This window comes from Eleginops maclovinus, chromosome 17 (assembly GCF_036324505.1).
Source record: "Eleginops maclovinus isolate JMC-PN-2008 ecotype Puerto Natales chromosome 17, JC_Emac_rtc_rv5, whole genome shotgun sequence".
NCBI classification, from domain to species: Eukaryota; Metazoa; Chordata; class Actinopteri; order Perciformes; family Eleginopidae; genus Eleginops; species Eleginops maclovinus.
The window spans coordinates 13022819-13166997 of record NC_086365.1 but is presented as its reverse complement, the minus strand read 5'-3'; the positions used below and the strand labels follow the sequence as shown (position 1 = coordinate 13166997).

The window sequence follows — 144179 nt, the reverse complement described above, 5'->3', positions numbered from 1 at the left end:
ATCTTTACATTCACAAATATGTCTCCAATGTATATAATCACAGAACTCTAAATCAGTACTGCATTTATGGCGGTATTTGTTTGTAATCCAATAAAAGGTTAAAGAATTATCGAAAATATCGAAAGTCACCCTTGTGGTTCTAATGAGCATTTTCATCATTTTCAACTTGTCTTCCGATAATGTATTTCCTGGTTACTAAGGATAAACTGGAACTACTTTCTACCAAAGAAATAGTCCCTATGAGATTTATTTTTATTTATTTTATACAACTTTATGTATTGGTTATTCTTAAATGGTTGAACATTCACGAGAAGTTGTGAACCCCAAATGAAAACAGATTTAAGTAAGAAATGAGGACACGGTTTCTCTTTTCTTTTTACAGTTTTATGAAACCCCAAACTAAATTCTAGTCCCTTTTATTGGAAATAAAATAAATAGATATTTAAAAAAGGCGGCAAATACAAACAAATAAATGTGCATGATTTTATCATTTTGATCTAGCAGCCCTGTAAACCATATTGGATAAAGCAATAAATAAACCGACAACATTTCATATATGTGATAACATCATGCCTGATACGGTGCCACATAGCAGGTTCACCCTGACAATGCACCCCCATGTCACACACACCTGTTAATTTACACTTTGCGAAGTTCTCTTCCGCAGAGGATGTGAGCAGGTGTTGCCGATGCACACCTGTAAACTTTGCTATTCCCAGCGGAGTGCGTACAGAACACCCTGCCGCCGCCGCGCTACCTTCCCTTTAACCCGCTCTACACATCATCACAAACAAACTGTCACCGCGGCAGTTTGTTGCGGAGCGGCGTGTAAACAAAGATGCAACATGGGATGTGTTTATCTGTAGCGGATGAAACAATTACAGACGCTGACAGGCAAATAAACACATGGAGGGAAAAAGCATCTGCTAGCATGTGGGGGGGGGGGGGGGGGGGGGGGGGTACTGTTTGTTGTTGTGGAGTCACTGTGTATCAGGCAAACAATTTAGCAGATCTAACAAACAATTTTAACGGTGTTTATTGACTGAGTTTAAAGAAAAGGCACAACAGCTTTGTCTTTGCCTGAGCAGAATACACTTGTGTTTGTTTGATGTGGTGTTAGAAAGCATGCAAGAGCCTGTGTGTGTGTGTGTGTGTGTGTGTGTGTGTGTGTGTGTGTGTGTGTGTGTGTGTGTGTGTGTGTGTGTGTGTGTGTGTGTGTGTGTGTGTGTGTGTGTGTGTGTGTGCGTGTGTGTGTTAGAGGCTTTGCCTGTCAGTCATGTTAACTCAATGTGAAGAGGCTGTTCCAAGCGGAAAGTTGAGTCCTATATATTTGCCACAATGGCTGGTGTTATTAAGACCTTGATCCGTGTTTTCTTTCTGCATGGAGGGAGGTAAGCTACTAGATGCTCGTGTATGTGTGTGAGTGAGTGGGCAGGGTGGCTTGTTTGAGGGGTTAGGAGGAGACATACACACACACAAACACCCATCTCAGCTCTGTAAACATTCCTTTCTAAAACCACTGTGAGGGACGCTTTTTTCCGCTTGTGCTCACGTTTAAGCCCGACTGAAAGCATTTCTGGTGGATGCTTTGAAAAATATATATGGTCTGATTCACTGAAAAGAACATAAACAGCCTTATACATAACAAAAGAGAGCATTATGAGTGAGGGGGCACCAGCCTTCTCTGACATTGAGCTTGTATTGTGCTGAAAAATGTAAGAAAATTGCCGTAACAAAAAACTTGCTTCAACCAAAACTGCAAGAAGACGTCATTACTTCAGAGGCAAAAATCTGGGTTTTACATTAACACCTAAATGTGTCATTTCATTTAAGAGCTGCAGATCGAGCAACTGATCTTATAAACATATCCCACACACCCCAGTTAATGCTCAGATAAACTATTAAAGAACAAGCGCGCCTCATAAACAACCTGCCAATCACCCGGCAGATCCAGATGACTGGAGGCCAGTGGAGACGGCGTTCATTTAAGTGATGTTAAGAACAAACAATCAAAAGTGCTGCTCGGGAGAACACAACACGTCCACATCAGCAAATGACATGTAACAATGGTGACATCTAATTTATAGCTCACGGAGCGTGTACAAGCAAATAAACAGGCATCTCTGGTCCGCACGTCCCTCTCAATTTGCCTCTCCCACGGTCTATTGACTCTCAAGACGCCGGGGCGGGAGGGAAAGAGAAAAGTTGAAAGTGCGCAACTTTGAGCTGATGTCTTATTCACAGGTCAAAGACCCCCGCCCTCTCTGGAAACCTGTGCAGGCATCAGCATAAACATGAAAAAATATATTCCTCTTGCAAGTATGCCACAACATCAGGGATGTGAGGAAGGGGGGGGTGGGGGGTTGTTTTCAGCACTGTCGAGGAAGAAAGGAAGCGATTTGAAGACATCTCAGCGTCTCTTCTCTCCTTTCATTCCTGGCTGAGTCTTGTGTTCCTTAAGGCAGGTGTTGTCAGCGGCGGGGTGGCGGAAACTTTGAACCTCGCCGTGCCCCCATCCAACGGCTTTTTTTTCTCAAGCTCTCGTGATGTCGCTAACTGCCACGTTATCTCTGCACCGCCGTGGCGATGCCTCCAGGTAACAAGGAGATTAGAGGCAGTCAGAGGCCCGTGCATCACAGCAAAGCTGCAGCAAAAGGGGGTCTTTAAATATTTAAGGTATGAGTATGATCACACATTGTTACTCTAAGAAGAGAGGGGAACAAAGAATACAAATGTTTCGCTTGGAAATCATTTACATTTCATTGCCGAGACTCTGTTCTGAGACTGATGCAATTTCCTGAGTGTTGAAATGCAGAAAAACACTCAAAGTAAAAGACTATCCGCACTTCCTGCTAAAGCGCTGCCACTGCTAATGCAATTGTGATGGATTTTTCAACCACATCAATAATTTGTGCGGGAGAAATAACAAGCAAACAAATACCATGTGGCGGAAGAAGGCAGGCTTCTCCGGCCTCTTGTCAAAGTCAATTAGAGTCCTCAGGTAATGACCCTATTTGCATTGTAAACCAGGCTCTTGTGTGAGAGTGCTAATGGGGCCACTACCTGAGCAGATTAATTGAAAGTGACATTACTTGAACTCTCCTCTTTTTTTTCTCTCTCTCCTTCCCTTGCACAGCCCTTTGAAGGAGCGTCTCATCTTATTTTAATGTAGTGCCACAAGTCTAAACAGCGAGGTCAAGTCTTTTCAAACTTTGACACAAGTGAGGAGGAGGACGTGGAGGAAGAGGAGGAGGGGGGGGGAGCATTAATTTGTCCTTGTGCTGTGTGGTTTTAAAATAAAAACACATTGCAAAGGAGCCTTGCTTTAGTAGGCTGACTTTCACAAATAAATTCAACTGAAAAAAACTGAACCGTTGACAGATTTCACTTCCCTGTATTGAGTCGGTTAAAGGCAATGATGTTAAGTTGAGCCTAATTATTTTTAGTTCAACTTAATATTATTGCTTTCAACTTTATGCAAAATCTACTTTTCCATGTCTTTTATTCATAAATGTCTCTCCTCTGGGTTAAAACACTCAGAAAGTTTCAGAAAAAAAGATTCCCTCTCTAGTTGTCCTGATCCATTTATACAGAAACCTGTCTGGAAATTAGCCAATCAGATTTGGGCTACTTTGTGAAGTCACAATGTTGTTGGTTTTGTTTTTTTAACATTAGCCCATAACCAACCGAGGTAACGCCTGCCCACCTTTTCACTTGCATCTCCTCCTAGAGCACCATGTGTGTTTTGTTTTTTTAAACCAATCATCTCGCAGAGGGGCGTGGCCAGCAGCAGCTCATTAGCATTTAAAGCTACAGAATCAGCACTTTTGGAACAGGGCTGAAACGGAGATGCTTGATGTGTTTGGTATTTCGAGCCAAACACTTCAGAGACATATATATCTACCTTAAATATATTGTTGAAGGAAAGTATAATAGGGGACGTAAGTCCATGTTTCAGTGTATATTTTGAATCCTTTATGTCACATGCCAAAATGCTTGTCATTTCCTGATGTGCTCACTATTAAAACATCGCACACCAACGCTGACAGTTATCTGTATGATTATCCCTAATGACTCGAGACACAATATTATAAATATATCAAAATTAATCACCTCAACGCTGGCTGTCTGGTAATGGTGGTTTTAATGGATCCTATGGATTGACGGAGGACTTGAAGGGGGGGATGCAGTTAGATTTCCTGAGAAAAACAAGCATTGATGTCGAAAGAAACAGATGGAGAATAAAGACAAGTGGCACACATTTCCACCCCCTCTTGTCCTTTCTAATTAGTCATATTATATGTAATTAGAAAATGGATATAATCCTATCAGTATACAACTTTTAGGAGAATGAATGAACAAAACCTGGATAATGTCTGCTTTTTTATTGTTCTTCATATAAAGCAAAAGAAAAAGCAGCAATTTGTTCTCATGGTTGAGGGCATTGGACTTTCATTTTCAGAAAGTTGTATCCAACCCGATCGAGCAGAAGGATGGGATGGATGGATGGATGGATTAATGCGTGGCGAATCAGAAGAGGTGGCCACCGTCACATTCTAATTTATTTAATATTGTAAGAGAAATGACCTTGAGATCAGAGAAGTGCTAAATTTCTCCCCAGACGGCAAACAGAAACAATGGAGCCGTCCTAATTGTGACATTACAATCCGGCACACAGTGAGCGATCAGAGGGGGATTGATTAGAGGAGTGGAAAGGTGGACGACTTTGTGAAAAGGTCATTGCACACTCTACCTGGAGTTTTTAATAAATCCAACCCTCCGCCTGCACTGCGAACACGGAGGAAAGTGAGCGAAAGAAAGTACAAGTCCTGCGTGATTACAGACTTCCTGGACAGTGATATTTTCCCCAACGCATTAGTGAAACAAGATGGTAATTTCCCAGGGCCAGGGTGTATCCAGGCAGAAAATGATAAAAGGAAATAAAGATAGAACGAAAGAAGGGGAGGGGGCTCTCTTTCCCTTTCTGCCCTCCCAGCAGGGGGGCTGACGTGGAGGTTAATTGGGGGGGTTAAAAGGAGGTGGTGTCGGCTGAAGGTCAGACTGCTGTTGCAGCTGGCAGGAGGTCCCTGCTTCCAGATGAACTTGTTGAGAGTTGTTGGTCATGTTGTCACGTAAGTGCTAACTCTCTCATAAAGACAGGAGCAGAGCTGTGAAGGAGCGCAGGGGACAAGGGAACACAACCAACATTTCAGAAAACACACAAGGAAAGGATATGGTAAATTATGATCAAATTAAAGTTGCAATGTCCTTACCAATAATAAGCGGATCAGAACTAGAGACAGTATCGTCAATTTGACACACAAAACCAACAGAAGACACAGACAGAAAAGACAGATAAGATGGAGGGTCTTTAAGTTCCATCCAATAAAGGGGCTGAAGCTAACAGTTGTTCTACCAATCTAATGAAGATATCTTGACTTAAACTAATTGGTCAGTAAAGTAGCTGCAGCCCAAAGAGATGAACTCAAATGTCTCTTTTCTGAACCCACAAAAACTGAGAAGCTGGACCGCAAATGTTTAGCAGTGTTGATTGGAATTTGGTTTCCTAAATTGCTGGAGCTCTATTTGATATAATTCGTAAGGACTATTTTGAGATGTAACTGTACACTTCCTACATCCTATTACCTTAAGAAATGAAAAGCACACATCTGCAAGTATCTGTATCAGAGTTTGATTTGGAAAATGTACAATAAGACATTTATGTCCAGAGGCAACATATGGACAACTCCATATATATTCACATTTTGCCTCTGGGCATTACCAGAGTGGATGGAGTGGAAGAGTTTCTCACACAACTGGAAGACAAAAAACTAAATGGGTGCAAAACAAACAGATTTCAATTTTGGGAAATGTTTTATTTTGTAAAAACTGTTGTCTTTGAGAAAGAAGATAATGTACAAAACTAAGAAACAGGAGCTAAGTGGAGAAATAAAAGTGAAACAGGTACAGAAGGAAAAAATAATATACAACAGTAAAGGATAAGAGGACAACTACTGTGGCTACATGTATACATTTCCCTCTCTTTAGATGAAGTCTTCACATTATCTATAGTGTTTTCTTGACACGCGAGTGAATCATAAACATGAAAATGAGGTTCTGCACATTATCTGCTGCAGACGTGCCGATCCCATACCTAAACACAATAACAGTGCGCCATTAATACGAGCTCTACATGACAGCACATTATCTCTGTTGGCGTTAGGAAGGGCCATTTCTTGAAGCAAGCGATGCTAATGAAGGCCAGCATTAAGTACGATCACTTAAACAACATCAAAGCGGATCTGCAGGACAAGAAAATGACTCCACTGGTGATTCACTACTAACTCATCTGCAGATACACAGAATCAAGCAACAGGAAGAAAAAAGGAGAAGAAAACTGCCTTTACCCTGCATTAGTTTACCATTTCAACGTGACAGTCCATGATTCCTTTTTTGTATTGTGAGTCACTTGGGCTTGATACCCGAAAGCCGCTTATATGGCAACCAGGGTCACCATCTTTTAATTCCATATCACACCCCTCGAGTGCAGTTCAACAAGTCACACTCACACAGGATGTATGTAAAATAGCATCAGAGGAAATACATGTACCATGTGCAGCTGACAAAGCCTAATCGTGGTTGGCTGACGTTACATTGTTTATCTTTACGTTGCAGCGAGCAGCCGCAAGCATTTACTTTCATTAAAGATGTGACTGTATTTCCAGTAAATCCAAGGCTTAATGCTGCTAAATCAGGAGAGATGAGATTCTTTTGTAAAACAGGTTTTCATTGACCTTCCAGCATTATTTTGCAAACAAACTGTCAGCATGTTTTCATGTAATAAAAGGCAACTTCAATTAAGGGGCCATATTATGCTCATATTTGTATTTTGGGTCTCTACTGGGACATGTCTCCATGCTTTAATGTTCAAAAAGCTCTTTATGTTTCTCATACTGCCTGTGCTGCAGCACCTCTTTTCACCCTCTGTCTGAAACCAGATCCCAGTCTGCTCTGATTGGTTAGCTGGCCAGCTCTGTTGTGTTGGTCAACCACTCAAGAGATATCTCGGCCCTTAGCCTTTCATGTGCAATGTGTTTGAGCACTAGCCAATTTAGCCTTTGAAGACCGTTTACACGCACAACAACACACTACAGGAAAGGGAAAACCCCAAAGAGCATAAGAGGGCCTCTTTAAAAGAAATGTTTGAAATAGAAACGTAAAAGAAATTGTAAAACAGGCACATTTTTAATTTTAAAAGTAGCATTTGTCCTGATTACCCTTTGATATTTCACCAGTTTTGGTTGCTCTACAGTGCTACAGTAGATTACTGTAAATGAAATTCGGTGTTGCTAGACTACAGTTTGAGTGTATGAGCTGTCACATAAACCCTTTACAGTGTTGTACAGCACAAAGACCGCCACCTCAGTTTTGGAGCGGAATTAACAGCAACACATGTATTTTAAATGAAATCTGAGTAAATAAATCATGTTGTTTAGTTTGTGCACACTTTGTTCATCAAAACGACTGAAAAGATAAGAGACAGCATTCCTGAATGAAATCATTAAGGCACTCTGATAATACTTTTTACGCAAAGGATAGAATACTTAACACACAGAAGGCCTATTGCTCATATATCTGGAGTTACTTCTGGCTCTCGCTGAGCTGGTTTTGATGAAGAAGCCCAGTGTCAAAATACATCTTTCAAAGCATGCTCACTCAGTCACACCATACCACACTCACATAAAAAAAGGACGTTCACAAACATATTTATCGCGCACACACATTCCCTCTGTCTGCTGCTGAATTCAAAGTGACAGCAGCAGCAGTTTCCTTCCATTCCACCACCAAGGGTCCAGTTATGCCCCCCGCTGAGACACAGCCCCCCCCCCCCCCCCTTATGTGGGGAAGCAGATGCCGCAGCACTCCATACAGATTTCCAGGCAATCTGAGGACTCGCAGCAGGCGTCCATGATGCCGCAGTCCATGTCGCAGGGGCAGTTGCAGTCGTCGCCCAGGTCGTCGGCGCAGCAGCAGCAGCAGCAGGCCTCCGATGTGCAGGCGCCGCACGAGGCCTGCGTCACCACCATGTTGCAAAGAGTCAGGAACTCGCAGAACAGGCAAGCCAAGATGCAGTGGACGCAGCAGTCTGGGTCAAAACCAGACGGGGTGAAGCAAAATAAACACGTCAATAAAATAAACCCATCATAAAAAGACAATATACTAAATTAAAAAGTATGTAAACTGAAATAAGTAGCGGTTAATGAAACAAGCGCAGAGCAGAGCGATTGGAAGAGGATTCGCATGCTTGGCAGGTGGAACAGAGTCGGTAAACGGCTAACTTGCCAGGAGGATGAAGAAAATAAGAAATATTCAAGGAAATGAATTCCTCTCCTGCCGTTTTGATTAACGGACTGCTAAATAATTGTGGCATTATCATGCAAACTGCCAGGTTGATCACACACAGATGATTAGAAAAAGTCCAACAGTGTCTCCCGGTAAATAGGTGGATTAATGCCGCCGATGCTCACACCTCTGATTAACATTTAACCTCGTCGCACACCGCCACCAAATAGCTGGTGGCAACTTTCAGATGGTTGCAGCACCGCAATAAAGAGTTCCCCTTTAAATTACCAATATACCCATTAACCATCACAAATCTGTTTCTCAATGGCGGAATTAGTTTCATTAAAATGCGCCCGTGCTGAATTGGTAATGAAATAGAACAAATGACATCTTTTATTTCCACACACACACAATGTGTTAGTGATGCCATGCAGGGAGAGCAGGATGCAGAGAACAAGAGTTTACTTCCAACACGAGTCAGAAAATGTCATTAGAAGAAACGCAGGATTTAATTTGTCTTCTAAACTTTTATCGATCCTTTCTGCACTTTAGTTTTTCTGTCCTTGTGTTCTATTGTAGGTTTTCTTTTAATGCTATCAACCTATGGCTAAATCTGTCACGTTTACATGGCGGCCTCCAGTGCTTATGTTATTAATGTGCATAGTCCCTTCTTAAATAAATGAAATCATTTCATCGGATCAGACACCTTTTTCTAGTTGTGCTTTTAAGATAGAAATATGCTTTAAAGTGAAATGGATGATACAATAAAGCCAAAAAGACACAGGGTATATTAAATAGTGAACACGGATTCTTCATAATGTGTATTTTGTAAAGTACATATATATTGTAATATATAATATATATTTTAAATATTTTTATTCCATTTTATTTAATATTTTAACTTTATTTTTATTGAAAATTATTCTTTCAAAAAATAGTTTGATCTTTTATTTTATTTCTAAAAATGGAGCAACAGTCATGAAACCCAACTTCCACCAGAATGAATAAAGTATTCAGATTCTGCGCTAAGGCACTATATCAAACTTAATATCTTTCGCTAAGTGCGCCTGGCATAAACTCCTTGCAGCTGTCTCCTTTTTGAACCGAGGCCTGAGCAGCGCCACTGCTCTGGAGTGTTAAAGAGACATGATGTGGATGGATGCAGAAAAATAGCATTACAAACAGGGCGCATTTGCATAACTTTCATCAGCCCATCTCGAGCTGTCAGAAGGAGCTGTTACTGATTGGGTTGGAGGGAGAGCGAAAGGCGGAGAGTGTGGAGGACGGCATGGGAAGGCAAGCTGAGGACCGCTGGATGCTCATGTTTGATTAATCAAAGTAGAGGGGATTTTTTTTTTTTTCCTCCTATTTTTTTGCAGTGCTCAGGGCTGACCAGAAGATGACTGTGATACAAACAAGATAGAGAAGGGAACATGAAACGAGCAAGTGTGTGAATATGTGTGAGGGTGCCTGAAGTTTGAATGCATCTTATTATCCTTATCTGAGGCCATAGCACTGGCAGAGGTAGGTGGTAGATGCATGAGGAGGATTTCGGAACATCTTGTTTGGACGAGCGCTAAATTGCGGTTCCATTTATTTCATGCTGGTGTTACGAAACCCGTACAGGCAATGGTTGAAGTGTACTGCCATGTGAGCGCTACAAAATGAAAACAATAAACGCCGCCCGGTCAAAGCTCCATGCACAAAACCTCAAAGTTCAGCCAAACAAATGTTGAAGGACCCAGAGGGTATAGCCGTGCCCGCGCTCAGAATGTAACAGCAGAGTGTGAATGGGGTATAAACACATAGGCATTAAGCAGCGGCCGGCCATCTCAGCTATTCACTTGGATGTATAATTCAACACCAGCGATTAGTCTGGATCTTAGAGAAGCCAGTAAAAAAGGAGGGAGAAAGAAGGGAGGGGGGGTCGTACACTGTACACAAGAGAGCTGGACGAGAGGCACATCTCCAGGAAAACAGAGAGAGACAGACAGAGACACAGAGTGAAACCAACCAACAGACAGACAGAGCAGTGCACACTGACACGGCTGCTGTTTAATGTCAGTGAGCACCGATGAATCCCAGAGTTTGCAGGGGCCGAAAACAGCGTCCGGCGCCTCTGAGGAAATACTTTGAGACATCTGGAAAGCTAACATCAAAAAAGAGGGAGCGGCATGACACAAAACAAGCTGGATGGGCCTCAGAGCGGCAAGCTGTGCAAAACATTCCCACTCACAAAGAGAAGGAGACAGGGGGGAGAGAGGTTGCTCAGACCAGGCCTTGGTGGCCATGGAAATGCAGAGGTGGGTAAAGAGGGCAGAGGACGTGGGCTGGATGGTGAAGGTCCACCACATGCACTTTAAAGCAGGCGTGTTTATAATACATGACTGAGGACTTACACAATACACACAACGCATCAAGGTTTGTAGCTAATCGGCAAAGACTACGCTCGAGGCATCGACTTAAATCTCTAAATGAGGCTAAAGCAGCTTGGAGACCTCAGCTGATTACACACAATTAACAGAAAAACACAAACTGGATGACAAGAGTAAAGACAACACCCCCTGCTGAACAAAAGCAGCGTGGAGAATGCCTCCTCAGAAGCCGTGCGGTTATCACAGATCGGCTACGATGCCAGTGGCACATGCCAAGAAACACAGAATCCCCAGAGCTAGCTCCTGCTAGCTTACGCCTTTTATTTCCTATGTTCAGGGGGCTGTTTAGGAGGCTAATTTCACAGGCAAACAGATTATGTTAATCCGTGTAAACATTCAAACACCACAGCTTGGCTGTTTTCCGGGGGGAAATAAATAGTTGAGAGCGAACATATTGATTCTGAGAGCTCTCGCGTCTGCAAATAAGCAACACTAAAGCCATAATGAGACCGACTTGTTAAGCTGCTGTTGTTGTATTCTCTATTTTGTTGCACCCTCTCTGCTGTTCTTTACCAATTAAGATGTTGAAAACATGACGTGTCTGGAATATCTATGGTGGATGCATCCCATTTTTACTTGCGAGGCGTTTGTGTGTGTGTGTGTGTGTGTGTGTGTGTGTGTGTGTGTGTGTGTGTGTGTGTGTGTGTGTGTGTGTGTGTGTGTGTGTGTGTGTGTGTGTGTGCACGCTTTCTTATTTTTCACGTTCTGATGCATATTTCAAGGCAAGCATCATCAAATAAAGATCTGACAGCCCACTTTTATCCCTCATATCTGAAACCTGACCATTAGTAATCTTTGAGAAACATTATTTTCCCATCTTCACCTTGGAGTTAAAGTCCACAGGAAAAGAGCAAACAGCAAAGGCCTCGAGTTACATGAACAGCTAGAGAATTGTCCCTGCCACAGAACACAGAAGGATGTCCACACACGCACAGCCACCGAGCCCAATAGTTGGAGGAGGGATGCGACGATAATGAGGGCCGGGGTGGTGCTGACGGGATGTATGGAGAGCCAGAAAGGGCCCAGAGAGGTGTGAAGGGCCGTGAGGGGCCCGAAGAAGGCTGGTCACGACTTTTAATAGGCACCCCGTGCATTCAGGCCTCGTTATACGGTCACACCTATCTCCCCGATGGAAAAGGACCAGCCGCCCGCCTTCATTACCGGACTCACCTCGGCCTAGCACCTGACAAAGTGACGGCCTCCCCGCATCACACACGCACTCTCTGACTTGTTGTTCAGGAAAATAAAAGCCACAGCAGCGGGGGAAGATGTCATTTGCTTGGCGGGAGTGATAGATTTCAGGGGTCATGCACTCCCATTAATAAAAGGTGAAAGAAGGGAAGAATTTATTATCAATATGGGTATTATTACAGCGGGGAGGAATAAAGAGAAATACTTTTTAAAGGTGATGGTTGAACGTATATCCTATATATTATTTTAGCACTGGGAGCAGCATTTCTGTCTCTTTATGTTTTGATTAATTACTCCCATTATTGACTTTTTTCCTACTTAAATAAACCAATTTATGCTTTTTTGTGACATGGAATAATGGCTGCTGTTTTCTTTTTCATTTTAGAAAATGTATAACAATATATATTTAATTTTTTAAGACATATGTATCAGGAGGTCTGTCTGTTACGATAAACTGGACATGCCTTTTCATACACAATGCAAATCCTTTAAAAATGACACCAGCTGACCTCCATTCTTGAGCCCCATGAAATGAATGAATGACCAACAGAGGATGGGATGCAAAAAGAGAAGCATGCGAACAAACAAGCATTAGAGAAGTTAGTTCTGTGTTGGTGTACTCTCTTAGTCACTGTCATGACCACCCAGTGTGCTGATACTCACCCTCGGGTAAAGGAGGTTTCTGTGAGCCCGTGGAGCTGCCTTTACTGCGCCGGCTGCTGTCGCTGTTCACCGACAGGCTGGACCTCAGTTTCCTCTGCATCCTCTGCGACACCGGCGTCGACGGCTGCTTCCTGGGTTGCTCCGTGGTCGGCGCCTCTCTCGTGCCGGGGCCAGACCCACCCGTGGCACCAGTGGGGATGTTGGCACCGCAGGAGCATGTGCGTGCGGCCCCTGGGTGTAGGCCGTTGCTCAACGTGGGCGTGCCAGTGCTGTTGTGGTGAAAGCCATTTTGGTCCTTGCGAGCATCTCCCTCGGCAGGCTCCGGTTGAGACCGGGGTTGAGCTGAAAACATAAGAGAAAGAAGATGTATTTCATTAGTAAAGACTTAGGTGTGTAGTTTAAGCATAGCTACTTAAAACAGGTTTAAGTTAAGTGATTGCATTTCACCTTACTTGCATTTTTTTAGCTGCAAGCTCAGGGTCTTAATGTAGGACAGTCAGAAGATAAAATAAATAAACAGGCTTCACAATTCATAGAAACTTTTAACAAAATATTGGTTAAAATAACACTTTCAATAACACATTGTGTTGCAGCAGAGATATCCAAGGCCTACAAATCAGATTTTACAGACTTTATACAACATGTGTTTCTGTACGGATCCTTTTAAAAATCTAATTATGATCAATTCAATATATTTTTCAATGATAATGACGATAATGATCAATCACTCCAGTATTAGGAATCTTATCGAAACTCAACAACATCCCAATTAGTGATTTTTTCCAATTCTGCAGCAAGAAAAAGAACAAAAATCTGCCCGTTTCCTTTCATATTTTTGACGTGAATATGAAGGACAATACTTAAATAAGAGCATATAAAAAGAACAAGTGGTTTACTTTCATAACTTACCTTGTAATGTCTTTTTAATGCAAGACGATTCCTTTTACCCTTATGGTGATGGCGTGATAACCCTGCAACTTTATTTTAACTGAAGAGAACTTTGTGGGCACCTTCCCCTCACACATAAAGTCGCTGTGGCTTGTGATGTTCAAAGGGAACACGGTAATAGAGACGCACCACTCTCAGCTAAATCACTCTCAGCAAATCTTGCCACCGTTTCCTAACATGATCATATCGATCACATGGCAAACACTTGAACCCGGACTGACAGAAGGGAGCGCAGAGATATAGGAAGCGTATATGTGACAGGTTCACAAAAGCCAGCGCTGTAGGCAGACACGCATTTGAGGGAGCAGGCGAGTTAAGTCAGTGAGCGAGGGAAAGGGAGTAAAAACAGAAAGAAAGCCTGTGATACTGTGCATATACAAAAAGAGCGGCTGTCTGCAACAGTAATGATCTCCTTTCCTCTGAACGCTGAGATATGGCCTTTCTAAGTGTGTGTGAGTGTGACAGCCACAGAAAGTCAGGAGACAGCGACCTGTCTGATAAGAAAGAAGGCGAAGGATGTGAGTGAGTAAAGGAGGTGGCATTTCACTGAGGGGAACACCTGCACATTCAGCTCTACTGGGACCTACTCCTGCGTTACCTTCCTCCACATCAGAGTCGCTGAGCATGTGCACGCGCCACCAGTGCACGCTTAACTACAGACTTGGTGAATAATTCATCTCTTTTTAGCTGTGTGAACCGTGCTTCTATTCAGTTTTTGTTCCCTATACGTTCTGTGTATACATTAAATATATGCCGTCTTGAGCTGCCTTTTCTAACAGCTGTGGAATGCAGCTGTCCAAAAAACAACACATTTTCCAAAGTGGACAAAAGCAGAAACTTGATACGATGCTGGTCATTCTTTTCCATCTCAATTTTCCTTCCGTCAGCTCACCAACAAGTGCAATTACAGTTAACAAGAGAGAGTGTGGGAATCTGGGCCTCGCGCTTTTTAACAACACATCACCCTGGGAGAGGCCGGACGTGAATGTGGATGTAAAACAAAGCAATTAAATACACACAGTGGGTTTTTTGCCTTCTCCTCATTCAGGCTTCTGCATGCTGCCTCCGTAAACAAATGTAGACTTTAGGGATCAGGATTGCATGCAATTTGAATTAGACAACTGGGTAGCACACGATAGAATTCATTATGCAGTGATTTAAGACCAGGTTGATGGATTTTCTCCTCCAAAAGACAAAAGCCTCGCAGCCTGCCCATGATAATGTGGGGAGAGAGTGAAAGCTTGCTAACAAGGAGACCCGGAGAACGCTACATCTGTTGTTGTTCTTCCCTTCTACCGCTGGCAGCTGAAACTTGACATGTTTTTTTTTTTCGCCAGTCTTTTGTTTTAATGCTTGGCAAACAATTATCATAAGGGAGGCTAGTCACACACACAGTGGTAGGGTTATCTACATATCAACACTATGGGCGCTACTTGGGTCGGCCAGGGAAGATTTTAGGCTCTCCAAGATGTTTTCTTTCAAATTGATTATTTTACTTGTCGATGTGGTATCGCTTCACAGGGATGTCTTACTGATCTGTAACGTCAGGAAAAATCAGTTTTTTTTCCCCGAACTTACTTCCACTTGAACTAGGTTAGACAAAAATCTGCAAATGTATGTTTTACATTTAAGGAATACTCTCTATATCTAATGATTAACTTGTCAAAACTCATTTGCAAAGACAAAAATAGCAAAACTCGCAGCCAACACCGCACCGTAATGATAATTCACCTGTTTTTAGAGTCTTTTTAAGTCAATACAACGCAGCAAAACTCCCATCTAGATGTCGGTTTCCTAAATTAATCACCCATATCATCTTGCATGAAAACACACTCCTCTGTCACATTGAGGTTAAACGAACTAGCATACATAAACACATGTTCAAGCACAAAAAGGCCAAAGTAGACTGGGAGGCATAATTACCTTTCCATTTGAAGATGTCAAGCTTTCAATTTAACAAAGTATAAATAGTTATTAAGAAACCACCACATATGTAAGCGGCGGCTCAGGTTTCTGAAGTCCTAAAAAAGTGGTTCGAGTTGGGCAGACAAGTGTGCCTCAGTGGCAGGTTCCTGGAGAGGCTTTACACTGTCTCTTTATTTTTATCCTGAGGAACACGGTGACGGAGATGAATGGACACGATGGAGTAATATTCATAAGCATTGATCATGATAATGGTGATCCTGTCAGAAGATGGCAATGACAGACTTGTACAGTCACCGTGAGACAAATGAAGACGTAATGAGAGAAAGCAGAAATACAGTCGGCCCTGTTGGGTGTGTGCTGCGCTGGATGGTTGGTGCATAAATATAAATATAATGAATGTGGATTTTAACTAGATTTGAGTTTGTAATTTAATGATAATATATTTTTAGAAATGATACTTAACTGCATTGTTGATACTTTATAAAACCTGCAGGGAAAAAAAAGGCATCAACATTTGATATGAAAAACTCCCAGCAAGTTTGTTTTTTTAAATCCTCGAACTGTGCGGTTTCAAGGTTTTGAGGGAAGGGTGTGTGTCCTGAGATAACTGAAAACACACAACCTGACAGGTTGCATTAAAACAGCATGTTTGGGAGAAAGAGATGGACACACATATGCGCACACACACACTTCAAATTGGACTTGTAACCGCCCTATTTCGAGCACATCAACAACTGTTGAGAGTGTACATTTGTAGTTGAATAAAACATGGAATCCCCCTACACACGCTGTCACACACATCACAGGGGAAACTAGGGGGTGAGTGCTTCTTGACTGTCTAAGCAGCATCCCAATTTGGTCCCAGCTACTACTAGCTGACAGCCTCAAATATCTGGGGAGCATTTTTAAAAGGCCAGTGTTTGATGGATTCATGAAGAACACACAAATATAATTGCCATTTGTCACTGAGTCTTCAGTGGCTGCGCCACACAGGGACCGAGTACCGGAGTGCCTGGAGAGCGCCGGAGCCGTGCGCTCTGTATGTAAAACTGAGTATATAAACACCTCCGCTTTTGTCACAAAAAATAGGTCCTACAGGAGGGAGCTGGAAATTGTACCCAAAAGACAGTAGAAAAGAGGAGCAGTTCATATATGTACAGAATGTCAGAAGCCTGCTAGATCTCACACACATGTACACACACAGATCTACCAGGGAGGAATATGCATACACGCATGTCAACTGAAACACAGCTGTATAAACAAGAATTCTAAAATAGAGGAGAACATGAAAATATAACACAGAGGTCAAACAGGGCAGTGTGGAGATTCTCATTTGCACACGGCTCTGCTGCGAGTCGCAGGTAAGGCAGGCAGCGGATTGAACAACCGCACAAGCTCTGTTTCTAAAGCTCACTCCTTTTTAATATTAACGCCCCCGAGACAGAGAGGAAGAGGGAGAACAGAGGAGAGGTGTTTGCAGAGGCTTATTAGAATGCCCATCATAGACAGAGCATACAGTTATTCAAATGTCACATCATGTCAGCCAAATAAACACCACCATCCAGACCTTGTGTTTATCTCCTAATAGCCGTTATTACATACTTCTACAAGTTTGGGAGTTAACACTGAATAGAATATGAAAGTCGATGAGGAGGCACCTTTATATTTAGTGATGAGTACAAAACAACGCTGGGCAGCATGCAGGACACACTGACAGTTAGCATGCAGGACACACTGACAGTTAGCTCTGAAATGCTAATTCTACTAACACGGCTAGTGTTTTGTTTATCTTTTGTGCCTTGTATTAGAAAAACATGTATATTTTCTGCTCGGCTGGCCATGTACCTGCATGATTGAAATGCTAATTTGTAAATGTGCAATGACCTAGCCAGACTCCTCTTACCACCAGCACCACCACTACTCCCCCCTCCTCTCTCTGCCAAAACAGCCTGAGGTATCATCTCTCCTCCTAACAAACAGCAGCGTGCGGAACAGCCCCTGCCTTTCAATCCAAAGGGATATATTTTCTCATTAGAAATTATACATCTTCCCTGTCCATATTTATAGACGCAAAACCAGGGGAATTATAGTGCGGAGAGAGTGAGGGGGACAGGGGGAGAGAGAGAGGAAAATAGTACAATGAATGTTATTACAAAGGGCTCTGATTGAAATTTTCCTTGGGCATATCAAAGCCTCGTTTACCGTTTGACCTTCCAAACTCCGGGACAAGGACTTCCTTTATTGTCTAGAAAAAGGACGCATCGGAAGGAACAGGATAATCATTCAAGTGTCCCAAAACAACAAAAACCACAAACTGTGATCAGCATCCATATAATGCAGATATCAGCAGTGTGAAATTAGAGCAAATTGGCGATGTCAACTGACCAAGAACTGGCGTTCGATTAGAAAACCAAGGATGTGAAAAACTCCAGTCTGATCCGTTGACAGAATGGAGGGCGGCCTGACGCGGGCTAACAGAAATGTCACTTGTTTCAACAGATATAAAAAAGCTCTGGACATCACACTGCAACCCTGGCGCTGTCAGTTCAAACACACCATGTTTTGTATTTATCCAAGATAAAATGAGGAGGGATGGCACGGATGATGATGACTGCTGAGGATATCTAAATTACCTGCTCTGATATTGGATCCTCATCAGCCAAAGTGACAAGCTCTGCGTGTGTGTGTGGGTGTGTAACCTGCGACAGAACTCTATTAGCTGTCTTCACCTGTCACGGCTGATCACAGTGTTGCATCTCATTTAAGCGGGAAACATCGCATTTCAGTCCGGTTTTTTCCCCCATCCCATTCCACAGCAATCAGTCAATATTGCTCAGCTCGTTTACAGTGGTGACACACTTATTTTCCGGCCCTGTTTTAATTCTCTGTGACAGTCATTCAAATTTGGCTCCACCAACCTGCTGAACGGGAAGTGACACGTGAAGACAGAGCTTAATAATATCCACCCCCCCACCCTTTTACCAGCACTGCCACCGCCTCCACTCAACAAAGAGAGAAGCAGGGCGTCAGGGATTTACTAATTTCACATTTTGCTGCTGATTGAGTGGAAAAAATAACCCCCTCGGACCTTGTTCTGCTTAATTACATTTTACAGTAGCAAAGGCAACTTGAAAGACAAGAGCTTGATTCGATGACATGAAACTCTCAGCGTAGTCGTGCATAAGGTGTGTGTGCAAGTGTGTGTGTGCCGGGAAGGGGGTCATCAATTATCCTTTGATTTCAAAACGGAACATTTTCCCAGATTAATATGTCCGACTGCTATCTAAATCATTGAACGGCCCAATGAGATGCCATTTTCTCTTACATGAATCACGTCGAGGGGAAGTCATTCACACAGGGCCCGGCCCCACACCCCCGAGCTGCGACCACAGAAGTCTCCGGTCTCTTCGCTGTTGTGTGGAATTTGGCACGGTGCTAATTTGAGTGCTACTAATGTAGCAGAGCGCATTAAGGAGCGTTCAAAGCCTTCCTACCTGGCTGCTGGGAGACACTAAATGGTGCCTTATTCTCTTTCTTTCCTCATTTCCGAATTTGTACGAGCCTGTTTCAGCATTAAGCTTTGTCAAACGCCTTTTATTCTCCCTCATCTGTTTCTTGCCATCCGAGAAGAGAGAAAGAGTGAAGTATAAAGTCAGCCGAATGCATGAGTGCAGTATCTGTAAAAAGCTGCACATCTTGCACGGATTTAGGCTTTACACGGCTAGCTACCACAATTTCTAGAAAGATCAATTATGACGTGACTCAGAGCAGGCCTGAGGGAGCTGCCAGGCTCCATACTCCCAAAAAACGTGCTCCACCCTCTCCTCGCCGACGACTCAAAACAAAAACGGAGCAACAGAGCAGGAGCAAACGGGAGGGAAGACGGGGGGGGGAAAGAGGGGAATGGGGGTGTTTTCAGTTTCAGTTACATCGATGACTCAAATATTCCACAAGCTTCAAAATCTCCTCGCTGAAGTAGAAGTTCCACAGGAAACTCACTTGTTTGAAATTCAACGGCAGGCGCGCAGGCTTACACATGCGCACTCTCACACTTGTACACAAACACACACACATGCAGACAGAGAGGCTGCCACACACTCTGGATAAATACAGTGTGCATCTGCGACAGATCCACCAAAGCAGCATCGTTGAGTCACAGATCTGACAGTACCACTCCCTAAAGCCAAAAAACAACTGAGGTCTGTCTCCAGGTCAGAGAGGGGATAGACAGTCTATCAAAATACCCCCACACCGAGTTCCTTTATTTGCTCAGTATCAATCTCAGCATTAACCCTCTGCTAATGGGACAGCTGTGGGTCAGCGCCTCGCATCTTCGGGATGCCAATCAGGGCCTTAAGCTGAGAGATCAGCCTCCGGGACAGAGGTGCTCGTCTGCCTCTGAGTGGCTTTTTAAACACGGAGACGCCTGTATCGATTTTAGCTCTAGCCTGAAAGAGAGGAGGGGTGTGGGGGGGGTGTCGCCGCAGCCAGGGCCTGTGTAGGTAGCGGCTGTCTGCGAGTCTGGACGGGAGCCAACCCCCGGTCCCTGGTCACCCACCGCTGATCAGGGGGGCCTGACAGAATGACCTAGCAGAGAGGCACTGAACCTGCAAACACGAAGGGGGCAAGGAGCTGGAAGCTCGAGGGGGTCGGGGCTGCGGGGGCAACATCAGCAGAGATTTCAGTAATAGAAAAGGGTTTTAACCTTAATGTTGGAGCCAAACCCCTGTTAGAGGCCAAGTAATCCCCTCTGCGCTGCTCTCATTTGAACTGACTGACTCTCAGCCTCTCTGTGAGTGGCTAGTGACACGTGTGTATTTAACTGAATCACACAATGTGATGCATTATAAGAGATTCATCTCATCAATGTAGAAAGACCGGCTTCACAATTCATCTAAATGTTATTTAAAAGACAATATGGCACAGTGCAACATTCAAATCGCAGGGAGACAATATTTGTTAAAGGCCAAATATGTGTTTGTATACAGTTTTAAATGAAGTATTTTGAAGCTGTGGAGATGTCCTGGAATCCAAATTTGTATTCTACAGCCATAAAACAAATGTGTTTGGTACAGATCCTCTTAAAATAAATACAAATGACACACAATGATCGTTATATGTATTTTTCAATGATGAGAATTAAGAACAATGATCAATCCCTCCAATATTGTGAATCCTTTTGCAATTGCAGTATCAGTCAAAATGATTGCTATTTTGTCAAATCGTGCAGCTCTAAAACAAAGTACGCTGGTTGATACGGAGAAATTTCAAAATCATGATATTTTTTATCGATATTGCGATGATATTGAAGGAACAATTGGTGATTTAGACAATGTAAAATAACAGAACAGCTAGAAGAGTCAGAAAAGTCCATTTAACATTTTTATAATGAGCATTTAACCAACAAAAACAAAGCTCTGTTTGCATCATTACAACCTTAATAGAATCATATCAATATAATATTCATGCGTTTCCTTGCCTTAACAGAACAAAAGTTTAAAGCTGCACCACTTCTACTAAGGACAACAGAAAATTGCTGCATCCAAAATGTGTGTCTACACCTTTAGATGCGGGACTTTTCTATTAGTGACTGTTTCTGAGGAGTGTTATACTGTGCTATTGCTTCCTACTTTCATGTAAAATATCTGAATATGTGTTCCGCCACAGCAGATGCTCAGTGCTGCACAGAAAAAAACAGTTAGACGCAAAGGTCAATTGGTCTTAACAGGATTTGGAAAGATAACTATTCCAAATTCCTTGCAAAAAAGAATAAGAAAACACAGCCTTCCTCCACAATTAAAGTCCATACATGTTGCATGGTATCTTACAGAAGTACTTAAAAGACCGCAAGCATGAATTGAGGTATGCATATCTAATCATTTGGCTCAAGTATTTTGAATATCTTAAAAAAAAAAATTAACAGTGAATAGGCTCGGGCACTTCGGGTAAAATATGCTAATTAACACACTTGAAATGTCCCATATGAAATCTATCTGCACCAAGACAATGAGAAAATAATTACAACAGAGGTAGAATTACAATGGCCATTTTAATCAACCCCTACACTAGCATTTCACCCTATTTATACCGTTTTTGATTCCATGACCCACTGGTTGGTAATCACTTGAAAATTACGGGTCCGTTTATAATAGGCCTATGCTTTAAACACATTATTTCTGCAGACAGGGCTCTGAGGATTACAATAAAGATATGAATCTTGAATAACAACAATCACTATGCGCTTCCTATGGCTGGAAAAAAAAACATTCTGGGAAAAGAAAAACTGGCATGAGGTTAAAAAGTCTTAAAGTAACTTTGGAATATACATGAGGCGAAGTGTGACGGTGTGAGAATGTTGATTCAATACTTATATTTCAGCAGCGATAATGGAAATGATGATGAAGGGGCACTTGCCCTTTGTTTTATCTTAGTCTTACTCTGCCAACTGTCTAATATCATAACACTTTATCGTTTTGTGTATAAATCTTAATTGTTGCACCGTCAAGGAATCTTTTCCTGGCAAAGAGAGGTGCAAGTGTGTGACACTCCCCCGTTAAACAATCCCTTTTACTGCATTTATTAGGGGTCACAAATTCACTTCTAAAAGGTCAAGTCTGCACCCAGGTAATAACCTTGAGAGTGTGCCACTAAAGAGTCCAATCAGGGATTCACACAAAGGCCAGACTAATGTCTTTCCTTTATAAAAATAAATAAAAGAGAGTCATGTTATTTGACCTTCCTTTCTCACGACAACCTTAGATAAAAAACAGACCTGTTCTTAGGAAGCTGGTAAGGTTATCAACTACAGAAGCGTTTAGAAAAAGGAAAGTATTTGACAATCCGTTGAATAATTTGACGATTAAACTCCTAAAAGTGCTGCTTGGTGGTGGTGGCAATTTATTCTGGAGGCAGGAGCCGCAGAGCCAAGGCCCTGTTTGCAGGAGATATCAGCTGCTTGAAAACCCAGAACGGTCTCTTGAGGAATGTCTGTCTCCCCCACAAGATTCTCCCTCCTCCCCCAGGATGGCAGAGCCTCAGAGGAACCGTTCACTGACAAGGGGCCTAACAGGAAGGGCAGGATTTTACTCCTTTTTTCGTCTAACAAGCCGCAGTGGTTGGCAACGCTGGTAACCACCGCACTGTAACTTCTTGTGGATTTATGATACTCCCTTCATTAACATTTCAGCTACTCAGGTCACACTGGATGATTCATTATGTTCAGTTCCGCAGTGTTTAATGTACTCCCCTGAAAATGCCTGCTGAAGTGTTTTACAGTACCGCCGCCATGTTTACGTTCCCCCTTTAAGGGGACCCGGTTAAAAAGACAGCTTGTCAAAACAATGTTATCATAACTGAAATAGGATATGTGCTGTTATTACAACGTAACAACAAGCTTCCTCTTGTTGTGAAAAGTCGCCGTCCACATACTGTACACAAGCTCTCAATCGGACGGGCGGAAAAAACAGCGAGGGGCCAGGATGTAGGCAGGCATATGATTTCTTATTGATTTCCTGTTTCTGCTGTGAAGAGGGCTCTCAATTACTCCTGCAAGCGAGCAATCTGATTGGTCACCTCAACCAACAGTGAGACTATGACACAAATGGGTTAACTTGAGCCCCCCTAAATGAAAGAACTCCCAGTTTTGATTCAACAGTCAGACACAGGTACATGAAACAAAGATGATCGCACATTTGGGGGTTTTGCCTGTATTTGACATGACTATTTATGTTCTTCTAACTCTTTCAAAGAGAAGTCGCATATCTGCCTTCCTCTTAAATTCCCTTACAGACAGACAGACTGTGTGTGTGCGTATGGGAGAGAGTATGTGTGGATGTGGCGGAGGGGGGGGGGGAGAGAGGTGACATCAATTACAACGCAAAACTGTTGTCACAGGGGCTTATCTGCTGAGATGAAAGAAAAGCATGCCTCCCTCCAGAAGTGCAATACTCCACACACCTGCCAAGCTAGAGAGACCTCTTGACAGAAAATCTCTTTTTCCCTTTTGCAACTGAATCTCTTTTCTGTGCCGATTCAGTAAACAAGCCACTGGCAAGTCATTAAGCCTTCCAAAAAAAGGCAGGAAAAAAGCGCCCTGGAAAAGTTAACAACCTAGAAACAAAAGAAGTGTTGTGTCAAACGCAAACACAATCCTTATTATAGAAAGGCACTTAAATGGATGGAAGCAATCAGCTGCTATTAGCCTTTGCTGACACAACTCACTCTTCTTAAGAACAATAAAATACACACAAAGCTTTTAGCCGGTTTCTTTTTGTAACCTGCAATCCATAGCTCAGTATCAAGTCATTTAACTGAGCAAGAGTGCATCGGGACTTAATTAGACCTGCTGTTAACTCGAGCAGTTCAATGCCAAATAATTGTTTTGTAAAACCTCCTTGTGTCAGGATATTTGCATAGAACAATGTGATTATTTCAGAGTTATAATACAGCTTGCCGAACTTTCCCAAGTTATAAAATCTGATTATGAGATGCAGGAAGAAGACAACTGTTATTTTACAATCAAAAGCCAGCAGAGATATTATAAATAAAGTAGGTAGGAACAAAATACCGCTGCCATGTTGTCTTAGTATGACGCTGAAGAAACAGCCTCGAGCAGCAGCTGGAACAATTCTTCCTCAATAGGTAAATGTTTTGGTACGAGGGGGGAAAACATTGTGGCTAAGACGCAATCAGTGCAATAGAACTGTCAATGCCAGAACCACCAACAGGATTTCCCTTCTTCCAAAACACAGGGCTGCGGTTTGGAAGCAGAAGCAAAATTGGAGGAAATAAAGTCTTGCTCATCATGGCAGAATGAGAGCATGCTATCACTCACGTGCTATCTGGATTTTCTCACTGGAAACACTGACGCTAATATGAAGTTGGCCAACTGACTCTGTGCAAACGTCATGACAACTTCAGTTGGAAGATTCAATTAGAATCATTTAAATGTTTAATTGCAAACACCCACAGCAGTTAAGCTTAACTACCTGACTATGAAAAGCAAAATATGTTAATCGTTTCCACTCGCTCCCCATTAAACGCCTCGTTGTTGGTTATCGTTAGAAGTAACACCAAGATATCAAGCTGTTCGCCCGTGGCTATTCCAGGTTGTTAAAACTTACTTCTTACAGGCTCGCCATGATTAGGCTTCTCCGCGGTCACGTGAGTTTGTCCTTCAGTGTCCAGTTTCCTCGGAGGTGGTTTTCTTCCTGACGATTCACTGTCACAAGCATCTAAGGGATCACACGCACTTACAGTTAAACACGGACAAAGAAGGAAAGTTAAATATTATGAGGCAAAAAAAGAGAGGGCTAAGGTTGTTTCATTTAATGGTATTCAACTGTTTGAAATGAAGGTACATTACAGCCATTCCTCCATGGGAGTGTACACTTTTACAGGGTCAACCACAGTGGACAAAATGTCAGAGACAGCTGGACAAGCCTGAGGTACAGAGCCCTTTTTTTTGCCAGAAAAAAGCAGAGGCCACGGGCAAATGGTTGCACAACATGGTGGGGCGGTTCAGGTAAAGGCCTTGCCAGAGCTCTGGATCTCATTTTCTCTCCTTCTGTTCCCGGGTGCGCTCTACCTGCCAAGCTTCTTTTTACTGCCATAAAGGCTGCATTCATATAAATTGGAAAAAGTATGTGGGCAAAGAGTGCAGGCCCGATAGCTGTGCAAAAAAACACGAGAGACAGTTTCACTCATCCCTCTAAGCCCCGTCTTTTAGCTTTTTGACTTCAAGACTTGCTGACGCTTTGCTCACTGCACACTGCTGCTTTGTTCAGGATGCAAACCTTCCACAATGACTTTATTCACTGGTTAAGAGCCAGACGCTTGCTCATTGGGCAAAGCTTTCTCATAGCTTGCACGTTTTTGAGTAACATACCGCCTCTTGAGTCGCTTTTGTGATTCGAAAAATGAAGAAATGGGGAAGAATGATTCAGCAAAATCTAGCCATCTGGTTTACTAAAGGTTGAAGTATTTGTTACAATGCTTCAACGCTCTCTGTTTGTAAGCATTGATGGGTGGGGGAGTGGAATGGATGGGCGCAGGCTAGCAGCCCTAGATAGATATGGCACATATCTCAGCTCGGAGCTGATGTATGGTAGCAGAGTTGTGTTAGCAGCAGTACTGTGTGATGCATCGCAGTATTTAGTGATCACAGTTAGAAATAAATTGCTCTATTCTCAGTACATCCACAGTCCCCAGAGAGGGGAAATCCAGTCTTAACTACAAGCGCCTTTGAAGGTCCAGCGAAAATCCATTCGCAATCCACCAGCCCCAGTGATTGCTTACTTTGTCCTACTTTGCTATTTTTTGACAGTGCCATAATGATGCTTGGTATAAATAGGATGGTTAATGGTTCATTGCTTGTTTGAAGAAAAATGAAAAAAGGGGGTGTGGGGGTAAGCTTATTTTACATGTGATAATCTTAGGGGCAACTAGAAAGTTAATTAAAAACTATAATTGGCTGTGGTTGCTGTTAATAGTCACCAGGGCGTTTCTTCAGACTTTATTGAGGAAAAAGCAAAAACATTATCAAGGCTTAACACTGGAGCACAGATACTGATGTGTACTTAAAATCACATGAATATAATTTAAAAAGACAAGGCTGATATTGTCCCAAGCTGGCCTATAACTGCTCCATATGCACCAGTAATCTGTTAATGCGGTCACTCAAAATGATATACATGTACTTTTCCACCATGTTTGGCCTTACAGGCAAAATGGGTTGTTGACGGAATATGTCACTCATATTTATAGCTAGTGCACTGGCAGCAGGAAGTGAAACTACAGTAACATTCACAAGAGAGAACTCCAAGTACACATGAGCAGTGCATTATAGAGCAGAGATTCTGAAATGTTTGCAAGTCATAAATTGCCTGAACAGACTTTTTTTAACTTACAAAAATTGGGTGACAGGCCCAATGAGAGCAGAGATATGCTAATAGGTGTGCATTGATGCACAGCTGGACATATTTACACCTTGGGAAACACTTTTTCTTACCACTTATTGAAATATTAGTTGAATTACATCTTATTAAATGAACTCTGTGACCTTTATGTTGCCCCCTGGGAGCCCTTAACCCCACTTAAAAGAAACGTATTTCCCCTGACAGTGATGTGTGGGCCTGTCCTGTGTGTCCTTACCTTGTGAAGCTGACAGCAGGGGACTTGTCTCTTGCTGAGGGCTCTTTCCTGGCCCTCCCGGCCCATCCGGAGTAAGGACAGTCTCCTTGGACATGAGACAGTCGTGTTTTTGGGACACACACAGCCGCAGAAGAAGTAGTTCCTCCCTTCCCTCAGCCCTCAAAGCAATGTCTCATCATCAGCTGAAGACACAAAGCAACACCGTGTCAACTTGAGACAGCCGTCTGCTTATTCACACAGCGAGAACAGTGACGTCGAGCTGCAGTAAAAACTTAGTGGAAATTTCCCTTCTCTCGAGTTTTACATAAACTTGCTGAAAGACTCCATGTGCAGTTCCCACACTCCCCTTTTCCTTTATCTAGAAAAGCGTCAAGCTAAGTGTTGTTTATAGCTTAAGCGGACATATTGTTTATAAAGAATGACTTACCTTTCAAACATGACAACTCCCTCGCTTCAAATGTAACTTATTCCCATCCTTCCTTCCTCCCTTCGACTCTTTCCCGGGAGCAAAAGACGAAAAAAGGGGGTGAAAGAGAAGCTTCCAGAAACTTTTTAAACGGTTACTTTAGCAGTGAGCGCGTGTCCCAGTCCCACTTTGTCCAGATGTTAACAATAATACTCCTCGCGCGACGCTTTCGACGTGCAGTGGCGGTAGTTTTCTGATTGTTGCGTCTCAAACATTTTCATCATATCCGGATTCCTGCAGTTCAGCCTCTCTGCTCTCCCTTCGAGGCAGAGAAGTGAACAAAGCCCTCCCTCAACAAGTCTCCCAACAAATAAAGTTAGGAAAAAGTTTTTTTTAATGCATAAATGTAACTTTTCGTATGTTTTCTACATAGAAATATGCTAATTCAACACATACCTTTCAAAATATTACATTTAATGAAGCCTTCTTTGGGGCTAAACATGTTCATTGTAGGTATATATTTTTTAAGTTATCTATAAATCTATTTTTTCCCTACGTTTTAAATATATTTTGTACGGAAGTCGATTAGGGTCAAAAGTGATTTTCTTTTTGGTTGAAAATTTTAGAGTTAGAATTCTGAATTAAAATAAAATGATGATCTCATTAAAAAAAAGTGCCCCTTATACTCTTCCATACGTGAATACAGCATGTAGTTGTTGTTCTTTTTAATCTCAAGAAAATATATGGACATCATACATTATGTTCACGTACAGGTAAAACAAAAAAAAGGTGAGAAAACAAAACAAAAAAATCTAATATTTCAAATAAAATATAAAGTCTCAGTTGGCTTTGGTTGCCTAAAGTGACTAATTAACCATGTCACGTGACTTTAATCTAAATACTTCCATTTTGGGGAAAATATGTTGTTCAATGCTTATGAACATGGTTTGATTGATTCCTATTGGGGAATCTGATCTGCTTATTTCAGCAGCACAAGGCCAGCGATACAGGAAAATTATGTAAAACTAAGTAAGTAAAACTCAAACAATAATTAAATATACTTATGCAAGACCATTTAGAAACCCACTTTTCAAGGTAAATTGATATTAGTGATGTATAAAGACAATGACATCAGATCAAAACCATTAAAAGTTAAGCAAAATGTAATTCAGTGGAAATGTGTGTGTTTCTTCAGGCTTTTATTGCCGGCACATGATTAATTTAAAACTTTTAATATGATTTAATAGCCCTCTTTAAAACGCTCAATAAAGACACGTTATATTGTTTTATCAGTTGGATACTTTATGACATTTTATTAGAATGAATTATAAACATCATGACCGAACGAGTGAGACATATCACAAGCTCGCTACAGAGAATATCAACATTATTTCTGTTTAACCTGACAACTGATACCCCAGTTTAAAAGATGGTTTAATGGTTTGAAACTGTTTATTTTCATCTACTTTATATGTGTTTGTGTTGACAGAGCTTTTTAAGCAGCTCTACCCCTTCCATATCCTAAATACAGTACGTCTATTGGATCTATTTTATTGGATATTGCTGACTACTTCTTTTAAAGAGATTCAAGTTGGGCTAAATGTGGGAAGTTAAAACTCTGGGGTCTAATTTAGATGGAAAAAACATAGAGGTTAAACTCTTGGGTCTAATTTAGCACAAACATAGGTAAGGTTACTCTATAGGATCATTTACATGATGTTTTCTGTGAATTTGTGACAAAATTAGGAAAAGATACCGAAGGAAATTCACAAGAAAGTTAACCAACATGAGTTGAAAGTTTTCACAACTATAAATATAGCCTGAAACAACCTCTTTAGTGCCAACATCATTTTCTACTTTTCCTAATTTCAATTCATACATAATTCACTTTAAATAAATGCCAGCAGGGTCCCATGCTGTGTCCCTTATATGTAGTCAGCATGGTATTGTTAGTGCAGTGTCTTGCTGATTGCCATCATAGCCATTGAACCCTATTGGTAACAATATAAGTGAGATTTAAGCCTTGGTAACATGAAAGTGTGGAGGTGATTGATGTGAAATATGCCCTCCCTCATTGACTGGCTGAACTCCATTTTCTGCTACTAATGCAGAAATCACTCCGGGTCCCCAGCATAATGATTTACGATGAATCTGTGTCAATGTTGAACTCGGCAAACCCCACGTAATCCATCTTGCAGATATACCTACCTACCCCGCCCCACCTTGCCTGCTCTCACCCGCCCGTCCCCTGCTTTAGCTAGGGGAAGGTAAGGAATGCGTCTCCCTCTCTCTCTCAGTCTATAAGTGTTGAATCCATTACAGGGCTGATGTGTAATCACAGAGGACCTCTGTGCCCCCTCAGACTGTAATTACCTGGATATAGATACTCCCTCACTCCATCCCCTAGAGCTGCTCAAAGCCAAGAACTCGGTTAACCAGCATGCAGTGCGTTCAGCCTGCCTATCTGGGTGGCGATGTGAAGATATATTTGAGAGATGGGGCCTGTGAGAAAAAAATCACGGATAAAATTACATTTAAGTAATGGGATTTTGACCTTGCAGTGTGTAATGGCCATAGTTCACCTCAGAGATTGAATCATGCACAGAGCAAATCAAAGCCTGCTTGCACCATGATAAACTGACTGCGAAGCCCCCCACCCCCCAGCCCCCCACCACCACCACATATGGAAATCTTTTGAGGAATGTACACGCATCATGACTGCACCGTGAAATCAACCCCGGGTGTCTGTCTTTGTCTCTCTTACATGGTGACATCGCTGTTGCTGCTGACAAACATTATCTTGTGTGTGATCATGTGCATAGTGTCAACCCCCACCCCCCCCCTAAACACCACCACACTACTCCCTCCTTTCAAAATAAGTCAAAGTGGAGCCGGCTGTGTAGACACAGTAGGCTGTCACACTGTGTCAAGCGTTGGTGTCAGCGTTGCATCTGTTGCAGTCACATCTCAGAAGACACAAGGAAACATCTCTCTGTTGACTTCATCTGTTTGTTTGGCATCCTGCCTGATTGCTGGAGTGTGTGGTGGAGAAGAGAAGCGCGGGCTCAGTCGGTGCACACGCCGTCGACAGGCCTAATCCTCCTTTTGCCCGTAAAGGAGGGAAACGTCCCCCAAACAAACACGCATCTCTGTTTGTGACTTCCTGGCTCACACACACAGAAAAACACTGCAGTAATCCATGCATTCTCAGTCTTTAAGATTCAAAGGCTTTATTGTGATATGCACAACAACTTCAGCGTGGCAATGAAAATCCTAAGTCCCAGGCTCCTGAACAATGTAACATACAAAACACTTAAGACATACAAAGCAATGAAATAATGCAAGTAATATAATAGTACAGCTAAAATCCAGGAGTAGGTACCTTTACATGTAAAAAAGAATGAGATGAAACACAATACAAAATAAGATAAAAGAACGGTATAATGAAATAACGTTTATTGTAATAATGTATACATATATAGACTATTAGCTGCTAGTGATGACACTTCACAGAGCTCTTCTCAGGCCTTTAACAGTGTTATTGATCGTGGGATAAAACCGATCCTACTATTGAATACAGTATATGTAAAAAAAACAATCCTTTAAAAAACTATCGTGTAAAGTTTAGTTTCACATTCATCAGTAACTTTAAACCATAGCTTCCTGCTAACCACATTTGTTTTTTGTTACAGAGTTAAAGTTTTTACAGACATGTGAAAAAGAGAAATGGCTGCAGGACAGAATATCTGTAATTATCTCTAACAAGCGTATTCCTAAGCGGACTGCCATTCTAATAGAAATGCAAAAGTTGGCCCGCGTTGGCCTTCGCGTCTGCTTTAATGGCCAGGCGAAAGAGTTGAGGTGTCGCTTTGAACAGCAAGAAGTGGCACCTGTACCTGATCAAATCTTCAAAGATTTCACACACCGGTCCACACAGAATGAGTAGTACTTAATAAGTAAGGCTTTTTGAAGCTGACCGTGACACCGGCTGAACCCTGACGCCCTCACATGATTAATAGCATTATGGTAAGTCCTTTTTTTCTCTCTAAGTAAAGGATTGTTTGAGGCTGTCTGATCAAAACGTTCAACTTTTTTATTGGTCCGACTGTCAAAGGAGGCAGACTTTGTGTTGGGTGGTTTGAATTTCATCTGTCTGGATGGGGAATGGACATGAATAGGGCATGACTTGATGGACTCATTAAAGAAAAACCTCTCTAAGATCAGCATGAAGCCTGTTACTGCATATGATTAGCGTTTCAATGCAAACAAACACCCTATTCCTCACAGAACCGGGGGTTGAATAATGACTGACTTTCTACTTGTATAGCTGCACATCTGGACTTTGGAGTGAGAAGAGCGCACGTAATCACTTGCAAATGTTCACACGAAAGCACCAGACTTCATAAATATGTATCCTCGGATGAAAAAACAGAAAAGCAAGTGATTGCAGATTAATAGTGACGTTTAAAAACAGCCCACTCTGAGGGTTTTCATAATAACGTGGCCCGTGCGATTGTGAAATCCACATGTGTAGAAGCCGCCTGCGCCACAGCTTTCAATTGGATTCAAAATGGATTCTGCCGGCTCCTGGAAGAACATGAGATCAAAAGTGACATCCATCTGTGGATAATTTAACGTTATTGACAATCAGCCAAAGTCACCAGGACAGAAACTGTGTTTGACCCATCATTGAGGCTCAATGCTCGGCCATATGTCTATGTTTTGAGGATTTTTGAAAGTCTGGTTTCAAACTTAGGCCTAAATGTAAAGAGCACTTGATATGAGGGACATAAATACTCACACATTGAGGCACTCACACGCATGCCAGCACCGTATCTGCCTTCCATTATCCGCCTCTTCATTTCTCCAGCATCACAACACATGGAACAAACACATCTCACATGATGACATTTTACACTGTGGGAGTGAGTTATGACATGCTACTTTACATTACATACATGCCACTCAGGCTCAGAGGCGCTGACTTATCAGCTATATTGTGACAATTGATGCAATGTTGTAAGTTCGTGACAGAGATGACTGGTAGCTGCTTATGTCATCTGAACCGTGAGGCGCACACTTAGTGAGAAACGCTTGTGATCACTGCAACTGTGAATTAGCAGCTTAATGCCTCAATATAACTGCCTTGTTTTTCAAATTTCATATAATCCCATTAACTGAATGAATTTGGTATTTGCAAATGTTGTACTCCTGAAAGTTTGGTGTCTTCTTTCGTCCTTTGCTGCCTTTGTTGATAATCAAAAACGTCAGACTGTTTGGATTTCTATGATCCTTTGCAGATTTGCGATTAGCATAAACCATAAGCCAAGCTAAAGCGACACTGGCTAAAATCACAGTGGGATCCTTATTTGTTAAGGCGTGACGCCTCATAGCCTGTGTGTCCTGCTTTGAGCTTGCTCACATAGTGTCAGCACGTACCCCTGAGTCCTGTTAGCAAAACCCCCGGAGTTGAGGAAGATCAAATTTTACCAACAGACACACGCAGCCACCCACATGAACACAAACGCACATATGATACACAAACCAAGCACAATTATGCTCCCATATTCATGTCTTGATTCCCACATATGCAGGCACACACACTTCCCTGCACGCTCCTCCACAGTCCACAAACATACCTATTTCTTGATTAATTGGATGCCCTGCCTAAGCTTCCCAGATTAGGCTTTGACATAGGTTATAATTAAATAAGACAAATTCAGGAAGTGTATGAAATCTCTCATTTCCTGAACAGAAATGTGAGTTTTAATTTACCTCATGCCGAGACGAGCTGTGGTCACCTGCGGAGAGCCAATTCACTGTGCACGGCTCAGCACATGGTGTCTGGCTTGGACAGAATGCGTCGTTAAAATAAACCCCCAATGCCAATTTATGGAACAGCGGTCAAATATTTATCCAGTTGATGAGCTGGGCTGTGTGTTCCTCCCTGACAATAATTAAAGACAAACCTCGGCTAAAGGTGAGCAGCGGCTATGACATCACTTCACAAAGGCTGCCTGATTTTGAATAGTGGACAAAACAAAAGTGCTCTGATGTGTTATTTCTCAGTCCTTGTCTTGCATGATAAGTAGAAAAGAGGTTGATGAATGATGCCACTATGGATGTTTTTTTCCTGTCTGCAAGTGGGTAAACATCCTAAATGTCAAAGTAGCTGCTTATTCAAACTGATTTAACCTACTCAACAAGAATTGGCATGTCAGGTTTGGAAATAAATGGGTTTCCCTTGTTGATGTGAACCTTTAACCTCCGCCGAAACACCCCCTCTTGCTCAACATGACGCAGTGGAATATCAGTCTAATTCTCTTGTCTGGAAAAAGGAGTATATTCCCCATCATCCACTGCACACAGATGGGACTTCAAAGATGTGAGAACGAGTGCCATAATTCCCCATATGCTACCTCCTCAGTGGAGGCTATTGAGATGTAGGCATGAATGGGAATGAATGGGGCGCTGGGTTGTGTGCTGCGGGAAGGGCCTGTTGTGAGAGCTGGGGTTTTCTCAGATAGGGATCACAGCCTGAGGTGCTGCGTGTGTCCAATGAACAGTACTCAGCACCCTGGGATAACAATGAGAGCAGAGCAGTTCTGAAAATCAATAAACTGCTGGAGCTTTCCGTGGTCTCCTTCATAGAGAAATAACAGCATGCCAGAGTCGATCTGTGTCTCTCTCTCCCCCCCCCCCCCCCCCCCCCCCTCTTTTTCCACTGTCTTTCTCTTCAGCTCTTGTTTTTATACAAACATGAGCAGGGGAGAAAGTCAAAAATGTGTGGTACTGCGCTGCATATACAGTAAATACAAACTCTTCTGCTTTTAATCTTCACACGCTGTATTTTCTATACATATTTCAGTTAAATATGCCCTTATAAATGTCACATCTAATCCATGGACTCACAGCATTAATGTGAAGATTGGAAGACATGCATGGAAACAAGTCAGGACGGGAGAAAAGGGGGATTTTGTAAATCTCCCATCAAAGTTGTCTAATTATGTTAATCAAGAATTCTCCAATGTCAGCATTGCTGGAGAGGATGAGATTTGGAGAGAGAGTTCTGTAAATGATGGACCAACCAAATCAGTTGGACCACAATGATAGTAATGACATTAATTAATTAAAGTTGGACATACAAAAGAGGCAGGCTTAAGTTACAGGCACACTTCAAGAGTGAACACATGAATTAATATCAAGAATCAATTTGTTGCAAGATAAATGTTTTCTTACGCTGAATCAGCACAGATTTCTCTCAGCGTTTATGGAAATGAAGTTTTGCTCCAGAGTGAGAAATCCACCATCTGTAGAGGGACATCGACTAGAACTGGCTGATAGGACTAAATTAATAGAAGCATGTATGTGAAATATTTTTTCCAAACCTCTTAATTAATAGAAATGTAACACAACTCTTCAAATGTTATGTCTGAGCATTTGCTCAGCATAACGAATGTTAAACAGAATTGCCAGATTAGCTGCAAGATTAGACACATGCTAGCCTAAAGACCTTTTTGACTTCAACACAATGCCCTTATGCATGAACCGGTTTTGTGAAATGATCTTATTCACATTCTCACCACTGTTAGATTTTTTAAAAAGGACACTTTAGAGGTTAAATATGTCCTATACATATCATTGTTTCACAGGGGTTATGTGCTAGCCACATTCTCGCTTGTTCTAGTAAGTGGATTTACTTTTGAACATAGCTAACTGTCTCCTGGCTGTATAGCTAGCTTCATATTTACTGTACAGACATGACAATGAAAGCAAATAAGTGTTATCGCTGGTAGTTTTAAAGTTTGAACAGAACGTGATGTGGTAAGTAGTCTTAATGCCAAGCCAAGCTAGCAAAAAGACTAGTTTAGTTGGATGTAGCTTTACCATTGATGTCCACCCAAAACATTAGAGAGGTATGAAACTTGTGTTCACATCCTGGGAGTTTTGTGCTTGATATGCTTGGCATTCAAGCATTTAAGTCGTGAGAACACCTCTGCTTGGCAGTGCCATGCTATCGTTTTGATTACCAATTATTCCAGGACATATTGGTAAGAAAATATGTTGAATTTAGCCTCAGAAGCTAACAATTTAGCAAGATATCAGGCAGGTTCAACAATGCAATAAATCCAGGGATTATGACAGAGAAAAATGATGAAGCCGTCCAAAGTATTTACATTTGCCATAGAAATATTATGAAATTAAAAAAGAAAAACCTCTAAATGACTAAAATTACAATATACTAACGTATCTCATACAAAAGAATTAACTTCCATGACCTTAGCCATGTCTTCATATTCTATACGTGCTATAGTGTCAAGTTCAGTAAGGGTGTAAAAATGTGCTTATCTTCACTCTAAACTAACCAATATATGTTATGAGTCTAATTGTTTCTGAGATATAAATCAGAAAGCACCTACAGCATTATTTACCTATTCAAAATGATATATTACATTGCACAGCGATACATGCTTTCATACCCCAACAGCCTAAAGCGTCATGGTTGTGTGTACGGCAGCACACATTAAAAACAATCAAGCTGTTTATTGTGTTTGCATAATTAGATCTTTAACAGCGGGAGGCATTTTCCTCTGATTCTCTAATTTGATACAGTATCTCATCACCATGTCGCAGGTTAGCCACATAGGGAGAGAACATTAATCTAATCTAACACTTCATTCAAAACTCCAGGGGATCGCTGCTAAGTGTTGCAATTTCCGACTATTAAATTAATGTTGTTGTTTGTTTCATGACGGAACAAATAGGATATGCTTGATGAATCAGATCTGTCGCTGAGCAGAACATTGGACAATTTAAACGATGCGCTGCAGTGGTTGTCGCATTATTAATATACCTGTGTGCAATACTGGAGAACTAACAGAGTTTAATTTAAATATAGTGTTGTCACTTAATATAAGTATTTATATCAACTTGATGAAGTGGATCATATTGAGCCTTGGAGCTCTCTCATGATATATGATCATACTGAAGACACATTCATAATTTGTGGATCTGTTGCCAGGATACTGATGTCATTTTTGATTACTGCTTGCATGTATAACATATGATGTAAGCTCTTGTTACATGCATTTTAAATGTAAATGAATGAGATAAAAATGAAAATAAAAAATGTAAACGTTTCTAATGTCAAACTTTTGTGTGTTTCCAAGCAGTCGGTAAAGTGCCGACCTTTCTTTAGGACACATATGCACACTGTTGTTTAATTCCCATAACAGCACAGAACTCTCTAGAATGGGCTTGAGACAGAACAAAACATTACACCCCATTTGCATGTCATTAGGAAAATGGAAAGCCACCTCCCCCTGTGGGTTTAACCCCTTATAAATATATTTAAATATATAAATATCATGAATACATTAATTGAGATTGCCCTCACAACACAACCACTAAAAGCACGCCACAGTGCCACTGCGGAGCTGCTTTGTCTCTCTTGGGAGAGGTCATGCGTGCAGATGGCTCCATACACACCTGGACACATGCACATACACACACTAACAAAAAAAAACATGATGACTTCTCCACACAACTTATCCCTGACCTTCTCATAAACACACACAGAGAGCCTCACACTCCACCCTCTATAAAATAGTCACAGACACAGACTTCCTAACCACCCACACCTCTCCCAGCTCTGACTTTACAACACAGGCTGTCTCTCTCCGCGTCTTTTGCTACTTTCCCCCCTTTTCTCCCTGGCTTTTTCTCTGTTTTCATGGATCAGCGGAGAGAGCAATTACATCAGCGTCGGTCTGGCGGCCTGGAGATGAAGAGCTGTGTGGCTGTGGGCAAACACCTGGCCACGGTTAGAGGAGCAGAGCAGGAGGAGGAGATGCAGTGCAGACAGATGTGCTGCAGGTTCTCTGGGCTGTGGGGAGACCTGGAAGCACAGTGTGTGTGTGTGTGTGTGGGGGGGGGGGGGAGTTGAGTTTTGATGGAGAGCATTGAAGCACAAACGTGAGAACCCACAAGATGTGTGCATGTGTGTGCCTATTTGTAAATCATGTGCGAGTGTGGTTGAATCAGTGAAGCCCTAAAACAACCCCCATCACAAGCAGTTAACATTACAATCCTTCACAGCAGTCAAAACTCTGCACCAGCAAAGTTTCAGGCTATCCATTCAGCAGGCGTCTGCCTTTCTACTTATTGACACAGTCACAGACATTTGCATTACAAAAGGACACTGTTTGAAAATATGCACAAAACATGTCATCTCTGATAGAGCTTCAAAAATGCTTCAAACATGGCCAAAAACACTGGGAAACTGCACAAAACGTAAAGAGGACAATAGAGTGTGAAACCCTTGCTGTGCTGCCATTCCCCTATTATCTGTTGCTGAGGGATATAACATTTTTTGGAGGAAAAAAGACGAAAAGAGGGAAAAGTGTGCCATGACATGAAACAAACAGGACTAAAAGAAAGTGAGCAGTAGAGGGAGGGAGGGAGGGAGGGATGTTGCTCTTTGACCTCAGTATAACCTCCAGGAGACCTGAGACAGACATGTGGTTGCCATCTGGCCTGGCTTACCTTATATTATACCAGCTGAATTATTCTTAAGTGTTACTATTAGATTCATGCTGCTACGGCTGATTTAGCTTTAGTTTTGTTTATGGCTCAACTTAGCGTAGCTCTCTTAAAGTGTTAAATATGAAAAAACAACAACACTGTATATGATTTTAATGTTAGTGGATTAATAAATCATTGTTTACCTTATACACATTGAAGTAATATACTGTTAGCAATACACAGTATTTGCTAAAGGTATTACAACACTAAAGTAGCATCAAAATGTGCTGTTAACTTTTTGTTCAATTATTAAAACATGAGGTCACTTTTCAAGGACTCAACATGCAAATCACAAGGTTTTCTCAAATGTTAGTTTGAAGTTTAACTGTAAAAAAAGGTCCCATATTAAGAAACAGAGCTTTATTTTTTCTTGTAGCTTCTTTTCTCCTGGGCAGCTAACCTGTGTTTACACATGCAAGTTTAAACTGACATCTTAAGCTTACTGTAAGCTTACTATAAGTGGCACTTCAGATGGAGCTGAGTTGGGAGATTGTGCAGACCCAACGTAGAAAGCAGCTCAAATTAGAACGACAGCTTCTACATTCACAGAGACAAACATGCTTATGTTCTAGAGGCAGGCAATGTAAACCAGAGCCTCTCTTTTCTTACATTGTTGGCTGACTGGGAGTCTGCAAAATCACCTCCAGACTTTTGTATTCTAGGTTGTTATCAAGCAACATAAAAATATAGAGATGGTGTGTTTTATAACCCGCTGTTAAAGTGCTAAGACACGCAACAATGCGAGGCAGATGCTAAGGCTGAGCAGAGGCGACTTCAGCTGGGATAAAACAAAGCTGGAGCTAAAGGCCAACAGCACTGCTAGCAGGGGGGCAAACGCTGAATGTTTGAGTAACTTTACTGGTATAAGACAAGTCACTGAGCTTCAGAACACACAGATGAGTAAAATATCATCGAAATATAGACATATACAGCCAGATACCAAGAGAAACTAGATCATATTTGACTCCTGAGTATATGTGTATGATGTAAATGCCAAAGACAAAAAGTACTTTAAGAAAGTATACAGAAAGTATTTATTTTTTAAGAGTTGGTTAGACTAGACAATTTAAAAAATGTGTATTTTAGGTGTTTTTTTTGTTGCTAACTCTAAGGAGGCTTTCATATGTCTTTCACTGAGGAGAAGCTTCAGAAACACTTAAATGAAGAATTATGCAGAATGTATTAAGTAACCTTCCTTATATCTGTACCTCGACACAATCCTCTTTCTTGGATCTGCAATCTTCAACCTGGTGGTTTGGTTTATCTTCAGCTGTGAGAGCTACCACAGAGAGGTGTGAGCAAAACAAAGTCAACCAATTCATTTTAATCACAGGTGGACGCCAATAAAGGTATAGAAACATCTCAAAATGAAGTAAAGAATGTTTGCATGAGGATTCAACATAAAGGGGTCTAAATACTTTCTAAAGGCACTGTATAAGTATGGATTTGGATGTGAACATACATATTAAAAACATAGAACCATCCCATATCCATGTATTCATATCAAGTGGAAAGTTCTTTATCTACAAATACGACAATGGAGCCTTGAAGTATTACAATCTAGTCGTTTGTCCCAGCAGCTGATGATTGTGCAGCTGGAATGGCAATGTCTGTTTATAAAGATTTGCTGCAGCTTGGATTGTAGATCTAGATAATGCAGCTCTACCCGTGGATGCTGATCTTTGTTCTCTGCAGCTCTAACCCGACTCACAGGCACTTGTTGCAGACGAGCCGCAGCACGCCTCCTAGCCAATTAACAGTAAAATCAACCCAAACAGATTTCCAATTGATAAATCTTTAATGATACCAGGGATTTTACACAAATGCACACTTGACAGTGCTAATTTAAAGCAAATAGCAAGCTTGATTAAAAATTCCCCAGGCACCGTGGGGGGAGATAAATGTTTGAATAATTTATCAGATTTAATTGACACGACTGCGATGTTGTAAACAGAAATGTTTTGATGTTCGTAATGCATTTTGACACGATTAGATTTTGGGCCTGGTTCCAAAGAGGAGAGCGGTAGAATTCGAAAAAAGTGGGGAGAGATTCAATTGGGTGGGGGTGGAGGGGTACTCTAGAAAAGGAGAAAGAGGAGGCAGAGAAAGCCTTAGTATTCCCTATTTTACATATTATTCCAGATCAAGCTGCCTGTACAAGCACTACTGGATATTTTATCATAACAAATAAAATAATAAATAAGGCAGAGGAAGAGGAGGCTGTGAGTGAAAGTGATCAGCAAACACAATGATACACAAGCCTGGGAGCCAGCCTGAGGCTACAGCGCTGTGGATTGACCCCCACAATGTGACACTAAACAAGGATGTAAATACTGCGAGAACTGAAACCGGAGAGGGAGGAAAGCGGGGAATTCGAAGGCCGAGCACATATGGTGCAATGCACACAAAAACAGGGAACAGATGATGGTAAAACAGGGCCACCTTGACATATTCCATAGGATCATGTCCCACTGGGGACCTAGCAGGGGTTACACGGACGGCAGGTGCGGGGCCACAACTCGTCCGATAAGACACTGATCTGCATGTGCCTGCCTGCTCTCCTGTCCCTGGTAAACATCTCGGTTATCTGCAAACAAACAGAGTTTACTAGCGACTACGAATGAATACATCAAATTTTGATGGAACTGCCGTGTTGGGCTCAGAATGCATCTCCGCCATGATACAATGTACACCGGAATACATGAATAGCCAACAAGCAGGGCCCTCGCTGTTTGTAGGGGGTAATGTTGACTGAATTTTTAAAGATGTTATTTTGATTTGACACGACTGCTGGCTCAGTGGAGTTCCGAGGGGGGGGAGATAGAAGACAGACAGAGGAAGAGAAATGCAAGGCGGTGTGCGTCTGGGGAAGGGCCAGGGTAAACAGCGGTGGGAGAAGCTAGAGAGGACGGAGACAAAAGACAATCAGCTGGTAAGGGATGGAATCACCATATTGACTGTCATGGGGACAGCCTGTATAGAAAAAGGGAAGGGGGGAGGCAGATACCAGTAGATAAACAGATCCGAAGATGACAGGCTGCACAGTGACAATCCTACACATAAAAGCACACAAAGACACCCAGATGCAAAGATGCATGGAAACAAATGTCAGCATTTCAAACAGCAAAATAAAGTCACCCAGACTGCCTGCAGGTAATGTAAGTAATTGGCACCATTTGTTTTTTCTTACACCTTCAATTCACGGTGACAATAGGAGTCAAAAAGCTGCACTGTATACTGCACACACAACGCAAAAAGGGGGCTAGGAGCGAAGCTGACATTACAACACATGCGTTTATGTTGCCTGACAATGTATCGCTTCCACATCAAAGGAAGCCTCACCTTTTGCAAAGCGAGCGCGGGTGGAATAAGCGGAGGCCCCCGCTTTATTAACTCCCAATCAATAAACATGCAGTTGGTGGCGAGGTAATCAGGAAACACAGGCAAATGGCCTGACAATGTATCAAAGCAGACGCTCCGAGGCAACGGCACAAACTCTAACAAGCATTTTATTACCGGTAGCTGTTACTGACATTAGTCAAAAACCAAGAGAGATAAAATAGAATAAGGAATGCAGCGTGGCTGGATGAGAGGGCCCCTCGGCTGAGAGTGTGCACCTCATGCGTTTGATAGCTGCATGCCTCCTCTTTGATATGATAACAAATATAAATTGTTTAAAAACTTCAAATGCAGCGTGTGAGGAGCAGACTTGCTGTGATGGATGTCTGGTGTAGGGGGCGATGAAGATTCTTGTCCATAGACACGGGACAATTGTTTATTTGATGCTCAGAATGTGTTCAAATGATAATAATGCCAGCAATTTCTGGCAGGAAGAAAAGTACTCTGCAAAAATGGCTTTACAGTATGTCTGTGGTGGCAGTGGTGTCCAATGTCACACGGTTGATTAAGTATTCGGACCCCTGACTTCAGTAAGAAAATACACTATTAATGTAATTCCTGCATTCAAGATTCTATTTAGATAAAAGTACAGATCGTTAAACTACTTTTTTGCTGAAACGTATACGAGCAAATTGATACCACTCTGATGTTTGTACGCTAGATATAAGGCTAAGGCCATTAGCCTGCTAGCTTAGCCTAGCATAAGACTACAAATGGGGAAACAGCTGTAGCCTGGCTCTGTCAAAAGTTAACAAAAAAAAGAACCACTAAAGCTTTTAATTCACAAGATACATAATGTTAGTGTAATATGTACAAAGGCCAAAGAGTAAAAACAACACACTGTGGTGTGTTGGGAGGACGTGTTTATGCTAACTGAGCTAGCATAAATGTAGCTTCACAAAACAGTTGAAATATTCCATTTAAATTGTCAAATAGCCTATAAATGTTAAGCAAAAACTTAAATTATTACCTAAGAGGCACAAAAAAGTATAAAGCAACATGAAATATAGATTGAAAAATAAATGAAAATGACAAAAATCGGGCACTAGACTAAAGTGTGATTAGCTTGTACTGCTAAAGTCTACGTCATCCGATGCGTCTGTGGTCTTACTCATACGGTTTGGGAGGTTTGTTCATTTTTCGTTCACCCTGAGGACAACACACAGGTGAAGAAGTGGAATTGAAACGCACTTCTCCCGTTGGCTAATTTGTTTGTTTCGTTCTGGGGCATAGCTGATATTAAAAGTAGATCGTGAGCGTCGCGGTGGTGGGGGAAGGAGGGATGGAGGGAGCTGGGGAAATATGGAGTCAAGGCGGGAGGAAGAGGAGGGAGGGAGGTGTGAGTTTACAAGCCCCAGGTACGGTGAATGGGTGAGTGAGAAGATGCAGAAAAGAAGGCAGTGAGGGAGAGAAAAAAAAAATCTCATCCAAATAACTTTCACCCTGTGGGCACTAAAATGCAAATCAGAGATCAAAGAGGTTCGGAATGGAAAACTAGCGAGATTGGGAGAGAATATCATCAAGCCGGGGTTATATATGTATGTTCAGGATGTGAGAGAGACATGCTGGACCCAGGTAATGGAGCTGACCTGTACTTGAACACTGCCCCCCACTGCCACTATCATTTCCCAGCATGCCTTCTCCCAGGATTATAGCATGTACAGTAAACTGGGAAAGTAATTTAGTTTCTCCTTACAGTACTTTTCCTGCCTTTCTGTTCCTCTCTGTTTATATAGCCTTTTCATCAGGCAGTGTATGTGCAGTTTACACAGACAGAAGCCTCCTCTCAAAGCGGTGGCGAATTCCCCTCTTACATGTTGACACTGAAGGGTTGTCTGGCAGCTACAGTGGCCTGTTGGCATGTCGCAGCCTGACAGAGAGACACTTTCTGCCCCCTCCTACCACCCCCTGGCCACAGCACACTAGAAAGCAGATTAGTATCAGGAAGGAAAAGTGAGGCGTTCACAGAAGAGAACAACAAGAAGCGCTGGAATGTGTGTCTGGTGAACAAAGAACGAATCGACAGATTGTAGTTAACACATGAGAGGCAAATGAAATCATACCAAAATGCATCCCCAAAAATTAAATATGTTACATTTCTACCAACCAGTATAAAAAAACATAATAGGCTGTACGAGGAGTCTCCACTTTAATGTCTTATTAATGTCTGTCTACTCACGAATGTCTAATTAATAACTCATATCTGTCCATGTGTGTCTTGTGTCTCAACATCAAATGTCACAATGTTTTTCTGTGGCTACACTTTAAAAAAATATCTAAATATAGATAATGTTAAGCACAATATATATATATTTTGCCAATACAGATTTGGATTTTGTTCATTGTCTTTTTGACGTGACCTGTCAAAAAGACAGGTCACGTTAAAATGTAGAATACCTTTTATACAATGGCCACATGACTGAATATCATAAACTAAATGTAACTGATGTACTTTACTCAAGTACATCAGTTACATTTTTGTTTTATTATCCTTTCTTTTTCCTGTTCCTATCCCATTAGTCATTTCACAACCCCTTAGATTTAGCTAGTGACCCTCTGAAGGGGGCCTGACCCCTTGGTTTGATGAATCCACCTACTTCATGAAGGTATTTTTACACTCTCATACTGGATCTGAATACGTTTCAAATAACTGTAAGAGAACCTCCTTAACTTTCCCTATCAAGGTGAAAACAAAGATAACACAAAGTATCTTTTTCCACAAGACCTTTAAATGAACACCTTTGAAATCCGTCTGAAAACAAATATGCCACCAACACATTATTCTGCCATTTAAAAAACCCCATACACATCAAAAGTGAAGGTTAATTTCCTAAAGCTGAGACAGAGCAGGTATTCAGCTGCAGTTCTGTGAGTGCCATCTGCATCAGCACCCTCACTGATGTGGATTAGCGGTTCGCAGCACTTTGACTCTCCCTGCCACAGGATTTCCAAACACAGCTGCTTTTTTATAGTTGGTCAGCACAACCTGTGCAGGGCCTTCCTCAAAGACACTCTAGTCTCTTTCTCTTGCCGTATTTGCTTTGAATGTAAATCCTTAATCCTCCCATCGCCTCTTCTCTCTCTCCACCTTTTCTTTGTGTTTGTCCATCCCTCTCTCTTCCCCGTGAGCCTCTCCACCCCTCCTCATTGCCAGCCATACAAATTCTTCTGCGCCCGGTGTCACCTGCTTTGTAATCTGATTACTTCATGGCAGAATTAGTATGTATATTTAATGCAGTTTTTTTCCTCTTTTCTCCTCTCTGTCTTTTATTCTTTTAAATCTTGATGAGTGATGCGGGGAGGAACGGAGATGGGGTGGGGTTGCTCTTCTTGCATGTCTGGCGGATATGCCAGGGCCATGCTAATAAATGACAGCTGATTTATGCGTCTGTATTCTTTTATTTATAAAAAAATAGCACGCGGGCTGATTTCTGATATTAATAATACAAGTGGATCCACTTTGATTAGGCTTCTGTGGAGAGCTGTGCATATTCAGCATTACAATTAAAGCCTCTGATGTGAAATAGGAATGACACGCTAATGAAGCGAGCTAGCGAGCCTGAACCACGACTGTCCAACAGCATTACGGCCCATCTCGGATGAAGAGTAATTATACGAGGAACACTGAAATGTCATTAAAAATCTTCAGTAAGTGATTTAACCCACCATTCCTCACTAATGCTAGTTTTTTTTTTTTCCTTACCACCCCCAACCCCCACATGACCAACTCCCAAGGTCTTCCTTTTCTTTTAAAGAAGAAATGTATTTTTTTCCCACTAGACCAAACTTCCCCCTCAGAAGTTCCATAAACAAAAAAAGGGCAGCGGATCCTTAAACCCAAACATATTGGGACTTAAGACAAAGACATACAGTTGCATTGTCCTAATTTAATTGCAGAACTCTGTGGTGCCGGTGGTGGTAGGTAATTGAAATCATTCCATTATAAATTCCATTATGAATTGGTGATTAAGGCCAGAGGTGATAACAATGGATTAAAGATGATAGTTGGGATTTTTTCTTTTTAGCCTAACCTCTTGAGCCACCTGCCCACCATTCACCTCAAACAGCTTGATCCATCACAGCTAACGTGGAACAGAGATGTGTGGAAAAGAGGGGAAGCAAGGGCAATAAGTGGATTTAATTAATCTGATTCAACCCCTTTCTTTTTGTTTCATGTGCTCTTTTTCGCAGGTTAAAGCAGCCTGGAAGGCCTGTTGTTGTTGTTGTTGAATCATAAAGCAAACAAACACTGTATCATGTTACCATATCATATTCATTACTCCCATTGTCAGTGTGTCTCTGTGCTTGTGTGGGTGAGACAGGGGGGAGAGAGAACCTGGTGGGATGTGTGTGTGTATGTGGTAGATAATGCCACAGGCAAGAATTCATGAATATCAGCAGTTTCTAACCATTTGTTGGGTTAATCCCTTGTTTCAGTTGGAGAAATAGGCATTTCTCTTGCATACATTACACTGGTGCCTGCACAAAGTGAAAAAGTACCTCTATGTCAGGTTCTCTGATGTAATGATGGGTGAAGTTTTATGTATCAGGATCACACAGTTTCATTTTGTCTATGTCAGCAGCTCCTATTCGACAGAGTGGACCAACAGACGTGCAGCTGGTGCATTAACATCGAAACACAGTGACCAGAGGTAAACACAACAAGCATTAAAGAAGACGGATTTCATCGGATTTCGTATTTAAAAGTCTCGATTTGAGTCGCTCTCAACCCCATAGGTTTATACAGAAAAGTGGGCTGTGAAATGACCGACCTAAACCAAATAAATTGACCAAGAACTCCACTGACACGACAAACACGTGACTCCTCTGAAGGCATCTGACGTGGAGCGAAACGCCTCGTGGCACCCAACTGGTTCCTGGAGCCGGGTGGGGCGGGGAGCGGGCCCTCGCCCGCCACCGAACCGAGCATCATGCCTCGCAGCTATGCAATTATTTTTGCACTGCGTCCAATATCAACTTGAGAGCAATGCAAATTATTTAAGACGCGCTTTTCAGGGCTCGCAATTATAATAATGATGATCTCAATTAGCGTTGCCATTGCCTCGGACTATTTAGCAGGCAATTTTGCAGCCTGGGGGCGAGGGTCTTCTCGGAAGCCGCCACGCATCGTCAGGTCAGAAGGGGTGGAGAGAGGAAGAAAGACATGCAGAGACGGGGAGAGACTGAGAGTCGGCACTCTTAATCAATAAACTGTAAGACTGGAGATATTTACCACCAGATCCCACAAGGGGACGGTTCATAAATTGACCTAATTGGTCAGTGTTGGAGATGAGATGAATGATGCCATGATCTAATTTAGAAGGGCTCGATGCAAGCCATTTAGCCTCTTACCATTGTACTGAGATATCTTTACCATGTCAGGAAGTTCAAGGAGTATTTTACACTTAAACTGAACATGCCCTAAATAAAGTTCCAAAGCACCAGAGGCTGGGAGTACAAATGAACATGAGGCTGTTTTCAAGAGCTTTCTATAGTTCCACTGTTTGGGAAAAAAGGCTTATTTACTTTGAGGGTGTAAAGCCTATATCACACGAGCATTTTGACTTTTCCTGTACATCAAAATGTTTTTTAGGACACTGAAAATGAAGATTCTATAAAACTCCAGCCAGGGTCAAGATTTTCAGAAAGCCCTTTTCAGTGTAAACATGTTGGCTTACAACATAACAGTGTGCTCCGTGATCTACTTTGTGGCGCGTCAGAAATGAGGCTACTTTTCCTGCAACGGTGGCATAAATGCATAGTTGAGAGGCAGCAGATGTGGCTAAATATCTGGCTGGCAATAAACTTGATTCTGAATCTTTTCAATAAAACATCTGTGTACATGTTGAAGCAGCTAGTTAGCTTAGAATAGCATAGCAAAGCAGCTAGCCAGTCTTCAGTCAAAGCTGATTGAATCAGCCTACTAGCTCCACTAATTTAGCTAGTTGTTGACCCCTCTTTATATGTAGTTTCCTGGCTGCAGCTTCTCAACAATCTCAACAAAGGGATAAGCCAAATCAAAGTCAGGGGGAAGAACAGGCAAAGGTCAAACAGGTACGGGCTAGCGAAGGTACAAAATGCGGGTGAGCTAGGGCCTTGGCATGAAGACAATCAGGCAGCAGACAGGTGAATGTGGATCGGTTTTTATACTACAGAATTGATTAGGGAATGTGGAGCAGGAGAGTGGAGAGGAGGAACAGGTGGAGGTAATTTACTGACAGGTAAACGGGAGTGGTCAGGTTTAAAAGAACAGCAGAGCTAGAACAGAACAGAATCAAAAGAAGTAGTAAAAGATGTGTGTTTAAAAACGTTTCTGAAAATCTTTAACTATTGCTTCATAAAACCCCCCAATAAATGAAATCCAATGTGGGTGCATTCTGTTTCCCAGCCTGTCATGAAGTATACTGCTCTGCCACTGTATATTAAAGGGACTTCTTTTCCCCCCGCCATCCATGTGGAAAAGGCTTGCACCACCAGCTACCCTTTCTTTTATTCATCGTACTGTAAATAACTCCACTTTATGAAAAGCAGCCAGTGTGACTCACGGATACCTCTCTAACCACAACCCATTATTATTTCATGGCCTTTGAAAGAAGGGTCTATAGCAGGCGCTCTCACACTTTAATGTCGGAGCTCCCTCTGATGTTGTGTAGTACACAGCGGCCCTTGTTGCGCTCCGTATGCGATCCCTCACTTGAATTCACAAACACTTCCAAGTGCATAAATAGCACAAAAGAAGAGTGCCTCGCGAGCTAGCTAATGCTCTGGAACGCCATTGCTGAGGAGATAACAGGAGCCTGCCATGGCTGATGCCTGGGACTGTCACTGGGGCGGGGGGGGGGGGGTGAAAGAGAAATGTGCCTTTATGAAAACGCTGTTGTTCTGACCTCTCATGGGACATCATATGGTAAGGAAAAAGAACATGCATCAGCGTTACGATTAAATGACCAGCGGACATGATTCAAAGGGTCCCACGGTATCCCAGAGCAGCCTTTGGAACGTGTAGACGGCTCTCGGCATACAGACGAGCTAATGGGCAACCTATTGGTCATGGTAGATGTAGTTTGAATCTCAATGAGGGTGTCAGTGTGCGGCTGCTCCATGACCGACAAGGTGCGGTAGTTCATGCTGGAGTTGATTTAGCCACACGGCCTGTCATGGCGTCAACATCCATCCATCCAGAGGCTAAAAGGCGTTTTTTCTTTTTCTTTTGAAGTGTCAAGAGGAAACTGCCGCCTTGACAGATGGAAAATGGAGAACGTCTGATGAAATCTTTTTTCTTTCCCTACATGACGCAGAGCCCTGATGGTAATAAGGCCGATATTTTTTGCATGACAACAGACTTAATAATGTGGTGTGTGCCAAAACCAATTTTGCAGTATGTAGCACAGAAAATGAAGTTGTTCCTCACAAAAGCCTTTCAGAGGTACACAGCAGTGCATACTGGGACACGCTTGTGCTACATGAAAGCAGTGGGCTTGAATCATACAAAGGCTAAACCCATTACAGGTCCAGAGGGGCGGGCAATGCGGTGCCTCGTCCCGCTCTTCTAAACAAGACTCTAGGTGCTGGAAGCTGGAACAAAGCCTTGTAACACATACATTAAACTTTAATTGTTTTTTTTCTCCAGCCCCTTCCTTCACATCTCTGAAGCTCCTGAAACGTTAAAAGTGTGCTGGTTTTTCACGGCTGTGCCTTTGTAGAATATGTGTGTAGCAGTGCAGGGAAAGAAGTGCACCCTCTGATGCTGGAGGTAGACAGCTGCTTTTCAAATTCCAAGTTTTGGTCCTTTATTTTATTCAGCAGTGAAATGCCATGAATACAGAAAATAATAACGTCTGTTACAATTCTCAACCATGACCTTCTAATGTCAGAGAACCTTTAACGTATGGACACAGTACACAGTAATGAAGAGTATCAAAAAAAGTAGTTGAATCTCAAAAGGAAATGAAAGAAAAACATAAAAGTTTTCACCAATTACATAAACATATGTTTGCTACAGTCCCAATTTACTGTATACATAGGGGGATCATATTCCCAATTATTAGAGAAGGATAGCAGTAGAAAGGATACATGACTCAACTGCCAGACATAATGCTTCATAAAGTATGCACAGAGGTACAAGCAATAAATACACACATTAGGTTAAGCCTTACAGCTACGCAAAGCAGATGCAGAAAAAGCAGGTTTGCTATTCTTAGCGAGCAATGAGAGAGAAACAGTAAAAATTCAGGTAAGTCAGAAAAGAAACACTGAGATTTTTTTTCCTCTTAGAAAAAAGTCTGGTAAATTTATGGGTCCACCAACATTTTTTTACATAAGTATGCACAGTTATCAAAATACAGACAAAATCAACCCAGAAAATCCAGACAATCCTAAAATCTAGTGGAGGAGCAGATCGCAGTTCTGGAGGTCTTTCTGGTATTATGTGCAAGCAACTATTTTAGACATTTTTTTTTACTTAATTTATACAAAACCCATGCAAATCTACAGGTAATATGCATTCTGTGGCTGACAGGTTGTATCCCTCCCAAAACAGTATATCTGAGGTAACGCACTCCTATGCATTGTACATTTAGGCCATCGTCCCGATGATTTTTATTATATTCTTTTTATTGGTTCTTGTTTCCAGTCCACCAAATGATTTTTAGACATGCATTTTTAAAACACAATATTCCCTTACAGGTAATCTATACATTATCATTCTACAAATGTTTGAGGACAACCTATTACAATGCAAATCTTCCATATCTTGACGCAGGGAATGTAAACGTTGGTTTGAGCCACGTCCTATGAGACAAGCAAAGTGTAACAGCTCTTGTGGCGCTCTAATAACTCGTGCAATCTGTCATAATTGTTCTGAATTTTTGTTGTGCAGAGGTAGAAGCTTTTAGAAAGCCTTTTTGGGTAAGTGGGAGAACCCTTTTTTTGTCTTTTTTTTTTTTGAAAGACGCAGCGTCCTTTTTATTTGGTGTGGAAAGATTATTAAGAACGTCGTCTTCAAGTCGTTTTGTGGTCTCCAGCTTAAGTATTGAAGGGATAAGCTTTGTTCCTGGGCCCTCTTGACGTGAAACTGGCGTGTGTGTGTGCTTTACATGCTGCGTGTTTGTACAGTACCGCACGTGTCTGCGTGTTAAGCTCTTACAGCCAATTCCTCAGCTTGGCGCAACACTTGAAAACAACATACGCACAGTGTTTCCATTTTGGTCGTTACAGCACGATGCAAAGCCCCTAGCCGGCTCTCTGACGGCGTGCATCCTCTGCAGCCGGACCGAAGCGAGGAAGGTTGGCAGACCAAAAGCTCGGGGTCTGCGTGTGTGTGTGTGTGTGTGTGTCCGCGCACATGTATGCTAGTCTCTGACAGGGTGTGTGTGTGTGTGTGTGGTTGGATTAGCATTTCTTTATCCCGTACAAGAGGAGGCAGAATTTTGTGTAACTTTGGTTTACTGAAAACAGAAATGACCTTTAAAGCAACAACACTTTTCTAGATGACCGTGAGGGATATGATGGGATGCACTATATTTCTTTAGTCTCTATAAATACCAAGTGTGTTATAAAAAGCTGGTTACCCATACAGAGTACATCAGTGCCGACACCGGGTGTATCTATATAGTTTCGAAGCTATGAACCACACGATGAGTATTGATGACGTTAAAGCAAATCCTCACCTCCGATCTCCTCTTCTGAAATGGCTATTATTATTTGCTTTCACATGGTAACCAAGCCATTTCATATCAACTTGAAATTATGACTTATTTGGCTTCACTAGATATTTTTCATGTTTGGTTAGTGATGTTTTCAGTTTTTCGACGCGGCCTCGGAAAAACCGCCACGGAAAATAAGACGTGACATTATTTTGACAGTCCCACTTAGAACATTACAAATTCACCAGGTTAGAAAAAAATCATGGAAATAAAAAAAGAGAAAAAGGTGTAATGCAAAAGAAACTTCACAACAACACAATGTTTCTGCACTTCCATTGAACACACAAATGTTTTGTTTTGGTCATGATCCACTTTTACAGTTAGCTGCTCTCTACCAGTCACCAGCACTAAATGCCTGCAACATCACATCACCTTTTTTTTATAGCTACAGTACGTCTGGCAGAAAATCTCCAAAGTGGACGCTCTATGAGTTTATCAAATTACACATCAAAATCAGCATTTATTTCCCCCTCTCTCTTTCTGTCTCGTGATCATCTTTGTATAGGGCTAAATGAAACAATCCCAGAGGTTATTCGAAGGTAGTTTGCGGAACGAAAGCTTCTCTTTGTACGAGTTTAAAGTCGCAGAAGACGGACCAAGAGGAGTTTGGCGGCTTCTGTCTATAAGCTATTGGCCATTGCTAGTGTTGGCTTTGGTTTCTAGCTGTTGCCTGTGACTGTTTGCAGGTAGACAAAGCTTTAGAACGAGGAGGTAAAGAGGACAGCAAGAGGAAAATGATGCATCTGTTTTGTAAATGGTGCTTTATACAAACTAGTATTTTTACCCCCAACTTAATTTCCAGTTTTCTTTTTACTTCTAACCACAACAGATAATCGACTGGAAGCCAACTTTGTTTTTTCTCTTTTTTTTTTTGGACAGCTGCAACAACAGTCTTGGTTCCGCAGATTTCCGGTGTGTGATTCAGGGAATGGCATTTACAGTTGGTGGTGTCAGATTTGGAAATTAACCATGGTTTAAAAAGAAAAGAAGCTAAAAATAATATACTGTTATTCATAATCGTAGCAACATACAGGCAGTGACACGGGGTTCTGAGACTACTCCTGTGCAAATGAAAACAGAGCAACAACTTGAATTGAACCAGCAATCGTCTCTAGACATGAACAACTACTGGAGGGAGGGGTTTGGATTATTCACAAACATAAAACGTCTTCCTTTTTGGCAGTATATGAGGCCGCTAGCTTCAACAGAATGTGATTTGTTTTTTTCTTCTCCCGGTATCCATGAGTCCATCGTCCTCGTACTGTACGTGGCCGTCTCTAATGAAGTTTTTCTTTTGAATCAGACATTTCATGCCTGTCGTGTTCCCAAAGGGCTGCGACAAAGAGTTCCTTTGGACCAGTCTCCATCCGGACGCATGCTCAATAAATAGTCAGAGAGACACAGAGAGAGTCAGCTGTGGGTTTGCTTGGACGGTGGAGTGGTTTCTTTAGTCTAGCAGGAGGTCTGTGAGGGAGAAACAGTGCGGCGGGGCGGAGGGATACGTCGGCCAAAAACGGTATCCTAGTCACTCCAGGTCTTCTGATAAGTTCCCTTCCTCCAGCTCCCGGTCGTCGTCCAGCTCTGGACTGTGATTGGCTGTCGTCACCAGTGACATCGGACAGTCCTCGTCGTCCATGTTGAGCGGCTCCTCCTTCACGTGAATCTGTGGCCTGCGGAAAAAGCACAATAGATGTATTTAGAATCGCACTTTTTTGATCTCACTGGTCATTTTAAAAAGCCTTTTAATCATCACAGTAAGAGGAAAAGGGTTCCTGGTAATTACTGTGGTGCTATGCTCGCAGATAAATGTTTTCCAGTGTCAAAAAAATGGCACACAGCATCCCTGACATGCATTATCTAGTGAGGGAAACAAGCATGTTGTTTGTGAGACGCTAATTCGACACGATGCCTCACGTCTACTGTAAGTAAGCGCATGAAAATTGCATGGAAAAACACGGCCCCTGTAAGGCCGATAAGCTGTGATGTTCCAGACATGTTTGGCATTTAAAAGTTTACTGATGACACCAGGTTGAAATACATGAAAAAGGAAAAAAGGGAGGAGGAGGAGGGGAGGGGGGGGGAAACAGGCCACATGATAAATAATGGAGAATTTCTCATCCCTGAGCCCCCTGGAGCAAAGGCAGAGGAGAGGCTTTTTTATCTAGTTAATAGAAAGCGCAGCCACTCGTTAATATGCAGGGACTGTGCGTGTCGCTCCTCGAGAGGAAAAACCGGCAGCTAGGTTCTGCCATTAATCAACTTCAGCCCCGGCAGTTCGCTCGGACACCATGATACATGTTTTTAACTCTAAATGGATGAATATCTTTAGCCACTGTCAATAAGCGGCGGGCAGGAAGCAGCGCTGAGCGGGACTCTGCCGTCAGAACAACAGAGGAGTGGGCGGAAGGGGAGAAAAAAAAAGTGTTGGGCGACTAAAAAGAATAATAATGCTGTCACACACAAACAAGGCAGGACATGATCCAGGGCCCGAGCCGGGGAGAGGGGCTTGTGCCACGATGATAAATCTGACAAAACCTAATTATTTCTGACACATCGGATGCATCGGAGGATCCCTGCAGACTTTGAGAGGGGGGAGTATGGGGGGGGGGGAGTTATCAAGTGGTGCTGCGTTAGGACGTAGCCTCTCCCGGGCTGCCTTCATCAGTGGAAGGGGGGGGAGAGGAAGGTGAGGGTCTTTGAATTTGAAAAGGTACAGATGAATTTAATACTCAGAGTCAAATACTGTAAATTAATGTTCTGAAGAGGAGGAGGGACGCAGGAGGGGGGAGGGCGGTTTGTGACCCTCAGATTCATGGAGAAAATATTATGTTTTTAACTTTTTTTTTTAGACTCAATGATTACACATATGAAACAATCTGAAAAATGAATGTGCGATGTGAAAAATGTTAAGACTAGCCATACATTTAATTGTCAAGCCTCAAAATTGGTAGTGTTTGGATTTCTTTCTAATAAAGTCAGTCTCTGTTGTTGTTTGTACTTACTACATAAAGCTTTTAAAGGGATTATTGATACTTTAATGATAACACCTTTAAAAAAAACAAATTGGGTGTATTAAAAGTAAAGATCTGCTGTACATTTTATTGTCAAACCTGAAAATTGTTACTGGTTTCCATTAAAAAATGCATCTATATCAATGATGAAGTCAGTCTCTGTTGTTATTTGTACTTAACTACATAAAGAGATGATATAATTGGACAGTATTTGTCAATAATTCAGCCTTTTTTTAATGTAATGTTGAATTACCCCGCCTGTATTGTCTTGAATTACCTGTTAATAAATCAGCCTCACTCATGGAGGCCCACCGGAGTGTGTTGTAAACAAACATAAACACTAACATGCTTAGGACCACATCAAAGTGTTATTTGATATTTAATTACCGCTGACCAGTTCCCTCCTCTGTGATCCTCACAGCTCGTAAAGTGTTTGTGTGCCTCTGAAGGAGAAATATGCAGAGACACATCCAGCGGCCGGAGCGTCTGACACTTTATTAAAATATGTGGATGAGCCGTTTAGCGCTTAATGGCTAGCTGCCATTACTGAGTCACTCAGGAGTAAACGCCGGACGTTGCGGCGCAATAAATACGCGTCTCTCTGTGTGTGTGTGTGAGTGTGTGTGCTCTGAGGTGCCTGCTCTCACATCTATGGCAGATTAGCACCAGCAATCATGCAGAGGTATGTCAGGGATGCAAATAAGGTCATTACTCCACGGCCTTAATGGTAGGTTGGGGGACAGGAGAGGTTGAAGGCAAGGGGGTGAGGACCGAGGGGCCAATCAAAGTCATTCATAACATCTCACTGCGATTCATTAACACAGAGAGGCGGTCGCCAAACAATTAGAGCAGACAGCTGATGAAATAAATGGATATGGAGCAGATTCCTCTTTAATCTGACCAGGAGGAAATATTCCACTCTTTAGTGTGAAGTTGCTAATTTCCTCGCCCTGATTTTACCGAGTCCTGGTGCTGCTTCTTTTTAAAGCATACCCCTGAGCAGTGTGTTGCACATACACACGCAGTATGGCCTGGGGCACTCTGGTTTTGCGGTTAAGCAGATAGCATTAACCTTCAGACGCTGAGGAGGGGGGGGAGGGTTGTCTAATTGTTGGATTGACTGGCTGGTCCTCTCCGGAGAAAGGCCTTAGAGGTGCCGTTCTATTTAGTTTAGTGCTACAAGCCCCTCCATTATTTAAGACAACATCCTGGAAAAAGCCAGTCATGAAAAACACATTTCTTCCATTTTGAGGTTGTCGTGGCTGTGTAAAGTCAGGGGGAGGGGGAGGGGGGGTGCATCTCATCCTGCACAGCCACTCATGTCAGTGTCAAGGCCAGAGAGGGAGGCAAGGAGCAGGAAAGTCAATGCTGTCCGGTTACTAAAAGTTGAATGAACCTGAGGGAGAGCTAACGCTGGGACTCGGTCTGGTGCCGGGCACATTTGCTCTACTTAACATCCCCATTTCAGAGGGGGGGTAAACACGTCCGTACAGATTAAGGTATGGACGCCTGTGAACCAACCCAAACACTCTTCAGACCTCACTTCATGGAGCCCGAGGTGCATCCTTTCTCCATTACAGGAGTGGTGAGCCTGACTCTGCAACACGAGCGCTGACGGACAGTGGGTGACAATCCCTAATGTGTAACTTCTGTTTGTCTCAAAGTGTGTGTGTGTGTGTTTTTCCCTGCATGCTGCTTTCAGCCCTGTGTGACGTCACGGGCTCAGACATGAATGTTTTAAAAACACTGTCTTTCTCTCAGCTCCATTAAAACAGAGATGGGAAGAGGAGGGATTTTTTAAAAGTAATTACACCAGCTCATTATTAAAAGGAACAGGCCTGCATAAAACATGGCAGCTAAACTCTTATAACGCACACAGTGGTGTAATTAAAGACGGGTGTGTAATAGAGTCTATTTATAGACTCAGAACTAACTGTTATCCCAGGCCCTCCTCAGGTATTAGCACGGTGCCATTGAAATTAGCACAGCAGAGACAGGAGTGTATGAGGGGGATGCACACACAGGAAACTGAACCTTGCCCCGGGGTCATGGCATACAGAGGAACACACTGGTACCGTGGGTTAACTATCAGGCAATTAAACTAACAAAGGGCACGAGGACATCGAGCGGATTCAGTGCAGGAGTGGAGGGAGGGAGGGGGGGGGGGGGAACATGTGCTTGCATTCTCAGTTTCATAAGAAATGTGACACAATTATCTTTCAGACGCCGCAGCGAGTGAGCAGGGAGGGATGCTGGGATAATGAGTTCTTATTTCCTCTTGACATTTAACCAAAAAATCTAATAATATTTTCACCAAATTCTATTTTTGTTTGAGGAATTGTAAAAAACAAACGAGCCGTGATTATGATTTAACATTTGAACTGTGTGGGGGACTCACATGTGTACTGGGGGGGAGTATCCGGGGCTGCTGTGTCCGTTGGTGTCCAGGTGGTCGAAGGCGCCGTTGAGTCCCTCGTGGGCTGACTGCAGCAGGGTAGGGGGGCTGCAACCCAGCATACCTGGGGGGCTGCCTCCCAACAGCCCGGGTGGACTCCCGCCCAAATATCCAGGCGGACTGCCGCCCGTCAGGATGGACGGGTCGCCGCCGAGGAGGCCGTGGCAGCTGCCTCCCATGGGGCCCGTGGAGCCGCTGTTCATGAGGCCGGGGGTCCCCAGCAAGGGCAGGGAGGTCTCTGCCAGGGCAGCCTGCAGGACGGGAGGGGGGGGGGAGATATTGAGGATTAAAAAGTAGGTAGGGAGCCAAGTGAATGTTGGATGAGGGATGACACGAGGGCAAGGTGGGAGGAAGAGTGTGAGAGGAAGAGTAGCAGGTGAGGAGTGAGATTTAACAGAAATTATTAAACACAGATCGTCTCAGATTGTTCCCCCTGTGACACCTTGCTGACAACTCCCCCCCCCAGCTGCCATTTATATGCCCTTGCGTGGAGTGGCTATTAAAAAAAAAAAGTCCCCCAAACTTTACCTCAAAATAATAAAAACTCCTGACACTTTCGCCTGCCGCGCATTAAAGTTATATACAGTGATTAAACTTTTAAAGTTTTCGCCATGAGCACCTCGCCGGCGTACACCGTGAAGCCAAATCATTTATGACAGCTTAGATAAATATTAATGCACATGCCCTTGCATTCGAACATGCCACTATCAATCTGGAGTGGCTGCCACAGCTGAGAGGAGGGGGGAAGAGGAGAAAGAAGGAGAGCTGCTCCCTGACTCGACCACAGGGGGGCCGAGTGAGTCTGACAGGAAGGAGAGAGGGAGGCGGGGAAGAGATTACAGAAACCTGAGTTAGGAAAAAAACTTCCTCTTATATGTGCTAATGTCTGGCCCTGTTGTTCACCGCAGCCACGCTCACTCAGTCACTCCTCAGCCGGCAGCTCTCCTGCCTGCCAGTCAGATAAACAGGCAGCCGCTGAGTCACGGGTTCATACCTGTAAACTGGCGTTTAGTGCCGATCCGTAGCCGAGACTGGAGGCAGGTTCTTCACAAGTGATGGGCTTCTGGAGAAACAAACAGGAAAGAAACGAGTACATAATCATCAAGCTGGAACTATATCAAATGTTGAAACTGATAGCAGGAAGACTGTACTGTACAGAAGACACAGACAGAGGTTTCAGAGACAGAATTGAGGCGTTTTGATTCTCCTCTTTCTGTCGTTGACCTTCAGATCTGGATCTAAGGAGACGTGACCGAAAGCGTACCCTGTGATCTTCTGCGACCTGCGTTTCTGGTACTCCATCTCATCCACCGTCCACACCGCCCCCTTCACGTTCTCCACGCGCACAAAGCACTTGTGCAGACTGAGGTTGTGGCGCACGGCGTTCTGCAGAGAGACGTGACACCGGGTCAGAGGGATGAGGTAAAACCTAATCATATGCATTCACTAACCATCAAGTAAGAAAAAAAGAAAGAAAGAAGGCTGGGAAATTGATTTTTTTTCTGGCATTTTGAAGAAATTCTTAACATTCACGCACCATTGATTTAATTAGTAAAAATTGAGTGAGAGCGAATGCTCTTACAAGTCCTGCACACAGTACATATCAATCAGAGTAAGTAGGCTAAAAGGAGGTAATCAGCATAGCGAATGGCTTATGGTGGTGACAGAAGTGGTAATGCCGGCCTTGATAATGGTGATGTCAGTAACCCTTTCGACTCCAGAAAAGCATTTCTCTTAATGGACACGTCGCTTTAAAGATGACAGTATCGCAAGAATAAAAAGACACTCATCAGGAGGCCCCAGTGTCAGGAAGTGTGTGTGCATGTACGGATGAGGAAGATTAAGGTCTCTGACATCTATATGTCCAAATATCCTCCATGTGCTGTCACGTGTGGCGTTGAATACAAGCTTACATGACACTATTATCTTTGAAATGTATTATCAAAGCTGTATTTAAATTAAAACGTGATATATCTTTTGTAATGTAGCCGGTAAGGTGTTTTCATTAGTGGCAAAATAAGAGAAAAAGCTCTATTTTATTAATTCCACCATATGACCGTAATTAAAACATGCATCAGAGTCTACAAATAATAACCTCGGGTTTAATATCCCTGCCTCTCATATTTATCATGTCCTTTCCCTCGCTGTGTACTGCTCTTTCTCCAAGAAGAAGGGCTTCAAAAAAAAAGAACGAAAAAAATCTCATAAGCAGATCTCGCATCTGACCTGAAAATCCCAGGATTTGATTGATCTTAATGCCCATGGCTCTGAATATGATAATTTTAATATTAATGAGCAAATGAGCAGTTTTATTATGCATGCTATATAGTTAGAACTAATAAGCTTCTGGGTGAGGGAGAAAGAGAGAGGGGAAAGTGGGATTGGGGGGGTTAGATCCTTCTTTTGAGCTGATGAGAAGACGCTGAGATATTAAACTACCTTTCATTTCTTTCTTTTCTCTATAAAAAAACAAATTCTCTCCGTTAATCAAAGCCCAGCGCTGATCATCCCACTAATGCTTACAGGGGGGGTGGTGGAGGTAAATACATCACATTGGTTATTATGTGTGGCCGGGACACCGTTTAAATGTCATTGTGATATCATTGCTATTAAATCACGGGAAATACATTTACAAACATGTTGTTTTTCAGCCGCCAGAGAACACATCCTGTCACAACATTATCACACAGCAAAACATCACTGCACCTAACAAACTGGAAAAGGGCAACGATCTTTTTGGCGTGCCCTCCTGAATTGGTGATCACACGCCCATGTGCTCATTTGCATCCCAAATCCAAATTAATTCACTTTGCTAAATCTAGTGGCGCGCCATGTCTTGCATGCTGATGAGCGGCTGGTCCAGGCTTTCCTTCAGTGCCGCCACAAAGGCTAAAGGCGGCTAACGAACGAGGCGCGGGGGCCACGGGATAAAAACACTGGCGCTCAGCGGGGCCTTTCTTTATCAGCGGGCAGACACACTTCTGGTTCAAACGAAGTGTGCTGCGGGGAAGACATTTTTCACCATCTTTGTGCAGGCAGACAGGACAATAAAGTTGCACGGACAGATATACAAATGGGCCCCTTTGTGTGGGTAAATAAAGAGCGCTCCCTCCATGACAGGCCAATTCTCACTTCCCCCACCCCTGCTTTAGTTCCACACCCTTAACCCCTCTTTGAGACACAGTTTATGTGTACATGAGGCCTTCCCCCCCCGCGCCACTGAGAGCTGGTTAACAGCCATCTTTCTTCCTAATTAACCAATGATATGCGAGAGAAGGTGGTTTCAGGAGTAGGAGGTGGGGTGTCTGTTTTAACAAAAGGTGCTGATGATGGAGTGGCTGCTGTATAATTAGTGGCTCACAGCCCTCTCCTCTCCTCGCCAAGCCTTCGCTATTAATTGCGGCAAATTAGAAAAACGATATCGGAGACGGCGTCATTTTTTTCCTTTCAAATGGAAAAGGCGGAAAAAATAAGTACGAGGATGAAAGGGGAGAGGAGTGCTAATCTTTGTGTAAATATGAGCTTTCTTCGGGTTTTTTGACTCCGGCGAGGTGAAGGTGCGGGGTTACGTAGAAGGGGGTGGGGGGGGTTCATCAAGGTTACCTTCCAAGTCGCAGCGTTGCGTCTGAAGTAGGCGAACGTGCGTGTGAACCAGCTGTAGATTTCATTAAGCGTTAACTGCATGTCGGCAGAGTCCATGATAGCCTGAAATGAGATGACATCAAATAATGGTTTACTAACGAGACTAACTGACACACACACAGACACACACACACACACACACACACAGCAACGGATTGAGAGAGCTGCCGTGATTCATGCAGCAATTAATTTTAATCTAATCAGGCAAAGTTAATTTATTTCCCACTCACCTGTCTTATGAGGGTTGCATAAGTAAATGGCGGTCTGACATCTGCGTTTTTATAAAACTCGTAGTTTGGGGCGATCTCTGGAAAAATAAATACTGTGTCACCACCTGAAATAATTGGGTAAATTTGATTCCTTTAGGTATTGCATTGGTTTCAAGGTTTCATCAAATTACAAGGGGGTGGTGGGAAAGAGAGGGAAAAGGGGGGAGAAAGAGAGGGTGGGGGGTTAGGGGTTACAGGGAGCACATCAAATCAGCATTTTCTATGTCTAACAAAATGCATTTTTAATTAATCTCTCTCGCGAGGGATCTTAAACACTAATACATCCATAAAATGAGATCCGTGTAGTTAGTTAGGGTGGAGTTGAATAATTGATGTGCTCGCGCTAAACACAGAGTAAATACAAACATCAAAGACGGACCGTTTAAAATGCAAAGCTTAATACATGGGATGTCTTAATGTAATAAATATTGTAGTTTTGTTCACCATTATTTGAACTTAATTAACATTCATGTAATATTTATGCACAGAAGAAGTTCTTGTCTATTTACATATAGAGTGATTAAACACAGGCTTTGCTTTTTACAAACCGCAGCAGACGGCTCACATTGTCTAAGACCAACAAGCCTCTGTGGGTGTGTGCGTTTGTGTCAGTGTGTGTTCACGTGTGTGTCTGTGTGTGTTCTGAAAGAGGACTACAATACCATCATGGGTTGAGTGCGTTTAATAGTGCAGAGTTTAAATTTGGTGGAAAAAATCAGATTTAAATCCAAGTCATGTTGTGTCAGATTGTGAGCATCTATAATACAGATGTTTTCATTGATCAGTGTGTGTGTGTGTGTGTGTGTGTGTGAACAGATTATCTTGAGACTGAATTGCACTGACGTAGCAGTTTGTTGTGTGTGTGTGTGTGTGTGTGTGTGTGTGTGTGTGTGTGTGTGTGTGTGTGTGTGTGTGTGTGTGTGTGTGTGTGTGTATGTGTGTGTGTGTGTGAGAGTGTGTGTGTGTGTGAGTGTGTCATGCACAGCGCTGAGTAGTTGGTCCTACCTGACGACAGAGGCATGGAGTATTTGTCCGAGTGGCGTCTGCGCATGGCTCCCATGCTGGGGACGTTGGCTCCTCCCAGTACTGACGGCACCTGGGGCATGGCCGTCATGGGCGTGATGGGAGCTGTGGGCGTGGTGGGCGTCTGAGGTAAGTTGGGGGGCGATGCCGAGGGCAGGTTCTTGGACATGGTGACGCTGGACACCAAGTTGAGCTGTGGGCGGAGAGATGAGGAAAGAGAGGAAGGCGTTACTTTCTCTGACGGAGTGTGTGCTCGCCTCCTCTCTCACACAGCTGTGTTTCCATCCACTAACAAGGAGAGGAGCCAGCCCATCTCCACTAATTACAACCACCAAATTGTATCATAAGAATTCTAATTAGAGCACGCTGCTTGAGATTATCCAACGATCAGCCTCCGTGTTATCCCGGCCCCATCTCTCTTTATCTCTCTATTTATCACTCCCTCCCTCCTCCTCCATCTCCCCTACTGCAACCACCCATAACCCTTTCACACTGACGCAGAGAGCAGATCAAATCCGGAATAAAAGTTCCTTCTTTCATAGAGGTTGGCAGGAACTCTAGGCGGCCAAAAACCCTGCTATCATAACAAATCACAGCTAGATAGTATTAGAGTAATAGCTGATTAATCTGAGGATGATTAACAAGTCGTAGAATTTCATATTCTCTATTTGATACAACAAACTTGTGTGGACAGTTATGAGGACTGCTGTCCTTGTCTCCTTCAACATCAGGGACCGGAGAGTCACCTCTGGCTCGAATGCCAACCGCGCTCGCTAATCGTCCGGCCTTTTTTCCACCACTTTCGCCTCCCAAATCTCATGTGAGAGGCTCTAACCGAGTGGAAAATTCCTGACTGACCTTTTAGTCTCCGCGCTAATTTAGCCCGAATGGTAATGACATCGTTACATATTCAAACCAAATTGCCTTAATTGTGAGTCTACAAGTGGAAATGCCTTGGACGCCGGAGTTTGAATTAAAAGCGACTTGAAAGAAGGAAGGGAACTGTGGGGTTGGAGGTGGCGGGGGGAGCCTGAAGGCGCTGAGAGACGGAGCGGTGGGGCTGAGGGGAAGGTATCAGCGGTCATTTGAGGCATGTGTTGATAAATAGGATGAAATGTCAAGTTTGAGAGAGCCCAGTGGATGCAGGGGGATTCAGAGGATAATTATGCCCACTTAGCTGTAATGAGCTGCTGCAGTGACGGGACGAGGGCTGGCTGCACATACAGGCCAGAATGAGGACGATAGTTGAGGCGGGGGTATATACTGTATAAAGCCAAATGTCTGATTGATTATTAAAAGTGGTTCTTCAAAGTATTGTCTTACAAATGATAGAAAAACACGTACTGGTCGTTATTCCCAGTATGTTTTTTGTTCTATTTGACCCTATTTTAATTCCATGGACGGGTGTTTCATTCATAGCGGTTGAGTTCATGACATGAGTGGTATTCCCTGAAGCCTGCTAGACATTTAACAGCAACAGAACAGAAAAAACCTTGAAGTATGCAAACTGAATTCACAATACATGCCTTAATGTATGGGCGTGTATATTTATAACACTAAAACGTATTTTTTCGCCGCCCTCTTCACCTACGAGGCACGGCAACAAGCGTGACATGTTTGCAAAAGTACAATCCCATTTTATTTATGTTGCAAAATGGAATTGATTCACGTCAAATGGAGGGAGGAGCGGGCACTTTGTCACCTCTCCGCTCATCTGAATACACACTCAAGGTTAAGAGAGTTACAGATATGTTATTATTCAGAATTTGGAGCCTTGCTAACTTTGATTTGTGTCCGTTCGAGACCAAAAGGTTGCATTTAATGAATAGGGGTCATATTGGAGACAGTTCATCGAGTGTCTACTGTTTCTTTTTCTCCACCTGGGATTCTACATCCACCAATCATATCTCTTTGTTTTGTCACTTTTAAATCGATGTTGTTCCCCACACCAAATCCTTATCCTAAAACACGGGGAAGCCTTAAAACTGAAGACTTAACTGTTCGTTTAAGAATTCTGTCTGAGTTGCCCCCACCATCAAATGCAATTAGCTGCTCTTTCATGTGTGCTTTATGTAATGCAATACTTCATTAGCATCATTCATTCATATTCAGCCGTGGATTATAGGCTGCAAAATGCCTTATTGGACGAGATGGAACCAAGCTGCTGGGAGTTTTGAAGATTAAAAAAAATCTACAGAGAGAGTGAGAGATTGAATAATAAAAAAGGGAGTTTGATTCCTGATGGAATTATGGGATAATTATGCTATCTTGTGATTATCTACATTCCATGATGAGGAGAAATGTAAGCAGCACTTACTAGGCAGCAGAAACAATGTTTTGCTCTCAAATATTTCAGAAATCTTAAACACTGGGTGGGAGAAATGCATTTGTAATCATCCCATCAAAAAGTAAAAGGCAATAGAAAGAGAAATACATGCCGAATGACATCGTTTTCCTTCAATGACCCCTTTCACAGTTTTTTTTCTCTTTCTAGAACCAATTTCAGTAGTGGCGGGTATTTATGTCAACATCGCACCGTCTTCTCCACTCGGCTGTAATTTTCAGGTGTTTGTTGTTAAAATGACATGTCTTCTCCTCTCTCATTCCATGTTCAAGTGCTCCCGAGCCAAACAGTCATCAGCAGCCAACAGGTTGTTTTGGTCTATTATATCCATCACGAAGAAATGACCCTGCATTTTAGCCAAGGACTCCACCGCTCTGCCATCTAATACACTCCCAAACTCCTTTGTCCTCTCACGGCGCACAACACCTGATAAGAAGCAGATATCACTCGGTATTACAAATCCCATTCCCCCCCACCCCCCGCTGCTCGCCTTTCATCTACTGTCACTCAGCCTCACAACTGCTGGGTGCTTAAACTGTTCATTTTCTGTGTGTGGGCGGCGGTGTGTTTACGGTGGCCAGAGCAATATGCACTCACTGGTTTGGGAGATGACTTGGGTTCCGAGGGCCGCATGTGCAAGTGGGCCATCATCGCCTGAAGACGCTCACGTTCTTTAGAAAGCTGTTAGGAGAGAAGAAGAAGAAGAAGAAGAAGAAGAGAGTGGATTAGAGGAGGGCTGAGGTAAAAGAGAATATGAGACATGAGGAAGGGAGACAGGTCTGCTGGTGATGGAAGACAGGCTGCAGGGAGGAGAGGTCAGGCTAAACAAATAGCATTTCATCTTTTTGTCAATAGCTGAATTTAGGTCAGCGGGACTCTGACAGTAACAAGCTAGTTGGGTCATAAATTAGGTGGTGCTGAGTGTCTGCTCAAAGTCCCGTGGACACTGTTAGGGGGATGGAGCGCAGCCAGCAGCTGCTGAGAGGTGAAAGGGTCTTGCAAACAGGGGGCCAGGGTGCCCCGCCTCCACGGTCCAGTTAGTGGCCACAGCCATCGCCTATCATCAATCTAATTCACAGGGAGTGACAGGGACTGGACCATGTGAGGAGCTCAACCCCCCGATATACACACACACACACAAGAAGCAAACACACAGAGAAACAGACAAGCAAGTAGGCGTTCACACACACAGAGGTGCACGCACACACAGAGCCGGGGCCTCATTACTAGTGACGGCTCTCGTGGAAAAAGAAAAAGGAGGAAGCGAGGGATGGTGGGAGTGAGGAATGAAAGAGAAAGGGAGAAACGAGAAGAGACTGGACAGCAAACACAAGTGCACCACTGTAATTGGTCACACTGTAAAGCACAGGCTTCAATGGCTTTGTGTTTCAATGAAAAACAAAACAGAAGATAAAATAAATAACATAGATCCCTTTCTACATGGCAACAGAATGTATTTACTTTAAAAACAAATGCCTAACAATTAAATACAAACTGTTTATCGGACCGAAAATGTGTGGGAGGAAGTGTTGGCCTCTGGTGGAGAGCAAGGGAGGGAAGTTGGGTCGCATTGATCCCGTTTTTATATATCATAATAACTTTATATCTAAACTTTGCTCGGTTAGAACAGAGAAACTCCAGCTGGCACTTTGTGTGAGTCGTTTTAAAACACACTTTTCTATTTGTTTCTAAAGACGGAGCGAGCGGTTGTCGTCGGTGCTGAGTAATAACGTCGCTCAATCAGAGCTCTCATTATCTAGCCAGCGTGACTTCTTAATAAGGTCACGCTCCACCTACTGAAAATAGTTCCCTCCTTTTGAGCTTTCTTCAGGTGCAAAGTGCAGTTAATTAACACAGCAGACCGGGAGAGATGCGCTCGCTATTAATTGGAAAGAAAAAGGAAGACAAAAAAAGAAAGCAGAGAAAATAAAGCACACGCTTAATTCAATTAAAACTGCCATAATGGCTTTCGTTGTAAGGCCTGAGGATTCCTTTGTTTAGTGGCTTTGTTGAATTCAGTATGTCCTGCTTGTCGGGAAATAGACCACAGTTTGGCCTTTCTCTCACTCACGTAACTTTTTATTGTTTTGACTGGATGATAAATGACTTAAATGAGTTTGCTAAATGTGACAATGGTAAGAAAGAGACAATGCTTTGCTGGGGTTTTGAAGGACAGACACTTACTTGTATTTCCAGCTGCTGTACGACTTGCATCTGGACTCTACACTGGGCCGTGCTCCGGTCATCCAGGGCGTGTTCACTGTTTAGGTGCCTGCAAGTAGAAGGAGAGACAAGAAAATGTTACAGAAGTACTCAAAGTATGACTAAGCTAGCAGACGACAGCTCCTATTCATTTGATTCGAGCTGTGGAGGATGATAATGACAGTATCAACTTCTCCACTGTTTTGTTTTAATGATAATATTTCTATACCGGGACAATCATCTATAGGATAGTGTTAGGAGGCATTGTTTCACTGTGAAATGAGGTAATTAGAAGTAACATGACGGTGTGTGGTGCCGTGTTTAACATGACAATAGGCCTGTGCCGGTTTAGATGGCGAACTTCAGCACCCGCCCTGAGCGCTGCTTTCTGCTGAGAATAAAAGATGCTAGCCCAGCAGAACGGCTTTGTCTTCTTCGTTTACCGAAAACAATACGCACAATTTAACACCAGCAACATTTGACACACAAAAGCGTCTCTTCAACGGAAGGTGCATTATCCGCCAGGCAGACATATTAAATGTATCTGCTTGTGTTCGCCTCATTAGAAGAAAAAGGCAGCCAGACAGCCACAGCAGTCAATGAGGGTTTTAGTCTTGATTGGATTTCGTCTGTAGGACACAAAAGAGCCTCACCATTAAGATAGACCTTTATTCCTGCTAAAGCACACATATGCACACACACACAAATATGGGGCGAAAAGGGGTTTCTAAAGTGTTGTGATGCTGGGTAATGAGCCTCTATCTAAATGATCATTGGTGACAAACTCACAAAGCAAGCTTTGAGGAGGCATGCTTATGAAATGCCAGAGCTGCCACTTTATCTGCAGTAATTATAGGTTAGCTTGCAGACCCTTCAATGATCATTTACAGCGCTGCCTCCAGTGCATTAGAGGGAGTACAAAATCTCCCTCGCTCTGTCTGGCTTTATCTAAGAACACACTCGCTTACATTATCATCAGTTTGCACAAACACTGCACACACAGAAATGCACACTGCCACCACGTATTCCTCCTTCTTGTTTATCTGCAATGTGCAAAACAAGAACTCATAGAGCGGCCTTCTGTGGGCCTGCCAATCAAAAGCTGAATAGGACATTTGTAATCACAATAGCTCTGTACCTTTCAATTACACACATTTAAAACCATCCCATCTCCGCGTTTACTTTGAGAACCATCGCTGGTCTACTGCTCGGGACATTTTCATTATAAATCAAGAATGAGGTAGCATTAAAATAAAATAAAAAGGAGGGGTGAGGAGGGAGGGACAAACCCGTGGGTTTCTCCAGCCCTGTGCCTAATTGCTGTTTCAGAATGCGCATGCAAAAAGGGGGCATTACATTAATCATTTAATCACGTCCCTCGCAGGATGAGGGAACTAATGTTGCAAATACCCTTTTCATTTCACTGCCCATAATGCTATCTTATGCACTTGATGTATGGCGTGTGTCATGAATTACAGCTGCTTCAAAAGCACAGAGCGGGCTGCTCGCTGTCCCTGAAGATACCTCATTACAAAAAAAAAGAGGGGGGTAAATCTTTATTAAGTTTGCCTCTCATCGACAAGCTTGTTTTCCTTATACATTGTGAGAGCAGTTATTTTCTTTCCTTCCACACACACACACACACACACACACACACACACACACACACACACACACACACACACACACACACACACACACACACACACACACACACACACACACACACACACACACACACACACACACACACACACACACACACACACACACACACACACCTTACACTGCAGGCCAGTTAGCAAGGCGATTACAGGCAGATTACTACATGCATTTATGAAATATTCAAATGGCAGCATGTCCTACTGTGCATTCATAATGCCACACAAAGACAAAAGGAGGAGGAGGAGGAGGAGGAGGAGGAGGAGGGGTGGACACAGACAAAAATGAAAGAACACCTTATTTACTGAGAGGTTGGCAAAGAATATCTCGTCTTCTTCTTTAAAAATCCCCTTTTTTATCTCGCTCTATCTCTGCTCTCTCGTATGAGGCGCAGTGACTCATCTGAACTGGAGCATTTGTGTGTATTAGTTTTAGCCTTAGAGGTGGAGGAAACCTTCCTCCCTGTCAGGCATCCTGTTTGTGTTTACTGCTCATGCCTCAGTTTAGAGGAACATTGATTTCCTCGCCTTGAAGAGGGAATTACCCGCGTGTTGAAGTGTTTAGGGATGCTGTAGAGCTGTGGCAAAGGTGGAGAAATCAGAGCAAATAAAGACACAGAGAGGAGGAGGAGGGGGAGGGGGGAGGTGAGACACGGATAAAGATTTGTTTTTATTGGATGCTGCAGTTTCTCTTAAAGACAAGTTACCTCAAAGGTTTTCCCAGCAGCTGTGTGTATGAATATGTATACGCCATCAACGTCCACTAAGGGCCTTATAATAAATCTACTGTGTGGACGATCTGCTAATTGTCTGTGTGTATCATCAGGGGCTGCAGAGAACAGGCCCCCAAACTGTCTACACTCACACTAATGTATACACACACCTATACACCTACTAGCATGCATAAACACACACATGCACACGCACACACACACATACACACACACACACACACACTCCCTGTGGTGGTGGTGCATAAGTAATGCCCTCCGTTTTAAAGGTCTTGTCACAGTGCAGCAGACGTGTGGAGGGGAGCTCAGCCATCCAGGGGCCAGGGGCCTGCCTGCCTTCCTCCACAGTGTGTGTGTGTGTGTGTGTGTGTTTGTGTGTGCAGTACACTGAGGCACAGACACTTGGCTGCTGCCTTGTGGGTTTAATTAGCAGCGGGTTACAGACACCGACGTTCACGTTAGCGGCTGAGCTTGCCATTTTAACATGGAGCCTGCCTTCCTGCCTGTAATAGGGAGAGCAGATGGGTGACAGAGTGTGTGTGTGTGTGTGTGTGTGTGTGTGTGTGTGTGTGTGTGTGTGTGTGTGTGTGTGTGTGGGAGCAAGTATCTGTTTATGTTCAGATTAGACTGGATCATATTGAGGTGAAAGGATATTAATATGGAAACATATATTTATTTGAGATTGAATTAAAAGCAAATAGATGGTTTTGTGCAGGCAGGGCGTCATAAAGCTATGCTAATGCTACATATAAAGTGGCTAAATGTTCAAAAAGTTAATTGCCTTTTTTTTTTTATGTCTACGATTCAGGCTCCCTACAAAAATAGCTCCAGCACAAACACTAATAGCATTAATGTTTTTCTTGTTCTCTCACACACATACACGCACACAAACCCAGAAACATTCCCAGGCAATATTATTTCATTTTGAACTTCAGAGAGCTAATTCAGGGTGCCAGCCACCTCGCGGCTACCTTTTCCAGGTGAGAGCGACTTAAAAGCGCGCTGAGGAGCTATTAAATGCTGATCCTGACAACTTTCTTCATGCAACAAAACAATAGATGACTAAACGTGTCACCGCCGCTGAGCTGAGCTACCAGACTCCAGCTTGACTTGGGTAACCCCCCCCCCCCCTCCCAACTACCAACATCTGAACTGTCATCTAAAAATGTGACACCCGCTTTATGTAACCCCGTTTAAACTGTGCCTGCGTGTGTGTGTGTGTGCGACTGGCATCTCCGGAAACATGAAAGCGCTCCCTCTGACACCGACAATCACCGCTCCAAGGCACGCCAGCGAGCAGCCATCTTTGTTCCTATGACAAGTCTGGCTTCTTTGTTGGTGCTTGTTTTCATGTGTGGCTGGGTTACAGTATGAGAGCCAGCCTCTCACTTGCAGGGGTGTGTGTGTGTGTGTGTGTGTTGCTGAACCAAGACACTGTTCCGTTTTGTAGCAACCAATATCTGCCATCCGAGTGTTTCAAGTTTCTTGTCTACCCGTTTTCTCTCCGTTTGTATTTTTACAACATCCTTTTGCGTTAGCTTAGCAGCTTACTGGATTCACAGGCACATCGCTTCACACATCTCTTGCCCCTCGCCTAAACAACCAAGCTAAGCTACCCAGACACAGTATCCTTAGAGCATACAGAGCTGAGGGATAGACTGATGTCTCCTGTAAGTAAGTGTACTGAGGTGATAGGACAAGATATCAGAAAAACTGCTAATCTGATGCCGGCTTGCCTTCTCACACACACATTTGTCCCCGAGCTGCAATGCAAACTCTTCCTCTTGGACTCGCCGAGGTTAGACAATGCATTGCACACAGCAAGCAGGCTTTCCGTAAGCAAGGCTTCTGTGCATGCCTATGGATGTGCTGCTGCAGAAAATGGATGTTGACATTGACATGTATGTGGCACATTTTCCACAGGGGATAAGCAAACACACTTGTCAGGCAATGGTTGGAATATATATTCACCTCTGATTCATTCTAAATCCATCACTGTCGATTGTTCTTCCTTTTGAGTGCATTGTATGCGATGATGGAGTGTGAAAATGCAGCTTAATGTCACGTTAGCCTGCGTGTTACAAAGACTGGTAAACAGTATTTTTATTGAGTCGTCTCATTTCACGGAGACACCTTTTAGCTTTAATTCACAAGCTGCTGTGGAATTAGCAAAAGCCTGACCTAAATCCTGCAGCAGCTCCCCCATGGGTGGACTAGTTTCTTTTATCAGTACATTTTCTACCGTTCTGCAACTTATTACAGTCACTACTGTAGAGAAATGCATAATTTGGAAAATATGCCATTCACATGGACATTTACAGCTGGTGAAAAACACTCGCCAGATCGTTATTTCACAGTTAATTACAAATCTAATTAGAATATTCAAATTAAAGCTTTCCCCTTTCTTTTCTTCTCTGTGTGAGAGCAGGGAGGCAGGAAAAGAGTGATAGTGAGAGGGAGAGAGGGAGAGACTCTCAGTGAGTGGCAATGTGATAACCTGTAATCGGCAGCGCTGCAAACACCTTCTTCCTTTGATGTCACCCCACTAACATCCTGGCAACAAAGCCGGCCAATTACAAATGAGCTAATTAACTAAATTGTTGATGGAGCATGAAGAGTTAATTCGCTCTGGCGCCTGCACCATGACAACAGTGAATGGGGGCCTTTGTTGTGGAAGGTAAGTGTGCGGCCGTGCGGGTTACCATTAGCTTTTGACGCTTTCTCACAAACCTATCAGGCCCTTCCACGGCAGGAAGGAGATTTGTTATGGATCAGAGTTGGTTTGAATCCTGCGCTGCTGGAGCTGAACCCTGACAACTGGCTGTCTGCGGGGTCAGAGTGCGCTCTGTGAGAGCCTCTGATGTTTCCTTTGTACCCACAGAAAGAAGCTGCTGTGGTGTAGGGGGGGAACTTCTGTGTTTCACGATAAAACAGGCGCACTAAATCCCCCCATGGTGGCAGCAGGAGGAGGTGAGCAGTATAACATGTTCTTACTTCAAAAACTGTCCGAAGTCCTCGCAGATGTTCTCGCATCCGGGCCACTTGCACACACCGTGGCCGTACAGGGGGTGGGTGCCTCCATTTTCTTCATGTAGTGAACTGAAAAATTGTGCAGAGGAAAAGAGAGGAATAAGAAAACAAGAAATCAGAGAGGTAGAGGGAGGTCAGGAGAGACAAATCGACAAGAAAGGGGTCAAAACAGGTCAGTTCATTTTCGAAAGAAGCAAGGCGAGAAAAATAGAGTGAAAGAAAAACATACTGAAAGGTCGATTAAAACAAGAAACTTGGCTGTAAGGAATAACTTAGTGTGCTATTCAATTAAACTGTTCATCTCCAATCAATCTAAATGATTGCAATATTAAGCGAGGACGCTGATGTGTGAGCTAACACCCCCAATGGAGAGTGAGCCGTAGCCACCGTCCCATCTTGTAAAGCCATTATGGGGAGGAGTCCGCTTTCAAGTAAACATTAAAAATCCAGACAGCCATATCATTTTCATCAGGAGATTAATACTCTGTGTAACTTATGTTCTTTTGAGGACAACGGGGGCAGGGGCTGCTCTGGCGTTTTTCAAATGGCACCCAAATAAGTTACGACCCCGCCTAGACGGCACATCCTATTAAAGATGACAGTTTAACCTTTAGAAGAGGAGTGTGTTGCGTACAGTATGTGTGTGTTTGTCTGCTTATAGGTTATGCATGTGTGTGGTCGATGCCTATGTGCGTGTGTGTGTGGTCCATGAATATGTGTGTCAGCGCTGGAGGAGCTCACACTGGGTTTCTTTCTTACAGAAGGGCTTTCCCCACATCGATCTGTGACATGTTAGTAAGCAGTGCTCCTGACAATACCCCGTGTTCGATCATTATGAGACACCACACGTCCCTCAGGACACAAGCAGATATCATCTATTTTTCCTTCCTTCTCTTCTCATTCCCTCCCTACCTCTCTCTTCCTCTCTGTCTTCCCTCTGAAGGTATCTTTTTCAAGCCTCCTTTTAGTGGTGCTGGAGAGATAGCATCTACTTTAAACCAATTACACAGCACTTCCACCTCCAGTGTGAGTCTCTACCGGGCAGACAGACACACACACACACACACACACACACACACACACACACACACACACACACACACACACACCCACACACACACAGCGCTACCCTAAGTCCTTATTATAATATCGCCCAAGAAAAGTCTTTGAATAATGCATGGGCCAGATAGGCGGATATGTGAACAGTGTGTTGGTGCTGGGTGCATTTATAAAAGACGCCATCACAAGGATAAACATCCTGGAAATGCCACTCAAGGCATCACGTATTCTGTTTACATGACAAGCAAGCAAAGAAGGTAATTTTCAAAAGAGAAAAAAAGAGAGAAAGCACTAAATACTTAATGTACAAGGAGGTTACCTTGTCTCGCCTGCCAGAGAGGCTTGTAGTGAGAGCGCCTGCCTGCATGGCTTCCTCTCCCTGCGTTTGATAACTGTGTGCAAGCTAAGTGTGTTCAATGGCACGCCGGCTCCCCTGGGAGAACAAGGCTCTTGTTTTCTTTCACCAAGACACTAATAAACTATTGAACAAATAAACAATTTTCCCTCTTGTAGCGCGGCGACAAATACTCTGATGTGTTTCTGTTTTGAGTCATGAAACACAAGTGTGTGTGTGAAGGGTGTAAACACTTCATCTGCTCTGCCTAGGTGGGCGAGATTTGAAATATTTTTTTTACCTCTCCCGCTCCCTTTCCCGTTCCCGTTCCCTCTCTCTTCTGTGGTTGAGGCCGGGGGACTGTCCGTTGGCGATGGAATGGTGGGAGATGGGCGGTGAAGCTTTGGCGGGGTTGGAGGAGGAGGTAGTTGAGGAAGAGTTGTTGGTGGAGAGGTCTAAACCGCCGCCTCCTCCGTTGCCGCTGTTGCTGTGTTTGATGCCGTTGTCCTCCATGGCGTGACCGCCGCCTCCGGTCACGTCCTTCCACAGCTGCTGCAGCTCAGCGGGGCTCAGGCCAGCTAGAGGAACAATCACAAAAGGAGCAAAGTTATACCATAAATGCAAACCTGTGTGTCGTGTGTGAGACAAAAGCTTAACTCTAAACTCCTCAAACTTTATTCAACAACCCAAAGAAGTTGCATGACTCAAGGACTTTTCCTCAGGGAGACGATCATCCTGTTTTTGTCAAAGCAAACCTGAGTTTGAACCAACAGAGATCAATAAAACCAAGTGTGTGTTATCTGCCTACTCAGATTTGTGCGTTTCAGATGAAAATGAGGAATAAAACATTGATAGAAGTACGTTTTTTATCTGAGATTAACAAGCTGTGTCCACTGCTTGGCAACTCATTTAGAAATATTCACTGACTTTCATTCCTATCTAACATCTCCCTGCTAGTTCCTTCTGTCGGCGCCATTTTGCCGGTAAACAACATACATAGGTGTTTACTCGGCTCAGGAGAAGAAATACAAGCTGGCTCTTCTCTCTCTCTGTTCTTTTATTCTTCTCCTGGCTCTCAGAGAAGGCAGTAAACAACAATAACAACAACACAAACCGGGGAAATGAAGGAGGGAGAGTGGGGGGGGGGGGTTTGGGAGCGTGGGGGAATAGAAAGAGCGAAAGAGAGAAAACAACAAACACAGGCAGAGCTGAGAGAGAAACAGAAGTAGACAAGGAGAGCCACAATCAGACAAGAAGAGAGAGAAAGGAGAGAATGGAAGAGTGAACAAAACGATCATGTGGAGAGTTAGAGACAAAGTAGATGGTTGAAGAGCATACCAATGAGGGGGAGGCAGACATACTTAGAGATAACGCAGGGGGGACACAGGTGCATACCAATGAGAAAAACAAAAACAGTCGAGCTGGAAGAGACAGAGAAACACTTACACCTCACTTGAGCCTGTGACCACCAAGTCATATCAGTCAGATTATCTACATCCTCTCTCGTCATCCCACTGCTCCTCCTCTTCTTACCTGGCTGGGGCAGGGTTTGTCCGGGCAGGGCGGCCTGTCCGGGGGCGGGCCCGGGCAGCGACAGCAGGCCCTGCCGCTGCATGTTGAGCAGGTGCTGCTGCTGCTGGAGCTGCTGCATCTGCAGGAGCTGCTGCTGGAAGACGAGCTGCTGGGCGGCCAGCTGCTGCTGCTGCTGCTGTTGCTATAGAGAGGAAGGAGGGGAGCCGGAGAGAGGAGAGGAGGAAGAGGGAGGGAAAAATTACAAACAAATTAACAACTGAGAAAGTGTAGGGAGAGTCTGCACTCACTCCAGCGCCGTGACCTTAGCTACACCTGTTCTCCTCCAGCTCTGCCTCTCTGTCTGTGCTCACTTCGCCCTGCCTGCTGTGTGTGGTGTTGTTGCCTCTCTTTGTGTGCGAGCGCACACACACAAACAGACACAAAGCTGTGTGTGGATACAGCGGCTCTCGAGCCCGTCAGTGTCTGTGCTTGTGATTGTGTATGATACTAAGCCTCTGGTATAATCCCCCCCCCCCCCCCCAATCCCACAACCCCCCTTGATAGTTAATTGTCTCGCCTCCACTGATGGTCTGTTACAGCTTATGTGGCCAGAGGGAGCTGGCAGAATGAAAGATTTACAGCATCGCACCAATGCATGGACAGAAGTGCAAACGTGAAAACACACACACACAGACACACAGACACACACACACACACACACACACACACACACACACACACACACACACACACACACACACACACACACACACACACACACACACACACACACACAAATAGATTTGCACCCACATGCACAACGCCTGCCCCCGCTCCACCCTCTCTCTGCTCCCCTCGCTGCCTCACAGAGTTGTTTATCGTTGGGCCAGGCAGGCAATTGCGTAAGCCCTGTGCAAAACAACAATAAAAACAACAACAGAATGAAAAACATCGAACTCAGTGACTGCAGCAAAACAAGTCAGGGGGGGGGGGGCGGATTTTAGGAAGAGACAGAAGCTCTGAATCGGTAAACTCAGGTAATAATTGGCTTTAAGTGCATCTATTAAATTGAATTTGAGGGATTATATTCAGGCTTTTTAGTCTGTAATGTAACACGGGATGATTCTTTGTGTCAGTATTTGCTCTTTTCTTCATGTACATGTGTATGTGCACGCAGCCTGTCATGTTTGTGTGGAGGTGGAGATGCAGGAGCGTGGAGGTGGAGGGAGGAAACATGTGATGCGCTCAATGGAAAAACAGGCTGCATAATGGAGTGATGGAAGTAGGCAGTTTGTCCGCCCCAACGTGCCTCAAGAGAAATAAGGGAGCAATTTCTATTCCATATTTGATGGCCGAGGCCCCCCTGAAAAACTCTATTCAGAAATCCAAACAGAAACAAAGCCGCCGGGAGGTCAGCCGCGGCTTCCTGAAGGGGCAGCGTAATGGGCTGCTGGAGGAGGTGCGCAACACATCCGAGAGAGGGACAGAAGTGTGTGTGATGCCTTTTTTTCTGACCAATTTGACTGCTTCCACACGTACGATGCTGCCTTGATGTGGCCTCGACACTTCTACACAAATGTTGCTAAAGCTGTCATGCTCATCTCTTCCTATCTGACGGCCAAAGAGGACAAGACACGTATGTCCACCGGCTGCCTGTCACTGTGATTTATGAGCACTGTAACTTTAGCTGTGGCCCGCAGAGAGGCTCGTTAACAAGTTGGACATCCTTCTGTCAGAAAGATGTGTGCTTTGTGTCGTCAAAACAAGAATAATCTAACAGAATTTGCATTAAACAACCACTTGTTTCCATATTTCTACTTATCTACGAGTTCTGCCTCCCATTTTGACCATTTATTGTGTAGACAAATCATAGGTGTCGATGAGTGTGAGAGTTTGCACCCACCTCTTTAGCCTGCTTGCCGGGGTGCTGCTGCTGGAGGAGCTGCAGGTGAAGCTGCTCCTGCTGTTTCTTATAAAACTCCTGCAGGTGTTGCTGTACACAGAGAGAGAGAATAGAGTAAAACACATTTTCCTCAGTAAATACATCTTATCTTCTAATATCTACACAACGACTCTTAATAAAGTATTTGTAGGTCATGATATTTATTTGTTCCCTTTATGATGTTTTGAATGATATTAATCAGACTTGGCATTTAGAGGAGGTTTAAATAACTATTTAATGAACTTGCAAAACAATAATGGAGATCTAACTGTTGCACATTATAAACAACATGTTCAACTGCTTTTGGGATTTCTATCCTGGCTGTCTTTGGCAGTCCTCTCCATATGGACTTTTAATAGTCCCACAGTGCTGTCGGGGCAACGATTCATCATATTAACCAAGCGTTTGGCTGCCAGAGTGCACTGGCGTCCTTTGGAGTGGCTGGAATAAACAGAATACAGCCTCTCAGGAGCAGTTCTGACTGATTCCTTAAACACACATACAGCTATTTAGACATTTCAATTCTGTTTCTTGTTATTGGCTGGTAAGAGAAGTCCATAAAGCAGTCTTCTGCTGACAGCCGTATAAATATCGGCATGTCTTGCATCACTTGCTGTAAATCAACAGTATATTTATTCTTTGCTGACTGAGGACAGGTTTGGACCCTGTGATTGTTGATTCAGGCTTATGGGTGGTTTATGTTCTGTTTGAAACATCCTTTGCTCTGGAAAACCGAAAGCCTCCTCTATTTCCCGAGCGCTCCTAATGAAGAGCAATAACCAGAGTGACTGACATTCTTAATTAAACTATCCTCTCTGCCTTAATCAAATCCACGAGTGACAGCTGCATTTCAACTCTGACACCAGACTGTGCTTCCTCGAGCTGACTCCAAATATTACATCATCCATCACCTATCATTCAGCTGTGCCCTGCTCTACACCGCGGCCCCTGATGGATGCTTGTCAGGGAATTGAACCGGCGACACACTGGAGATGGTTAATTAGAGGTGACAAGAACAAGTACGTCAATTTCTAAATTCCTCTTGGTAAGCGTGTCAAGGACACAGGGCTGCTGTGGTGGCTGTGAGGATTTCAGAGCAGGTGGGTGACTCAGCATTGTGGGTAGGGAAGCACTATAAGCAGGGTTCCAATATGTTCTTAAACGTCAAATTCGATGACTTTTCAAGGACTTCCCGGTGCCATTCCTCTCAAAATAAAGGACCAATACGCAACACACAGAACAAAATGCATTAGCTAGATAGCGGATCTTAGCATATTTAATAATGTAAGTTAAAAAAATTAAGAAGAATGACATACGAATTATATAAAGTCAAGCTCTTTCAAATACCCTTCTATTTATGTGTATTTCCAGCCAGAATTCATAGATTTAGGGATGTAAATGGCCATTGTTGTGCATGTGTGTAGTTGATCTGCAGTGCATGGCTCTTTAAGGTCAGTGTCGGTGAATATATGCTTCTAGGTGTCTGTTTGTGTGCATCTACAGCCCGCTTCTTAAGCGACGCGGCTGGTGTGCGTGTGTCTGCATGCGACTAGAGTGTTTGTCCCTAAATATTTATCTATGGGTGTGTGTGTATCGGGGTGAAAGAGTGTGTGTGTGTGTGTGTGTGTGTGTGTGTGTGTGTGTGTGTACCTGCTGCAGCATGACGGCCTGCTGCTGTTGGAGCAGGGCCTGGAGCTGCTGGGGGGAGAGCACCTGCTGCTGGAGGATCTGCTGCATCTGTTGCGGCGTGATCACCTGGGGACTCATCATGGCCACTGACACTGGAACCTGGACCACGGAGAAGAGAGAAAATGGGTCGGAAAGAGAGGTGAGGTGGAGAAAAGATGGAGAAATGGAGCGTTAAGAGACGTGCGTGGATCTTCTGGGAGGGTCGGTAATTGGTGACGGGAAAGTAGGGAGAGATGCTGAAGGACACGTGGGTGCTGTGCCTTTGTTTTGCTCCTCTTATTTTTTGCTCTGCCTCCACCCCCGCAGGGAAAAGTAGGAGATTTAAAATAGACGTAGACCTTAATTAGCAGGACCCTTGAACTTCCCCTGCTTTAGCATGCCTATCAGTGCTGCTAATGTGAAACAGCGTGAAAAATGCACTGATGTACAGTTGATTGGTACTATAATGATGAAGTGGACAAAGCAGCAAGATGAGGGGGGGTCGTGGCTTAGGGGTTGCCCATGAACAATATCTTATTTTTATACTGTATTTACAACACACCTCCTGCAGACAAGCTGTTTTTGGGAGATAATCATTAACTATGGGTTGTCAAACTACGCTAGAAGAACTTCACCCGACCAAACAAAGACACACATTCTGTAATTTTGCAAAAGACGGCAGTGGAAATGACCTCAGACGTATCAACAAAGGTTACGTTTCGTTTCCGTCTTTGATTGTGTGCACACTTACGGGGGAGTGTGAGCTAACAGCTATATCGGGGTTTCAGCTCCTCCTTAAAAAACGGACAACACGAAAACGCTGTCACTCATTTCATTGATTTGTCAGTGGGAAATAAAATCAACGAGATCTTCACCAGTTGATTATCCTTGACCAACGAACAACTCCATTTTGATTAAAGCGACTCAAATCCTGTCTTCCTTCCCCGTATGACCTTTAAAATGTGATTAAATCTTTATAGCACAACAACTTACTCATGTTATGCTTTTTTTTGTTAGGGTGCTATGCTGCCTGTCTTGTATGAAAGATTCTTGAATGACAAGCTTTATAACACAATTAAAACATCAACATGTAGCAACACCTTCGCTGAGGCTAATTGCGACAGTGTGGAGGCGCCATGACAGTAGCCGGCCTATATGGTGTGTCAAGGGGCCAATAAGACATCCCTGTCCTCATCGCCGGCTAATCAAGCCGCCTTGATTACTTTCCATGCATGTCTTCCCCTCCATTCCTCTCCCCCTTTCTCTCTCTGTCAGGCCTTGACACGTCCTTGTTTAGCTCTCCTCTCCTCGACGCCCACCCCCCACCCCAGGTTCTCCCCCCCTCTTTGATTAGCCGAGACATTTGCATGGTCACTACACATTTTTCATTTTAGAAGTCATTATGCATTAGTGGCTCCTGATCGCCCGCCTTGACTAATCCTGATGAACTGAAAATCACAGCTGAAGGTCAACTTCCAGCCGGCCCCGCTGCACATTCATATTCATATTCAAACAAATCCTGCCTCCATTGTTCATTAGGGTCTTAGAGAGAAGGGACTCCATCTAAGGTGGAGGAGGAGGAGGAGGAGGAGGAGGAGGAGGAGGAGGAGGATGTTGTGGTACATCTCTTTTCTTCCTCCATGCAAGAGTGCCAAAGGAAAATGCATTCACAATAAGCGAGGCGCTGAACAAAAGCCGTCAAAAAGTTGCAAATTAACCAGTCCGTGTGTAATTATGCAAATGCACTGCTTACACCTTCAATGTTATTAACCCTTAAAGGTACATTTGCTAGGTAAGTAATTACCCCCGCAGTCACTCCTGGTTTTGTGTTGGATGCTGTGACAATGGGACGAGTGCAGCTGAGAAACAACATGAGTGATGCACTCATTAAGACTATTAATTGGATGCTAGCACAAAGATGTTTTGGTTCACAAAAGGGATGCGGGCGCAGACGGGCAGGATTAAACACAAATGTATGCGCATGCATATATAAAGTGGAATTAAATATAAATTCCACTTTAAGATGTTTCTTCATTGTGCGAGGATGACACACAAGCATTCAAAGACAGATACCTGCAAATGAATAATGCAGGATTTTAGCAGCGATGAGTAAAACCAAACAGCAGAAGAAACAGCAAAACAATCAGGTTATGAAATAGGGAAGTTCCCTTTTACACTTTCTATTTCATAATGGCCGATAATCATCTTCATTTCACCAGTGCTCCAAACAAAAAGAGGGGAAGGAAGAGGCAGGGAAGGCAGGAGGAAGGAAGAAAGGAAGGGGAGAAAAGGCACTGGCCCACGTCCATTGTGAAGTGCAGCACAATGCTAATTCCAGCATTTAACTGCATGCTTTTCTGCTTGACGTATCAGAGGCTCCGAGATGAAAGCAGATAAGTAATTGCTCTCCTGGTTCTTATTCTTCACTGACAACCCATAAATTTAATTTTACACACGCGTTCATTTACATTTTCGAGTATATGACATGATAATTGCAGGAATATAACACCTCCATTTTGCAGGATACTGCACGAGGGCTTGATTGACGTGAGCGGTGAATTGAAAGGAACAGGAGGCTGAATTGCCTCTCCTAGAAATGATTTTGCCACGAAGGGATAAAATTAATGAGCATTTACTCGACGATGGCAGTGGCGTAAACATCCGCGCGCCTGCGAATAGACTCTCTCTGCAGCCATGATATCCAATTGGGCTGTGCCTCTGTTCCTCTGTCATCCAAAAGGATATATTTCCAATGCTGGTGCACAAGTAATATTAACGGGATTTATTAAATGGTTTGGAATTAGCTGCAGCTGATGGGGCCACTTGGGACCTTAATAACAGAAAAAGGTGCTCCTGTTTCTAAGAGAGCCCATTTGATGGGAAATGCAAATGACTTCACTGTGAAAATGCTGTTTTTTCTCCGTGTTGAACCCCTGTTTGTTTATGCGCCGCGTGTTGAAGGGAACGATGAGCAGTATTGGCATGAACTTTGAAGCCATGTGGTTGCCCTCAAAGTTGGAGAGCAAAACAAAGCACCCTTAAATTGGCTCCTGAAGTGAAAACACTGGTGGGGCCCTCAGCAGAACAAGCAGATCATTACACCACTCCCGCCTGTAACCAGCCTGTCCAATGCCTCACAAAAGGTCACGCTCTTCCACGGAGAGAGCTCAGGTATGTCTTCCAGGCAGAGCTGGCACCTAGAGTCTCTCGTTATGTTTGATTTAACTGGCCGATCTGCCATTAAATGCAAAACACCTCTGCTCACAGCTCCCTGCCTCCAACTATCTGGACCAGTGGACAAAAGCACTTCCAGCAATTACACCCACTCCACTGTGTGGCGCTTTATCTTCACGGCAATGAGTCAACTCAAATCACCTAAAGCGGGAGATAAGTGGAGTTCAAACTTAAACAATTAAAGTCCAGCGGAGAGGCATTCCTTTTTTATTCGATTTCCTTCTATAGAATTCACTTAGCAGTAATAAGCAGGGCCGATTAGATGTCGGCCATAAACATTGCGGGAGCACGGGCGGTTATCAACGACAGGATGTTCCTGTAGCGCCGGACAGGGGACTGAGCTACAGACACTGCTTAAGATAACTGCGATGAGAAATGGAAGGGTCCTAGTGGGTAATTACTGTGGATCCTTGGCAGGGAGCTGCTCCTAATTAAGCCACCAGTTTCTTTTTACACACAGAGAGTAAGACGTCGAGGAGAGAAAAGGGGCTTCCACCGACTACCCACGTCCCTGTTTCATCTGACTCCCATGAGCGTCCCAGAGGACCCCCTCAGAGCTTGTGCACTTCTGACCTGTGGAGTTCCTTTCAGCTGGCACTTACTAGCCAATTACTGCCCAATCTGGCCACATGATTATTGATAGCCAGGACTCTCCACTTGGAGAACCACCAAGGCTACAGGGGTCTGGCGCTAACCCTAACCCTAACTAAGAGTGTGTGTGAGAAGATCTTACCATGTAAAACCACATAGGAGCCACACACACATCATGTTTTCCAGCTTAGAGAAGATCAATACTCCAGATTGTCAGGACTGAAGCTTAGTACATTACTGAATGTTTTCCCTAAATCAATTTCCATAGCAGTTTGGCAAGGGAAGTGCAATTTATCATAACATAAAAGGCCCATCATGCAAAAGCCTCGTATAAAAAAAAAAGAAGCCTGAGGAAATGGGGACGGGCTTAGCACAATTTCCACATTGATTTATCTCAACATGCAGATAGTCATTGATTAAGCCTCTCCCGATGTAGTGTGTGACATTGTTTGTGTCATTATCAGTACAAATTGTAGCACCTTTATCATTAAACTGGCACGATTCACTCCCGACTGCTTCTACCCTGCAGGTGTGCATTTTTCAAGAGTAAAATCAGAGCGATGGGAAAGTGCACAGAGAGGAAGAAAGAGAAAAGAAAGTACAAGTGAGAGGGAGAACGTGGGGGAAGGAGGGGGACACACACACACTTCCCTCTGATGTTGCAGGTAATATGGCCTCCACTGGATCAGCCTCTTCATCAGTGACACACAGTAAATTACAAGTGCTTCAAGCAGCTCAGTGAATTATAGTTCATCACTTGGAAAGGCTTTCCCCCCTCACCACCGGGCCCAGGCGTATCAGATCTGCCGGTTAGGATCCAATTAACACCCTGGCCAGAATCATCTGATTGCATGTGTAAGGGCTGGTATAACTCGTTTATTGCACCCATGTATCTTCTGTCACAAGGTAAATTTGTTGCTGCTACATCAAAGGTCTGAGCTACTTCCTATTTTTTTTTTTTTTTATCCTTCCCTCCCCTCTCACTTTCTCTTGATCCCCCAAACTCAGCTACCTCGCCTTGGGGTTGCATTTCAACTTCTTTTGCATCACAATGATGAACCTGCTCTGTCCTCGCAATTTAGCAATCTTGTCCTGTAGGTGTTGTAAATGCAGGAGGAAAAAAAAAGAAACAGAAGCAGAGCAGAAGGGAGGGAGTGAAAAAAATATCTTGTTTTCTGGTTACAAAAGCAGTAACAGAGGCTGTTTGACTTAAAATGTGCTGACGGTTTTTTTTTTTCTCAGAGTCAACAGAAGTTTTTCACATGAATAACATATTATCTCCCCCTCCTCGCAGTAGTGACAATTTCTCTCTATTTTCAGATCCAACCAGAGGGGATGCAGTGGCAAGATATATTCATGAATGTAAATGTGAATGCTTTAGCCACGCACGCTGGAGTCAGCTAACCTATACTCAAGCCTAGCATCGCAGCCCTTTTCCCTGCATCTGTGTGTGTGTGTGTGTGTGTGTTCCGGATGAAAGCAGTAAGCAGATGAGTTCTTCCATCGAGGTGATATTGGCTCAGTGGTAGACCTGACCTTTAAAAAGTGTGACACTTCCTCCGATGGCCCAGTGCCCACAACCAATCTTGACTGGCCTGGGCAGGAAGCCGTAGAATTTACAGAACGCCGGGCTAAACCAACATCTCCTCCATCCATAAGAAAAAAAGCTTAAATATTTTTTGGTTAGAGCGCAGCGTTGCACAGATGGGACTGAGGTTATTAGTCCTGTTAAAAAGGTATTCACAGCTTGACGGTGTGAAAGGGGCAGAGCAGCAACACTCTCTCTGCGGGGGGTGCATGGTTAGGAATTGGATGTTTGGAGGAAGGGGTCACACTCTCCAGCCCCCCCATCTGACACGCTCACAAAGCAGAGTTAGAGAGTCAATTTGGCTGAGTTAGTGGCACATAGAGGTGGAAGAAGTACTCATATCGATAGATGGATGGATGGATGGATGGTGGATGGATGGGAGGCCACATTGTAGAAATAGTCTGCTGCATATTAGCAACAAACATACTTTAAGCACCAAAACCAAAAGGTAATCATTTGGTAATTCAATGCATGTGTCATAAAGGGCGTGTTGGCGGGATGGTGGTTGTGTCGCCTCAATATCTGGCATTGTTATTTTACGGGATAAGCCTTTCCTCCAAACATTTTGAACAAAGGATTTAAGCTTCTTTAACTCCAGCTCGGCCCGGTTTCTAATCATCACCATCAATGGAGTCAGTTACAACAACAGTTGCTCAAAGTCACAATGTAAAAACTTTAAGTAACTGTCATGTGTGTGTGTGTAGATGTTTGTGTGTGTGTGCGAGCGAAACAACTGTCAGATTCATAGGCCACTGTAATCCTCTCCGCCTCTCCTTGTCCGCATTTCTTTATTTGTATTCCAAATGTCAGTGTATAAACGCCTTTCAGAAGGGGGGGGGGGATATTGCTACGGAGAGGAGGGCAGAGAGGAGACGGAGACGAGAGGGTGTTGTGTGCCTTGGGAGAGCCGTGTAAGCAGCATGGCGGAGGCAGGGGGATTTACAGGGAGAAATAGGTGTTTATTGAGTGCTCCCGTGGGCTTACTGTGTAATAATAGACCTGTCACATTACGCAAATGTGGAGAAGCAGCTTGTGTGTGTGTTTGTATGTGTGTTTGTGAGGCTGTTTTTTTTCTTTACATGCGTGTGTGTGTGTGTGTGTGTGGATGCCAGAGCTGCCTGCCTCCGCATCATCAACTCCTGAGGAGCAGCGATGAGCGAGCGGATAGAATTAGTCAGGCGAGAGCCTTTAGCCGCTAATACGCGTAATTAAAACTGCAAGCTGAGGCACTTAGATGCTTGTGTACTAAATAATTTACATGCCATGATCTATGGATCATTTCCCCGCTCTTAAATACCAAAGATTGGAGAACAAGGGGGAAAAAGACTGGCAGAGGATTTATCAGTATCTCTACCATAAGCAGGATGTCATGGTAATATTAATCCTTTCCCCACTTTCTGAGGCGCTAATCATACAAGGGGATCAATGTGCCTGATTCCTCCGGTGGAAAACATGCCGCTTGATTGCCATTGACTGTTATCAAGCCGTGCAGCTAATAAAATATTGCACTATAGCACCCATTGTGGCCCTGTAATCCAGGTAAATAATGCAGCTTTATTGTGTATAGTCCCTCAAGACAAGAGAAGAGTACCTGGCACTGACAAGAGGCAAGAAACAATATGAACGGATTTTTAATCAAGTCAGAGTTCCTGCTGCCTTATACTGATATTTACACAATGGGAGTAGTACAGCTAAAATGTCATTTGAAATGAGCGGATTCAAGGCAGTGTAAAAGTGATCTTGAACCAGAATGCACTGTTTGAGCTGGTGTGTATCAGAGGGAGAGTGGGACGCTCTATAAAGGAGACTTTTTTTGGAACAAAGAGGTGAGGATGTTAATAAAGGCTGGATCAACACATGGATTAGTTGGGATCCCGGGCCGGGGTCTATCGACAGGCCCCTCTGATTCACATTGATTCATATCGCGAGGCTAGGAGTAAGCAAATGTAAATATTCAATATTTACCATGGGCTGGTGTTATTAGAGGAAAGGGCTTGGATGTGGCCTGACGGTTATCATGCACCCACACTGCTCTCATTCAATATTGTTCCTCCTGCCGCGTGGTGACTATGCAGGCATTTGTAGATCAGTGCTTGTTTGAATATATTCACCTCAAATAGAGGAAGAAGTAGACCCTTTTGTTTAATTAGACTCAGATAAATAAACAACTTTTGAGAAATATGTTTCTGATGCCAATATGTGTGAATATACGGGTAATATTGACACTCCTGATGAGGTGAATTATTTAAATGCAGGAGCGTGACGGCGCCTTCGCCAGCCTTATCTCTCTGCCTGTGCGTAATTAGGAACACAGAGGTGTGACTCCAATTGAAGGTGTCACCATTGTTAGACTCTGTGAAAATATCAACGGGTGAGGTTAACGCCAATTTCCCTGACATTAATGAAATGCACAGAGCCCCCTAATGAGCGTTGCTCTTTGATAGTACTTATTAGCCGAGTGCAGGGCACCGAGTCCCAGACTTCAATTTCAAACGGCTAAAAATACATTGAATCAAAAATAATAATAATAAAAACACGGGAGCAGATGTCAAGGGGCCTGACGTCATTTGAGGCGAAAGTCACCGTCTAAAACGAGCAGAATGGGAGAGAAATCTTCACGCCAGGAAGAGAGAGGATGTGTTAGTGTGCATATATGTGTGTGACCTTTTTCAAATCAACAGGAATAGACGGCTCTACGAATCAATAAGGCAAATTAGTTGTGAAAAGTGGGAATGGGGACAGGCGGTTAAAATTAGCCATCTGTCAGGCTGACATGTCTTTGGAATAATAACTAAGCTCTGGAAGTGTCAACAATGCTACGGATCTAGAGTGGAAACAGCAGATCTAATCATGCTACCATACGAGCTGTGGATATTCTATACGTAATTATCATCCCGTTTGATGATGTCTATTTGAAACAAGACGTAAAAATGTTCCTTGTTTTTCTCCGTTTCTTAGCTTCCTGGGTAGTGCCTTGTCCAGTTTAAGGATTCCAACGGCAGGTCTGGAGGATTGCGTTGGCAAATCAAACACACTTGTGGAACAGAGGAAATCTTCTTTTCGGAGGAGCATGTATTATGGATGGACTTAAGAGATTAGACGGGGAGCTGCTTTACCTGCAGTGGACGCTGCTTGTCCTGGCTCTTTGGAGATTTCAGGCCACTGCCTGGCTGCTGCAAGAGTAATTGCCTCGCTGCTTGTAGGGCCTGGGAAGAAAGGAACACAAGACAAAAGACGGTGTGAAAAAATGGAAGTAAAAGAAAGATGGGGAACAGGGTGGAAACAGTGGAAATAAACTATTAGATTTCCTGAAGCTGACAGCGGAGATAATTCACATTTTCAGGGACAAAACAGTCATCGCTGTCAAAAATCACCTGCTATTTCCCGCAACTCATTCTGACGCGGTTAACACCACGTTGGAGGTACGCTTTAGTAACAATTCACAGAGCTGTGATCAAGATAAATATAGTTTGTCTAGAGCACCCATGAAGAAGAGGGTGGAGGTGCAGAGGGGGGTGGTGGTGGTGGTGGTGGTGTGCCGGGGGAAAAAAAGAAAAAGACAGAGCGTCGGTAGAATTGACCTGTCTAGTGTGTGCTCAACTGAAATATCCACTTCTCTCGGCAAATTACCACCACATTTGCATATTCATAATATCAATTTGAAGTAGAGGCAGCGCCATGTGAAGTGTCCCTGGGAGCTGTAATTAAAGTTGACAAAATCAACATCAGATTACATTTAGAGTGAATTAACTAGCAGCACAGGTTTCACGCTATGCATTAAGGACGCTCAGGAGCACAGGGTGGGTGCTAGATGATAGAAGGATGCACAGGTAGATGGAGGAGGAGAGACCTTTTTCCATGCGGGGTGATATTAGCTCACAGCTGTTTACACGTGGGAAGAAACATTTGTAAAATTGGCCATCAATGACGTTTGATGAGTTTGCCAGAGATGATAGGAATCAGAGAGGTTGGGATGTGGTGTAATTTATTTCTCTAGGGTTTGATGGGATTACAGATCCCCCCCTTTGCCTGGCTGTGTGTACTGAAAGTGTGTGACGAGCGAGCTCCAGCTTCACAGGTACGGTGGCAGCTGGGCTAGCAGCTTCACTACGATTCTTCAAGAGCAGATGGATGAAAGAGTCTGGCAGGAGAGAACATTGTGCACAGCTGCTGCTGCCGCTGCTCCACACTACCTCGTTTTCGTAGGGCCCATGAGCATCAAGTGGGTGGGGGGGAGACAAAAAAACACACACACACACACACACACACACACACACACAACACAAAAACTTCACAGGTGTTTCTTTTTTTGATGAAAAAAGAAGAGGACGAGTAGGAGGAGGAATAATATATAAAAAAAAACTGTGATGGGGAGAGTGACACTTCCTCGGGAATCAGGGGTGCTCATTTTATTTTCTTGGTGCTTGCCAGTATCCATGACAACAGCTGCCTTGACAGGGCGTGCATATGGCGCTGCTCTGCCAGCTGGTGGGAACAATGTTTGAACTAGTACATTGAGATCCTGTGCAAACAAGAGGAGAAGACGGGAGTAAAAAAAAGAAAAAAAAGAATGAGAAGGAGGAGAAAAAAAAAAGTTGCCATGTCTTAACCCCTCAGGGAACGCAGCCACCTCCTGATCAATTATGAAAAGACAGAGCTTGGAGGTGGGGGGGCTGATGTGGAGGGGACGGGCTGTCTGTCTGGGTGCTCACGAGGAGCCAGGCTTTCTGAAGTGAAGTAAACAAACACATTATACTGGCACTGGGTCCTAACTGCATTGATCCGTCTCCTTGGTAAGAGGAGGCTAGTCGCCACCGGCTTATAAGTGTCTGTGTGTGTGTGTGTGTGTGTCTGTCTGTCTGTCTGTCTGTCTGTCTGTCTGTCTGTCTGTCTGTCTGTCTGTCTGTCTGTGTGACATCTGTAAGCTGAGCCATGGCCTTTCTTTGGAAAACACACACGTGCAAAAAGTAGGCACACACTGAAAGTACACATCAACACCTGCAGACAAACACAGCCCTGTGATGTTTGTTCTTTTATTTTTCGAACGGAGGGGGAATCAAACACTGTTGACTTCTTTTTCCTGAAGGCGAGAGACAAAACAAATTCCTTGAATGCAGCCAATCACGTCGCTAATTAGAACACGGGCCCTTATTAATTTGCCCGTGATTGGTGAATCAAAGTAATTATAAGGTTTATTGAGTCTTGCACACAGTAGTTAGAGCGAAGGCTGCTTGATGAATGCAAGCCAAAGTAGCTGTGAGGACGACATGTTTATCCATGTGTGAATCAATAATGACTCAAAGTCAAGAGAACCAATCCATATGTTACACGCGGTTAAGAAGAAAGACGTTTTTTCCCCGTATCCATGGCAGGTAAATATGGACGGGGAGCAGGGAGATCAACTTCACCCGGCTTATTAGAAAGGAAGTCTGCTCGGGCTGCATAAAGACTGTTCTCCTAGCATAACACAGACCTTATCAACACCAGCCAAACTTTTCCAGAGTGGTTTATCTGAAGAAGTGGGGTTAGCTACGGAGTGGAAGGTAAAAAAAATCCCTCACTCACACTGGCTTGGTGTATTCAGCCATTACAGTAAAAGGCACCAATTTGTGCCACCCACTTCCCACTCCACAGAGATGGCAAACTCATCTCAGAGCACAAAAAAGCGCAAAATGCCAAGGAAAGTCATCAAAAGTTTGCTGAAGAGTCGGACTAAAAAACACAGACGAGTGGAGGCGCACCGTCTATTTAACCTGCGTTGCTATGCAAAGAAAAATGACATCCCTGGTCTATTAATGCACACATTGTATAAACAGCACAATGTGACACATTCTTCAGAACGAGCCAGACAGAGGGAGAGAGAAAGAGCCGGGCCTTGCTATATAAATAACAAGGCACTCAGAGGCATATTTGATGTTGATATCCATCACTGAGGTTGGAAAAAAAATAAGAGGAGGGAAAATAACACACAGAGCGACCGAGACCGCGACACGGGGATCCTTATGAAAATAAGATTCAGCCCAAATGGATCTGGTGTAATTGGTTTCAGATAGTGGGGTCAGGAGAAAGGCGATACAGGCAACTATTATGCGAAACGGACTGAGAAACAAGAATGTTTACACAGGCATTCCTCTGCTACATTAATAGGCATGCAGAGATCACCCGAGAGGGAGAGAGTGAGAAGAGACTGACAGAGGGAAAAAAAAAAAACATATCAGCCATTCATGCCTCCCTCCCACTATCCTCCACCCTCCCAGCCACCAGTGTTTAGACTCTATATAGAGCAGGGTAATAAGGAACACCTATCACAATGCACCTTTGTAAGGAGCATGCAACGATCTTAAACAAGCATGAAATACATTAGCAGGCCCTGCAAAAACCATTACAAATCTCCAGATTGCTTATTTTGTGTGTTGGGGAAGGAGGGGTGCGTGCGAGAAATAAGCCGTCCACTGAGAATGTCACTCTTTCAAAAAGCCACCTGGAGATATGCAGCCATGACATTGGAATTGGATATATGTGAGGGGCTGTGACATGGTGTTTGGACAGCGCAGATCACTTCCCGGCTTAGGTCATGTTGGGAGTTGTTTTTATTAGTGGGAAAAAGCAGACACTGGTATGATGACACTGGTGTGAAACAGGCTGCCGTCAACAGGTAAGCATTTGCAGATGTTGACGTGTTCCGCGAAGAGGCTGTAAACACGGCGCATCGTTGGTTGATTAATACAAAAAGAGTTGCATCATGATGTTTTTACTGTGGTGTGCAGAACAGATGTTTTGTGTTTGTTGCACGGCTGCTGTTCGACACTAGGCTGTAGGCCAGAACAACTCCAGTCATGCTGACAGCTTTGACAACTCACACACATACACACTCTTGCTCTTGGTGCGTGAATAAGCGCACATATACACACACTTTGGGGCTTATCCATCTTCTCTTCCAGGAAACACAGACGGCGAAGGGGGGGGGGGGGGGGGGGGAGGCAAAAAAAAACAAGTGTGACACTTTATTCGAGCTGGAGGGAGTCACATGCCACGGAAAACAAGGCACAAACAGTTTAAGCTGAACAAACAAACATGGCTGATTGGACTGAGGCTGCCGGGCCCCGCTGGCGAGGGAGATACGCGCTGACACTCCACACCAAAATATTTACACCCTATCTCCTTATATAAGTGGATTCAGGGCAGATGGATGGATGGATACGGATTTGGAGGGGCTGGCTGGAGAGGATAGACAAATGAGAAGAGAAGGGGAGAAGGATAAGATGGCCCATACAATGTCGGAATACAAAAGTGGTGCCCTGAAAACAAGCTGTGGAAGAACTGCAGGGGCCCCAAACAGGCTCCATGCAGGAATAGGAGAATGAATGCAGCTGATTTGGTTGAGATTACAGTGTTTCCTGACAATGAAGTTTATTTGGACAATGCAATACGTGTCTTTCGGAGCTAAATCCATCATCTGTTTTTGCACACGGTGTCGGAACAAGCGCGATTCCTTAACTTCTTCAAATGATCATAGTTTAAGCACTTACTGTTAATTCAATGCAGTTACTTTATATCTATGGTTTTTATGGTTGCAATTGATCTCTCTTTCACCTGAGGTAACCTGGCCGAGGGAGTAGACGGACTCCTATCCTTTTATAAAGGTCAGAACTTAAGGTGAGGCCCCGGTCCCTTGACAATGGCTGCAGACTGAGTTCCCTTACTGCCTCCATGTAGACCACACAAAGCCCAATGGTTTGGATATCGCTTTAAGTCAAATGCAAATGGAATAGCTAAGAATTTAAGTCTATAGACATATGAAAACCAGCCAAACTGTAGCTCCACCTTTACTCCTTTTCCTTTGCTCCTATTTTGATTGTCTGGCTCCAATAACTGCTGGGAAAGTGGGACCCCCAAAATGCCTATTCCTAACAGAAACCCTTTTCTCAGGTGGTGCTTCCATGAGAAAGACAGTAACCAGAGTGTTAGGAGCAAAGGGGAATTTGGAAAGTATGTAGGAGTAATGAGCATTTTAATGTATGACTCAATAAATCAACAGTCTGCAGTGAACAAGGGAGGGAGAGGGAGAAAAGGAGGGAGAGGTCCATGGAGAATCTGCTCTGGCCTCAGGATGGAGGTAAAGCTATCCAGCAGAACAATGGGCTTCTGTGTCCCACTCTTATATCTCCATCTGAGTATTCTCAGCTACTTCAGCTACTACTCGCTCTCCAAAAATGAGAATCAGTTTGTGCTCATTTGTTTCATTTCTTTTTTCTGAGGTACATAAAAGGTGTTTGGGAAGAAAACCTTCCTTATTGATTGTTTGCTCTATTCACCTCCTTCCCGCCTCCTCACTGCACTTTGATTTCAAAGTCTTTCTCTTCTCCTCATAGCATATTATTCATTTCTTCCTCTCATCTGTGTCTTTCTCCCCTCCTCTCTCCCACGTCTCTCACCCCTTGTTTATTGATTCTCTAGATTAAGAATTCCTAGGGTGGAGGATTGTAACACACAAGCATCAAATTATTTTTGGGGTGTGCTTATTTGCCTTTCCCTTGCATCTATTTGGCCTGTGTCTGTAGACAATTATGCCTCCCCAGCCCCAGACTCAGGTGCTAATAATGAAGGACAAATAGAATCATATGTGTAAACTTCCCCCACTGATGAAAATTTATATTAACTTTCTGCCACAGTAAACAGAGCTGCATAGCTACACCCTCCCGGGAGGATTGATGAGATGAATTTGCTCCTACCCCAGGAAGAAAGCTTGTGTAGGAGGGGGCTCCATTGTGTAACCCCACACTTATTTTTCCACTAACGAAGACAAAACACGGGTCTGTTTTGCCCATCATAGATAGAGTGTGTGTTTATGTCTGCGAGCGGGAGTTGAAGAGTGCATACGTGTATGTGTGTGTGAGACGTTGGGAGGCCGTGCCAGCAATAACAGAGCGGGGCCTGCTGTCGTTCACCGCAACCGCTAACACTCACCGACATCCCACCTCCTGCTGTTATCACCATGGATATTCTGTGCACATACAATGATATATGTGTTCTAGCAAAGGAGGGTAATTGTTTTCAGCTAGCTTCGCACTGAACTTTAACCCAGAAATGCATTTTTTCCAATGCTTATTTCCATTTTCATTAGATGTGCCATGATTTTACATACACAATACTTGCATGTTAGCTTTATTCTGACCGTACTTCAATTCGATTTACTGCACAACACCTATATAACCCTGGTGCTCTGTCTGGGCTTAAGTCTTCACGTTGACCTGTGCTGTAGCGCTCGGTTTAGATAAGGTGACAGCAGGCCCATTCAGAGACGCTCTTTATCTACTGCCCCTCAAAGGGGAAGTCCTTTAGAGGCCGACAACTGACAGCCACCACAATATACTATCACAAAGAGAAAGAGAGGAAGAGAAGTGGAGACAGACAGAGAGAAGGTATTTGTGTGGGTGGGAGAGGAGTGTTTATGTGTTTGAGGTGGGCAGTGTGTGAGGTCAAGTGATCTCTTTGTAGAAGCAAAGGTATAAGTGTTCATCTGTGCGGCACACCTCAAACCCAACCGTGCACAAAAAAACACAAACACACACATTCTCCCTCTATTACATTCTGTTTCTCTCTACTGAAGCGCTTCATTTCCCCTTCAGGTGATTATGATCCCTCTCCTTTTCACAGTTCCAGGCGAGTGGAGGTCACACAGCTGGATGAATACCCGATATGAAATGTTGCATTCAAGCCAGGCGTAGTAAAAAAAAAAAGGGGGCTGAGTGGAAAAATTGTGGGGAAGGGAAGTAGAATAAGTGTCATTGTCTATATGTAGCGTGAACACGGATGTATTTCAGTGTTTTCCCAGCGTTCTCGTCAGCGAGTGAGACACACAGAGTAGTTGCTTGCGTCTGTCTTTTGTTGACAAGGCCTTATTAAGAAGCTCTCATTTCAAAAAAACATGGCCAGAGGCGACTAGCATTCCGACTGTGGCACCGGAGAACAAGCAGCCGCCGGGGGAGAAGCTTGTTTTGTGCAGCATGCCAATACTAATAGACGCTGAAGAAGTGATGAATGTGCTGACACAAACGTCTGCATAGGAGACACACGCACAAACATAAAGACCGGGGCTACAGCGGTAAATAAAAGGTTGCTGCATCCTGAGTAGGTAAACTGCATTTACCCTCCATTAAACCACAGAATAAGACACACATCCTACACAGAAACAATGATTACGAAAAAACAGGAGAGCCAGGGAATATGTCCTAAAAAAAAAAACGGGGCTGATGTCATTTAAACTGTTTGTGTGTGCATGTGTAAACCAAGCCTGCTTAGTGCATGTGTGTGCATGAGATCCTGTCTTGGGGGGGCTCTGCTGTTGCAGGTCAATAGTACGAGTGTCTGTCTGTCTCGTGGCGCAGAGCTCAGGTTAAGTGCTGAGTCTAATTGTTACCCTGTTGGAGGGTCGATGAGAGAGCACCCTGACCTTAGCTGTGAATGACCTTACCTCACGCGCCTGATCTGTTATGACAGACACTTTACACAAATATATTTACATTAGAGAGGACTTTTCTAGTGTGTGTTTAACAGCCATTATGTGGTTTAAAAGTGTATGTTTCAATGAGGATTGCTCTCCATTGGGGGTGTTGTTTCCTTCAATGAATTCCCTCAAAGATACACTCAATAAATATCCATGATCTGCCCGTGTAAGGTCCATGGATCACCTTTACTCCCCCTCTTCTCCCTCAATCTTTTTTGCTTATGTAACATCTATCTTCTCCTGTGCTCCTCCTCCACCTCCAAACTCTTCTTCCCTTCACCCCGCATTGTACCTCGCTGATTGTCTGTGTGAATATTCCAATTACAGCGACGTGTGTTTGACCTTTAAGTGAGCTGTAGAAGATATAGTTATCTGCCTTCCACTCTGACACCCAGCGTCTATCAATCAGTGTTCCCCCCCTACACCTCGCATCCACCAGAACAGGCTGATAGACTGAGCTGGTGAGATGTGTTAGCACGTGTGTACATGTGTCTGTTAGTGTGAAAGTGAGAAAAAGATGCAGGGATCGAGCTATCAGAGTACAGACTGTCACTGGGATAAGGCATGGAGTGATACAAATGTAAAAATGCATAAGGTTTGTGTTGAATACATAAAGCCATGCCACATATACACACAAACACACACAGACAGACAAAGATGGAAAGAGATGTTACAGTTTTTCTTTAATCTTGCAGCAGCCTGACTGAGCCCTACTTCCATAAACAAAGCCTTTTCCAACAGCATCCTATATCACGCTTCTGAGAACAAGCGAGCGAGAGCCGAGTCATACTTCTTTAGTTTCATTCTTGTTCCCCACCCTCTTCCCAAAGAGCTAATCTACATCTTTCATTGAATCAAGAATGGAAATTCACCAGAAATGCTTCTTTTTCAATTTCATGCTGAAGTAGCTCAAGTTAGTGGATGTAATTTCTCCTAACAAGAAAATGCATCACTCTGTCGCACACTTAGTCCGGCTATGTGAGGGAAAAAGGGCCCCCGTTCTGCACATTTTTTTGAAATTCCTCTGGCTTTGATAAATGTGCCAAAAGCATGATCATTCCCTTCATAGCACGCAGCACAGAACAATTACAGTAGTTATTAAGAAAATAAAACCCCTGGTTGAAATGTGTATGAAAGATAAATGACATATCATTTAGGACTGCAGTGAAGGCATTACAAAATTAAGTCAGGAATAAGCCAAGGGGGGGGTGGGGGTTGTTTTACACATATTGTAGAGACCTCAGCTTCTGCGAATTATGTCACGGAACAGCTAGTTAACACAAAGAACGGGAAAAGAAAACATGCAGGGATTTTGAGAAGGATTCTCTCTTTGCACACTTCCAACTTGTGTCAACAAATACACACTTCCTCTCTGAGACAAATTCCACTAAGACTCCTATACATCCATTTAAAGTTTTGTGCAAATTATGATTATCAGCTTCGGAGCGAATTGGATGATGAAGTCCAAACAGGTGGAAGGGAATGCATGAAGAATAGTATCGCTGAAACAATACCACGCATGGCCAAGTCACCCGGCTAATGTATATTTATCGTGTAAACTTCTGATAAATGCAGACGCAGAAACAATCAAATCTCCGGGTTTCAATTGGAAGATTTCGCACCATGGACTCAAGCGTGAAACCAATATCAGCTTAGTGTCTAGTCAAGCTTGAAGTGCCGCGCATATGCCCACAAAGCAGGTTCTGCATATGCTAATGGCGAGACTTTTATCAGGGTGGAACAAGCAGCTTTCCACTGCTATCGCTGATCAATTCACGCGAGTTAAGTCCCGCAGTGTGGGTAAATAAGCAGTGGTTAGGTCTTGATGAGGAATGGCAGGCTGTTTGCGGGACCCCCGGGCTGGAGAGAGGCAGGCCTGTCTATCTCAATGGATTCCTATCATTAACCTCAGGGTAGAGTACATCTTCCTCTCTGTATCTGCCTATAACAAATGCTCAGTAGGCTGACTTGATTGTAAGCGGATTTCCTATAAATCTGCTCTCCAGATGTCCACTGTTTACCCACATATAAGGAACACAAGTGATACAGATGACAGCAAAGTGAGGGCCCGACCCTGGCTGATACCCAATAAAAGCCAGCAGCTTGGGCTCTAAAGCCTGCCGTGAAGAGAGCCAAAGCCAGCGCTAAGTGACATGTCAGTCAGTTCGTCTGTTTGGAGCCTTCAATTCCCCACAGCCTGAGCTTATTTACTGCATTTGTATGAAAAGCTGTGAAGAGGAGAGAGGCTCAAAGCCCAGGCTGGCTCTCTTACATATGTATACAGTGTTTGGAGGGCAATGCGTGAAAGAGCATCTCCCCTCTCGCAGCGTTACAACTACAAACAACTTGGGAATAGCCATTTATATATTCAGAAATGGGTCAGGGATGAAGGTAATCGGAGCAACAGAGAGTGGGAGTGCACCACAAAATAAATTGCAGATGATACCTGGATCTGTTCATCGAAAATCCAATGAAAGAGATGCAAATACTTTCTGCTAGTCATTTTAATATTAGTTACAGAAGTGTGTGTGTGTGTGTGTGTGGGGGGGGGGGTTGATACACACAACAAACCATCAGGCATGCGTTTCAGAGTCTGATTTGTTACTATTCATGGCTAAAGCGGAGAGGAACTGTAATACTAGACATGCTTGTTAAATTCACAACACTCCAAAGCTGCCTTCTAGCAAATCCTGTCTTTTGGTTGTCAGCTTAAGACAACCCGGCATATGCATATGTAGAATTTTTAAGCTCTGTTAAATGGATAGCGGTGTCGTGGCCTATCAAATGACTATAAGCCACTTGCCTTTTTTTTCCGGGGGGGAGGGAGGGGAGCATTTTGGAGAAAAAGCAGACAGCGTTACCTTGTGTGCATGGGAAAGCGTGTTTTCTCTATCCTCCTGTTAACTCCACATAAACAGAGCCATTTACATGTGTATTTGCGGGCTGTGGGTGACAGTAACACCCCACCCCAACATATTAACGACTGGTACTCTGTTTAAGCCAACGACAGGGGAGTGGCAACAAACAATGACAGAATGCCTGTTTTCGTTTGTGAGATGATGCGCCATTCACCACCCAGGCAAATAAATTACGGCACAGGGTATCGAGCTGGAGCGATTGCTCAAGTCCATTCAGACCGTGTGTGTGTGTGTGTGTGTTCCTGTGAGTGTGTGTGCATGGCTGTGTATGTGTTTGTGTGAGTGGACTTATAGATCCAGTGCCATTTATTTCCCAGAGCTGGAGCGGGGCAGTTAGGGAGGCGTAAAAGGAAATGAGTTGTGAAGTGGCCATTGATCCCGGGCCTGCAAATAGGGTTGGCTGGAGACTGCAGGACTATGGCTGCCTCTTATTTACACTGAGGTGGTTAACCCTGACCCAGTTCATTTATCACTGGGCTAATGCGCTACACGGGGAAAGAAAGAAAGAGAGAAAAATGGTCAAACAAAAGGCCTTATATGGACTGAATGATGTCAACTGGTGTCCACTTAATGCTTTTAATATTGCCATTAAAATAAAGGAAATGGTAATCTGTTTTGTATTGTCATATGGGCTTGTCACAGCTAGGAGCATTGATCTGACACACACACACACACACACACACACACACACACACACCACACACACACACACACACACACACACACACACACACACACACACACACACACACACACACACACACACACACACACACACACACACACACACACACAGTATTCCTCTACCTACGCTGTACCTCGACCTGCACACACAGCTCTGCTCTAGCAGAAAATAGCCATAAGTGTTTATTTCCAGCAGATTTCCCTCCGTCTATCTCCATCATCCTCTCTTCCTCAATTCCTCAACCGCTCGCGCTCTCTGTCCCTTTCTCCTCGTCTCTCTTTCAAGCTTTGCAGCTTGACATTTCGCCGTGCTCTCGGGGGACTCCTGTGCGAAATGGAGTTAGTGGGAGAGCGCCACTGTAAATTCCAGGAGGCCACATGTAATGTGTCTTAAACATAGATGGACAGCCCAGGGTTTCCTCGAGATGAAGAACGAGACGGAGGGGAAAAAAGAAGGGGAGAGGATGAGGAGGAAGTGGCGTCTGGATAGATAATAGAATAATACTGTGTTTTGTCTGGGGAAGGGCGAGCAAACAGTGGCTATGCTGTCATTCACACCCTATATCTTTAGTGTCATCGCAGAGGGGGGGGACTACAGGCCTATATATCACAGGCCTGTATGTCCTACTCTGCAGGGACAGGTTTGAATTAAAAAGAAGGATGGCTCTCATTGTAAATAAGTCAGACACAAGGACTGCCAGGGTCTTCTCACTGAAAGGGTGAATAAGACATAGAGGACACGCTGCTTCCCTAATGCTCCTCCAGCCTTTACAGGAAGCCCTTATCTCCAAACAGATGATGACGGGTAACAAAAGGCCCCTTTATGAAATCGTTCATATTTCAGCGGTGGTCTGTCTCCTGTCCTGAGAGGTGATTGATGCACCAGGCCCGGGCCGGTGTCTTATTTACACAGTTGAGTGGGGCAATCTCAGGCCTGAAAGATAAACCTAATGAGCTTCTTTGTGTAAGGGTGAAAATGAGAGACACCATCCTCCCTTCCTCCCTCCTTTCCCTATTCCATCCAAAGGGACAGTCTGGGTGATTAGGCCTTTAAATTATGCTCAAGGGCAAAGCCTAGATTTGCATCTTAGGTGTGTATGTAAGTGTGTGTGTGTGTGTGTGTGTGTGTGTGTGTGTGTGTGTGTGTGTGTGTGTGTGTGTGTGTGTGTGTGTGTGTTCTCAAACGGAGAGAGGCAGGTGAAGGGCAAAGGGAGGAAGATGCTTGAGGCTTGTTTGTGAGAGGTGATGGAAGGTGAGCAATGTGTGGCAGTATTTTAACTATTTAACTACGCTAAACAACAAACTTGAGTTGTCATAGAAAGGAGGTGTGACACACACACACACACACACACACACACACACACACACACACACACACACACACACACACACACACACACACACACACACACTAATTTAGTCCTTTGTCTGTGGGGTAACTTTCCATAATGACTTTCATTTTAGGGAGAATTTCATTTGCCCCTAAACCCTAAATATCACCCATCCCTTGCTGTCACATTTCTCATCCCTTCCATTTCCTGCAGCTAAACAGCGAGGAAGGCAGGTTAATTGCTGTCACTCTCTCGTTGGACCACTGCCTAGCTCTCGTGTAGCGTCAGGGGGGTAGCCTGGAAGTAAGATGGCACCTTGGCGCACTTATTGTAATTTATGTCAAAACGCTGAAGTCATTTAAATGGATCGTTTGCATTTTGCTGCATCATGTGTCTGCACCGTACCAGTTTACCAATATGTCAAACTCTACCAGTTTATAAAGTGTAATATTTGTGCAAAATTAAATAAATGATTGTGCTTATAAACCAAATAAAACACAGGATGGACGAAGTAAACAACCAAAAGCAAAGAATAATACAAAATGTATAATTTAGGATGTGTAAAGCAAACAGACCTGTAATAAATCTGAGTTTAATGAGTCATTAATGTGGATGGAAAGTAGTTAGGAGTGCACAATTAATCAAAATTGTATTGAGATCGCAATATGGACATTATGGAATAAGCACAATATTTGATTTAGGCTAAACTTATGTTCAAATATAAGTACTGTGGTTTTGCAAAGATACCCTGACCTACAAAGTATATTCTAAAGACTCAATAAAAGATAGTTGTTTGGTACAGATCCTCTCCTCTGCTCCTGAGATGAATAATCATCCCTCCAATATCGTGAACCATCAGTCCAAAAAGAGAGTTATAAAGAGTTATTTTCTCCAAATGCTGCAGCCCCCGGTTGTAGTGACGGAAGGCCTTCGAACGACTGACCCGACCACACGGCAGATAAGCCTCACTCTGAATATCAATACACTCCGTACAGTAGGGAGCCCATTTACAGGGGGGCAGTAGTCCCGAGTATTGGCTCATCAATCCCACTGATAACCCTGGCAGGATTAAGTCTACACACCACTGTAATCAACTAACAGCCTCATTATGGGACATTATGGTATGGATCCAAAGATCAATGCATGGCTCCCTTGTACACACAGCAGTGTATGATATTAAAATGTAAGACAGAGATGAATTGATTGGGAATATGAGCTCAGCACATTTTTTTTTTTTTACGAGGGAGCTTTTATAGTGATCATTTTAGCATAGTAATTAGGGCAGAGCAACATTCATCATTTGCTCTGATACATATCTGCAGCTGGCAAATTGCAATCAGATACAGTGGGTATCTAATCTGTGATCTCAAATCAAATTAGGTCTATTTAGACAACCTTGGGAACGGGGGTGATGAAGCCCTGACAGAAATTAGGGGCAAGGAAATTCAATTGTGATACGACGGTTATCATTCGGATACACGGATAGCTGTGTGTGGCCTTCACGTTGAACTGCATTGTTGAACAAGTGGACTTAAAAAGGATTTTAGAATATGGGAAAATGGCTCCAGTGCAACTTGATCATGTGTCCTATATGGCCCAATGTAGACCTTAAGATGCAGCTTTTCTAATTATAGCTGCAGGTGGTATTTTGGAGCTGCTAGGTAATGGCAGAACCCACAGGGACAGTGGAGAATTCATCAGTGCTTATTATTAATCATCCCCCCAGCAGCGTGATGAGAGCTCCTATACCCACTGGACCACTCAATGTCATTCCAAATACGGGCGAAAAATTACACCCAACAGCCTTCAATCAGACGTGGACTGGAATTTTTCGAGCAATGGATTTGACACACACATGCATGCCTCTTCTGTAGCTCACTTATCAACATCACATAATGGTAAAACAATTCCATCTGTGGCTGCTCTCCATCCAAAGAGTGTGAGCACGCCACAGGAAGTGTGTGTGAAGTTAACAGCACAGGGCCCCCTGTTTTAAAAAGCCTCCGGAGACCTGTTAGCTGGACTGCTCATTTCAATATGTCTGTCTCTGGGTTGGGAGAAGGCTCGAGCTGGCCTCTTTACAAGGCGCACACTGTCATACACCCCCCCCCCCCCCCCCCCACCCCACATCCACCCACCACTACGAGCTCTTAGCCGTACGTCCATCTCGGAGACTTAACTAGACACTTTATGCTTACGTCGTTTTTCTGTCTCAGTGCTGTTTTTTTCCCCCCTTTGTAAAACGGCACAGCTTCTTTGAGTTAACATTTACATACATGTGCTATCTATGCTGCCATTACACACATCTTAGGAATGTCTAATGTTAGACCTCCACATAAATAAATAAAATATATATATTATTCACACTTTTCATCCGTTTTGATGCACTTCAAAAAGATCAAATGAACACGGCAACAAAAAAAATAATACTGCGTCATTAAATCTGGATTCAGTCCTTATCCTGCCCTCTATCTCTTTCTATTCCCCCTCGAACTCCAAATAGAAAGCCTCTACATCTTCAAAAGTAAAAGAGTGATGACTGAGAGAGAGATAGAATTGACCCCAATCAGGTGTGTGTGTAGAAATGGTGGTGATAAATAGAGTGTGTGTGTGTGTGTGTGTGTGTGGCGGGGGGGGGTTAAGGCCACAGTGCTGTGATGCTGTTGCAGCCACCAGCAGGACCATGCTGTGGATGGAGGATGGGTGTACAAATGGGGGATGGAAAAGAGGGGTGAGGAGCCTGCAGGACCCCCCCTTCACAGATGCGGACACACAGATCGACATCTATTGTACTTCCCCCCACCCCGACCGGCTGAACTGACCACAGGCTTTCAGCTGCCTCCGAAAGAGTGCACACATACACATGAAAGTACCCGGAGAAGGAGAAGGACAGAGCGCATCATTACGAACCCGCGGCGATGTCGCCCCCCACACCCCCACCCACCCACCCTCCCAACCACCCACTAAACCCCGGAGCATGGCCCTCTGACCTCGTCTCCCACTGCTCTTTTGGCGAAACTGTCAAAGGCATCATTCACAGTGAAAAGACACGAGAGACACTTGACTCCTTTACTCTGCTGGCGACTGACTTTCACAACTCCTGCCCCTCAACCACCACCTCCTACATCCCCCCCGAGCGGTTCATTCAACCCTCAACAATACAACATGAGACGAAATTAAGATTTGAAAAAATCTTAACAAATCAATACAATAAATTAAAAAAAGAAGGGGAAATATTCTCCAAAAGCTACAAAAAAAAGGCTTTCTAGTTGAGAGGGACTGCATGCAAATTATTCTTTCAAAAGTGTCCTGGTCAAAGGTTTCTCTGCCGCTGGTGGGACTGTGTGTGTGTGTGTGAGCCGAGCTAGGAGGCCCTCTGGTGGATACAACACTGCCATGACACACACATACACACACACACACACACACACACGCTTCCCAAACTGCTCCGTACGATGCTCCAACGCACACATTCTTCCCCTCGCTCCGTCTATGCCTCTCTCACGCACACTTTGACATGCTTTCACACACACCTCACATCCCTGCATCTCTAAAAAAAATAATAATACAAATTCCAAATAGAAAAACATGTAGAAACAACTAAAACATTTCCAACAAACAGCTTCAGGCTGACAAGCAACTAAACAACACAAACAACCGATAAATAAATAAAATAACAATGTTTTTTTTCCCTTCCCAGTGTACTGAAAAACACAAACAAAACACACAAAAAAGAAATTTCATGGTGCCTCCTGTCTATGCAGAGAAGCCCAGCGCTGCCAGAGCAGAGAGCAGAGTGGGAGAGCAGGGGGGGAAACAGAGTGAGAGTGAGGGAGAGAGCGGCAGAGAGACGAGACGGGGGAGAAACACAACTTACCTGCTGTTGTTGCAGATGCAGCAGCTCGACTGTGCTTACTTCGCTGCTCGTGTCACCAGCGCTTGATCTCCCATCTCTACTGCCAGCCTCTAATTGGCTGCTGCTTAGGGTGCTCATTCCATTTTGACTCATTGAACTGTTGCTTATTGTCTCTGTGGCCGACTCCTGCATCATCATGATTTAAAACCTAGAAGTGATTAAGAGGCACCGGTTAGGGCTCTTCTTCTTACAATTCCCCCCTTTTTCCCTCCTTTTTTCTTCTTTACGCTTCCATTATCAAGCCCCTCAGTCCCCCTCTGCAAATTAAAGCATTTAAAGAAGAGGGAGGGTGGAAAGGAGAAGAGGGGGTGGGGGGGATGCAGGAGGAGCAATTATGCATTCATTGTGTAAATGAAGCAATACAAAGAGATGCACGTCCTGGTGCTGTTTAAAATGGGAGGGGTGGCTAAATGAGATTTATCCGTAAAAATTGTGCATTTGTGAAAAGCTATAGGGAGGAAGTATTTTTTGTTGTTAATAAATAAAACTATATTTGTAGGAAATTAAAATACATTTGGACGAATTGAGTTCATAGCACACGGGCAATCCTAAAATATTTGACGTCTTGAGGCTGTCAGACTTTTTTTTTGGTGTGTCGCGTCTGAATGGAGTTGCCTAATGACGCAAAGCTAATCATGCAAAATTAAAATTTGGTGGAGGAGGAGGAGGAGGAGGCACCAAATCACATGGTGCAGGGCTGCTGATGAACACTATAATGGGTATGTCATGTGTGCTAAATAAAATCTGCCACACAGGCTTCCATAGAGACACAATGCCCATATGTCAGTCCTCTTTTTATACCCTCCCTTCTTTAATAAAAAGCTATGTATTCATTCATTTTATCATATTTAATAATAGCTCTCAACAATTAAACCGATCAAACTTGGTGATCTGTAATGCAAGACAACAATAAATATGGATTTTTGAATTAATTTTTCTCCTGAATGAGAAACATAAAAAAGAAAGGAATAAAAGGAAGGAAATCTATCAGGAATATCACTAATGATTGTGCTAAAAACAGCATAAATTATGCATATTACCTCCTCTCTCTCTCCAGTAATAAATGTTTTATCATTTCCCCCCTGCATTTAATGCTCTGTACCTTCGCTGGGGCAGAAAGGACCAACATCAGTCCACATCCTCACAATAAATTACAATACGAAACACCTCAGACCCAACAAAATGCAGCAAAATGCATCCCAGAATCGACAATATTTTTGTGGATTTTTTAAATTATTTTGTAAGTCAAGGAATATTTAAGAAGATCAAAAAATTACTCAACTTTTTCGAAGTTTTCTTTAGAAGATTTCAATTTAAAAAGCAGTTTTTCCATTTTCAAATTTAAGAAACACACATTTTTACACCTAAAAATATAAATAATAAAGAGCAACCCAATGCCAGATAAAGTACATCCATGCAACAAAAGAGAGAATGATAATTATGATTGTGTGTGTGTGTGTGTGTGTGTGTGTGTGTGTGTGTGTGTGTGTGTGTGTGTGTGTGTGTGTGTGTGTGTTTTAAGAGCATTTGTGCCCAGCCCACCTGGGTACTGTGTGTATTCTTTGGCCGGTAAATACCGTTTTAATAGAAGTGTGTTTGCGTCCTTCCCTGTGTGTGTGTGTGTGTGTGTGTTTGACGATGGGCAGATACAGGACAGGCCTTAAAGGATGTCCACAGCCAGGATAAACAGGATCCAGGCGGGGAGAACAAACAGGGCTGAGCTGTTACACAGAGCAGGGCGACAGCTGCCCGGGACACGAGTAAATAAGGAAGAGGCCGGGACAAGGCGTGCTTGTGAACAAACAGGCCCCTGTTAAACACCGCTCACTACTGATGGAGAGAGACACACAGGGAAGAAAAAAAAGAGAGGAGCAGAGAGGGGGGGGGGGTGACGGAGGGAGACAGATGAAAAGAGTGAAAGAGAGAGAAAGTGAGTGGGAGGGAGAGGGGGAAGACTGGCACAATGTGACAACCAATCCGGTGATGAATCTCAGCATAGGAAACTCAAGGCTGCAGCCGAGATCAGCCGGCTAATAAGTATTCAAATTAGGCATAAATTTTACATGCCCGATGTTTAAAATATTCAGAGAAAGACTGTCTGATTGCCTTTACTACAATTTTATGAACATTCTAATGGAGCTTGGATTTCTTTCCTTTCTTTCTTCCTATTCGTGGACGAGCGATGGATGTTCGGAAAACTTGAAGATGTATGAGACGAGGAAATAAGGATTTTTTAATAACATCTGAATGCAAACTACTCCGGAAGTCCGAGGGAAATTGCTACTTTGATATTAACCAACCGATGCCTTTAATGCGCTTGGATTATCAAACATTAATACGGTGAAATAAAGAGGTACAATTAAAGAAAGGTAGCAGAACTGGAATTTAACACACAAACAATGGAAGCCCCACACCCCCGCTTAATCTCGTAATCTTCTCGCCCTCCTCCGAAATCAAAATGTGTGCAATATGTCTAACTGCAGCATAATGATAATGCAGATATATGCAAAGTATATTCGCAGAGATCAGATGGTGCTTTAACCTTAATGACAGCGGTGAGATAAATTAATTAGCCATCTAAAGGCGGCATTCAAATCTGCCAATTAGAATGTCAATTAGAAACACAGCCAGGCTGCAATGATGAGCGGGCTGCCGATCTGACTGTGTGTGAAGGGGGGGGGGGGAGTGGAAGTTTCACACATACACACACACACACACACACAATACTCAAGAGAGACGGATAGTGACAATACTCAACACCTTGAGGGACACCAGCCCCTGACCCCAGATTGTCCTAAACCAAGTGGGTTGCACTCCCGCACCCCCCCACCCCCCGAGCTACAGTATCGACTGGAGGCCCTGGCTCTGATGTGCTGACTTGCCTGCACGTGTGTTTGACATCCCATAAATCGCTGGTGTCGTGCGTCTCAACACATTTGACGCTATTTCCTCAAGCCACAGTCTTCCAATGAGGGAGAGCGCTTATTATCCTGATCGGAAACAGAGAGGGAGGCTGTGATTGGTCGGGTAATACGCTGCTGATGCTGTAGACGTTCAAATTTAGGAAGGGAGACGATCCTGATACTGAGTGTTTAGTTTGTCGGGGTGGAGGGAAGATAGCGAAGGACGGAGATAACTCTCTGTACTGTCGTCAAACATTTCTATTAAGGTGGCTCTGCTTCTCCTGATGAAGCAGAGATAGACACTTTATTTGCAAAAGCTTCAGCCCAACAGCAGCTTTTGTCTCGTAGCCATTCCTCTTCAGCTCGAGCAAATATTTACCCTCAAAATCTGGCGCTACGCAAATCTGTCACCTCCATCAGGTGCACGGTCTGAAGGAAGGGTCCTGACGACGCATTTGGCCCAGAGATTTCTCCTCTTTCTTCCCAGAAGTGACACAACAAAAGGTGTAAGGCGAATCGAGTATTTCTTTGCCACACACACACACACACACACACACACACCTATCATTAAAGGGGAACGAAGCAGTCCTCCATCTTTGTTTGCGAGCTCTAAAAGCCCTTAATGTAGCCTCATTACCTGGCCTGTCTCCCGCTCTATCATGTGCGGTAAACACACACTATGACACTGGCCATCCATCTAGTGGGAATACACAGCCGTCTGCTGGGCTCCCAACACTGTCTGGGGAACACTGGGGAATTTAACACACACATACACACTCACTGTTATGTTGTTAACACACACCAGGCTTGACACTCATTCAGGGCCTATCCATTTTCAGTGTGAAGATGTTCTGCACTGTGTCTCTATCAGGAACACTGATCCATCCCCTCATTTTTTATGCATGAATTGCAAAAAAATTCATTAGGGTGACAAAAAAGAGTGACCTGTAAATCTTTGATCCCAGACGCCCGTTCATTAAGAGCTCACGTTTCAGGTGGCTGGCGTAAAATTCTTTTGGTTTGTGAGGATCAAAAATAGAAAAAATAATAATAGAAATTACATTTCACAGTCTGCTGACTCCTCACAGCTCCCTGATCAAGTCGAGATATGGTTACCATTTAAAATAATCACAGATTCTGTGCTTGAGTGAAATTAATTCATCATTGCCATAAGTTACTATGCATACAAAATAAAGAAGTAACTGGGCAAGGGCAAGGGGCTCGCATATTTAATACTTCAGATTGCTTAATAAATCAAAATGCCACATTTGTGCTGAGTAAAAAATGGTGCTTTAAAATGATGAATGTTACGTGAATAATGGAGAACAAAGAAGTTTGAGATGACTTAATCAGATAAATGTCTGCGAGGCAAACCGTCCATTTAGGAATCGTTGATTATGAGCGTATGTTTATTTGTTCTTGGGTGTGTACTGTAATTTTATCTGGTTGCAAGTTGTCCCAGCACTTTATTACAGCCTTCAGCTTCAAGCAGGCAGCGTGGAGTCGGAGATGGAAAAAAAAAAGGACCACTTCGACAGAACCCATTCCCCCGGATTAAGTAAGGCAAGCCAGGCTGCCGTGCCTTAGAATTAAAAGCTTCCTTTTTGGCACTAAAGGGCCACCATAAAAGAGCATTAATGACTACTTCTTATAAACCTGTGTATGGTAATGGTTTCTGCTCTCAGATAGAGGAATTTCAAAAGTGTCTCACCGGTGAATGGAGATTGCTTTTGGAAAGAAGAAAAAAAAGGGGGCTGAAGAAATCATATTTACAAAATCAGGAGTGGGGCCAAATGAAAAGAGATGAATATGAATAATGGACTCTTGCTTTTTTTGGGATTAACGTTATTCAAAGCAACAGAATCAAATGTGGTTATCTCCTGTCCAATGAGCCCTACGTCGAGAAAAACCTCAGTCATATTTCAATTCTTCATTTGAGCTGACAATAAATCGTAGTTCTGTGATAGGAGACATTCAGTCGAGAGTGTTCCGAACTTAATTCTCTTCTATTTACAATAAGGAGATGAGACAGAGAGAGATAAAAGACAGACTATTTGCCACAGTGTGTGAGTGTCGCTGAATGGAGTGTGAGTGTGTGTGAGACAGAGTGTTTGTGGAGTACAGAAAGGGAAAGAAATTACAAGGAAAAGCAGAGGAAACGGTGTAAAGTGCATGTTCGATTGTACCGTGTGCACAATGTGTTCTTAGAATCAAATGCAAGAGGCACTCGTGAAGAGTGTGCATGATACCATGTTAATACAAATTCATTTTGAATGAATACAACCATCTCTGAAACACCACAAAGCACTTATTGTGCATAGGTTATCCAATTACTAATAATAATAAAAAAAGGGTTTGGTAGGTAAAAATGTCAAATCAAAATCAACAAAGTAAAAGAGGATAAAATATGAAAAGATTAAATATAATTTACAGCTCAACAAGAAAGCAATAAATGCACCCTTCTTAAATATATCCCTGCACGCCCCTCACAGAGAGAGCAAAAGAGGAGGAGAGAGACGACTTTTCTCCAGCATTTAGGCTCGTCCCATATCATTTACATGTTACACATCAGGCGCCTGGTTCTGCTGAAGCAGCAGACAGCTGTGGCTGCGCAAGACAGTGACGAAAGCTGATCAGTCGGCTCTCATTTGCATATTTGCCAATTCCATTAATTAACTCGGCCCACCTAATCAAAGCTAATTGACCTATAAAGAGGGGAGGCCTCATTGTCTCGTCCAATCATCTTTAGCAGCGGTGGAGGAGGTGCGGTGTGAACGCAGGGACCTTACTGTATTTATAGAGCGTGCGTGTGGAAGTGTTCCACTTTTATTCTCGACCTGAACTAGCACTGAGCTGCTTTGACACGGAGGAAAAATAAGGGAGGAAATGGACAAATTCTTGGTGCCTCGTGAAGGATCTGAGGACAGTTCTGCCTTTGCGGTGCTCTCCACAGCGCGGCACATCCAGCGGACAGGCGCAGGGAGTGAGCGGCGGCCGGCACAGCCACACAGACATAGCTCATTGTGACGTTTCCAGTTATTTCTGCTTGATTAGGGCCATTATGTCTCCAGCTCTGATTTATGTTGTCATTCCCCCTCAGCAGTCCTGCATCGATAGATCTTAATGAATTGGTAAATAAGGGTGAAGATTGCAGTTGACAACACCGCAACATTCCTCATTCATACCAGACAAGATTTATGTAACCAATTAGGGGCATAACAGAGGGGGGGGGGGGGGGACTGGACAGGAGGGCAAAAAATAATCTTACCAAAAGAAAATGACCAAAGTGTAACCCACGACAGAATAGATAATGGGCAGTCTTTAACGCAGGCTTAGTCACACTTCCTCCATGGCCCGGTTGGGGACTTTACAACAGCTCGGAATAAAAGGACCTCTAAAGAAATTGATTGAACAAAAATATGCACACACTGGACGACAGCGTGTACAGCTCTCCGTTAAAAAAAAAAGACACACCCCACTATTTAATCCACATGTTAAAGATGTCCAAACCAAAGACGATGATGAAATCCACTGATTAAAAATGCCAACAAAGCTAAATCTACCCAATAAAAGTAAGAGATGTGTGTGTGTGTGTGTGTGTGTGACTCAACTCAACTGTTCATTTAATACTTAGAAATAATCATTTGCATTTTTTAATAGTCCTTCCGTTATTTAATGTATCTACAGTGCAGTGATAGGAGCGTGTCAGCTGACAAATAAAGGCCTCTTTGTCATTTAAAAAAATTCGGATAAAAGTGCTGATCATCAATAGCCAGCGACAGACCAGGAGGAGCCACAGGGCAGGAGTGAACAGAGCTGGAAAATTAAAGCAGAGTGATAGGGGGGGGGGGGGGGGGGGGAGCCGGCTCCTTGCAGCCTCTCTCCCTTCAAGCACATGCAAATGAGGCCGTGCTGCTTAACTGCATCATTTATGTGGATAATAGCGGCATCATCATTACGGCAACTCAAATTAAATTACATCACAATTAGCATAACAAAGTGATTGGTTAAACTTTCAAAACAAATAGCGCGGCTCTGCTAATGAACAGTGTTAATTGGCCAGTGTGCATTCTAAATAAAACATGCAAGGTAAACATGTGTTTTTAGTTAAACTATTTCATTTCAATTTTTGTCTTTGGAATAAAATAAGACATCCGTGGAAAGAAGAGAAGGGGGAAAACTGAATATTGCCAGGGGGATTTGTAAGCTGAAATATAAAATGTGTAGCATTTAATTTTATTGCGCTAAAGAAGCTATTATATGCCAGACTCTGGAGAACAATGTAAATTATCTGCCTTCAAAATGGAGTTTGGCCAATTCTCCATGTGAGCTAATCACATAGCTCATTATGCATTAGGGTATTAAATTATGAAGAGGAGTCCCTTTCGCATTCCTGCACAAAGCCCTATGAAATGTTAATAATATGCCCACAATAGCCCAATACCATGCCTTGCTCACCCTCATCAATATTTAAGTAAACAAATGATCCAACTCGCCTTTGATAAAGATAATTAGTCCTCTCCGATTATCACTCTTGTGACCTCTCTCCTCTTCAAACTAAACATCTGCTCCCACACCGAAAGATGGTGCGAAAAACAAACAAAGTCAAACTCTAGAAAAAGCATCCCAAAACACACCTGATTAATATTTGATTGCTATTAGCTCAGGAAAGGTTATACAGTGGCGGTGCCCTTTTATCCTCTTGATTTCTAACGATCAATGATTAGCTTAGCAAGCAACATCTGGAAAAACAACAGTAAAAAAAAGAAGAAGAAAAGAGAGCAGGAATTAACCCACTGAGTGAGTTCACATGCTTAATACGGACACGCACAAAGCCACCGGTGCACACACTCACTTGTACGCGCACACACCCACACACACACACACACACACACACTGAGCCATTCATCAGCACTAATTAAGCAGCAGATTAACAGAGCCCGCAGACGGGAGGCTGCACGGGTACACATTGGGACGAGCAGCGGGGAAGCAAGGAGACGCAGCCCGGCAATAAAACACAACCGTTAAACACAGCCAGCGCACGACACAGGATGGATGGAGGGGTGATGGATGGATTGACAGTCTGCCTGACTTTCTTTTTTTTTTTACCTGAAGGTGAGGAGTGCCAGAGAGCTTGACCAAAGAACAGAGAACTCGCCTCTGCCACTGCCGAGGGTGTGTAGCAGTAAGTCGACTGGTGTCACCCCGTGGAGAGGCAACACTATCTGTGTCATCACTTCAGCCTGTGTTTATGGGGGATGGCATCATAAACAAGCCATTCCCCCCCCCACACACACACACCGCCAGCCCCCGCCCCAGTCCACCCCCCCCCCCACTCCCTCTCTCTCTCCTCTCCTCTGCCTCTCAAGCCACCGCCGCCACCACCACCTTGCCATTCATGCATACTTAAATCACCCTCGCCCCCATTAAAAAAAAGAAAGCCCAGACGCCTCTCCTGACAATTATTCTATCATTTCCAGTTGTCACCGGGGCAATTACCGACCGGGGCCCCCTGTGCGGGTCGGACAAGCAGGCCCGATAGCAGAGGCTCGAGTTGGGGGAATGAAGGGGAAAGAGTGTGAGAGGGGACAGCGGAGGGAGAGTGTGTGTGTGAGTGTGTATGTGTGTGTGTGGATGGAAGGGGGGGATAGTAGAGTACAAAATGGAAATTTATGACGGTGGCTTCCTTCTCTCTCTACGATGGAAATAATTAGACCATCATTTCTTATGTCTGCGCTGATGAAATATATCACTGGAAAAAACAAAACTGCTTATCATTTCTGTTTTATTAGGAATAAGAGACAAGGCAATTATCAGCTAGATCTCCGTTTAGCTTTGTTTTAATTTAAGTGTTCAGATTAGATTTTTTTTTTAATGTAAATTACTTCTTGCAAGTTAAAAGATTTTTTGCTGTGCATTTTGGTGCAAATGTGTAGGAGAAACTGTGTGTGTAGGCAGCGTGTGTGGGTGGGTCCTGTGTGTGAGTGAGAGTGTGTGTGTGTGTGTGAGGGGGATCTTCACACGGAGAGTGCTGTGCCTGCTTGCAGGACGCTCGCCGGCTCTCGGCTGCGACTCACCACGCACCTCGCGCGGATCTCGCTCTGAGCGCACATCTGCTCCCCTGAACACTCTCTCTCTCTCTCGCGCACGCGTGCACACACACGCGCACGCGCACACACACACACACACACACCCTGCCCGACCGGCTCCCTACTCTGCTCCTCTCTATGCGCCCGGCGTCGCTGAAGGGAATGGAGACAGAAAAAGGGCTGGAGGACGCCGCTTCCGAGAGGTAAAAAAAAGGTATGTGTGTGAGGCTTTTCTACGGGCACAGTTCACTGCTTTTCTTTTCTTCTCTGATTGTGTGTGTGTGTGTGTGTGTGTGTGTGTGTGTGTGTGTGTGTGTGTGTGTGTGTGTGTGTGTGTGTGTGTGTGTGTGTGTGTGTGTGTGTGTGTGTGTGTGTGTGTGTGTAGAGGTCTGAATGGGATTAGTGAAGGGCTGAATCGGTAGCCTCGGTGCCGCTCTCCGGCAGAGAGCGTATAGGGCTCTTAAAAACAATTAGCCACATCACATATATGCATTACAGAGCAACACTACACGAGTACCAAACAAATTCAGAACCGGTGGAGGGGGAGAGAGGGACAGTTAAAAGGAACCTACCTTTAAAACAACGAGTGAGAAATCCACTCTCCCCGGTAAGAAGCATTTGAAGAAGTATTCTCAGAAGCCGGGATGCATTTTCGAGGGGGGGGAAATGCCACTCAGATGGAGGGAAAAAAAAGGTAAGGAGAAACTAAGCTGAGTGTCAGCAGAGAAGTATTTACAGCCGTATTTACAGTCGAGGGGAGAGCACCTCTGCCTGGTCAAGTCTGAGAGACAGTTGAGCGCTGCCTAATTAAAACAAGTCAGGCAGCCCCACCGGATTGTTTTGACGCCTGAGGACCAATAGTACACAAAACCAGTGGCTTGATCGGTGGGGTAGGGGGCTGGTCGCGGGAGAGGAGAAGAGAGGAGGGGGCGGAGGGTGGCGAGAGTTGGCAAAGGAATGGTGAGGGGGGTGTAACTGCGTGTGTGTGTGTGTGTGTGTGTGTGTGTGTGTGTGTGTGTGTGTGTGTGTGAGGGGGGTTCAGAAGAGGCGTTTTGTAGAGGAATCTGAGAGGGGAGGGAGAACACAAAGGTTCAGAACTGGGGAGACCTCACCATGCCGAATGCTCCCTCACTTTTTCTTACAGATGCTTCTCCAGTAGTTCTCCGAAACCACTTAAAAGAGAATTCTGAACACAATGAAGACTCCGGTTTTTCTTTCCTCATTAAATAAACAAGAACACACAAGCTGACAAACATCTCCCAGCTTCCTGCCCCTCATTCTTTAAAAAGCGGGGTTTACCACTTGATAACAGGCGAACGTGTCCGGACAGATGTCTCACATGAGGATTCGGTTATTCCAACAAGTCTCTCCTAATGCGTTAGTACAGTATCTCTGACTGGGACCGCAGAAACCGCCGCCTGCTACAGAGGAAGCCGACGAGAGCCGGAGCGAGCTGGATTAAGCCGGGCCGGGCTCAGATGTGCTGAATGTGATGGATCAACATGTTTCCCCCACTGTAAACAATGCACACCAGGCAATGAGCTGGAAAATGTAGGGCTAATGGTGTTTGCCAATCCTTTTGTCATTTTTTTTTTGTACTCCCTCATCTCTTTTTCTCGCTGTCTCCCTCTTTCTCCTTTCCTCCTCCCTCTCTCTCTCCCTTGCATGCCACAGATGTTTTTCTTAGTCGCTCCAACAGACAGGAATCTACTGGCAAGAAGAAAGGCCCGGTCTTCCCCAGGAGAGGGGAGTACAAAGCCCCCAGTCTGCACACAGCAGATGCAGAAAGCCAGTCCATCTGCCACCAGCTCGCTCTGCCACATGGGCCTGAGAGATCCAACCCAGCAGGGGATTTTTTTTTATTTAAAAAAATGTTTTTTTGTTGTTTTTTTTCCATCTGCTTCAATTTGTTTGTGGACTCAAAAACAGACATGCATCTAAATTTGGAAACTCCTAAATTAAATTCATAGTTGTACACTCACACGTGCACGAGGTTACTGAGAGTGCAGGAACTTTATGTTTTAACGCAGAGGTACCCGGGGCAACTATGACAGATTTATTTAGGAAAAGATGCAGCCCCTAACGTGGTGTAAAGACCACTTGAACTCGCAGCTCTGAGCGGTGCACTGGCATGATTTAACAGGCTCTGAGCGGCACGTTATCTCCCGGGCTCCGCTGGAGCATATTTCAGCCATATGATATCATTATTCAGAGACCAACACAGAGCAAAAGATGTAGCATTTTCATTAGTGTCAGCTCTGTGAGCTCTGAGGCAGGGAGGGTAAACACTAAACAATCATGGCAGAGCCAGAGAATGGGAGTTGAAGCAAGCGAGAGAAAAAGAGAAAGGGGGATGACAAGAGTGCAAAAGCAAGCAGGAGAGGAAAAAAAATAACAGCGACAGAGAGAGGCAGCGGGGGCTAACATTAAACAACTGCTGTTAATTGCTCTAAGCATCCACATTATGCCAGTAATTTCTCCCATTTCTCTTTCAGCGTTAAAGGCTCCAGGCTAGAAAGCTCCTTCAGCCCCTTTAATAAACTACTCAGAGTGCCTCGGTGGAAAAAGACAAACAAGAGGCCCCTGGCCTTCGAAACACTCTCTTCACTAGGGGAAACGCTATGCCTGTTTCTACACATCTATGACAATTGTGTGCCCCCTCCCTTCAGGTGTTTATTCCCCACGTCTCTTCTTCCCAGTGTTTTTTCGCTGCCAAGGTCAACGGAGACGAACAGGCCCACCAGCGTCCTGATGTGGAGGCAGCAGAACAGTGAAGAGAAAGGAAAGGGGGGAGAGAGATAGACATGTGTAGTGGGGAGGGGGTGAGGGTGGCAGCAGCTGGTTACCAACACTGGCAGCAGCATAAGTGGGGTGGTGGGAGCGGAGAACTGCGATGCAGTGCAACGACTGCCACCACAACGATGGCGGCAGTCGTTGCTTCTCCGACTCCCGGCGCTGCTATCGTTTCCACAGTTCACACGCACACCAACACTAACTATTCATTTTCAATTAAAGCCCCCGTGAAGTGCATCGCCTCTGAGCTGTGAGACAAAGTCAAGCTCCCATCACGGCGCGTTTCCCCTCGTCATTTTTGACACCAACACACCACAAAGTGCACGCACTGCCATGAGGTTTGTCAGTCACAAGCAGCCTTCAGCCATGTGACTGCCTGTTAACCCTTTACCAACCACTAAGTTAAAACAGGCACACTGATGAAAGGAAGGAGTGATTTCCGGGAAAGAAAAACTTGTTAGCTTAAATAAAAGCCTCTATTCACTTTTGAAAACACACAAGTGGACAAAAGACTGGTGCAGGGAGACTCTGACTGTTGTATTTATTGAAGTGCCAGGAGCCTCAATGATGTTCACTTTGCATTGGGGGGTGGGTTATCCATTTGAATTCCCTCCTCCCTCCTCCATTCTAATATTTAAGAGCTTGTCAGACAAAATGAAGTGATTTTACTGTCTGTTAAAATATGCTCACAACTCCCACACAGTGATCACCAAAGAGCACACACGTGAAATAGAGCACCATTCATTACCTTTCACACAAATGTTCCACAAGCACAATTCATGAGCCACTCAGTCCTGCCTACAAATAAGTAAATATGAAGCATAATGACGGGGTAGGGTTTTTTTTTTATAGTCCCGGCCAATGTTGATCACACCATAGGTTGCTTATGGCCAGAGAGCAGAGGCCATTACGGACCGGTGATTATATAAGTGGTTGGAAGGCAGCGCCATTTTAATATACTGTACTTAAGCACCAGGGTATCCATGGCAACTTGCCTTGCACCGAGCATTCAGAAAATCCCTAATGAAATGCCTATTAAGTGGCTGATAATGACAGTGTCCAAATATATTTGCATATGTATTTCACTACAGAGAAATGAGAGCAGGGAATAAAGGTAGAGAGGGGCCTGATTACTGCAATCACAATAAATACTGTGCTGTTTGTTGTTGGGAAATTGCAGGGAGTATACCATTTCTAAATCAGTGAATAAGACTAAGGCTTGGTGATTTGGCCGACAAAATAATTATTATTTATATAAGAAAAAAAAGGTATGCAAGGGAAAAAGAGAAGTAGTGGTGATGGGTGTGAACTGAGGCCTCGTTGCCTTCCTCTGAATCCCCACATGTGACTTCCATTTGCGACTTTGGCCCAATGCCCAACAGGACATCCCTGAGAGAGTGTTTGCTTGACTCAATATCAACAGCCCGAGTAAGCAGCCGGGGGTGTGGGGTGGGAATACTCTCTGGCCAAGCCTCGGGTTCCTATTGAAAATAAACCAGGCTGTACATTTACTGGGCCCAGAAATATCAACACGCGCTGCGAGGAGCCACGTATAGCACTCAGCAGCGTTCCACTGGTGCCTCTCCAAGGCTTAATGATACCTGCACCTCCCCTCCAGCTGCTTCTGCAGACGCCGCTGCGACACACAGACAGCAGGCGGGCGGGAATTAAAGTATACATTACAGCAGAGAAATAAAAAAGAGATCGAAATGACAGAAGTCAGACAGTTCAAGCTGACCGGGCCTCTCGAAACGAAGGCGCTGGTAGACTAGCGACAGACACTCCAGGTTAAATTGGTCCTCATGTGCCTCCTCTTATTTTCCCACCACCACAGCTGCCACCAATGCCCACCCCCCATCCCCCTTCCTCAAAAAAAAAAAGATTTTCTTCAAAAGCGTATTTGAATTAAACGAGTTGCTGAAATCAAAGGCTCGGCTGAGCTGGGTAAATTTAAACAAGCAAGAGCAGCTCACAGCAGTTTACCTGTTATACAGCAGATTGGAATTAGATGAAAGAGCAGAGCATGGCAGACGACTTCCCTTTTTTCAAAGCAGTAGATATTATCATATAGTAAAGGCGGTTGCAGTTGAAATTAGATTCCTTCTCAGAGAAAAGTACATGCTACTGGGTTGTTGTTTTTTAATGTTCCTGGCTACTGAGATGTCATCACGATAAAGGAACAGCTAAGAAAATAGAGATACAATAGTCGCTTCTCATGAATCCTGAAACCCATTTATGACAGTGATCTGTAGTATCTGAGGATCACACAGCTCGGCCAAACACATTATCATTCCCAGAACCATGACTACACAGATGAATGGCAGCGCGACAAGCTCCATTGGCAGTAAAAGGAGGACAACACCTGTGTATGCTATGCAACAACCACTATCTTAAAGGTCCAAGGAGTCCTGTCGATGCATTCGGAAGTGGCAAAGAAAAATACTTCCATGCGGGATGAGAAATCAAACACTGAGCATGAGTTAGATAATGGAGAAAGTTTGTGAATCCTCTCCAGGAGCTACTGAGGCGTGGAGCGTTCTGGACTTTGGAGTCCTCCGATTACCCCGGCCGTCTGACTTTGTGCTGACACAGAGGCTATCCATTCATGACTAAAATCACCACTCAACTCGACACCAATAACACCTAAAACCCACCCTGATCAAATTAATTCAGGAAAACGGCATTCCAGCAAAGAATAATAAACTCATTATATGGAAATTTCAAACTCTTCTATTCTCCACACCGCGGCTAATTCAAACCTAATTTTTACTAGCCACTAATTTGAGGGCAAAAAGCGGGGGATAGGAATTACATCTGGAGGTAATTCATCGTATGGAACTGAGCCCAGTGGAGGCTACGATATCCCCCCCCGACACCCCGCCCACACTAAAATAAAAAAAAGAAGAAAAACAGAGACAGACAAGACCTAGAGAAGGAACTATTTAGGTGAGCGGGACTTCCGAAGGACTGAAACGACACTTTTCACAAAAATGTTTTCATTGCGCTGTCACCAGAAACAGGCTGGAGAGGATATAGATGCAGGAGGCTCAGCCAGAGACACTGATAAATAGGAGAGGGGAAATATTTTTAGGGATTGTTGGACTGTTATACAGTTTGGGCTTCTCCACACAGCTGCACTGCTTCAGGATTTGGTAAATAGCCAAAAGATGTGAAGTTTAAGAAAACGGGTGCCTCTAAAGTCGGTTGTTGTGCCCGCTCTAATGTCTCCGAGTTTATGAGGACGTCTCCCTCTCAAATGACCAGCTACATCTGGGCTGCCTAAGTGGGCTGCCTAATAAAGGGCACACTTTTCCAATGATCTGCAGTTTCAAAGCGCTGAGTAAAGGGCCTCCAGCTGTATCAATGTCACTGTATGGATGCAAAGCTAACGGTCGTTGGGGAGGACTAGAGGAGAATATATTTGAACGATTTTTCTTGATAACGCTGAAGGAAGTCCAATTGGGAGAATGAAATAGAAAGTTTGGCTCCCAACAATCAGGCACAGTGGACGGATCCCTGCAGGAGGACATAAGCATGTGATCGAGAGACTCTCCTCAGTCCCTCACAAATCCGAACCCCCTTGCTCTCCACTTCCAGCCAATGCCACCCCTCCAACACTAAATGTGTTTTCCAAATGAAAATAAACGGAGTCCGGCTGGTTTGAGGCAGTCATACTCTGGACTATGAGATCAAATAAAAGGCTTCTGTGGAGGCTGGAAAGGAGAAATGAAATAGCTTCTGAGGGGGAGATGTACCGAGTAATAAAATTACTCCTTTATATCTTCCTAAACAGCGCATGTTCCCGTGGAGTGGGAGAAGGCTTTACTTTGGTCAAAGACAAGTATGCAAGTGGCAATTTCTACCTTCGGGGAAGATTTCCCGATACACTTCTCGAGACTGCAATTTTCTTGAAAACGAGAAACTATTTCGGCAACAAGTTAAGCGGAACTTTGGAAGTTTCACTATGATGATGTGCCGGTACACGCTGTCATTGAAAGGTATGTTCCATTAAATGGGAACAGCAAGATGATTCATAAGCCCACTGCTTTTAAATGAGTTTAAACTAGGCAGAAATGTTCCGATGAACGCTTGTATTTTACACTAAAACATTCGCTTGACTCGGAGCTGACCATGATGTCACTACTTGAAATTGCTTAGCTATTCCAGTTGTACAAGCACCCGTTCCATTTGGCATTGGGGGAAATGTACAACTAAAGTATGAATCTAACTACTTTAAAATCATGCCATTGATTTGTATTCTTAAAAAGCAGGTCACAATAATATTCAGATGGACTTTTTTGCTGCCGCAGAAGGGCTGTATTAGAGGAAATTTGCAATTGGAGAGAATACATTATAAGTCATTATACAGGAGCTATTAAACCTTCAGTAAAAATGCTTTGGTACAAGGATTGAGCCACTTATCATACCTACTCACTGCCTTTAAAAGCTGTCTATGTTCAGTACTCTGAGTGGCAAAAAAGCAATCGCTGATGACTTTGAAAACAGGAATAGATGTACAATTTACGAAAGCAGAGAAAAGGGCTGGTTGGGATTTCAGAGAAGTTGTAATTGTTGCTTGAAATCACTGCAATTTGTGTAATAAAAAAAATTATATTCAGAACACCATGCATCAACAGAGTGACCTCGGTCATACTATTAGTAAAAAATGGTTTTAAGAAATCCAAAAGTGTATTGAAAAATCGATAACTGAACAGGATTCTGAATGGATCGCAAACCTTTTAGCGAGAAATGTTTTCCCCGCACTTTGTTTTAATGTGTTCTTTAATGAGGGTTAATCTACAAAAAGGATACAATTAATTAAGTAAAGGACTCGCAGATGCACACAAGAACCCCCGTTTCAATTTTGTGACGCAGTCTTGGCATGTAATTAAGTAGTTCACACCGGGTTGATGATGTTTAGGAATCTGTTTCTGTGAACAAAATGTGGAACTTTACTCTCCGTGACAACCTGTGAGACTGTTGTGTACAAACACACACAAGTAGGGAGCAGACTCATTAGAGACGAGGCCCCGAAAACAGTTTGTGGAGCGTGCATCCGCGGCTTAAAAACACTTGTCAAGCTTTCATCATGGCTGACTTTTAATTTACACAAAGTCACCCAATTATACTTGGAGGCAATGTTTTCAATACTTTGCAAACTTGGGAAACATCATTAACTTTCTCTCTGTACTGCCTTTTGCCCCCTGTCGGAGTCTGTTGCCGTCTCCTCAGGAAGACAAATGGCAAAGGGGATGTTTCTGACAGCTTAAAAGTACCCATCAGCTGCCTGTGAGACATCTCCCTGCACATCCAGCTCCGAACCTCCCCAAACAAACAGCAGGCTCCACTTCAAATACATAGCAGGACTATTAGGTAATCTTCTCCTTTGTTCACTCTCCCTCAGCCTCTGTGACTAACCTCAATCTCTCCCTGTTCCACCTCCTGCCTTCAAGCTGACAACACAACACTTAATGCTGCCAGGACTTTGGGAGTGCACCATGAAGAATGGCTTGGTGTTATCTTAAAATAATATATATACATGCTATCTTGTGTATTCCAAAAAGTTTGTTGCGTTGTGATGAGAGGCAGAGGGAAGGAGGAGGGCGGCAGCACAACGGCTCTTTGTTTTCGGACGGGACAAATCTAAGGTTTCCTTTTGGATATTCAATATCCTGCAAGGTACAAACCAGAGCTACAGTAGTCTAGTGTCTGGGCTTTTTTTCTTGAAGGGGAGGGGTGCAGAGGCTTGCTACGTGTGTCTGTGAATTGTTGCATGCTTCTTAGTCAATTGCTGTGTGGCTCGCGTGAGTCGCTTCCAACAAAGCCTGGGAAATCAATCAATCTGCGGAGAAATACCTCGTATGCCAGATGTGGCACTAAGGAAAAAACTTAAAAAGAGCTGCTTCTATTAGTGGCTGTAAGGGTCCTGAAAAGAAATATTTATTACAAATGAATCAAGCTGTCAAAATGCTACCTACTCCACTTTGGGTTCCTGCTTGTTATTTTAGGTGGCTTCTCTTAGGCGCAGCATGTCGAATCTGTAAAGTGTAAACGTCTCACTCTGAAATATGTCTCCATTATTTACTTCACGAGTTGCCAAAAAGAATGAAAGACAAATGTTTCATTAGCAGGTGACCTTTTTTTTTGTTTCTTTTACAAGCCTTCAGTAGTTCCGCTCCTTGACACACATACGCTCTTGCATACACTGACTGTAATTATAAATGCAATGCTTGCTATAGGGAGCTGAACTTTTCACACCTTTCAAAGCCACAAAATTGGATGGTTTTGTGGTTGTGCAGCTGCCGCTGCGCGCTAATGCAAGGCGGTGTCATATGAAAAATATTCCTCTCCCCAAACCACAGGGCTGGTCATTAATGAAACACAGGCCGCGCAGTGAGGTCATACAGAGTCTAGATTTCAGCAGCCACACTTAAAAACCGCTCAGAGAGAATAGAGAAACATGAACACAAATCAGATTCCAGCTCCAAGGACGGGGAAAATAAATAAATAGAGAAAGGCACTGGCCCCTCTCACATTTTCCCCCAGCGCTCTGCAAACAACCGTCAACTGCAGCTCAGAAACAGCTCACAATGAGAGCAGACTAAACAATCAGGTCCCGGCCAAGGAAAATGCTAAGCAACTCTGCACACAGGATGTCTCACCCTAATTGCCAACTATCAAATCTCACAATGGAATCTATCCATTTGGCAAAAATTTCACAGCAAACTTGGCGATATACTTTTTAAAAGTGTCAACTTTTGTGATGAGAAGACAGGAAAAGACGGGAGAAACACGAGAATTTCATTTCTTTCTGGGATTTGTTGGGATTTATTGAGCTTACTGGAAATCGAGCAATAATGTGTGCTGAAAGGGGGGGGAGAAGACTTTGATTAGCTAAAGGTGCTAGGGGTCTTGTAAACGAGTGATTAAAATCCTCAGCATTAAGATAAACAGACTAAATAGGTCCCCAAAGACGGGCGCACTCAGGAAGCAGAGAGAGCAAGGGCAAGTCCGAGTAAGCAGCAGAGACTGACAGACTGTGGACTGGAGGTGGGCATGGGAGCGTAACTGGAGCCTTGGGACTGGTATAAGAAGTGGGGTTACCAGGAGGGACTGGCTTTAAACAGGAAGCTAATGGACAGTCTCCACCATCCACCATGTGGCATTGTATTTTCCAGCCAGTCAAAGCCATGCTCCCAAAGACCCCATGACTTCAAACAGCCAAAATAGCAGCACATTCATGAAACAGAACAGAACTACTGGGAATTAAAGAAGGCATGGGGAAAAAAATGCACACACAAAAAAAAAAAGGTAGCAGGCCTCGACAGCAGATGGTAAAATTAACATTTCAACAGTTCCTCCCTTTCATGTAGGTCTCGGCAGAACTTTTTTTGAAAAGAAAAAAGTAAGAGGGGCTAGGGTTTTGGTGAGATACAGTGGTGTAGACGGCATCTGGAAAAAGGGGGAAGAGGAATATTGGCTTATTGCTCCTGATGGTCCACCTCAATGAAAAATTAAATAGGTCTGTTTTGCAGGTTTCCCCTCTCTGGAGTGCTCTAAGCAGTTTTATGGAAACATCATCTTGGTAATTTATACGCCAAAGAACACCTGGTGATGAAAGAAAAGTAAACCATTCCTCCCTTTCTTTCTCCCGCTTAAAAAACCCCAACACTTTGGCTTTGTGGTCTCGTCCTTTGATGTCCATCCATTTGGGCTTATTTGCAAGAAGTTGGCATCTACAATGTAGTGTTGAATCGTTCACAAAATGCCTGTCAGATTTAATTTTGAAGTCTTGATATACACTTCAAAAAAGGAGATGTTATCAATGGAAGACTCTCTAATAAAGACCCAAACAATGGACAGCCTCTCTCATTTCTAACCCTGTCCAATGGAGCGTCTCAGTAGTACCCATTAATTTGGACACAGTTCTGTTCTGGCTAAATTACATGTGTTCCACCTCTGTGACATTTTAAATGCAATTAAAAGCCGGTTATGGAAGTGTGTGCGGACTTCCCTGTGATGAGGGGAAATCACCGACGTGATTAACATGCAAACGAGCTCATGCTGGCAGACTAGATTGGGGTTTGAAAACCTCAATTACTTTTGTGTGATTATCTATTTACCAGTACACAGATTTCCATTTCTCATCTCCAGCCGCGCTCCCCCATGCACGAGCTTCAATTACACGTGGCACACCTTTATTTATGACGCGCGCAGGTTATTTTTCACCGTGATGTATGGGCGTCTTTAAAGGCCGCTCAGGAGGCAGGGCCACCAGACCTCCTAATGCTGAGCCATTTGCTTTGTGAGCACTTAATATGATCTTGACCCCCACCGCCCTACACACCCCCAAACCATCCATCCAACCTCTATTTGGACTCTGTTCACCCCCCTCCCCATTAGACAGCAGGGAGAGTAATGGACAAAGGGCAACCATTTTTCCCCTTTCATCTGAATTTGACTTTGTGTTTATTTCCAAACTATAACGCGGCTAAAAATGTAAGCCCTTTAAAATGCATGAATGAGAAAGTGTGTGTGTGTGTGTGTGTGTGTGTGTGTGTGTGTGTGTGTGTGTGTGGGGAGAGGGGTGGGGTGTACTTTCTGGAGAGTAATTGCAGGTGAAGATCTTACTATATGAAGTGGTAGTCGAGAGGAAGGTGTGAGATTGAAATGAACCGCAGAAACACTCCAGGCTTTATAGTTTGTATCATCTTGTTGATGTAATTATTAAAAAGCATCGCCTGGCAGCACAGGAGGGGTGCCTTTTTAATTAATTTAAACTGCTGAATTGTCACAGATTTTTGTTCTTTTTATGTTGTTGAAATTTACATTAAATGATACAGTATATTTTTCGTGCAGAATGAAACCCCTCAACTATTTTAAAGGAAAGAAAGCAGACAAAAAAATGAAAATATTCCAAAATACAAACTACATTAATAAACTACAGGTTGCTTTTCAACCATTTTATGTGAATTGTAATGATTTTTAAAAATAGTATAGTGTGTGATCTTATTGTTTGTCGGTGTTCCTCGGTGCCCGGGGACAGGAAGAGAAAGAAAGACGCACATATCTGTGGCACAGCTCCGGCTTTTCACATTGTGCCTGGCATACATAATACATGCCCTGTTGCTTCAGCGGGAGCAAAAAGGAAAACAGTGCCATCAAGTGAAATTTCTGAGGACTCTTCAAACACCTCGGCAGATAGATCTATCACCTTTCAAATTAAAAAAGGAGAGAGTTTTTTTTCTGTGTAAACTTCAATTAATAGTATTTATTCATGCAAAATCAGATTTATTTCTTGTCAAACATATCACTGTTATCATGTAAAACACCGTATGAAAAAATGGAATTCAAATGTATTCTGTACATCTGCATAATTTTCAAGAAAATACTCTGGATGGGAATATTTGACATAAGAGCACCTCCCACTCAAGCAGGGAGATGGTAAGACAAGAAATGAACATTATGCTTTGCTGACTTCATGTTCACAATCCTGTTTGAGCTACCTCAGGAACAAAGGGAATCATTATTACTATTTGAACGCAGTTGCCAGGACTTGGCTTTTTACACTGGTATGAGGTTGCTAGAGTAGCTTTAAAAAAAAAAAAAAAAGTAGAAGCAGAGGATAGAGCATATTGGGGGAGTGAAACTGGTGGGGACGGCTGGAATAAAAGAGACGGAGAGGGGTAGAGCTTAGATAATAGCAGATAATGGACAATTAACTCAGGCTAGTGGTGCCGGCTGCAGTGAATAGCAGCTTGTGGTGCAGCAAGTCCCCGATCACCACTCAGCCATATTCACATTGGGAATACAGGCGATATCAAGCTGCAGGCTACTGAGCCTCAGAGGTGTACACGCCACATTAGCAATCTCCACAATGCCTTCAAACAATGCTCGATACCAACAAAGTGTCCCCGAGTGCAAACGCAAGCACTCTGCCGATGAGGAGTGTGCGGTGCCATAACCTTGTCTTTTGTTTTATGTCCTTTCACCGTCAAAATAAACCCAGGAGCTGGAAATCCATTTTAAAAAAGTCACATACGGCCGTTGCTTCGTGCAGATTTATAGATTTGCATAATTAAACCTATATAAAAAGCTAATTGCATAAATAAATGAGCGAACGTCACCATGGTGCATCACACAAACAATGCATGTGTTCATAGAAAGGGGACTCAGGAGTGTTTTAACTGCCCCCCCCCCCCCTCCTTCAAGCTCCATCTAAATCTATTGATCTGTGAAACACGGGGCCCCATGGGAGGCAATTCACTTAATATCATACATCTAATGATGAGATGAATTACGATTATACCATTTGCTAATTAAACGTCTTACAAACCATTTAACTGTCGGCGCGTCAGGAGGGGTCGCTGGAGGTCGCTACGATTGTTTTTCATTTCTGGTTGGCACGAAGGCAGGAGACACACGCAGGAGGTAAGGCTGGGGGGGGGGGTGGGGTGGTGGTGTTGGTTGCGGTATGGCACAATGATGAAAACACACTAATGATTGGTAGCAGCTATGGCACTAATCCCTAACGCTGTCAAGACTTTGAAGGGAAAACAATTTGCAGGGAGCAAAGGAAACGGACGAAAATAAAGCCAGACAAACATCTTCGCTTTCATGGATTTTTCTTTTTGTCTTTATATTTAGAAATCTCATTAGCTCGCTCAATATCCTTTCACAAGAGAGTGAGAAAAATAAGCCGCTGTTTATTGGGTAACTCTAAAGACGTGACAAGGGTGATGTGAAGGGAGGGGGGAAGGGGGGTGGTTATGTACAGAAACCTTCACTCTTTGCAAGAATGTGTCTGATCCACACAAAGGTGTGTTAAACACTCGCGCTGAGAGCCAATTCACTGTCAACATCCACAACCCTAATCCCTACTTACAGGCAATAATTACCCAACATTGCCAAGTCCGTGTGTTGTTGTGTAGAGAGGCAAAATCCAAAGGCTTGATCAGGGCTTATTTTTTTTTTACTGTAATGTACACGTTCCAGAAAAGGTTTAGGAAAAGTAAAACGTGGTTACGAAAAAAGGAAACTATCCGATCCTTCCATCCCATCCTCAGAAGCTAACAATACCTTTCTTTTGTAGCACACATTCCCGAAGCATTTTACTGACAGAGATGTGTGTCAGGCTCCTGGCTCCTTATTGAATGATAGCTCGTAAACATTGTCATTCCAAAGAGGGACAGGATTAAAGCCTGCTTTGCCCATTGAGGGGAACAGTACGCGGAAAAGGGAACCGGAACAATGGCCAAATGGAGGACGGTATCACGAGGGTCCAATGTCTGCCGTGATGAATATGTGGGAGATTATAACCCATTCCATCATTTCCATAATGTAAAAACTCTCTTTCTTCTTTCGCCCGCCGACTATTCACTAAATAAATGAGAAAACTATCACCCGCACAGAAATATTTGACAAAAGGCGGCAAGGAGGGAGAGTGAGTTTTGAATGACCCCCGCGCCTTTGACAATGCAGGCGCTGTCCGGACACATTCGGAGGCAGCGGAGTGAGTAAGACCTGGTAGAGTATTTATCACTGGGCACAATGCAAATGTATTACCATGTCACCTATACCACTTTACGCCGCAGAATGGAAGCACAGACGAACACAAGGGAGTTTTGTATAATACCGGGGTTCTGTCGATGTGTGGCTTTTGCTGCTTCGCTAGTACTCTAACCTGAGGGATCATTCAGCGGACCCCGCTTTAAAAACCCCGGGAGCCACAAAGAGTCAGCCATCGCATTTAAGAAAATATGCATACTAACTCTAGCTAATGAATCTTTCCACCAAAATCATTTGAAATGGATTGGGTTGAAAGAACTTCTGAAAAGAAAGAAGTGCAAAGGGGGAAAGAGGCGTGGACAGAAGAAGTTCAAATTAGAAGACTTCCTGGAAATCTGTGAAAGCTATCTGGTTGAGTATGGCTACCAAGCAAAAGAAGTCACTGACATTGCGTTATAAAGTTTTAACCGTATGGACTGACGTATAAGAACTCCTGAATCCAACTACATTTCTAGAGAGCTCCTCAAAAAACATTAAATTCCTGAGCCATAGAAAATACCTTCACCTGATGTATGTGCGCCTGTTTATGTGTGTATGTGATGAAAGAAAGGCTGCCTATGTGTGTGTGTGTGTGTGTGTGTGTGTGTGTGTGTGTGTGTGTGTGTGTGTGTGTGTGTGTGTGTGTGTGTGTGTGTGTGTTATATGACCTATCACCGCAGTCTATTCCAGAGATTTCTCCCATGGTACCCTAGTTTATTTACTTTATCTACAATATAATGCTTCAGTGAACATTAGCAACTTTGAGACACAAGTTTCAATCAGTGGTCTCGCGGCGGTGTGTGCTCAGCCAGGTGCAGAGAAGAGATGAACACCGCCGCCGCCGAAGAGACGTCGTGGCTTTCAACTGGACGACTGACAAAGAGGTCCCGAAATAAAACCAAATAAAAACGGACAGCGGGGATAGCAGAAAAGAGGAGAAGCAGGGAAGAAAGCCAGAGAAAATAAACTGTACAGGACAGCGTGGAGAAGAACTGGCAGGGAAGGTGGTGCTGGAATAAAAAATGTATTTGGAGATAAATACAATTGTGTTGAGAGATGGGGAGAAAGAGTGAGGTAGATAGACAAAGGGAGTGATAGAAATGGACACAAACAAAGTAAGGGAGAAAGGTTTGGAGAGGGAAAGAAAAAAGTGTGTGGGGTGGGGGGGGTGGACAAGGTGCTCTCCCTGTGTAGAGAGAAGCTGGTCTTGTCCAATAAACACAGGTGAGCAGCTCGACAGGCCAGGACCACCGGGCTGACTGACAGCTGAGAGCTCTCACTGACTGCCAGCTTTATGTTACATGACATGAGGAGAGCAACTGACAAAGAGAAACTGCCTGAGAGTGTGTGTGTGTGGGGGGGGGGGGGGGGTTGACGAAAGCACACACAAAAACACACACACTCACCCCTACACGCTTGTGTGTGCACATGTTGGCTGTATGAAACGGCCACAAAGAGGAACGCCGTGCTACTTCCCTTCACAGGTGAGCAGGAGAAGGAAACACCCTGGTGCTTCAGTGGGAGAAAGTGTGGAGTTGTAGGGTTTTGGGGGGTAGGGGGGGGTCAGAATGTATGCTGTGTGCCGACTGAATCTTTTCCACATGACGGGCCTCGGGCTGTTTTTGTCAACTGCACTCTTGAGCAGCGAGGAGTCAGGTAGTGTGACCACATGATTGCCCATGAGGCACTGGAGTGGGGGTGGGGGGGAGAAGGAGTGAAAGGTGAGAGATCTGGGAGGGAGGGCGGAGGTGGCCGGGGACAGGACCGATGCACCACGGATGATGAGGTGTAATCACAAACCCCATTCAGGGTGCAGCAGAGTTTGTCAATATACACACATTCACATTCCACTGTCTGTCAGCTCGGTGACCCAAATCGAGCATGCTGTGTGTGTGTGTGTGTGTGTGTGTGTGTGTGTGTGTGTGTGTGTGTGTATGTGTGTGTGTGAGGAAAAACACACACAGATGCATCTGCCCATTGCCAACCAGGTAGTAACAGTTGCACTGTCTGGGCTTGTGGTTCGGCGGTGAGGAAGTCAGTATTCCGAGCTCTTGTAGGATTTCACCGCCGCCTGTATCCCTTTTCAGCCGGCGATCAAGTGATCATTACGAACAAAGGACTTGGCTCGTTGCCTCTGGAGTAAAAGCTTTCTCAGTGGCTGTGACCGAGTGCATTTGAAACTTTTTACGAAAAAAAAATTGAGTGGGAGCAACAGGAGGAAGTCACTATCTTATGAAGGAATTTTAAGAATGTTAAACAATAAAAAAAAAAAGGTTGTTTTCAAAATAATTCAATAAGAAAGTCACAATTAGACACTAATTAAGACTTGATATGGAAAAAAACATTTTAAAAAATGACATGAAACTAAAGAAAATCTTATTTACATTTTTTAAAAGTTTGAAATAACAATGTAGGTCCGATATTAACCCAAAATATATTCGCAGAAATGTATTTAAGCTAAGTTAAACAACAGAGGTGCTAATGTCTGTGGATAACGTACAGCCTTATATCTAAAAAAAATACCCTGAATTCAGCTTTGAATAGTCCTTCACATCGTAAGATAAAGTGCACTGTATTTGAGCTCATCAGACGGGTTAAAATAGAGTACATTTAGTTTATGCGATAATGACAATATCCCTATAAAACACTGGGCTGTGAAGGGCTAACGTAAACGGAGCGCTGTGTGTTCAGGTTGAAAAATGAGTCTGTGTGACAGTTTGGTGATAACACACGAGTTCAATCTGTCAAGACAATCAGCATTTAGACCTTGGGAGAAGAATGCGCGCCTGTGTGCGACCGATTCATTGGACACGATCACCTGCGAGTGAAGCAGCTCGTAATTCTTCCCACCTGAAATGAGGAGTTCAAACCGGTGTCAGGCCGCTCTGATGTCATGCCTGCCTCAGGTTGGGTTTCACAATAATCTCTGGCTCTTGGAGAGATGCCATCGGAGTCCAACTTCCGCACCCAAGCTTTCTCCAATTAAATATCGGGGGGAAAGAATAACACGTGAAACTCTAGATCCCGGCTCGTTTTTTAAGGAAATTAAGGTGCAGCAGTTTCAATCAGTCATTTCTAATATGAGGTGCTCATATACAAAGTATTAGAAGAGGCGCCTCAAAGTATGCAGACTTTGCTGATGGGAATGTATCTTTTCAACATCTGGAAAATAGCATGAGGACAGAAACAACTGGATAAAAGATAGAGAGAGAGAAAGAGAGGCAGCCACGAGGATCAATAGCCTCATTGAGCCTCTTTATCTTCTCCTTAAGGACTGACAGCAATACTCATTCTGAGCCGAGTCGCACCCCCCCCCCCAGCTTTGTAGCTCCATTCTCATGGCAACTGTGCACTCTGGACAAACACTCTCCATGCAATCTCTTTTCTTCACTCCTCAGCGTCTGCCCTGCATCTCCACATCCTCTGCTCTGTGTCCCCGTGTCATTTTTATTCTCATCAGACCTGGGAAATAAATACCTGACAGTCGCAGAGAAGCGATATAGAAGAAGAGAGACCGTCTAAAAGTGGAGCAGGTGATCTCAGCCACGTTATATCTTCAATGTGTGATGGTTTGCATGTGGAGCGTCCTGACTAGCATCACAGGTGTGAAAGATCTTTCCCTGCGGAAGGAGTGTAAGGAAAATCCCGGGGTCTATTCAAACACCGGACAGCTCATAATCCCCGAGAGCAGCAAAGGGCAGCACATCATTGCTCAATCCACTTTTGCTCCAATTTGCTCACAGCACGGCACTATCAGACCCCAAACCTCATTAAGTTGAAATATGGAAACTTGTGGAACTTCCAAAACTTCTCTCCCCTTCCCCCTTGCATGAGACAAAACAGCGGACCGTAGAGGGAAGGGTGCATTGGAGAGCTGCGGCAGATCCTTGGGACCGAAAGCGAAAGGAAGGAAGAGAGGGAAAGTAAACCTTTGATGAGTAAGACTTTTTTTGTTAAGCGATGGGGCTTAACTTTAAAATATTCTGGGTGGCTGTGAATGGGGGATTGACCAATGGCCCTGATCTCAGCCACACACTGGGGCACTGGGGTTAATGGTGGATAAAGATTAGGAGAAAAAGAGGAGGGGGGGGGGGGGTTCTTTGCCTGATCTCCATCCACCCCCACGCTCCACCCTGCAGGTTTTCCCACCTTCTCCACCAATCCCAAATCAGCCAGACAATGGAGGCCGCCAATGGGGAATGATCCCAGTCCCTTTGATTTCCGCCTCTACCCCCTCGGTGGCTCCCGAGTGCCCAGGGTAAAGATCCGTGGAGGTTCCCCCTGTTTGCCCACTCACAGGCACCAGGCTCAGAGAAACCATTTGAGGATTGGAAGTGGAATGACAAGAGGTCTCTGATCTTTGACAAGAAATCAATTTCAAACTGGAAATGCAAGCAGAGGGCTGTTCAGTCTCTCTAAAGCAGCCAGAGATAGATCTAATTGCTGTAGATTTATATATATGTCTACATTGGAAGTATGGCTTGCAGTGTTGGAGCTCTTACACTTTTGCGATGATTAAAAGGACTTTTTTTTTTTTTTTTAGGCCAGCAGATATGCAGTAAGAGTTCATCTTTGAAGATTTAACTGAATACTAGACAAATTAAGAAGAAATATCTAAATCTCTTTTTGGTGGAAAAGGAAATCTGGACTCTCTGGAAAGATAGGACTCTTGGGGAGGTGGACTTGGTTCTACTGCCAAGCCACCCAGCATCTTTTTTCCTGTCCGTAGCTTTGATCACATTTCAACGAAGTGTCCTAAGATAAATAGATTTCCTCCCTGAGGTACGGGGTAGAATATCAGGAATTAACCTATGCTCTGGATTGAAAGCAAACCAACAGACGTTTCCAGGCTTCAAATCAAAAATGTTGAGTATTCAGGCAGACGTATCACAAATATTTCCAACAGCAATGATTGATTATTTAGTTCCAGTTCAGGAAACCTACCTGTCGCAAAACCATTCACACACACCACTCCTTTGAGTCTTCACTAAGCATGCTTAATATATACACTTCCAAACAGAACTATGAAGTTTTATGGTGTTTGTTCCTGCGATCACTGCATGAAAAATGTGTGTGTGTGTGTGTGTGTGTGTGTGTGTGTGTGTGTGTGTGTGTGTGTGTGTGTGTGTGTGTGTGTGTGTGTGTGTGTGTGTGTGTGTGTGTGTGTGTGTAGATCTAATCGATAGAATGGCCGCATTCGTCACGATGGAGAAGTAATTGGCGATTCCCGTTACGTGACCTGAGATTCCTCACACTCATTTGTGGACTGACCAGGTGACAAACACTATCTCCTATCATTAGCTCTGAAAAAAGGAGCTACCTTAATCATGTCAAAGTAAAAAAAAAACTATTTAATTGATGGTATTTGATTTATTATTCAGCTAAAACAACATTTTGCCTGAGAAATGCATACAAATATCTGTCCTGGAAATGAGTTATTTCTAGAAAACGACATGAATCTCCCTCACCCCAACTACTTAAGACGTCAATTTAATTATGACGGATCTGAATGCATGAATCCGTGTACTAACAGGTACGTTTTCCTCAGACCTGGCTCTGCTGTTATGTAATTTCAGTGCTGTCGTGGCTCATTACAGTGAGTGGACACATGTATCTGGGGGAAAAAACACAACACCGGGCATGAAAGGACAATGTAAACAGCTTCCACTTACCACTTTGGTCTTTACAGTGTGTGTCGTCTGCTGTTTTCTACGGGCGCACAGTGTGCATATTTCATCCTGGAGAAAAACAAAAGGGCAAAGAAATGTTTGCGCTGAAAATAGGAACAATGCAATCCAGTTTAGAGTGATAAATACCAGGTGCAGCTAATATAACCCCTTGCTATGTTCGCCTACAAATCTTAATCAAGACAAGTAAATAAGAAATAGAAAAACAGATATCCGAGCGCACATTTGTCGGCCATAATGCATATCATAACTTCTAAGCTGGAGTAGATTGAAAATCCTTGGGGTGTGAAAACCAAACAGGCACAACTGAAAGGTTGCCCAGTGGAGGGGGAATTCTATCAAGGTAGACAAGATGAAGATTTGTTACGTTTGAGAGGGGAACGGAGGGGCCCCCTTGACCCCCACTAGCCGCTACAATCCCCCAAACACACAGAAAGGCTAACAACCGCAGACACAGTTGGAGGCTTGATAATAAAAATGCCTTAAAAAGAGTTTTGAGCAGACGCCAAACGTTAATTTGACCGCTGATGAAGGATTCTCTGACATGTTTAAACACTCACCCTAAGGGAGAGAACTTGCTGTTGTTGTCCGTCACAGGAGTGGAAGGAGTCCAGCGATGACAGCTATCTGAGATGAGATAAAACAGAAAGAATATCATTAGTGGAAAGCTCCTCATGACATACTGATCTCTTTTCTTATTTTATATGTTCTCTACAAACATTGAGTGCTGCTGCGGACATGTGTGGGCTAGATTGTGGCTTGCATAACTATTGTGTGCATGGCTCGTAGGTGAAAGCAATAAACTTTGAAACAACAAAGTGCACCTGGATTCTGCTGAGTTTATGTGTGTGTGAGTGAGTGTGTGTGAGTGCATGCACAAACAGGCAGTACAGTAAAAGTGATACCCCCCCTGCACCTTTCACACACGCTGCTCTCAAGTTAAAAGCTGCAGTGCCTGGGAGGCTCGAGCTCTCAACGCCAAGTAAATCACACCATTAACCTGACACGATTGATTTCTAATGTAGGTTCATTCAGCTTTCTACGTCTAACGTGCACGTGATGTGTGGCGTCGGTGTAATTTATAGACCATTAGTACTGATATTTGTGTTAATTACACAGCTAGAGGAATACTGCTACAGATCGCCGTGGACATATTTACTGCATATATATACTAAGTTTGAAGCAATAGCTGAAAAATAATATTAATTCTCCACTGCAAATTCCTGCGACTGAGGGCATGAGGTGCACAAAATGGCCTGGATGTTTCCTTTTCAATACTTTTTTTTCCTCCCCTTTATTCTCCTAGAATTCCAATGACCCCTACAGGCAACCCGACGACTGCTGGATCCTGAGGAATGTGCTCTCTGAACTGTACGAAAAGCCCTGCGCGCAGAGAGCACAGCTGAAAACAAAACATGCCAACTGCTATAATTTTTCACTGTTTTGAGTTTGTGGAAAATGTTGCACAGATTGCTCGGAATAGAGCGAGGTGGAGGGTTGAAGGTGGGGGGGAGGGAGGGTTTAGGGTGGGCACTAACCAATGCACTGTGTGTTTGGGAAACAGGCATAAAAAGAGGTTTGACAAGTTGAAAAACATATAAAACTGTATGATTTATTTGTGTTTTGTGCATTTACTTACTGGGAAATATAGCTCTGTTATACGATCTTTAAAATGTTATGAGATTTGGGAAATATTTGGCTGTTGGAAGTTGTAACGGCGCCTTGAAGAAAACATAATTTAGATATAAAACATTATTTCAAGTTCATGCACCTTTATTTAAATGATTTGCTGTCGAGCAGACTTCACTATCACAACACCTCTGGGCTGATGTCATATTTTATTCACTGGGAAAGAATTAGAAATGCTATTAGTCTGTATGACCTCCACTTGGTGGGGATTTACAAATACCACACATACCTTTATGCCAAATACAAAACCACTGGCAAATTCTATCAACTTATAAATATGGCAAATGCATTCAAGTATTCATGAAGGCCTAATAATGCTATAGGCTGATATTTACATAAAGCGAGCGCGCACTAAGTCAAGATAAACTATTTAAGACCCGGACCACAAATACTTCCAGAGTGCAGAAAAAGGAGGGTCCTGCCATGAAAGAGGACATTATGCTAACAAGTCAGATTACTGTACACAATAACTTTATCTTAAAAGTAAATACCATCCCGGAAAAGGGGAGGGGAGAGGAGGGGGCATTATGGAAAGTCACTGGCAATATTTCTGTAGGGACCAAATGCTCCTTATCAGTGTTAGTCGAGCAATTCAGGCCCGCCCGAAGAAAGATGAGTCTTCAAACTCATTCTATTCATGGTCAGACGTGTAATTACCCTCAGCTCAAAGTCTAGACGTAACCGCTTTCACAGTATTTAAGACCCCCCTATGCAACCGCACCGAGGCCAGCTCCGAGCACCGAGCCCTGCACGTTAAATCTGCGGCCAGATAAATTAGTGAAGAATGCAATAAAATAGACACAATGAGAGGAACTTTATCCTCCCTGCTGCTAAATGAGATTTCTTTGAAATGCAGATCAGTGGCTCTAGATTAGTGAATTTTAGCTGCTGTCAACATCATAACAAAATACAAATGCAATTGTTCGCCGGCGCCTTATCTCCTTGCTTCCATCTGTTGGCTGGTTATTTACTCCCCCCTGATTTACTATGCAGATCTAAATAAGTCGCATCAAAAGGAGGCTTACTGCACAATGCCTTCTTAAGCTTCTACATCAAGGTATTTGAAAAACCGGTAGTCACATGAAAAGGCTGCCCATCAAAGGCACATCTCTAATGAACTCTCCCGTATCAGAGGGGGCTTGTGGGGCCTGGCTTTAATGCCGTCTGTGTTGGAGAGAGAGGAGCAGAAGTACAAATCAGACCCACCAAGCCATGGCAGAGGAGGGAGGAGGAGGACAGTGAGGGGGAGGAAATAAAGGAGAGACAAGAGAGGGAGGATGAGGAGGGCCTCCGTTATCAGATGAGATTAACTCAACACCTAGTCCCAGGTCTTCCATCCGTCTAACTCCTGGGTGCAGGCTGAGGAAGGCACTTATCAAAAGACTACAATATAAGAAGAGTAACAATGGATTAGACTGGACGCGTCACATTGGGGATGCAGCAATAAGCTTGCAAATCGATTAGTCAATCCACAGGAAAACTAGTTTGATAATTGAGTTGTCAACTAATAGCATCAATAAAGAGGAATATTTCCTGAAAAAATGGAGGAATTTCCATTTTAAAATATAAAGTTTTCCTGTTTTAAATCCTATCAAACTGACTGGTTTTGGACATTAAAAAGAAAGACATTCAAAGAAACCGATTTAAACTTTGAGAAACTTGGATAGAATTATTTTAGACATTTCATAAACCAACAAATAACCAAGAAATATTATCTGGAAATCATTTATGATAAAAATAAATCCACTTAATGCAATGTCTGGGCTTTTAATACTACTGGACTGCAGGCGAATCAAAGAATATTATAGGTAACTGCGGAAAAATGACAAACCAATCCAGTTCTCAGAGGGAGACTCTTAGACTGACAGGAAATAAAAGCATACTCTGTTGTCCCCCCCCCCCCCCTTCTCATTCTCCCCAGATCCGCAAACAGCTTTGGTAATCTGTAACAGAGCTTTTGCATTACGCTCCTGCAATAACCTTTAATTTCACGGTGTATTTGTTGCATTCAGCGCACAGGCCGGATTACAACCGACAATCTTCAGACTTAAACAGCCAAAATAAACTGCATGGAGAGATCATGATCTGTACCCCCTCCACCACCACCAACCCCCCCACCCACCGCCGTCATCGCCGCCACCATCCTGCTCTGTAGCAGTGTGCCTGGATAAAAAGGGGAGACCCCCACCAACAAGCATGCAGTTTACCAGTGAACAATTAGCCCCGGAGCAAGAGCAGGCCCGGCTCTGGCACATGTGGTTAAGAGGCAAGCGCTGCGGGAGAGCGCCAGATGATGAAGGGATGTGGATGGGAGGAGGAGGAGGAGGGGGAGAGAAGAGGACACTGAGGGTGAGGTGGGGGGGGGGGGGGCGGGGAGGCGTGTGCCAGACACGCGTGCCAGTTTTTGGCTACTGGGCATGTCCTTTCGTCTTTCACTTATTGCAAATCTACACAGAGAAGATAACGCCGGATAATGGGCCCCCTCTTCAATTCCAAGACAACTTTGTCTCAGAATTTAAGGAACCCATTCAGATTGAGCTGTAATGTGATGGCATCCGATTGCCGAGCGTTCTGCTACACAAAAAAAAAAACATCTTCTCGTCCCTCCCCTCATCCCGCCTCGAGGATCTTTCTGCCGAGCAGCATGCCAAGTGGGCCCGGTGCCAGTCGCATTCGCAACCACAAGGGACCCTTGTCTTTTCGCCTTGCCTAATGAAATGACAAAACAACAGATTTGCATATGCAGAAACAGGTGTTGTAACAGGTTTGACTCCTCTTGACCTAAACCATGTTAAAAAAAAAAGAACATGCATGAAAAAACTACAAAAGATAAAGTTTATGACCAACAGCTGCCTGGAGGTATTTAGGCTTTAATGGGCACTCAAGTCTGCACCATCTGCCCTGCTGCCTGCCAGAAGTGACAATCTAAATTAAAAACCACTCATCAAATATCATAAAAATAAACCATTGTTTTGCTGCCTCCATATGTTGTGGCCATCTTATTTAGTTTTCAGAGAGCGGCAACGCAGGCTGAGCTCGGAGGCCGGTAGATGTGATCCAGGGAAAATCCAGAGAGCCGTACAGTAGCCTGTAATTACCCTCTGCCGATCCGCTGTCTTCAGACCAGAGCCCTGCGTCATCCTACACATTATCCAAGTTCATCCTCTCCACATTACAGAGTAGAAAACCCTAACGGAGCCAATGTGGTGAAAACAAGGTCATTGTTTAGAGTAGGATTAGGGGTTGCTATCCGAGAGCACAAGCTGGGTGTTCAGATGGTGAAAGGAGATAAAAATCTCTGCACTATACTTCCTTTAAGCAAATGTGCCATGCCAGAAACAAAAATGGTGGTGTGTTGCTGTGAAACAACCCAAACTAACAGAGATGCATCTATGGAAATGTCAAAAGCCTCTCTTCCACATTTTGACCAAATTGCATCCTGGCCCAAAGGGCTCGACTGGAAACATTCCTTTTGTCCTTTACTCAACGACTACTGTACAACACCCAAACCCACTCAACACTGCCACCTCCAACCAACCCCCCACCTCCATTTTCCTCTCCTGTTTTTATTTAGAAGAATAAGACAGAAGGAACAAACCTGAGACAGTCGTGACCCTGCGCGAGTGTTGTAACTTGGTCTAGAGCTATGCCGGCAGAAGGCAGCACCATATGCCCTCAGCCCCGAGCTGGATGCTCTTTCTGCAGCCTAATGTGCCTGTCAAAAACAGTTACTGTCACGAAGCCCCCCCCCCCCCACCCCACATGTTTTTTTTCCCCATCTCACAACATGTTTGAAATAAACATTTTTTAGAGAGAAAAGGTCTTTGGAGAAGATTTACGCAGTGTTGATGTGTTCTGGTCGGAAGCCTCTATGGCTGAAGCTCGGATAAGATATGCAGAAATTAAGATTTCATATTATTTTTAACCTCTGGTTGTCATTTGTTATTTAGGATTGAACTGACAAAAGAAGGGAACTTTGTTTTCCTTTAAATATCCCGGTATTGTCATTAATTACAGCTTCAAACAACCTTTCAGAGGCCCTTTAAACACTGGTGGAGTTAGCTCCCACTGTTAGCCTACAGGGCTGTCTCACATGAGGGTTGACTGACAGGCTGATGTCTGGATGTTGTCTGAGCCACAATGACCTTGCCTTTTACCATGAGTGACCCTCTATCTTTAATGCAGTGCAGGACCGACAAAGCCAACACGTTTTTTCTAATCCGGACACTGTCCATCTGACTAGCTTGAATAAAAGCTGCCGTGCCCTCATACCACACTGACCGGCAAGTAAACATGCAGCGAGGAACGAAAGCTGAGAAAAAAAAAACAAGCAAGGTCTGTGGCTGATGTGTACTGTGAATCAAACGTGCATCGCTTATTTGATAAACAGACTGACAAGTTCATGGCAGCTCGGAGTGTCAGCTCAACAGGAGACTATTGAACTACAAGGTCACCGTTAAGACTCCAGTGCCAAGAGGTGAACTCTAAACCTCATGAGAAGGCATCAATTATCTTACATCGCTGAAGAAATACAGTGGAAACAAACCAAAAAATTTGTTTCATATCTTAACATCTTTGCAAGTTATCCGCCCCAGACAAAAGATACACTTTTTGTGGCTTGGATAAAATGACGTTATATTTGCAAAACAATCTTTTCAAGATATTTTGACGTTTGATTGTTTTGGTACGAGTAAATATGTAAACGCAAAGGCTTTTTAAACGTGGCCAAGCAAGCATGAAGCCCATAAATAATAAACTGAGACCGATTCTACATGGGACTACAGATGAAACAAATGGCTAGTCACCGACTGGTTCTTTGCTCAGATAGCTCCGAACATACATATTGTGTGGTCCGCCTGCAATCTCTTTTCTAATCCTCATCCCCTGACCCCACCCTGCACACATTTCTCCGGCCAAAGAGTCACATCGTCTCCCAACACCGTCGAGTCGGGCTTAAGAAGTGACCCAGAGCGTAACTAAAAAAGTCTGAGCTGTCTCAAGACTCGTAGTGGCACACAAAACATCATTACTGTGATGTGGATAATTACAGTGCAAAGGGTGGCCTCTTAAGCATGTAATGCACTCTTTTATCTTCAGAAGTCAATCTCTCCCAAGCCGACAGCCTGCAGTATATGATCCTGGTAAACAAATACTTTTGCGCGGCACAAAAGTGCCATTAAAGGCCAAAACTGTCAACACAAATTCCATTCTTACAGGGGGGGGGGGGGGGGTGGGGGGAGGGAACCGAAGTGGGAGGGAAGGGGAGGAGGGGAAAAAAAGGACTTGATCACTTCTGGTTGCTTTAACTTGCAAGGAGGTTGTCATGGAAACATTTTTACGAAGTAAACTGGGATATAACCTGTACGTCTAATTGCCTTTAAGCTCCGTAACAGGGCTGAGTGAGCCACACATGAAAACACAGTGTGTAGGTTCAGTGGATGAGCTCAGTGAGATGTTTAGAAAGTGAAGCTGCCGCACCACTCCCTTGATTTTCTTACCCATTTTTCCCCCAAATGCAGCAACACCTCAAGGGTTGAGCGAGCAGTCTGTTTCATTACAGAGGTGTTGGGGGATGGGTGATGGTGCAACTCAAAAGCCAATCCAAAAGTGTTTCATTGCCTAAGAAGTACTCTGACTCACAACAGAATTGATATGATCTGTGCAGAAAATCCACTTTGTGCTCTAAATTTGCCATCATTTAAAACGTTTTTGTATTCACAGTAAATGCACGCAAAGTTTACAAAGAACTCTCCGAATAATACTTAAAAAAAAAAGAATTGCAAAGCATTTCCTACTTCAGCTCAGCTGGACGCAACAATTTCCATATCTAAAGACAAAATCATGCATCAACCAGTGTTCATCGAGCTGAAAGAGGAATCTTAATATTGATAAATGATTGAAACGTATGACAGGGTATACACATTAATCCTGTGGAGGACATTCATTTTCCTATTACCATAATGTAGAGCACGACCGCCCGATGATAAATGCAGCAATCAAAAAATGGACGCAGAGTGGGGAGAGTCGTGGTAATAAGTGCACTGCTCCCAACAACGGTCAGCGTTGGAGGGAGACTAATGGCAAGTCTCTCTCCATCGCTCCCACTGCCTTTGGGTAAAAAAATGCATCCTGTTTTTACAAAATCAAGTGACCTGACTTACTGCACACACCACCCCGATAACAAGGCAACAAGGGGGACTGTTTTAAGCATGCTTTAAGAAATGATTACAGGAGCACTTCAACAAAGGGGCTGATTGTGCACCGTGGATGACATATTTCACAAGGGGCATTTATTGCCGCCTGGCCTTTGAAGAGTGAGAGCTGCTGAGTGAGGGGGGACCTGGCCCACACCTGCATAACTGAGGAGGTAACACCTGTGCACCCTGCGGCTGGAACAAGGAGGGTCCATGCAGCTAATCCAGGGTGAAAGCTGATCAGAGGACAGGCCCGGAGAGTTCAGCATCTCCCACTACCTTGTTAGCCTTTCTTTACCAAAAAGTTACATCTATTGATTTTTCAGCCAGTGATTGCACGAGTAAAAAAAAAAGAGGAATTTAACAGAAGCTTTTATGAGCTTTGACTGTTTTGTTTAGTACATTAGAATTTTAGATTATCATGAGTTCTGACAGCAGCATCCCTGTTTGTTTCTGGACAAAAAAGATGGAATATAAAAATGGAGCAAGCAAGCACGGTAAGGTGTTCAAGGCGGATAATCGTAGATCATGCAGATAAAGCATTAATTATGATAAACAACTACAGCCCGAGCTTTCAGTCTAATTACATTTCATTTTGACTGAACAGGATTTATGTTTTATGTTTGTATTTTGAAAAAAGAATGACTGATTAAAAAAATACTATAATGGACCCCAGTTTGTGGCAGTAAAGGAATTTTAAAAAGTGATGTTTTGAAAAGAAAATTGAAAGCCATTTACATGTCCTATGTGATATACATATAACAATTCATATTATAAATTAGGGTTATTGTTTAGTCAGGTTTCTGGTAATTACTGAAATGATTTAACAACACTAATAATTTACAGAAAAATGCTTTTATTTTATTTTATAAGACATTATTGCAAAAATACTCTAACATGTTATGTTTTTGAAAGACTGCTGTAGGTTAAATACAATTATAACAGAGCAGTTATCAATACTTTAACCGAATTCAGCTCATTTCTGAACAGACTACCTTTTAAAATGTGTTTTACAATATGTCATTTACCATTTGGTAGGGAATCCAAATCGTGTATGTGTAACAATTTGCGAGCACAATTTATAATCTGAATTTAATGGTTAAATAATAAGCAGATAAGAAACAATAAGGCGGCTTTTTAAAAGTCAGTGCTCAGTGTTCAGAGCAGGCAAAGCGTGGACAGAGCAGTCTGAAGGTCCAACATGAAGAAGCCGAACTAAGTCCTAGGTAATAAATGTAAAACAACAGCAGCTCGGACATTGAAAAGCACAGGAAGTCCTCGCGCAACATGTTAATAATAACGTCGCAAGTTAAGTTGCAACTGGCTAGATAACACGGGACAAACTTGTGGCCAACGGTCCACTTCCTAATTCACAAAGTGTGGAGAGAAAACGGCTCATGGGGAGAAAAACTTACCACAAAAATGGCAGGTATATTCTCCTCGCGGTAAAGTCAAAGGGACACACCAGGTGCGAAGTCGTCGTCCTCTGTGTTTGCAGAGATGTTCACACGTGACTGTCCAAGTTCACCATAACGCAGAGAAATGAACAACAAGCTGCAGAGTAAATAAAAAGCTCAAATATTCCTCCGCTGGGCACCGCAGTCGGAGACACACACACTCTCTCCTGCTGTCTCCCGTCAACGCCGCTGTTATTACTAATGCAACAGAGGGAAAAGCAGTACACTGAGTCCTGTTTGAATGACGCGCAATGCGAGGAAGACGCGGCTTGTTTTTTTTCTTCGTTACGATTCAAACACACATCAAGCTGTATCCCAGCAAGCAAGTATATTTGGGTCTAGAAACCCCCCCGGGGGAGGCACTTGCTTGTGCGCGGAGGTGTGTGTGTTGTTATTTTTGGGAGTACTGCGACCCCGTGTGACGTCAGGGCACCTGCTATGTCAACAAAAAGTCATTTTTTAAAAGTTTGTTTCCCCTTTTCCAAACGGCATGGGTTTTTTCCCCCTTCTCTGTTAGACGTTTCTCGAATCGTATTGTTGTCGGGGAGAGAACCGGTTACCCTCCGGTAACAGGACGGTCCTTCCGACCATAAAATAAGTGCCCCCGGTGCTCAATCTGAGAAACTTCATTAGAAAGAGACTACGGTGAAGTCGCTTTAATGCAAATACATCCGCAATTTGGAACCATAGGAATACAAACCATTACATATTGCCGTAATGCTCCAACACGAACTGCATACAGCGACCTCAAAGTGACTGCCAGCAAACATTGTTTAAAAAAAAGAAAGAAAGAGGATATAACATGAAGTTGGGTGTCATATTTTTATAGTAAACTACATCGCTGTCATATTCTATAACAATTCTGAATTAAAAAAAATAAGCAATCTTTCGTGTGAGACAGAGTACATCGATGCAGAATTAAGATTAAACGAGCCTGTTGTGTGTTCAAATACACGTTCACCACTTCACACATTTATATCAGCATACTAATTCTTTTTTACATTTTTACCTCACCTTCTTAACTTGTATAGTAAAAAGACAAAGGTTCTGGGGGTGTGTGCATACACTAAAATGATGTTCAATGATAAATATCTTACAAATTAGTATCGTTATTTTTTTACGAAATGTCTTGATGTAAACATGCTGTACGTTTCGACTCTGTATAGCTCAATCTAAATGTCATCTAATGAAATCTAAAATAAATACTTCCTCACAAGAAGATGTGCATGCCTTGTTTGACTGAAGGAATGTTTCTTATTCATTTTGCTAAAAAAAAAAAAGGTAATTTAGTTTATTTACTATTTTTAAAGTAGATCCGAAACCAGACATGCAGTTGTTCAAAAGCTTTATTCTGTCTCGTCTTCCTTTTCTTTTTCTAAGTCTTTTCAAACTTTTGAAACGTTCACGGTCAAGAAATGAATGACCAGATTATTATCAAGTAAAAAAAATAAATACAAAATGTGAGAAACGCAAAAAGTAATGTCGTGAATTCTTTGCTCTGGCAAGATTTAAAATGCCATATTTCCTTTTATATTTACATGATGAATGCCTTATTTGTTGGAATGTGATTTCTTCATGCATAGGGTGGTTATATTTGTATTGAATGAAAGAAACACATCTTGCAGACGCTGTGTCTAAGCCTGTGTCTGTAAATGTGAATGGCGTCAATCAAATATGTTTAATTGACTTAAATTAAAAATAATCTACATGTCTCTTGTAGTAAGTAGGCGTCTTATTGATGTTAATATTATATAGTAATTCTTATCTAGTAAAACTGTTTCACCTTATTAATGGGAATGCACTGTGTTGCCATATAGCCACTTTATCCATAATGTAATAAAATAGATCAATTGAGATTTTTTGTCGCTGATATTTTTATTTGATTTGAAAAAAAAAAAGTGTTCCGGTTGATAACCTGTGAAAGGTATATTGTATTACCCAACATATTATTATGTGTTCAATTGGATTTTTAAGCTTTGTGTTTGTAACACGTCTTTATTTGCTATTTCTATTTGTAAATCCATCTAATCAGAAGAAGATGGAAACAGCATCTAGGAAATGTGATCAGGCTGGAAAACAAGTATCATGGAATTGTGGTTGTATGCTGCCACCTACCGGTCAATAGTATGTATGACAGTCTGTCAAAAGTAACAGGAGACAACGGAGTAAATACATGCACGTGTAAACATGTTTATTATTATCCCTTTTCCTCCATTATATCAAAAGCATTTAAATATGTTGTTGTTTTTTTATATCCTGCATTATTACCCAAGAGAAGGGAAGTGTACAAATATGAATTTCGCTGATGTGTATCTGACATGTATTACACTCTGATCATATAGTGCCATCTACTGATATGCATTGGACATACAGTTCAAATAACAAAATCAAATGTACTGTCAACACTATTTAAGAGTTGTTGAATTAGCTTTATTTTTTAGGTGAGCAGTTGTTTTGTTCCTGATTTATATCCTTTCCTTTTCTTAAGAAACATGTTTGCATATGGTCACAGACTTGTCATTATATTTCTGACTTTACAACTACAGCACATTGTGATGGCATTTCAAGACCAACACTACAAATGAAAGTAAACAGAGATGTACTTTGTTTTGTTAAAGGTAGAACAACAGAGCCTTTGAGAACAAAAACCTGCTCACCTACATGCGAAGGGTTGTATTACCAGCACTAACATTTATGTACAAGATACACTGGATTTTGATGAGTAGTTGAACTTCCTATCCGAATAGTTTAATTCGGATAGGATAGAATAACTGCATCTTAGGTCTACAGTGAACCTGAAGAGTGAAGGAAATTATTGATCTTGTTTTTTGCAGTATGTATATAAAGGTCAGAGGTCAGACTTAGTATTCAGCAGAGAAGCATTTCCCCTTTGAGCAGCCCTGGGGACAATTTAGTACTTTATTTCATTCAAAAGATTATTGTTTCTGTTATTATTTCCATTATTTCCAATTCTATTATTAATATTATTTATATAAATTCCATTTTCTCTGTCAGGCTAATCTTAGGCATGGCCGCAATTTGACCTAAATGCTAATATCCGAAAGGCAAAATGCTCACAACGACAATGGTGACTTTCTTACGTTAACCATATTCACCACATTAGTTTAGAATGTTAGCATGCTTTGGTTTGCACAAAGTCGAAGGTGAATTAACTTTAAATAGTTCTCAAGTAGTTTTTCTGTAACAATTTCTGAATTAATTAAAATGATACCTGGTGATGCTGCTATATAAACATTTTAGGATACACATGTTCACCATATTTCTTTCAGGCATCAACTTCTGTAAAACAATTCAATCAGTAGCTGAGATATTTAATTGTTCAGTTTGTAGGACAGTGGAAGACTAATTGCATTCGTATTCTATTTCCAGTTAAAGCAAATTAAAGTGTAGTAGAGAA

The 144179-nt window shown here is 43.5% G+C and overlaps 2 protein-coding genes across 2 annotated transcripts; both read right to left on the bottom strand.

The window, feature by feature from the left end:
- Positions 1–5855: 5855 nt before the first annotated feature.
- Positions 5856–27337, bottom strand: mdfic (MyoD family inhibitor domain containing). Its single transcript, XM_063906082.1, has 5 exons — positions 27085–27337; positions 26658–26839; positions 24629–24739; positions 12633–12974; positions 5856–8146 (listed from the first exon to the last, which is right to left on the bottom strand). Exons 2-5 carry the CDS (start codon positions 26749–26751, stop codon positions 7896–7898), a joined length of 798 nt encoding a protein of 265 aa, XP_063762152.1. The 5' UTR covers positions 26752–26839; positions 27085–27337; the 3' UTR covers positions 5856–7895.
- A 23135-nt stretch (positions 27338–50472) lies between these two features.
- Positions 50473–140954, bottom strand: foxp2 (forkhead box P2). Its single transcript, XM_063905891.1, is given in 20 exon segments — positions 50473–52420; positions 56160–56467; positions 57211–57251; positions 57254–57279; positions 57481–57602; positions 59820–59921; positions 60089–60165; positions 61133–61343; positions 64092–64175; positions 65679–65766; positions 71083–71187; positions 72813–73089; positions 74045–74225; positions 75927–76016; positions 77616–77753; positions 86163–86252; positions 102364–102550; positions 131407–131472; positions 131982–132048; positions 140720–140954. Coding segments are annotated over 17 exon segments (2262 nt in total). The 5' UTR covers positions 102541–102550; positions 131407–131472; positions 131982–132048; positions 140720–140954; the 3' UTR covers positions 50473–52275.
- Positions 140955–144179: the final 3225 nt, after the last annotated feature.

What these genes read in the sequence shown, in the direction of transcription:
- mdfic (XM_063906082.1), bottom strand. Translation starts at nt 26,751, where the DNA reads ATGTCCAAGGAGACTGTCCTTACTCCGGATGGGCCGGGAGGGCCAGGA. An exon ending in TCATGGCGAGCCTGTAAGAA is followed by an intron (nt 12,975 to 24,628) that starts GTAAGTTTTAAC and finishes TTATGTTTTCAG; the next exon opens with CTCAACCCCGGTCTCAACCG. An exon ending in GAAACCTCCTTTACCCGAGG is followed by an intron (nt 8,147 to 12,632) that starts GTGAGTATCAGC and finishes GTTTTGACCCAG; the next exon opens with ACTGCTGCGTCCACTGCATC.